The sequence below is a fragment of the Pygocentrus nattereri genome, chromosome 23 (genome assembly GCF_015220715.1).
Source record: "Pygocentrus nattereri isolate fPygNat1 chromosome 23, fPygNat1.pri, whole genome shotgun sequence".
NCBI classification, from domain to species: domain Eukaryota; kingdom Metazoa; phylum Chordata; class Actinopteri; order Characiformes; family Serrasalmidae; genus Pygocentrus; species Pygocentrus nattereri.
Window position 1 is genome coordinate 8,298,950 of NC_051233.1, and position 122,512 is coordinate 8,421,461.

Consider the following 122,512-nt stretch of genomic DNA (forward strand, 5'->3'; position numbering starts at 1 on the left):
AGCTAAAACTGCTGCTACAATGCTAATGCTATGACTCTGTGGACATTATAGTGGAGCTCTATTCCCTTCAAGTTTTTAGCACAAAGTGCACATGTCAAGAGGTCAGGCTGTTTTAGCTGCCTATGCTTAGTCATTTACAGCGATGTAAAACTGCATCATATGTGAACTATTTGCAGTATGATTCACACAAATATGCTGTATTTATGGACTTCCATCATTCCTGATTCATTCAAATTATCACCTTAGCGGGATATGAATGCTGATAAGACACTGAACAGTGTCTATTATGTTCATGACTGTGTTGACACCTATTATCATTCATTAAAGAACGATAATCCTGGAATTGTATCCAAAAGTATTTTCATGGCTCCTTACCTTCACATCTTTATGAGACTGTTGGACGTCCCAGTCCAGAACAATGGGCAATAATGTGGTGTTGCGTCCACATTGTGGCTATGACAGCCTCCACTCTTCTGGGAAGCTTTCCACCATATTTTGGAATATATGTGTGGGAATTTGTGCCAATTGCGTTAAAAGAACATTTGTGAGGTCAGGCACAGATGTTGGATGAGAAGGCCTGGCTCACAATTTACATTCCAGTAAATTCCAAAGGTGTTCACTAAAGTTGAGGTCAGGGCTCTCTGCAGGTCCCTGGAGTTCCTCCACATCAAACCCATCAAACTATGACTTTATGGAGCTTGCTTTGTGCACAGATGTACAGTCATGCTGAAACAAGAAAGAATCTTCCCTAAACTGCTGACACAAAGGTGAAAGCATATATTTGTGTGAAATGTATTTATATACTGTAGCATTGACATCACCCTTCACTGGAACTAAAGGGACCAAATCCTGAAAAACAACCCCAGCCCATCATCCCGCCTCCGCCAAACTTTCCTGTTGGTACTATGCATTCTGGTAGGTAATGTTCTCCTGGCATCTGTCAGACCCAGATTTGTCCTTCAGAATGACAGATAGTGAAGAGTGATTTATTACTCCTGAGAACACGTTTACACCACTCTAGCTGACACTTGGCACTGTGCATAGTGATCTTAGGCTGGTGTGTAGCTGCTCAGCCATGGAAACCCAATTCATGAAGCTCCCAGCACAGTTTTTTTTGCTGATAGTGCTTCCAGAGACGCATAAACCTGTGAGTTTGTGTGATCTGCTGCTTTGTGACTGAGCTGTTTTTGTTCCTAAAGGAGCCATTTACATTTTATATTTATGACATTCGGCAGATGCTCTTATCCAGAGTGATGTACAATTTGATCATTTTACACAGTTAAGCAAAAGTGGTGTTAGGAGTCTTGCCCAAGGACTCTGGTATAGTGTAAGGTGTTAGCCCAGATGGGGGATTGAACCCCAGTCTATATCGTAGAAGGCAGAGGTGTTACTCACTACACTATACCAACCATTTTACAATAATAGCTCTTACAGTTGTCCAGGGCAGATCTAGCAGGGCAGAAATTTTACAAACTGACTTGTGGCAGTGGTGGTATCCTATTACATTGCCATGTTTAAAGTAACTGAGCTCTTCATCATTGCCCATTCTATTGCCATTGTTAGTCTACTGAGATTGCATGGCTATGTGCTTGATCTCACACATACACTCCTAAAAAAGACCCCTTCTACATCTGATCATGTTGGGTCTTTCATTTCATATACATAAAATTTATGACCAATTTTTATTGTTTTTATTTTGACTTTATAATATACACAAGTTTATTTTGCAGTGAGGAGTAACACAGAACCTATTAGATTGTCATTCTGATGTGTTATGAATTTATTTCTATCTTGTAAGAATGATAATCGTGGTGCATCTATCAGTGGATAGTAGGTAGTGCTTCATAGCTAATGATCACCCCACATGTTTGTAAGAAAAAACTAATAAAATTCCACTTATGTGGAAAGAGGTTAAGAAACATTGTTAAAAAGGACACCCATTCATCCGATGAGCAGTTTGACCTTTGGTCTGCCGTCTGCATTTTTTGAGCATTGGATTTGTCTCATTCAGCAAATAATTGCTTCCTACTGCTCATCCAAGAATGCACTCAGCACTTAATAAATACTTGAAATCGTTTAAATTGTGGGCCCTGAATCTATAATCAATGAAAGTTTAACTTTTTGAATGGAATTATGGAAATTAATCAACTTTTCCATGATATTCTAATTTTTTGGAATGGTTCTGTATATATCAGCAGTGAGTTTATCACAATATACATTAGAATAAAGTCATATTCATAATTCGAATAAACATAAAAAGTAACAAGAATTTCTTGGGTCCATATTTTTTCCTTGACACCTTCACAGCCGCCACAGAGACTTGTTAACATCATCAATGACATCATGAGCACAATTTACTGAAGCACTGATTGGTCAAACCAGGAGTTGCTTTTTAACTACATATAATACTGGGCTTCCTCGACGAGAGGCTTGGAAATGGTTAAACAAACACACTCACATCCAGAAAATCACAATTTATTACATATATATAATGTAATTGATGATATTAACAAGTCTCTGTGGTGGCTGTGAAGGTGTCAAGGAAAAATATGGACCCAAGAAATTCTTGTTACTTTTTATTTGAATTATGAATGTGACTTTATTCTAATGTATAGTGTGATAAACTCACTGCTGAGGTAAGTTGTTCAAAAATTTGCTTAGATGCCTAAGACTTTCACACAGTACTGTAAGTCAATGGAACCACACTTTTTTGAAGTAATTTTTAGGCCATTTCTTTTGGTCCATGCATCATTTAATTTACACACAATGTAAAGAGCAACAGGCATGTTCAAATAATGAGAAAAGCTGAAAAACAACAAAAATGGACATGTATACCCTTTTGGTGCTATACAGAACCCTTTTCAAAACACTTCTATATACAGCACATTTTCCATTAATCGTAAGAACCATTTCACCATGCAAAGAACCCTTTAATCATGCAAAAGGTTGCTTGAGTGTTCATTGTGTGATATAGAACCATCGTCTTTACTAAAGAACCCTTGAAGGAACATCTATTTTAAGCATGTAGGCCTGCACTTTGCTAATTGGTGGGGTATAAACGTCTGTGTTATTCATTAGCCACATTAGCTTCATAGCTCCAAAGAAGCAAACTCTGAACACCACACATGTCTTAGCTGACTGCATACAGTCCAGAGGGAAAACTGGACATTTAAATTGGCCAAACTGTAGCTTTAATTCTTAGGACCCAAAGCGAAGCGATATGTAACTTCTTGTCTTCCTAACATCAGAATGGTTTAAGCTACAGACATGATACACATATCAGGACATTCAGAAAACCCACCCCAGACAAGCCAGCATTACATCATTGAGCTATGATGTCAGCATCAGTGAATAATTCAGCATGGAAAATCAGAAAAAAATCCTGATATTATTGCTCTGCTTTTTGGCCTTCCTATTTCAACAAAGGGTTAAAAACAATATAATCCACACATTAGATCACTCATCAGGCTCTGCCCTCAACATCCAGAGTGATTTCATTCACCTGAAACCATCCATCAGCCAGCAATCCACCTCCAAAATCACTCACAACCCACTTGCTACTGTTATTATTACATCTCTGCTTTTAGCCTTCATATTACAAACAAAGGGTTAAAAATGGCGACATGATTCACACCAGAACACTCAGAGGAACCTGCCGTCACTGGCCCGAGTGAGAGAAACCAGCTCTAATATCCCACAACCCAGAAATATAGCACAAACACACAGCTGGATCACTGTAAAACTCGCTATTAGCTCTGTGCTTTGGTCTTCATATGGCAGCAAAAGGGTTAAGCAGTTTTATGCAACTGTGAAAAAGTCAACTCAGCTTCCTTATTGCAGCTAGAATGGATGAACAAATAATGAAGGTTGAGAGTAACTCAGTTGAATTCTCAGCTTCTCTGACGCAGTGTAATCTCTCACTGTTCAGAACAGAATGCCTTATATCTGCTTAGGGCACGGTTATCCCACTGTGTACTCATGATTGCCTTTTACTTGTAATGAACAGCTGGTTAATACTTACAAAGCCTTTTACTTAGAGTTTGCTCCTCATTCACGGCAAATCTAGCTTTAGAAGCACCACTGACTGGCAGTATTTTGTTACTGGAACAGAAAAATGTTGTATCTTTGAAATGGTAACTTTATAGGAAAAAAGGTTTAATAAACTTTATTTATTGAGCCTTTATTCCAAGCCATTTTGGTCTTAAATTGTCGTAAATATTTCAAGAAATAAAAAGTCATGGTTTTGGTGTAAAAAAATGAAAAAAGTGAATTCTGTACTGTCCATTTGGCAGCATGTTTCCTTATACGATAGATTTATATGCTGGTTGCCAGAGAGGGAGTGAGCAGAGGTGATAAGAGATTCAGAGTCAGCATAAGATGGCAGTCTGATCTTTATTTCCCCCATAAAACTGATATTCAGATAGACCTGTCTTATCAATAATAACTCATTTATCAGAGGAACTCATTTAACGTCATGACTGTGATAATGTAACGTGGAGCAATGAGGAGACGGATGCATGTGCGGAGACAAGCGAGATTTATTATGGACAAATCCAAAATCAGGGTCTAGATGGTCTATGGTCAGAGAGCCAACGTGAAGATAAGGTGGGATGGACATAATGAAAATAAACAGGTTAAACAAACAACAGGGTCAGAAGACCAAACAACATATCAAACCTCAAACATATCAAACACGATCAAACAACAAACAGAGACCAGCCAACACAAGGGGCACACACAGGGCTGAAATACACAAGGGCTAACGAGGGTTCACAAGACACAGGTGGAAAACAGGTGGGAACAATCAGGGGTGGAGTCAGAAAACAAGGGGGCCGGACTAGGAAGGAACTGAAGCAAAGAAGCACATAGAAGACTGAAACACAACAGGAGCACATTGACAGGACTGGGAGGGGCCTATATATACATGCATATATGTATGTATGTATATATGTATGTATGTATGCATATATATATATGTGTGTGTGCGTATATATATATATATATATATATATATATATATATATATATATATACACACACACACACACACACACACAATCCTTAAGCTATCCACTCATCAACCACTTTATTAGAAAGGTCTGCCTTGTACTTTTTCTGCTCCATATCTTTCAGTGTAACTGCTAACTGAGGCCTCTGCATCTCTGCTTTATCAATAATAACCATCTATCAGCTGAACTCACTTATCCTGTGACTGTCAAAATAAATGCAGCACTGCAAAAAGGAGTAAAGAGTTCACTCTCTCTGTTAGGTTTAGCATAAACAGCATATATAAATAGAATAGGGGTTTTTCTCTATAAGCATCTTCATAACCCTCTTCATAAACAGAACCTCCTCCCCCCGGACTTCCATCTCTTTATCAGGGCTAACCCCTAATATAGGAGCGTATCTCACTTCTCCTTCAATTACTCTTTAATTAATTAGAATTCTGCAGGTTGTGTTTTTGGGCAGTTGTGGGCTGGAGGTTAGGGAACCAGCCTTGTGACTGGAAGGTTGCCGGTTCGATCCCCTTGGCTGACACTCCACGACTGAAGTGCCCTTGAGCAAGGCACCAAACCCCCAATGGCTCCCCAGACGCTGTGGATAGGGCTGCCCACTGCTCCGAGCAAGTGTGCTCACTGCCCCCTCATGTGTGGGTCCGCTAGTGTGCATGCATGTGGGTGTTTCACTGCATGGATGGGTTAAATGCAGAGGTCTAATTTCAGAGTGGGCAAACACGGTGACAAATGGTCGTAAATTCAAGGTTAGTTGGTGTGTATGGCGCACATGTACAGCACTTAAGCAATGTCTCTGAAGAGTTTTCAGTTCTTCTCTGAGATTTCCTGTGATCACCGCTGCTTCACCTTTGGCATTCTTTTCTTGCTTGGTGGTGTGATCACACTTCTAGGAGTGAAATCCTGGAATGTGACCACACACTCACCCTGTAGCCCTCCAGAACATGAAATTAGTTGTGATGTGTTGATTGTTAATGTCTTCCAAAATATAAATATAGTCCATTCTAAAATTTCTTGATTAAATAACTCACTGTAAAATGAATATATTGCAATATATTCTATGTTTATGCCAAATACACATGTCCACTTGGTTCTTCAAGGGCTGTTTAGCAAAAGAAATGGTTCTCTATAGAACAATGAGTTCTATATAGAACCATTTCATGCTTAAATGGTTCTTTGGATTGATGGAGAATGTGTTGTATATACTTTTATATAGATTCTTTTTGAAAAGGGTTTTATGTCACGCCAAAAAGGGTTCTTCTACTCTAAACAAGCTTGACATTACAACAGTAGAAGAGCCTTTTTGGTGCTATAGAGAACCCTTTTCAAAAAGCTTCTATATAGAACCATGCACACATTCTCCATCAATCTGAAGAACCCTCTCATGATGCAAAGATGCAAAGGGTTCTTTGAGTGTTCATGGTTCTACCTAGAATCTTAGTCTTTATCAAAGATCCATTGAAGAACCATCTTTTTTAAGAGTGTACTGTAAAATAGAATGTTTTCTTAATGTTTCTTCAAGGGTATTAAAGACAATGGTTCTAAAGAGAACCAGGGACACTAAAAGAACCCTTTGCATGACTATAGGTACTTTGCAGTATGAAAGGGTTTTTCAGATTGATTGAGAATGTGCTGTAGATGTTTCTATGTAGACCTTTTGGAAAGGGTTCTATATAGAACCAAAAAGGGTTATTTTATTATAACAACAGAAGAACCCTTTTGCTGCTATGCAGAGCCCTTTTCAAAAGGATTCTTTATAGAACCATCTACAGCACATTCTCCATCAATCAGAAGAACAATTACATGATGGAAAGAATCCTTAAAGCACGCAAATGGTTCTTTGAGTGTTTCTTTACTACAGAACTCTTGAAGAACCACCTTTTTAAGAGGGTCTAGCCTTTAGTTAGTTCTATATTCTTCAGTATATATATACTGCAGAATATATATGTGTATATATGTATAGCTCTATTCTTCATACATACATACATATATATATATAGTATCTGTAGTACATATTTCTTTTGTCTATTCTGAATATATTAATCAAGCTGTGATTATTGTGATTGTGATGTTCATGTGTTTTGTCTGTCTCACAGTGTCAGTCTGTCTCATGAATTCTGACCACTCTGTGTGGACTGTTTGTGCAGCCCAAGCCATGTAAATCACACAGACTCTGACCGATACGCATGTGTTCAAAACACCTGACTGAAAGCTTTCTCTTTTTTTCTTCTCAGAAATCGCACGGCTCTCCTAAATGTAACAGAATCCATCAAAAATGACACGTGAAAGTTTGAGACACGTGAGCTCACTCAGGAGGGGCCCTGCGATATGGACTGTGATCAAGACTCAGGACGCAGCACAAACACTTGCCACACCTTCACACACGGCCTGCTCTGCTCTCCAACGGTCCAGGTAAGAAACCTTAGTTTAATAAGATGGGCTCTTTAAATCTTTTCTTATTCGATCCTGTTTTTGCTCTTTTAAGCCAATGACTTAAAACTTAAAGATGGACATCTGCTGTACAGTTTACTAGAAGAAAAAGTGATGCACTGATTCAAATGCATCAGCTTCACATTAATAACATAAAATTAACAGTTATTCTCTTTCAGTTTGCTCACTTTTGCCAACAATAGTGTTGATGTGGAAACGATGTAGATGTTTGAATCAAGGAAATCCACTGTTTGTCCATTTTTTCTGGTGTTTGATTTACATTTAGTGCAATTACTCTTACATGGTTACTTTCGTCAAACATGCAAATTGAGATTTGAGAGCCAGTTCAAACTTTTGGCTCAAGTGAACTGTGGAACAACGAGTTTGACAGTGCTCCTCTGTGATAACAATTAGTTAATGACAAACTATGGCATTTTCCAGATATATTTCACACGTAACATGCTTTGCTGATTTATTAAGTTTTTTTTCGACAGCAACGAATTACTGTTTGTTTGCAACATGTTGGGAGAAAAAAACACATAACATGCCAGAATTTTTGCACAGGCTAGATTTTATGTTTTATCATGTTTTTCCCCCCAGAAATGTTCAATAAAAAAACAGTAATTGATCTCCAAAATGATAACTTTACAGGAAAAGGAAAAAACCTACTTTACTTTTAATGTAAGTCAATGGAAACAGAATTTTTTCAGAATGGAACAGAATTTTTTGGGTCATTTCATTTGGTCTACTATTCATGAAATTTAAACACAATGTAAAGAGGAACAGGCATTTTCAAATTATATCAAAGGTTTTCTTGAAACAACAGCGATATGACTGTGCTTTTTTATCTTCAGCATTTGTACATTAATTTGGGAAATCTTTCAGAGCTATGAGGTTCCAGTGTAGTCTCTGATATGGCAGTCTTTGAACTTCTAATCTAAAGTCTCTTCATCCTGAGTGCCAGTGATTGTGTGAAGATCATAAATTGATAACCATTAAACCACTGAACGCTTACAGTTTCAAGCAGGTCGGATGAAAAGTGTTAGTCATTAAGATGTAACATTTGAATTTGGGTGCAGAACTGAGATCTACCCCCAGTCAACATCTGCCTACAGCGTCTCTAGCTAGTGATGCTAAGACATGATGCCAGTACTGACATGACTAAGTAATGAGAGAAAGTATGAAGGGACATGTCGTCATGTCAAACAATTCATTTCAGTAGAGACAGAAAGTGAAAAAGAAGAAAAAAATGAATGTAAAAAGGAGGGCAGAAGAAGGAGAAGCATGAGAAGTCTATATGTTCCTCCTTTACTTATACTCTATGTAGACAAAAGTATTGGGACACCCATCCTAATTATTGAGTTCATGTACAGCTACACCCATTAATAACAGGTGGATAAAATGAAGCACATAGCCTTGCAGTCTCGATAGACAAGCACTGGCAGTTCAATGGGTCAGTCACTTTAAACATGGCACTGTCATAAGATGCCACCACAGCCATAAGTCAGTTTGTGAAATTTATAACCTGCTAGGTCTGCCCCTGTCAACTGTAAGGGATGTTATTGTGAAATGGAAGCTGAATGTTAAATCACTCACTAAGGAGTTGCAAATTGCCTCTGGAAGCAACATCAGCACAAGAACTGTTTGTTAGGAGCTTCACAAAATGGGTTTCACACAAGCCTAAGATCAAAAAAGCATATCGCTTTGTAAAGCATATCGCCACTGGGCTCAGGAAATGTATTCTGTGGTGTGATGAATCATGCTTCTCTATCTGGCAGTCTGATGAGTGAGTCTGGGTTTGGCAAATGCCAGGAGAACATTACCTGCCTGACTGCACTGTGCCAACTATAAAGTTTGGTGGAGGAGGGATAATGCTATGGGGTTCTTTTTCAGGAGTTGGCCTAGAACCCTTAGTTCCAGTGAAGGGCAATCTTATTGCTTCAGCAGACAAAGACATTTTGGACAATTGTACGCCTGGATGTATGTATGACTGAGCCCCAGTGTACAAAACAGGGTCCATAAAGTCATGGCTGGGTGAGTTTGGTGTGGAAGAGCTTGAAAAAAGATCAACCCTCACAGAGCCCTGATCTCAACCCCATCAAACACCTTTGGGATGTACTAGAATGGAGATTCTGAGCCAGGCCTTCTCGTCCAACATCAGCGTCTGACCACTCAAATGCTCTTCTGGATAAATGGACAAAGATTCCCACAGGCACACTCCAAAATCGTGTAGAAAGCTTCCCAGAAGAGTGGAAGCTGTTAGAGCTGCAAAGGGAGACCAACTCCATATTAATGCCTATGGGTTTAGAATAGGATGTCATAAAAGCTCCTGTAGGTGTAATGTGCAGGTGTCCCAATACTTTTGTCCATATAGTGTGTGCAGTTATATTGGTAGTATAAATTAGCACAAGGCAACTTAATGAAGTGAACTGGTAAATAAATAAGATACAATTTATAGATAATAGATCATCAGTACAGTAATTAAGGTAAGAATACAATCAAGGGCATTTCATGATGAACAAATCAATAAAAATAAACATCACTAGATAATACGTTATTTTTTATAATCCATCTACTATTTTAGAGTTAGGACATTATGTTATGATGTTATATACTTTTTAGCCTAGATTAGTCTAGAAATAGCTTCTTAAAAGGAAACTCTGCCAAATGTATTTTTAATTTCAGCATAAGTCTGTATTGACAGCAAAAATGAGAGTGATTCAGAATGGTTTGGTGTGAAATGGATCAGATTTCTTTACAATAGTGGTGATAGGAACCAGGGGTCACCATGACAACAACACAATTATAGACATTTATTTACTATCCAAAACCACCACTGAACCTACCCATGTCTTCTGAGGGAATGTTGATGATAGTAGAGTATTGTGTAGAGGCTGTGGATGTTTTGATTCATGACTCTGCTCTGGGTTTTCCCACTCCCAGGATGCCTTGTGGCAGTGTGTTGTCCTTCCTCAAGAGCCTGTCCAGACGGAAGCCTCTGGAGCCGGACGGTGAACAGTCTGACTTTAAGCGATGTTTGACCACGTTGGACCTGGTAGCCCTGGGAGTGGGCAGTACGCTCGGAGCTGGTGTCTATGTGTTGTCGGGTGAAGTGGCCCGAACTGTGGCCGGCCCCAGCATCATCATTTCCTTCTTCATCGCGGCCGTGGCCTCCGTCTTCGCAGGGCTGTGTTATGCAGAATTTGGTGCCCGTGTCCCCAAAACAGGCTCGGCGTATCTCTATAGCTACGTCACTGTTGGGGAAATATGGGCTTTCATAACGGGGTGGAACCTCCTGCTCTCCTACATCATAGGCAAGCATGAGAAAACACTGTGGACACACATTGACCCCTTAAATTATAATGTGGTCAACACTTCAGTTCCTCACGCTCATACATGCTTAAAAGTAAAGGAGGCTAAAAGCATTTTTGGAGGGATTTCCTAAAAGAACCACTTTTGGCTCTCTAATGGTTCTTTCAAGAGACATTTCTTATATGAAATGTGCTAGCATTAAGAACCATTTACCTTCCCATAAGATAAAGGTTCTATGCCAAGATTTTTTCTTAGAACTGTACATCCAAGCCAGGAACTATTTAGGAACTCTTTAGTTTTTAGAGTGTAGCTACAAGCCTTACACACAGGTTTCACAACAGTTAATCAGTAATTCATAGTAGACACCGAATAATTTGTGACAGTAACTGAATGATTCATAGTAGCTACTGATTAATTCATAGTTGTTACTGAATAACACATAGTAGATACTGAATAATTCTTAGTAGATACTGAACAATTCACAGTAGCTACTGATTAATTTATAGTAACTACTGAATAATTTGTAGTAGTTGCTGAATAATTCATAGTAGATACCAGTAGTGCACGAACTACACAAACCATGTACTTGAGTTAAAGTAGAGATACCCAAGGTAAAATATTACTCCAGTAAAAGTAGAAGTTCCTCCCTTTAGACCTTCACTTGAATAAAAGTACAAAAGTCTTTGCCTTCAAATGTACTTAAGTATCAAAAGTAAAAGTACTACAATATTAATTCTGACTCTAATGTCCTGTTATCATTTTTATAACAAGACTCTTGCTTCATCAACTCATTTCAGGTGAAAGTCCTCCAGCGTCTCTCTTGGTAAACCAGTCTTTTAATAGAACGTCATTAATTAGTGACGCTGATGTCTATTAAAATGATCATAAGCACGAAACACTGAAGGTAAACAGTTTCCATCAGGGAGAACCGAGTGGCTCTGAAATCACTTTTTACACACAACCAAAGTTTCAGTTTCAGATTTATTTACAACTTAGTTACAAGTTTAAGTTGAATAACAACTGGCTTTAAACTCAGGATCACAGATGAGCTCCTTTACTGTGTTGATCTGTAGGTCTCTGTTCATAAACATAAACTAACTGAAACTAATTTACTATAAAATGAAATGGTGTTTGTATAAATTCAGAAAAAAGCCGCGTCAGTCTCGACTGCATATGTGGACATATTTCTATATTGAGCTCTATTTACACAAAGTTAGGTTAGTTCATCATTTATGCTGAATAGACTCTCCCAAAGTTTTACGCTGCTGCGCTGACGTTGAACCGTGTGCTGCACTGGGTCGGTAAAACCAACAGGTCAAAACCAGCTCTAAACAAAGTGACCGCTGGGCCCTGATTGGTGTTCTTGCTTTGCACTTCTTTTGTTTTAACATGTTCCGTTTTTACACACACACACATAAGCCAAAAGTAATGACAGATTTCGCAATATAGAGGAAATATATGGAGTAAAAAGTAACATTTGACTTTGAAATGTAGTGAAAGTAAAGAGTCGCCCAAAATGTAAATACTTCAGTAAAGTACAGATACACGAAAAAACTACTTAAGTACAGTAACAAATTACATTTACTTCATTACTGTCCACCACTGGTAGGTAGTGAATAATGCATAGTAGTTACTGAATAACTTATAGTAGATACCGAACAATTCATAGTAGATGCTGAATAATTTATAGTAGTCATGGAATAATTCATAATAGCTAGTAAATAATTTGTAGTATTTACTGAATCATTTGTAGTAGTAGCTGAATAGCAAGCCTCTATTTTAAGTTTAATAAGGGTTCACAGGGTTAGATTTCCCTCATATCTTATTTACAAATGCCTGAATTGCTGTCATGTGAATTACTAACAGTGTTAGGTTTAGGTTTAAGTGTATGGTTAGAATGAGTGTTAGGTTTTCTTATGAAAAAGTTAAGGTAATATCAATGTTAACATAATATATATTAAGGTAAATGGAAGGCAACGTCAAGGTGGGCTTATCCGAAGCAGCTATAATGGAACATCAAGATGAAGTTTTAATCCTTTTTACCTCAGGACTCATTCTGTGTTTATTATATCAGCTTTCTAATATACATATAACCATGTGCATAACACATCATGCATTATTCTCCCCAGTAATGAAGGTGATCATTTGCTTAGACGCAATTCTCAGTCGAGTTCTTGCTCAGCTGAATGAATCTGTGATCAAAGCTCAGGCTCAGTCAGATGTTTCCTGAGACAAAGCTGAATCATTAACACATGTTAATGTACACCTAAATGATACACCATAAATATGCAGTAATAAGAGACATTATCAGTGTAAGAATAACTCTATAGCTGATAAGTCTAAATGATTTTATGACTTACTGCATCCATGCAGGTACTTCCAGTGTCGCCAGAGCCTGGAGTGGAACATTTGATGACCTAATTGGAAATGCTATTGCTAATTACTTGAGGGAGAATGCAGCCATGAACTTACCTGGACTCGCCCCTTACCCAGACTTCTTTGCGGCCGCCCTTATTATGATTTTAGCAGGTATAAACAATACACATACACACAAATTTCTTTTTTTTCTGCATAGCATTGTTGTTCTTATGATTAATGTGTACAGTATCTGTATATTAATACAAATTCCTTAGGTATCCTTGCTTTTGGAGTGAAGGAGTCAGCAATCGTCAACAAGATCTTCACTGCAATAAACATATTGGTGTTGTTGTTTGTCATCATCTCTGGATTCATCAATGGTGATATTGGAAACTGGCAGCTGACTGAAGAGGACATCATCAATGCTTCAATACCCATGTAAGTGTCTTTATTGTCTTGGAAAACAAATATTACTCAAAACTGTGATTTGGTAGTTCTTTTTTTACTGATTCATAGCACGTGTTCTCGTCTCCCCACAGAAATGGCTCAGCTATAAACATCACTGATCTAGGAAACTACGGAGCTGGAGGATTTTTCCCGTTTGGATTTGACGGAACATTAGCAGGAGCCGCCACCTGCTTCTATGCATTTGTGGGATTTGACTGCATTGCTACCACAGGTGTGTCTGACTAGTAGGTCACAGTGATAAAGAACATGCTCATGTTAGAAAGATGTTCACCGACTAACTTTGATATTTGAGTATTTGTTAGAATTAATAAATGGAACCACAATAAACAGCAAAAAAAGGTACTAACTGGAGTTAACACTAACTCTTTTAGGTGATAGCTCTGGTGTTAAGAGGCTAAATGATCATTAGCAGAAATATGTAGCAGCAGGTGTAAGAATACATTTAAAATGTTTTATTATTCCGAAAAAAGCAAAGAAAAATTGGTTTTCATGTCAAATGAGTAATCAAGGCTGCCTCTTCGAATGACCCAAAACTACAGCCAACTAGTACAACAATGGATGCTAATGAGGACTCATCTCTTTACACAGGGTCTTTTTTTTGGTGGACGATGTGCCAACATGATATTTGTGAGAGAAATACAGTATGTTTTCACTATTTCTACTTCCCCAATTTAACGATGAAGCCACGCTAAATCTGCCTTCTCAGTCAAGTCCTTACCAACCTACTAAACGGAAACTTACTAAAACCTTCTGGAAAAATTCCAATTCTACAATTCATGACTCTTATCAATGAAAGAATAATTTCATGCTGCATACATGAATTATTTCCTGGTACATCTTGAAAGTTTTACCCAGTCGAAAGCTGCTGTGGGTAAACAAATGTATCATGTTCTTTTATATATTATTTATGGTCATTATACTTTTACCATATAATTTGTTGGGCAAATTAACTGATTTGACTATTCATTTGGAAAAAAGGTGGTCTGTAAAACTTGCTCGCTACGCCATTCCTCAGCGCTAACACTGTGCAGCTGCATGCAAACGTTTGAACACCCCAGTCAAAAGACATTTTTTGTTGATGTTGATGTTTGTTGATGTTAAACACATACTTGACAGGGTCTGACATTTTCTGCCAATTTCATTACACAATTTCTATATATTTGCTGAATTAAAAATCAGTACCTTCAAATCTGAGGCCATGGTGCTCAGGCGGAAAAGGGTGGTGAGCCCTCTCTGGGTCGGGGATAAGCTCTTGCCTCAAGTGGAGGCAAGTATCTCAGGGTCTTGTTCACGAGTGATGGTAAAAGGCAGTGGGAGATTGACAGGCAGATTGGTGCTGGGTCAGCAGTGATGCAGGCCATAAGGCAAGGCTCTCGATTTACCGGTCGATCTACGTTCCCACCCTCACCTATGGTCATGAGCTTTGGGTAATGACCGAAAGAACAAGATCGCGAATACAAGCGGCCGAAATGAGTGTGTTTGGACTCTCCCTTAGAGATAGGGTGAGAAGTTTGGTCATCAGGGAGGGACTCGGAGTAGAGCCGCTGCTTCTCCACGTCGAGAGGAGCCAGCTGAGGTGATTCAGGCATCTGGTTAGGATGCCTCCTGGACGCCTCCCTCGGGAGGTGTCACAGGCAAGTTCACCCAGGAGGAGACCCTGGGGAAGACCCAGGACACACTGGCGTGACTATGTTGACCAGCTGGCCTGGGAGCGCCTCGGAATCCCCCCCGGGAAGCTAGTGGAAGTGGCTGAGGAAAGGTCTGGGCCTCATTGCTTAGGATGCTGCCCCCGCGATCCGAACCCCGGAGAAGCGGAAGATAATGGATGGATGGATGGATGGATGGATGGATGGCATGCGCCATAACTTTTGCCACATTTAATGTGTCAAGTTCAGTAAATAAACAATGTGTGCATTAACATGTGCAGAAGTGTGTCCTATATAGAGGATTTTATATAGAAAATCAAGAAAACATGTCATTTGTGTAAACATTTGCACACCACTGTATGTGTGAAACAGGCCTCAAGGTAAAACCTTGCCCTAAATATGCCTAAATTTCATTTTCAGGTCAGTTCAGGCTTGCTGTGTGGCTAATGAACTTGTGCTGGCTCTTCAAGGGTTCTTTAGTATTTTGCATGGTTGAAGGGTTCTTCAGATTGATGTGCTTTACATGGTTCTATATAGAATCTTTTCGAAAAGAGTTCTATATAGCACCAAAAAGAGTTCTTCTACCGCTAAGATGACAAGATTGTCATAAAAGAAAACTCATTTTTGGTGCTATAAAGAACCCTTGTCAAAAAACATTCTATATAGAACCATATACAGCATACTGTCCATCAATCTGAGGAATGATTTCACAATGCAGAGAACCCTTTAATAATGCAAAGGGTTCTTTGAGTGTTTGTGGTTCTCTATAGAACCCTTTTCTTGACTAAAGAATCTTCAAAGATTTAAGTGTGTAGTCAAAAACCATTAACAAGAGATGTTTTATATAATGCTAACTTGCCCTCATTTGTTATCAATGTCAACATTTTTAGGTGGAGATATTTCTTTAGTTCACGTATTTATTTGTGTATGTATTTGCTGACCTAACATAGGGTCAGATTTCCTAAAAGCATTGCTGTGGAAAGCAGTATTGAAATAGACCTATCTTTCAGTGCTATTTATGCTAAGATGCTAATTTCTTGGATCTCTTTCCCTCCTGAAGGTGAGGAGGTTCAGAACCCCCAGAAGTCCATCCCTGTGGGTATCGTGGCATCTCTCCTTATTTGCTTCCTGGCTTACTTTGGCGTGTCGGCCGCTCTCACTCTTATGATGCCGTACTACCAGTTGAGCGTACAAAGCCCTCTCCCAGTGGCCTTCACTTACGTGGGCTGGGACCCGGCAAAGTACGTCGTTGCTGTAGGATCTCTGTGTGCCCTTTCCACAAGGTAGAGTACATCTAAAGGCCCCCTGAACTCAAAAACTGTGAAACTAAATCTGTGTTTTCTTTCTAAGTAGGTTCATCTTGTTCTAACAGGCAAACAATAAACATATCCTATATGTCCCAATGACCAGTAAATGACCAATATACTTTTTCTCCACATTTTCCTCCTCTTGGTGTAAACTGGGCAGTCCTAATTTTGGCTTACACCTGTGTGTACATTACCCTGACCAGTCACAGGGCTAATGTGTTTTGCCCCACCCAGACAGAACAGCTTCAGAGTCAGAGACGCTTAGTGAGCCACAGCTAATCCAGCATAAGCTAAAAGCTAAAGGAGCAAGCTAAAGGACCTGTCTGCCTCGTTATTCGTTTATCCACACCAACATTGCCGTTCGTTCATTCTGACATTAACACATTGCTTTGTCTGTCCATCCGTCTTCACATCTGTTGGTCTGTGATGTCTAGATGTTGTCACATTAAAGGCTGGATAATGATTTTAGTTCTGTATGAGGGGCAGAACAGGCTAGGGGCTTTAGAAAAAGAGCTGTCAACCAAGCTTCTCATTACATTTATGACATTTAGCAGATGCTCTTACAACTTGATCATTATACAGAGGCAGGTTAAGGTGCTGTTAGGAGTCTTGCCCAAGTGATCTTATTTGTATAGTGCCCTTTTGGGGGATTGAACCCCAGTCTACAGTGTAGAAGGCAGAGGTGTTAACCACTACACTATACCAACCACCCCATTTGCCACACTCACACCGTTCTCAGATAGATCTGATTAGCATTTTTAAGCTGTATTTTATCTTATATTTTTCATTCAAGCTTTGCTAGATGTTTAATATTACACTCAAGTTTAGTATCATCAAATCTTGGTATGTTTCTCTTAACAGTGTGTTGTACTTATATTCTACATGTATCTAATAAACTGTCAAATATAGTGTGTATAATGGTCCCAAGAGTAGGTAGCTGTAGCTTAGCATGCCTTATAAAAAGCACTGTCCTTATTAGCACCAGGGGCTAACAATAGCCAAAAAACAGCTTCACAGCAAAAGGTCCTGACTTGTCTTACTGAGGCTTCATTTACGTACCTTTTGGAGCTAAAGAATCAAATGTGTAGTGGTGATTTGTATTTTGTGTTTAGCAGTTAGCTGTGGCAATCATGTTCAGACTACGGAGACTAACACAGTATCATGTACCACAACACAGGTCCTAAACCAACAAGCTTTGTATAGAAAGACTAAAACCTGAGCAAGTGAAGACGAGTGGATGGTGTTAGAATGATACAAAGACAGAATCTAACCTGTTCTGTGATATTTTATTAGCATGCTAAGCTAACATTAGCAAAATTGGCACTACTGCTTTGCCTGGCACTGTTCAACATTTAGTCATTATTGTTCAGTTTACCAAGGCAGCAGACAACCATGGGCTGGTTCTGGCTTTCATACATCAGTGTTGGTCGACTTCTGGGCAGATATTAGGAATGTGGTCCAGAACTTGACTTGTATGTATGTTTAAGGGACAAAAACAGTGTGGTTGAAGGAAGATGGTCACAATTAAGATTAAGAGATCCTTATTAGTTCCACAATGGGGAAATTCCACCTCCACATTTAACCCATCCATGAAGTGAAACGCCACACACACTAGGGGGCAGTGAGCACACTTGCCTGGAGCAGGAAGCAGCCCAATCCGCAGCACCTGGGGAGCAGTTGGGGGTTAAGTGTCTTGCTCAAGGACACCTCAGTCATGTGCTGTTGGCTCTGGGGATCAAACCAACGACCTTCCGGTCACAAGGCTGGTTCCCTAACCTCCAGCCCATGACTGCTCCAACATTGCGTCTTTGGTTGATTTACTCAGTACTTGCAGTTCTTGTGTGGCATGTCTGGCATGTCATCTAGCCTGTTCAAAGGTTAAAACCTCAGTTAATGGATGGTTTAAAATTTAATGGGTGACGATTTCAAGAAGTCCATAGTTTATTTCTAATTATTCATCATGGGAGGTTATTTTTTGTCTCTGTTGTGCACCATCTGATTTGCTCAGTCTGTTCAAATACAGAGGGCTGTAAGGCTTTTGCCATTTTTACCATTTGTGAGACCTTCTTCTCAAAATTCATATTTTTTTTTACATAAGATAATACAGTTTTTGACACAGTAGTATTTATATTTATTTACAAGTTTAACAGTTCATAATCCAACAAAGATTGTTTATGTGGTTTGAATTATAAGGGTTACTTTAAGGACATACCATAAAGCACTATGTCATCTTTAAGCAAATGGGTACTCTTGAAACCAAATGGGCCCTGATGTGCTTAGTGATGAAGGCGGACACAATAACGTCAAATTTTTTATTTATTTATTATTTGTGCTGCAGTTGTTAAACATTTACTAGTCTAGTTTACAGGATGGATACAAACTTCACCAAGAATTTTGTTATTGGTAATGTAGTCCAGGGTGCCACGGTGGTGTAGTATCACAGCAAGAAGGGGTTGATTCCCTGGCCAGGCGGCCAAGGTCCTTTCTGTGTGGAGTTTGCATGTTCTCTTTGTGTCTGTGTGGGCTTCCTCTGGGTGCTCTGGTTTCCTCCCACAGTCCAAAGACATGCAGACAGGTGAATTAGAGATGCTAAATTAACTCCTAAGTGTGAATTTGTGTGTGAATGTACATGTCTGTGTGTCTGCCCTGTGGACTGGTGGCCTGTCCAGAGTGTTTCCTGCCTTCTGCCGAATGAGCACTGGGAAAGGCTCCAGCTATTTATTCACTTAATTTAATATATTGGGGGAAAAAATTAAACATAAAATGTGGCCTTTTTTGCTATTACGCTTCTCAATAGTGGAACTTTTAGTGCTACTTTTACTTTTAATGAGACAGTCAAGTACGTTTTGCACCTCTAAGAAACATCAGAAAACATACCTCATTTGGTCTTGTTAGTTTACTTAATTTAATACCTAACTATATTTTCTCTTATTTTTTCTTCAGATTCTTATTCAGGTTCCTTTATTGATCCCAGGGTGAAATTGCAGTTGTTGCAGTTGCAGCCATTTATGTAAAAATAAACAATTTACTAATAATTTAAGACAATATAGATAATTTACACTATGTACACCAGATTTAAGTACTTTTTCCTATTTATTTATTCCTTAATTATTCCTATTTTTATCATTATGTTTCTATTTTCTCAATTTATTTTTAATTGTAAAGCACATGGGGTGGCTCGGTGGGTAGCGCTGTCGCCTCACAGCAAGAAGGGCCTGTGTTCAATTCCCCGTCCGGGTGAGCAGGGTCCTCTCTGTGTGGAGTTTGCATGTTCTCCCCGTGTCTGCGTGGGTTTCCTTTGGGTTCTCTGGTTTTCTCCCACAGTCCAAAGACATGCAGTCAGGCCAGTTGGACTTCATAAATTGCCCCTAGGTGTGAGTGTGTATGAGAATGTGTAAATCTGTCTGTCTGCCCTGCAATGGATTGGCGACCTGTCCAGGGTGTATCCTGCCTTCTGCCCAATGACCACTGGGATAGGCTCCAGTACCCCCTCGCAACCCTGAGGGAGAAAGTTATTATACACTTCTATAATCTAAGAATAGCTCTGCCAGTTTTCACTGAAGTCCCTGTAGTTACTCAATAATAAGCCTAAGTATGTAATAAGCCTGGGATTTTAAGGGGTTAATAATTCTGTTCCATTCCATGAAGTGAAATGAAAGCCACCCCAGTTTTGAGATATTGAGAGATTCAAGAATCAATGTACTGATCAATAATCAGATTAATGTGAGCCACGTTTGTTTTTGTTGCAGTCTGTTGGGCTCGATGTTCCCTATGCCCCGTGTCCTGTTTGCCATGGCCAGAGATGGACTGCTGTTCAAACCACTGAGTAACATCAGCTCCAGACAAAGTCCCGTAATAGCAACTCTCGCTTCGGGAGTGGTGGCAGGTAACACACCTGAGGAACTCACCTGAAACACCTCGCTCAACTGCTCGGCATACTGCAATTGTCACACAGAAACCCTTGATCTCCATCATTTTGTTGTCTTTTACTTTTTTACATAAACTCCAGTTAATGTTTACATTGTGTCAACATTTCATGATGAACGAAACAACATAATTCATCCAAAATTATCTGGAAAAACCTGGTTACATTAACTTTTCATGTATATGTTTATATTTACTTCTCCTGTAAAGTAAAAAACCATTTTGGAAATACAAGATTTTGTTCCAACAGCGATGATACTCAACGTATTAAATATTAAATAATATATTAGACCACAGACTTAAACACACTTAAAAATGATGGTACTTCAAGGGTTCTTTAGTAAGAAAAAAACATTCTATCTAGAACCTTTTATAAAAGGGTTCTATATAGCACCCAAAAAGGGTTTTTCTATTGTAACAAAAACTGACATTGTAACAGTAGAAGAGCCATTTTCAAAAAGATTCTATATAGAACCATCTACAGCATGTTCTCCATCAATCTCATTCAAAGAACACCTTATTCATGCTACTGTGGAACCATCGTTTGTGTACAGCTGCTGAATTTGATTAATGAAACATGCTGAATTAGTCAGAATGTGTATTTCCTTAGTGGACAAACTGTGCACTGTTTTCCAGCCATTATGGCCCTCGTGTTTGACCTGAAGGCCCTGGTGGACATGATGTCCATTGGCACTTTGTTTGCCTACACTCTGGTAGCCATCTGTATCCTCATCCTCAGGTAAGTCTCACACTCGTGTGTGTGTGTATAATATAAATGATTCAATTTTGTGTAAAATAAAATACTGTTTTTGACGAGTTTCCTCAGACATTAATTAAGTTTAGTCTTGAAACTGCAATGCAGATGCTGTTACTCCATTGACAAAGCATAGTCTTGATCTAGAAAGGCGTGTAAGTTACAAATCTCTGGGCATTCCAGCCGACACCTATCATTTAATACAGTATGTTATTTGTTGTGTTATGTTATATTCTACTGTGCAGCACTGCATCCATCAGCCTCATAGGTTTCATGATTTTGTATGGATTTAATATTTTTGTCCCTCACTGTTCTCTTACGATACCTACAGGGTTGGGCAGAATACTTTATAAAGCAGTGATGGCTGAATAATGAGTACACTGTCCTGAATGCATTCAATAACATATTCCAATGCAATATACAAAAAGTAATATAATCAGAATACATTTACAATAAATTATAATTCATCCCAATAAAGCGCATCAGAAATACTCTGTTGTTCTAATTTGTTTTTAATTCAGAGGAAAGATTCACTTATTTTTGTGAAGTTACAAAATCCCCAGTGTTATTTTATACGCACTGCCTGCATCAGTCCACTCCTGCTCTTATAGTCCCACTGCCGGCTCGTGAACTAAACTAAGCAATTTATCACACCCCAAAAACAAGACACTGCAAATTTGACCTTAATTTGACTAGCTTTGATTTTCAGTTTATGTCATGTATGTAACAAAACACATGGGTGAGTCCACCGTATGTTCTGTGTATAAGAATGAATGAAATGTTTCCTCATGCTCAGACAGACAGCATTGTCTGCCCTTAGATAAAGATCAGTTACCTCTGTGGGAATAACTTTAGTTAACCCACTCAGGTCGATCATTTTGTATGCAACATCAAAGGACACTATATATAAATCTCTGTATTTTTTTTTGTTTTTTTTATGGGTACCGTTGCATCGTTTAAATGAGAGATATTATCCCTTTTTGGAGACTTTGTAAAATAAATCCACAATAACAATCCCAACACTGAATGTTATTAATGTATCTGTTTCTCTGAGTCAAAAAGAGTTATTGTTGCTTGTAGCATGGCTGTTAGCCATCCACTGACTGTTGACCAATCAGAGGCTGTGTTCCTGACTTGTCCACCAATCATAGGGTGTGTTTGTGGCTTGCCCACCAATCAAAAGCTGTGTTCCTCACTTCTTCATTAATCATAGACTATGTTTCTGACTTGTCAAAATTGCATTTAAATTGTCAAAAAAATACAAACAAAACATTTCAGCTTAGTAATGATAAAGCTTTTTAAACTTAAACTGTATCATGGACCTAATTTATACACAATGATAAAAGATGTGAGTTAGAAGATCTTTTGACTAAACTAAGCTGATTTTCAAAGTTTTTCATTTTGGTGAGTGTTCAAGGAGATTTCATCTGTTCAGAATATACAGTCTGAAGCATGCAGAATCACTGGCTTTCAAACTGCAATGCTGAAGTTCAATAAACTGCAATTACCAAAGAAAAAGGCCTAACCTGGACATTCAACAGCCATGTTCTACTTTGTGTCCATGCAGATACCAAACAGATTCCAATGAGATGAATGACAAGCAGAAGTGGAATCTTCTACGACCACCTTCTTCACCCACTCCGTCAAGCTCAAAGGTTGTGTCCTACCTGACCATCTTCACAAGTAAGTCTTGTTTATTTGCTGATTTGTTAAATTTGCTTAAATCATTTTTGCCCAAAATATTGTTATTAGTTTGACATTTTGACATGCACTATATAGACGAAAGAATTGGGACACACCTCTTAATCATTGAATGCAGGTGTCTCTTTCAGTCCCATTAAAACAAGTGTATAAAATCAAGTACCTAGCCATGGTAGTAATGTAATAGAATGCCACCACTGCAACGAGTCAGTTTGCAAAATTTCTTCCATCCTACATATTCCATGATTAACTGTGAGTGGGTCTATTGAAAAGTGGGAGTGTTTAGGAACCACAGCAACTCAGCTATGAAGTGTCAGACCTCAAAAAGTTACAGAGCGGGTCACCGAGTGCTGAGATGCACAGTGCATGAAGGTGTCCAACGCTCTGCTGACTCAGTAACTGCAGAGTTCCAAACCTCCTCTGCCATTATGGAAGCCTTACATCACCAAGCACAATGCCAAGCATTGAATGGAGTGGTGAACTGCCACTGGACTCTGGAGCAGTGGCAATGTATTCAGTGGGGTAACAAATCATACAAATCTAACGGGCAATATGATGGATAGGTCTGGGTTTGGTGCATGCCAGAAGAACATAACCTGCCTGACTGCACTGTGCCAACTGTAAAGTTTGGTGAAGGAGGGATGATGCTATAGGCTGTTTTTCAGGGGTTGGTCTATAGGCCTCTTAGGTCCAGTGAAGGGAAATCTTAATGCTTCAGCAGACCAAGACATTTTGTATAGTTGTTTTCTTCCAACTTTTCATTCTACCATGACTTAGCCCCAGTGCACAAAGCAAAGTCTATAAAGTCATGACTGGGTGAGTTTGGAGTGGAAAAACTTGATTGCCCTTCACAGAGCCCTGACCTAAACCCCATGGAACACCTTTGGGCTGAACTAGAACAGAGATTGCAAGCCAGGCCCTCTCGTCCAACATCAGTGTCTGACCTCATAAATGTTCTTCTGGTTGAATGGGCAAAAATCACCACAGATACACTCCAAAATCTTGTAGAAAGCTTCCCAGAAGAGTGAAAACTGTTAGAGCAGCAAAGGGGTACCAACTCCATATTAATGTCTATGGAATAAGGATGGGATGTCATAAAAGCTCCTGTAGGTGTGAAGTGTAGGTGTCCCAATACTTTTGTACATATAGTGTATGTGTACAATCACTTACTATTTGGTCAGTCATTCAGAGTGCTTTAATTGTACAATAGGCTTCCATTTTCATGCTGTCCTCATTGTAAAATTTTGCTGTTGTGTTTTCCAGTCGTGCTGGCAGTGGTTCTGAGTGTAATTCTGACCAAGGGAATCGATTTAGTGAAGGAGTGGTGGATGATTCTTATTATCACTCTGGCTCTGCTATTCTTGCTAACCACTGTCATCATCATCTGGAGGCAGCCACAGAGCAGCGTCAAAGCTGCCTTCATGGTGAGACTCTGCAAGTTCTCATGTATTTTGTGTGAAATCACAATCCATCATAGAATAAAAAGTAATTTAAAAAGATCTATACTGAGATCTAAAAGACGAAGAATGATCCAAACTTAGCACCATGACAAGGTGACAAATTGAGAAATACACTCATAGATTGGCAGGCTATGAAGAACCATCTACAGCACATTCTGAAGAATCCTTTCATGATAACAACAAAGAACCGTTTAATCATGCAAATGTTTGAGTGTAATCATGGTCATTTTAGAACCAGTTTCTTTTTAAAGGAACCCTTGAAGAACCATCTTTTTTAATAGCGTACTTACTATTGCGCTCTGTATATTACAGATTCTGAATAAGGTCTAATATTCAATACAAAACCAGAGACCCTCCCCCAGATCTGATATGCTGGGCTTACATCTTACGAGGTCTGATCTGATTAACCGAATGTTATGTTAGTCAGTCTCTGGTAGCACAGCAGAGGCAGTGCCCCCTGTGTTGTACCCTGCTATTACATTATATTATGAATGAGAATGAACTATAGATGATTTGGACTAGTAATATGCATTTACTTGGGGAGTGGGGGGCTAGATAACATTTAGCGGAACTAAAGACCCCCCCGAAGGACCAATCCCTTCTTTTTAACCCTACCCCTTGTTTTTGAGGGTCACCCTAACCCCAGGGAATGGATTTACAAAGGGTAGTGGTTGAAATCTTGTGCTACGAAATGGGACAAAAAAATTGCTTCATTAACAGGCTACTAGTGGTGCTCTGTAGGCGACCCAGCCCGAGTTCAGTGATAGCAGAGGAGGAAACAGTTCAGCTCCTCACTGCTGGGCTTCAGTTACATTTAGGGCATCATGTGCTTTCAAAGAGGGTGGGCCATTATTTATTATCACCCACCGCTAATTCTTTGGTGATACGAAGCTGAAGTCAGCTATTCACCAGCTTCTTGTTAGAATTTTCCTGTTCCACCTTAATAGTGCAGCAGTTACATTCTGGCGCTTCAGGCGTCAACACTGCCGGACTGTTAAAGGTGGAATGGGAAAATCAGCAAGCTAGCTACAGAGAGACATTAATATATTTTTAGTGATTTTTTATGCTTAATACAAAGAAAATGACCATAATACATTGAAATGACATTAAACTAAGATAATACAATGGTTATCATAATTGGTTAACAGTGAAATTTCTTACATTTGTAGGTTTCTTTGGTTGCTCGCACAGCCATCTGGCTGGTTTTTCTTTTTGCCTCTAAAAAACCTCCTTTTGGAGGGCCATGCAGCCCTAACACTTCACCCCACTAGCTCAACAAAAATTGGGACACGCTAACCCTAGACGTGAATGCGTAAAACAGAGGGCTAAGGGCAAAGTGGTAGGGGCAAGGGGTGAAATGGGATTGGATCTAAAACTGGCCTAGTGACACCCATGCTTAATAACTACAAAAAGTGACTAGGTTATGATCCAAAGGTAGCTCTACAGTGTTAAATAGTCATGATAAAGTCTAGCTAAAAGCTAGAATTTTTTGCTTGCAGGTTCCTTTTCTGCCAGTGCTTCCAGTTCTTAGCACTTTTGTCAATGTCTATCTCATGGTCCAACTGGGAGAAGATACATGGATCCGCTACGCAGTTTGGATGGCAATAGGTAAGTTGGTACTGTTTACCACAGTTTCACATATTTTGGTTCATAATGCTTCTTGTCAGTGGTGATGTAACAGCAGGGCTGAATTTAGAGATTCTGGGGATCCAGGCAAAAGACAAGAATGGGGCCTCCAAGATGACCATTTTTAAATTAGTAGATAATCCCAAGTGAATCAAATGTTTACAGAGGAAAGAGTGACAACAACACATTCTCCATCAGTCTTTCATGATGCAAAGAAGCCTTTATTCATGCAAAGGTTTCTTAGAGTGTTCATGGTTCTATATAGAATGATTTTCATTACTAAAGAAGCCTTTAAGAACTATGCTTTTTAAGAGTGGATGTGTTTTTATATATAACCCTTTTTGACCACAGTTCTACAACCCCAATTCCAATGAAGTTGGGACGTTGTGTAAAACATAAATAAAAACAGAATACGATGATTTGCAAATCCTTTTCATCCTATATTCAGTTGAATACACTACAAAGACAAGATATTTAATGTTTAAACGGATAAACTTTATTGTTTTTTGCAAATATTCACTCATTTTGAATTTGATGCCTATAAGACATTCCAAAGAAGTTGCAACAAAAGACTGGGAAAGTTGAGGAATGCTCAAAAAACACCTGTTTGGAACATTCCACAGGTGAACAGGTTAATTGGAAACAGGTGAGTGTCATGATTGGGTATAAAGGGGGCATCCCTGAAAGGCTCAGTCGTTCACAAGCAAGGATGGGGCGACGTTCACCACATTGTGAACAACTGCGTGGGCAAATAGTCCAACAGTTTAAGAACAACGTTTCTCAACGTGCAATTGCAAGGAATTTAGGGATTTCATCATTTACATTCCATAATATCAACAAAAGATTCCGAGAATCTGGAGAAATCTCTGCAAGTTAGCAGCAAGGCAGAAAACCAACATTGAATGCCCGTGACCTTCGATCCCTCAGGTGGCACTGCATTAAAAACCGACATCATTCTGTAACGGATATTCCCACATGGGCTCAGGAACACTTCAGAAAACCATTGTCAGTGAATACAGTTCGTCGCTCCATCTACAAGTGCAAGTTAAAACTCTGCCATGCAAAGCGAAAGCCATATATCAACAACATCCAGAAACACCACCGGTTAAAGGTACATACAGGTTTTGGAGAAACATATGGTGCCATCCAAGCAACGTCTTTTTCAGGGACATCCCTGCTTATTTCAGCAAGACAATGCTAAGCCACATTCTGCACGTTACAACAGCGTGGCTTCGTAGTAAAAGAGTGCGGGTACTAGACTGGCCTGCCTGCAGTCCAGACCTGTCTCCCATTGAAAATGTGTGGCACATTATGAATCACAAAATACGACAACAGAGACCCCGGACTGTTGAGCAACTGAAGTTGTACATCAAGTAAGAGTGGGAAAGAATTCCACCTACAAAGCTTCAACAATTAGTGTCCTCAGTTCCCAAACGCTTACTGAGTGTTGTTAAAAGGAAAGGTGATGTAACACAGTGGTAAACATGCCCCTGTCCCAACTTCTTTGGAATGTGTCGCAGGCATCAAATTGAAAATGAGTGAATCTTTGCAAAAAACAATAAAATTGATCCATTTGAACATTAAATATCTTGTCTTTGTATTCAATTGAATATAGGTTGAAAAGGATTTGCAAATCATTCTGTTTTTAATTATGTTTTACACTATGTCCCAACTTCATTGGAATTGGGGTTGTATATAGCACCAAAATGGTTCTTCTAGTGTTACAAGCTTGACTTCCTAACAGTAACAGAACTATTTTGGTGTCATATAAAACCATAAAAAGGACATTCTCCATCAATCTGAAGAACAGTGTCACCATGCAGTGAACCAGTTCAGCATGAACTCTAGAACTCAAGGTTCAAAACAGAACCACTGTCTCTCTTTAAAAAAAACCTTTGACGAGCCATCTTTTTTAAGAGTGTAGGTTATCACTTAAGGGTCTGTCTTCACAAAGTTGTGTTTGTGGACTAGTCCATTATAACCATGTCCAGGTGGTGGAGCTGCATGAAAATGAATGAAAATCATAACTACAATTTTAAACGGAAGTTTTTTTAATGTATATATTTTGGAGTAGGTTATTTAACATCAACATGTACAGTGTATCTAATTTTAATTTAATGGGGCCCTTGGCTCATGGGGGCCCTAGGCCTGCCTTTGTCTAGTGCAAGTCGTAAGCCAAATGCTAAAAAGAGCCATTTTGTCCTTCCCACAAAAATCAAACGAACTTGGGATCCACAAAATTTTGCCATTTTACCATCTTGGCTATAAAGATGTCTCAGTATGTGTTAATATACTAGTATAGGCTAAAAAACAATATGAATGAAAACACAGACTTACTCTGCTCTACTTTAAGCTTTACCTCAGCTATAGCTACTTTTCTCACATCTCCAGCTGGAAACTTTTCCGCAAAATTAGAACAGGTTCTTGTAAAATGTCTCTCAACGTTCAATTTTTTTATGAGGCAAAAGTCAGCTTCTCATTCATCAGCGTCGTGTTCTAATTTTTTCATTTCACCTTAAATGGTGCCTGAGGTGCCAGAAAGTAAATGCGGCACCATTTAAGGTGGAACAGGACAATTTTGGTGAACAAGAATCTGACTTCAGCCTTGAGACTTTTTAATGTTTGACAGATTCTCATTGCAGATAAAATTCAGATTCAATTTAAATTTTTTTTCTGTTTCCCTGCAGGCTTACTGATCTATTTTGCCTATGGAGTGTGGCACAGTGTCCAGAAGAAACGAGAACAAACACCTCACAGTGTCCAAGTTGAAATTGTCAATGCTCAACTAGAGAAGGCCAACAAAGACGGCTCATACCCATGTCTGCCTCAAACCAAGTTGTAACCAGCGGCGCGGCTAACAGTCTCAGACTCTGCCTTAATAGCTTGATCTGAAATGAAAACCTAAAAATTCATATTGGATCAGCATCTGTGCATTTCTGAGAGTCTGTATTCTGAACACTTGCAAGGTTTCCCAGATTTTTTTCAGAATGCTATCTAGTCCAGGGCTGGGCTTATTCTCTTTTTCCGGGAAACACCCTTAATGGCCTCTTTTCCGCTGTCAAGCCAAATGGTTCTCGGGGCTGTACTAGCCATAACGTGCTGGTCTGGACTCGTGAGACTGGTTCTGGTTTCTTTTTTCCATCTGCTGTTCCACTAAATCAGAACCAGGAAATACTGAAGAAAATTGCACAAATTAGTTGCTAAGTGCTAACAGGCTAAGAGCTACCCACATAAATATTTTACAAGCATTCCATCTGTCACTCCAACACCAGTCTCTCATGTGCTCTCATCTTCTTTATCATTTAAACAGGTGGTATTTAAGCATCTGTTACTGAAACAGCCTGTACTGTGGTGGGCTTCATCTGTAACGTTAGCTGGCGTACTACACGAGCACTGGCGTCGCCCAATAGGATACAGCTCAAAGCACCACAGGGCAATTATAATTTTTATCCTTCTGTCACTTCAACTGCAGACATCTGAATTTGTGATTTCAGATGCAAGTTTTGTTCATGGGTTTCCTAGAGCGAGTACTGCTTTAGGGGGGCACAGTACACTTACATTAGCTTAGCCATGCCAGCTAAAGCTTAAAGCACTACAGAACATGTCCGATTTTGGCTTTCTTTCACTCCCCTGCCGATCAGTCGGGTCACTGTCAGAGGTTTTTATCACCTACACTTGTGATAGCAGAGCAGTTAGTCAAAACAAACTTGCACTAGGGGGTTTGGATCCATTTAGCTAAATTAGCTAGGAGAGAGGAGCCAGCTAGCTTTAGCTTATCCAAGAGGCTCTGGCTCCGGATACCAGAGAACAGGCTTAATTTCGGCTTCCTGTTCCTCTAACATGAGCCGTTCAATTTCGCTTCCTCAGATTTGAGCCATTAACATCTAGCTTAACATGTGTCAATGAAGCTATTGCTTGTCAGAATCAAACCTTTTCTGTTGTGAGCACATCTAGCGGCCCACTAGCTAAGCTAACACTAACCAGCTACTCTCTCCTGGTTAGCAGCACCATTTAACATTTAGAAATGGACATTTATTGAATAGTGAATTTAAAATAGTACAATGCTTTCCATCTGAGTGAACTGAATATGTTTGTTTTCAAGTTTGAAATTATCCAGCAGGGTGTTGTGGCACAATGTTTAAGCATTCGGTGTTGAACTATGTCCATGTGGAACTGCCACTGGAACGGTTATCCTCCATGCTCAGAACCATTTGGCCCTGCTGTGGAAAAGAGGCCTTTGTAAGTTAGTAAAGTAAAAGGCTTTCATTAGTATACAGTTGTATGTAAAAGCTTGCACACCTGTGGTCACGACGTCTTGTTGTTGATTTTCTAAGTGAAAGGAAGTTAACACATCCTCTACAGAGAATACACATTTTAAAGCACAATTGCTGTTTATTTGCTGAATTTTACATACTGGGGAGAAAAAAAGAAATATGGCCTGCACAAAAATTATGGCACTATTTATAATTTATGTGTTATCGTCTCAGCAATTAAATATTAAATTGAAACTGTGCGTTAAAATGTGCAGAAGTGTATTCTCTGTAAAGTATTGTATCTTCACTTATTTACACTCAGAAAATCAACAACAGCATGTCATTTGACCAGGTGTGTTCAAACTTTTGCACAAGACTGTATGAATTTTATACTATATATTAATATATTTATATTTTAGCAATGGTTAAAGTATTTACGTTGGCAGTGATGTGATCTCAATGTGTTTCTCTCAATGTGTATCTCCGCCATGTTTCTTTGTATGGTTGTCACTAAAAAGTATTTTGGTTACATAACTTATCGTTTTCAAAGTCAGACTTAAGAGTATTGCTTCAAGGGTAAATATTGCCCATCGTTTGATCCTCTGTTATGCCATGGAAAACTAAACTTATCATTTTTAAAAGGGGAAGATTATATAAGCAACTTGCATTTTTTGCAGTTGTGCCAGGCACAGATGTTTTATTTTATTTATCATTTTTTAGAATCATAATAAAGCTTGAACATATATTCCTGTGATTAATTGTGGTTACATAATGTTTTAACATAATTTAAAGCATTCCCTGCCCATATAACAACAACATTCATTCATTTTTTTTCCTTCAAGGTTAAAGGAATGGTTTGGTGAAAAATCACAATCATAATTGTCCACTTTCCCCGGGTGTAGTGACTTACTTTTTACTCTGACTTACTTTTCACTGCTTTAGCTTTAGCTATAGCTGCTTTTCTCGCATCTCTAGCAGGAAACGCTTCTTGTGAAATGTCTCTCAATGTTTTCAATGTTTTATTTTTATGTTGCTGGCCTCAGGCCTAGGGGAATCTCGGCCGTGCACAATATGATATCATAACAGCGAATGGCTGTATGATGGCAAGAAGTGGTCTCTCTCTCTCTCTCTCTCTCTCTCTCTCTCTCTTTTTCTCTAAAATGACCAGGAAAACCAACACAGATGTGTCATCAGCCTGTGGTGCAAGGTTTATTCTCAACCTTTTACCAACGCAGCCCGTTTTCCTGTCGGTTTGACCCAAGAGCACCCTCTACTGGGTGAAATAAAGAAAACTCCTTTGTCTTAAAAGACTAAATGATTTTACATTCTCAGCTCTGTCACCAAAAATAAACAACAGTGTACAAATGTTCAGAATAAACAAACTGTAATTAAATCAAGTCAAATAAATAAATAACAAAAAAACGTGAGGGTCCCTATTTTACTGAAACTAATAAACCCTTTTATTTTTCAGTCCTCACCATTTACACGGCTGAATTCAGCTTCTCATTTGCTAGCTTTGAGTTTGAATTTTCCCTTCCCTTCTTAAATGGTGTCTGAGGCACCAGAATGTAAGTGCTGCACTATTTAAGGTGGAATGGGAAGTGTTTTTTTAGTGTTTGACAGTTTCTTGTTACAGATTAAATGTGTCAGGAAACCAGCTGGAGTGATTATAAACGCAAATAAGTCCATTTGACTCTAAATTATCGATGTTCATCTTAAAACTTTCTCTTTGTTGTTTCATTACCTACTAGTTAGGCCAGAGCATTGTCGTTGTTATGGCAACCAGCAGTCTGCGCTCTAACCTTCAGGGTTAAAGGGTGAATTAGCAGTTCTACATTAACTCCAGTGTTTAAGACTATTTAGTGTTAAAACTGTGTTTGAACTATCAGCAGAGCTTTATTTTACTGCAAAGGAGGATTATTTCATTTTTACCTACAAGTCTAGTTCTGCTGTGGAGCCACAACAGAGCAGTAAAAGAGCAGCATGCAGCTCCTGAGCCACGTGTTGTCGACCGCTGCTGTAGCTGAACAACAGAGGTGCTGAGCCAAATTCAGACTCCCCTTCACATTCAGGCACATCAGACATATGGATGCCACAGATTAAATGAACAATTTCTGTCAATTATTTTTATTTAATAGCTGTTAATCTCCTATCTAAAACTGAAGGTATATGTATAATAAAACAAACAACAAGCTTCAACATAATCCATCGTCTGCGTTATGTTCATGCATGCAACTTGACACATCTTGGCCGATCAATTGCATATGGGCTGGTAAATGGAGTAAATTTGACTTTTTGTCAAACTTTTTCTCACATAAACTTTGAAAATCAAAGCAGTTATGAATAAAAGCTGAGCCCTCCACTTAGACCAGCACAACACACACTAACACACCATTGCCACATCAGTTAACTGCAGTGCTGAGAATGATCTACCACCCAAATAGCACCTGCTCTGTGTCCTTGGGGGTCTTGACCACTGACAAACAGGGTAAAAGGGGGGCCAACATTGTATGCAGAGAAAGAGATGGACTATAGTCTGTAATTGTAGAACTACAAAGTGCACCTATATAGTAAGTGGAGCAGATAAAATGGACAAAGAGTGTAGAAACAAGGAGGTGGTCATAATGTTATGCCTGAGTGGTCCAGAAATGACCAGAAATAAGCATCTGGGTGCTTCCTATCAGAGTAAAGTGGGTGAGAAGGGGTGTGGCCTATGCTGCAGACACACCCATACTGAAATGACCGAACTTCTTATATTGCTTAAAAATTCTAGGCATGTTGAGACCAAACCGTGTAGTCTTTAACTGAAGCTCTGTAGATTCAAGACATTTTATACACATAACGCATCAAAAAAGTAATTGAGTCTTGAAATTTGAATTCCAGAAATGTGTATTGTTGCACCCATGTTTCTGACACATGTATGCCTGCATTCTGAAGAGCGTTCATGATCTACACAGAACACTTTTCCATTAAAAAAAAAAACAAGTGAGTGATCAAATAAAAAAATCGGGCTCTGTTGAAGGGGAATGCCACTATTTTACCACAGTTTCTGTGTGATTCAGTTTTTGAAATGTAAACAGAGTCATTCAGAGTGGTTTGGTGGGAAATGGTTCAGATGTCTTTACAGTTGTGGTGATAGGAACCAGGGGTTGCCATGACTACAACACAAATGTAGACATTTTATTTACTATTCAAAACCACCAGTGAACCTACACATGTCTTCTCTTTCCTTATGATGTCCTGCATGTACCTCTTTAATATGAATGTATTTTTAAAAATGCATATGGTTTTAGGCTGAAAATAAGGGCTGCATCCAAAACTATGTATTAATTGGCATCAGTTTCCTCCTCCTAGAGGGTCATTGGCATCCAGCACAGTTGAGAGACCTCCCTGCATAACACACTTGATTCAGTTTATCAGTTAACTATCAGATTCAGGTGATTAAACTGTGTCAGATCTCCAGGACTGGATTTTATACTACACACTTAAAAAATTATTCTTCAAGGCTTCTTTAGTAAAGAAAATGGTTCTGTGTGGGACTTTTTTGAATGTGTTCTAGACAGCACCAAAAAAAGATTTTCTATTGTGACGGAGTCAAGCTTGTAACTATAGAAGAACAACTTTTAAAAACTTTACACAATGCAAAGAACCCTTAAATCATGCAATGGACTCCTAGTTTTATATAGAACCAGTGTCTTCATTAAAGAACCTTTGAAGAACCATTGCATGCTAAAATAACACAGTCGTTCTATGCATGTAGAAAATCTTTCCGAAAGTGGTTCTGTACAGCACCAAAACGAGTTCTTCTACTGTACTTCTACTGTTGTTTTTGGTGCTACATAGAACCACTTTAAAAAAGAACCCTCTATGACATGACACACTGGGTTCTGTGAGCGTTCATGGTTCTATATAGAACCATTTTCTTTACTAAAACCCTTGAAGAACCATAATTTTTAAGAGCGTATAGAACACTTTATGGTGCTTTATAGAAGCCTTTACAAAATCATTGTATATATAACCATCCACAGTGCATTCTCCATCAATCTAAAGAACCCTTTCACAATGGAAAGAACCCTTTAAACATGCAAGAGATTCATAGTTCTATATAGAACTATTGTTTTAACAAAAGAACCATGAAATAACCACCTTTTTAAAGTGTGATACAGAACCATTTCATGCTTAAATAGTTCTTTGCATGGTGAAATGGTACTACATAAACTTTTTTGAAAGTGGTTCTGTACAGCACTAAAAAGGGTTCTTCTACTGTTACCAGCTTGACATTATCACAATAGTAGAACCCTTTTCGGTGCCACATTGAACCATTTTCAAAAAGGCCCTATATGGATTCCTATGCAACACATTCTCCATCAACCTGAAGATTTCACCCATGCAAAGAAAAATTTAAGCATGAAATGGTTCCATATAGAACTGATGATGCTAAAAAGAACCTTGAAGGAACATCTTTTTAAGTGTTTATTAATGGAAGTGCTCTATTTTGGCTATATTCCATTTAGTGTGGTAGCATGAGATCTTGGATGCAACTAATAATGTCTCAGGCATCAGGCAGCATATTCTAAACCATTTTCATGCAATGAATTGGAAGGATGGATGGATGGATGGGTGGATGGATGGAGTTATTCAGAAAAGTAGAAAAGTCGGTGAAATTCCCCTTTGAATGTCTGATAGCCGAAGAGCTGGAAAAGCTCAATATTTTTTCCTCAACCCTGGCGTTAAGACACACATCCCGAATGGCCAATCACAGGTTTTCCTACGGAGGTCCCGCCCACTGCTCGTCCAATCAAATGTGTTTCTTACAGAAGGTCCCGCCCACTGCCGCCCCTAAGATCCAATCAGATCTGTCTTTGCGAGGCGGTCCAGGCTACTGGTGGCAAAAAATGGCGAAGTAAGGATTTGGGGGTGCTGTTGACATAGTTTCCTGCATCGAAAAGGAGGATTCGTCGGTTATATGTGGGTACCTGTGTTGGATAAAACATGTTCACAATCTTTTATGCATTTAACGTCCAACTAAAAGTGCTTAGCTCGCTGTTTGTGATGTGTGGAGCGAGCAGCTGCATCAGTGTCGCTAAAGTTAGCCAGCTAGCTTAGCTGAGGTTAGCTAAATAGCTAAGCCAGCTAACAGTGGAGATCACAAAGAAACGACAAGTAACTTCTCTTAACTTGCTTTTGGCGGCTTTTGCGAATATTTGGAACTATTTGCGTACCAAACTGATGTGCACGCTTTGTTAAAACAGTATTTTCCCGGTGTTGACCGCTTATTTTTACCTTATGTGTTGCTAAGCTAGCTGTTTTGGGCCTAAAGACGTTGCCTCGCAGCTGGATAACTGAATGGCCTTGAGTCTGGCTTGACTCAAAAGACTATATAGACGTTTGTAATTGTAAGGCGGGGCTCCACAGCATGGTTTGGGAAATGATATTGACATCTGGACAACAGCAGCCCCGCCAGGTGGATTCAATGTTTTGGTTGCATCAGCTTGTGTTACTGTTTTCAGGACTATTTGGAGGAACAGGTTCCCGAGTGAAAAGCAGTCACTACATTGGAAATGCGTGAAGTGCAATGCACACAATGCACTCTTGACCTGTTTATTGAAAAACAGTGCATGAGAGAACTGAATACCTTCCACCTTGAAATGTACAGAAGGCACGGCTATGTTGCTTTCCACTGTGCAGTGTGTAAAACGACGTTAAATCAGTGTAGTCTTTTGCGTTTGATTTTAGAGTTTTCTGCATGTTACAGTTGAAATGCAGTCCCATGTGCTTAATATATGACTGTTTTGGTTGCATTTCAATGAGAAGGGTACAGCAGAAGTACAAAAAAGAGGTTAAGTGACATGAAAACAGTGCAGTGGAGGTTTTGCTTTTCATTTTGGCGCATATTCTGAATGTTACTATGTAAAGGTTATGTCGTGTGTGCATTGCATTTCACTTTTTTTGTTTTACATTCTGGCAAGATTCCTTTCCATCGATGGTAGGTTATAAAGATGTTTGCAGGGGTGCGGAAATTATATTTAGCCTGGGCTACATCTGGATAACAGCAGCCCAGCCAGATTGATTGTGTTTTTATTGCAGCAGCGTGTCTCACTGCTCTCAGTGAAAGGAGAGGAATTTGTTTCAGTTTTCCACGAGTGCCGTGCAGAATATGTGTCGAAGTGAAAAACCAAACACTCTAGTACATTGTTTTCACGTGGCTTGACCTCTTTACGGAAAAACAATGCAAGTAAAAAATAATTGCTGAATTTGTGTCAGAATTGACTTGATATAGAATGCACAACTGTATTGTTCTCCACTGGGCAGTACTTTTGAAATGCAGTCATAACGGTGAAAATGATGAAGTGCAGTGGATGCATGACATTACTACAAGTAAAATACAGAATATGTACCAATATAAAAAGCAAAACCTCCGCCACAGTGTTTTTATTTATTTATTTATTCATTCATTCATTCATTTTTGTAGATCAGATGTATCTGCCTGAGATGATTATAATGCCATTAGCCTGTCCTTTCAGTGCATATTTCCTTTTGGTATACTTGCTGCTAGTGTTGGTCGATATGTTGTCTGTACTGTAAACATGGTGATATTGATAGTTTATTATTTGCTTTTCTGTTATGGTGATATTTTAAATATAATTGCTAGATAAGGATCCATGATCCATACCCTTGTTCCTGTTACTAAGCGTTTTTTTTTTGTAAAAATTAGATTTTGTGCACTTTACTGATGCTGTTCAGGACCTATCGGTTAAACGGCAATTCCACACGTTTTTCAAATTACAGCATAATTCACAACGGTTGAGATGTAAACAGTCTATTTCAGAGTGGTTTGATGCACTGCATTCTGGAGAGACATGCTGACTCACATTTCTTGACAGTGGTGGTGATGGGAACCAGGGACTGCCATGTCTACAATACAAATATAGGCATTTTATTTACTATCCATAATCTACGATAAATGATCAAATAGCGATAAAGTAAATGGGACTATTTTGACTTGTATGTACCCCTCTGCTTTTTAAAGATGGTTTTAGGCCAGAAGCGCATCACAAAATAGTTGTAAGACAGTGACCTCAGGCAGCATGTTTATAAACATTTAATGAAATAATTTCTGTGAGGGAGCTTGTAGAGTTGGATGCCTGGTTCCTATCACCACCACTGTGAGCGATTCTGATTTTAAAAATTTCTTTAGAACGGAGCATTTTGCACAAAACCACTCTGAACGACTTTGTTTACTTCATAATCATTTAATTAAGCAGAAATTCTGGTGGAATTCCTCTTTAACTGTTATTTATTATTTACTGGGTGCTTTAGATTTAAAAAAAAAATCCTTTTCTGAAAATGTGCTTCTTGTTCCTGTGTAAGGTTTGATTTTGGTGTAATTTTAGGAGAAGCAAAGCCAAATGGTCCAATTAAAACAAGCTTAAACATTAGGCCTCATTCACCAATATTTTCCAATCCGTACAGTGACTGAATTGCATTGAGAAACCCAGAACCAGATAGTTTTCTTCAGAGCCCTGCTGACGACGTACTGTATGAACAAAAACCAACACACTGCAAACGCTCAGTCCTTCTGTACAAAGTCACCTTTGTGTTCTTACGTTGCTGTGGTGGTTAAAACACTCATTACTGAAGGGGGCAATAGAGGACAAATCGGAGAGGGATCTACTGCTATTCCAACAGCCTCAACAGCTAAACATGGCCAGTAGAGTGGAGTGAGCTGTTCTCTTATGATATGTTAATGGCTATGTAAGCCATCTTTGCATAACACTCAACTGCCCATCTGCTATGGGAGCTGAGAAAGCATGCTGGCAGTACAAGACTGCTTGGTCAGGCTTGGCTGTTGTTATAGTGCCCCTTGCTGTAACATTCAGATTGCAGCTTGTGTTGTTTTACGAAATGTGTCGGGATGTTTTTCAACGCAGCTATGCACAAAACCTCGTCTGCGTAGCTCGAAGCGATTGCTTTTGTGTCCTTGCGTGAAGTATGCTCCGGACCTGATACTTGGGCACACCATATTAACACGTAGGAGCGAGATCCCTAATTTGTGGCCATGACTTAGGCTACGTTTACACAGCAGGTGAAAGTGGCCCAAATCTGATTTTCTCACCAAACCTGATTTTTTTTGTCTGGCTGTTCACATTATCTTTTAAATGTGACCTATATGCAAACGCTCATGATGGCCAGCGAATGCCTGTTGCTACCAGAGCTTTGAGTTTCATCTTCGCCAGCATTGACAAATTTTTTAAACTTTAAACTGCAGCCTCGGTCTCCTGCAGCCGTGTTTGGCCATTTAGTTGGAAAGCTCTTCAAACACAGACTGGTTGCAAAAAGTCTTTTCTAATTTTTTGGTACAGAAGCATCAGCCTAAACGTTTGACTCCCAGGCATGAGAAAGTATGACGAATGTCGAGTTGGACTAACATAGAAGTCTGAATTTTGATCTGGCTGTTCAGACTGAGTTGCATTGCCGCAGATCGGATACGGATCGGATTCCAGTACTACATATGAAAGCATCTCAAATCGGATCCAGTGCGTTTTTTGCTGTTTACACTGACGCACGGATACACATCTGTGTCACATACGGAGAAAAAGATCAGGTTTGGGCCACTTTTACCTGCTGTGTGAACAAAGCCCGAGTAAGGCATGATCTCATTCCCACCCCTCACTAAATTGTCAAGTCAAAAGGCTTTGTGAACATCCAGGCATGGTGTGCACACAAAATTAAGCGCAGACTTTATCTACCATCCAAAGTTGTGGCCGTGCATTGGAATCTCATTTCCATGCGTTATTACAGCAGGATGTCACCAGCAGGGCTCCGTACTTTTACTGTATGCAGGTTTATTTATATTCATTCTAATGCTATAACGTTTTTACTGGCAAAAACACCCAGACGGTGTTTTTAAAACACATTTCTTGGCTGCTTAGAACTTTTGCTCAGTACAGTATCTCATTTCTGGGCTGTCTGAGGAAACAGGGCTGTGAAGTGCAGCTCTACGTAATTATCAAGTATACCTTTTGACTCATGGGTTTAAGCTTTGATAATTGTGCCATCTGTCAAACGGGCAAGACAAACTGTTGTGTAGTAGAGCAGAGCCAATACCTTTACTGTTGCTGTGGAAGACTTGTGCTTAGAGACTAATATTAGAAAACTGTTAATGTTAGAAAGCTACTCTGGCTTAGAGAGGGAGGTGTGTCAGTAAAGCAATCTGTCACAATGCAAAGTTTGGGCTTTCATGCTTTCAACAGCAGCTATAAATAGTTAGTGTTTGTTAATGAGAGGTGGGATGCGTGACAATGTTTAATCCTTATTGTGATGATACGTCACGGTACTCTTGTCTGAGTATGATGCGTAGTCAGCATTTCTTGAACACGTAACATCTGCAAAAACTACAGATCTAGACCAGTTATAGAGAGTCTCTAAACAACAACAACCAGTGTAAATCAGGGCTGAACGATGAATAGAAAATATCTAATTGCGACTTTTCTGTCTAATGTTGTGACTAAAATTTTAATTATGATTTTCTATACATCAACATTCAGGTCTGTTTTTTTTTTTTTTTTTTTTTTGAGAAGACCAGCATTTCCCCCTTTTCTGCTTGAGCCTTGACCTCTGAATGTAGCGTACCAGACTGTCAGTAAGTTGTTGTTGTGATGTCACATCACATGGAGGTTTGGTTGGATTTAATCGGTCTAACTCATCTATAGTAACTGCATAATAACAAGTAGCTGATTGGGTGGCAGCCTGTTGTGACATCATATATTTATATTTATTTATTCATTTTTGTCAATTGATTTTTTTTTTTTGTCCAGTTTCTTCTTAAAAAAGTTAACTTTTGCAGAAAAAGCAGTGCCACTTGAAAGCTAACAGTAGGTTGGACTGTGAATAGTTGTCTTAGCTTAAAATTTTTATGATTACGTCTTTCAGGCCCCTCCCCCTCCCTCTCCACTGCACTCCAGCACCACCTCCAAAGCTCCTTACTGCAGTGAAGGTGGCTCAGACTTATTTCAGTGCTTATGTTTGTTAACAAAATATGTTGTCAATAGTGCTAAATAGGCAGTAAACCACTAATGAGAACATTTAGCTGAGAGGGCACAGGCACACAAATGTCAGGACCACCAACACCAAACTGATACGACTCTCCGAAGATATTTTTGTCAACTTTCAAACAAAACAACGCTAACCAGTAGCCATAGCATTGAAACAAACTAGCTTAGCCTCACTATGTTGTAATGTAACCGTTACAACATCTTAGTCTTCGTTTAATTTTTCCCCGAAAATCAAATAAACCAATCAAGTAGAAATGTGGCTAATTCTGCATTGGATTTGAAGCCATTCAGGACCCCTAGTTCCCTCCACCTCTGAAAAGCCACTCTGTTGTGTACCCTAGTTTTATTTCAGACTCATTCTTTATCTTACTTTCCTTTATTTGTGTTTTTCTGTTTACTTGTGTTTGTTGTCTATGCTCTTGTTGGTAAAGGAGGAATGGGCAGAATTATTAAGTAATTACTTGCTGGTGGTGGTTTGTCCACCATTGCTTTGGTGTTTTCTGAGACTGCGCGAGGGAGGGGCTGCTGCCTGCACGCGCAGTGATTAGCGCTCCATCACTCCTCCTGGCTCTGATTTGTTGTTTTAACTCAGGTGTAGGGGGTACTTGTGAATGGCATTAGGAGCTCTAGTTGGAGCCAGAGCCCTCGTGTACTACTGTCAGGACATAGCAAATATGACAGGTTTTTTTTTTTTTTTTACACAGTTTACCCACCGCAGCTTTAAAATGAGACCGACCTTACGAAGGGTTTAAATGGTAAAAAGTAGTTTATTTGTGGTTATTAATACATTTTTTAACATCCTTTTAAATGGCAAGCATTAAAAACAGGGCAAATGGGAGCTGTTATATGTGATGGAAATGAAAATATGATGAAGCTAACAATGCTGGCTGATGGAGCAAGCAAGCAAGATGAACAAGCAAGATAGTATAGATAAATGTGGGCTTGCAGCAAGTCACTCTTACCGTCTTTATTTAGGCGTTGTAACAACTTATTAACGATTGTTACGGTGTTTATGACTTGTTTAATAACCATTTATAAACTAAACCTAAAATGGAACCAATAACCATTTTTGTCATAGTTTTTCATTTTTTTCTTGGTCTCATTGATGAATTTTGCCAGTCTAGAAAAACAACATGATGGATATTGGGAAAATGCCTTTGAGTATCATGATGGTGGGCTTCTGTTTGCTGTTACTGTTCATCACTAATTCTACTTTTTCCTATTTTTTTTCTGCTAGATTAACATCTGTGAGAGGTTTTCCTCTGTTGAAGATGGAGTCTTCAGAAGGAGGTGCTAGTGATACTGTGACTACCATGAATGCCCAGAGCCTGTACTCTGCTCTGGGTCTCTCTCCAGAGGACGTGGAGGCACTGGCCAAGATCCCAGAGAGCGAAATCAGTGTAGAGACTTTGCCATATCTCATCATGCAGCTCAAAGCCAAACGGGCCGAAAAGCAACCCTCTGCCGCAGTCCCTGAAGCTCCCACCACCACCACCACCACCACTACCACTGACGTGGACTGCACAGACAAGGAACAGACTGCACCCAAGCAGCCGGAGGAGGAGCCTAAAAGGGCCAATCAGGAGCCTCCTGAGAAAAGCAAAGAGAAACGGGGAAGCCCACCCTCATCAAGTTTGTCACGGCGCTCCGAAGGCCACGCGTCCAACCACGACCACGAGCATCACGCGAAGGGAGACGGTTATCGGAGGACAGAGCGGCCGGGTCCAGCAGGAAGGAGGGACTCCAGGCATAGGAAGTCCAGAGAACGTCAGACGGGGGACAGTTTAGAAATGGAGCTCGACGATGACCCCACCGTCTTTCCCCACGTCTGTACCTTCTGCAAGATTAAAATCAATGAACCGACAATAGAAGGCCAACTACTGCGAATGATTCAGTAACTGCTATGAATTATTCAGTAACTGCTATGAATTATTGCATAACTGCTATGATACACAAAACCACAATGAATTACAGGGCAAATTATTATAAATTATTGAATTACTGAATTATCATGTAACTATGTAACTACTCAAATATTCAGTAACTATGAATTATTTCACAGCTATTATGGCTAACTAAGTAGCTACTCTGAATTACCCAGTTACTACTATGAATGATCCAGTAATTAGTTTGAATTATCCAGTATCGTATATGAATTATTCAGTAACCACTTATATATCGCTGCTGTCAGAAGAAAACCTTGTATCTCCATTTTTGTCATTTTTCAGTTTATGACATTTTAAAAATATCTGTTTCTCTTAACATTGTGTGTAAGTTTCATGATGAATGAAGCAAAAGAAATGGCATAAAATGACTTGGAGAAATGTCTGATTCCATTGACTTCCATTGATTTTTTTTTTTTTTTCTTTTTTTTTCACTTCTGTATTTTGGAGATACAAGGTTTTGTTCAGGCAACACAGATACACGCACACATTTTTTGTTATATATAATATTGTGTGTGTGTGTGTGTGTGTATGTACATACATACATACATACATACATACATACATACATACATTTAGACTGAACTCATTCTTGTCAGTCCCAATTGAACCCAGAGAGACCCTAGTGAGAGGGAATATTCGCAGAACTTTCCTGTCTTCCTTGAAAAATATTATTAAATAAACTTCAAAGAAATTTGCCAAACCAGAGATTTCAAATAACACCTGTCTTGGCCCATGTCACTTTCAACATGGAAGATCTTTGCCAACACTCTGTTTGCTCAGCTTCTTTCAATGATTTTCAATGATGTGAAGTCTGTATAAATTATGAAGTTTGTTGTTGAAGTTACACTAGTAAAGGGACTTCGTCATAACAGAATCTGTGTTGATGGTCACTGTTGTGTTTTGTAATCTTAAATTAACAGGCATGGAGTGGTCATGTTCGGGGTGTCCGGCACATGGATGCACGAAGAGACTTCATGCGTTTGTAAGTGTCCAGTTGCAGTGTTCTGTTTTATTCTGCTATTATTTATTCTGTTTCCAGCTTGAACACTTATATATACAATATATATATATATATATATATATATATATATATATATATATATATATATATATATATATATATATATATATATATATATATATATATGCAGATGTTTTATGTTATTTATTTTATTTTGTTTTATTTATTTTAACATGCTGGGTGGCTATTTTAAATAGCAGAATTTAGTTTTGATTGTTAATCGGTGTTCAGAAATACTCAGATAATAGAAATGATGCCCCATTGAAATTGCCTCTGCATACAAACAGCATATTAAATTTCTAAGGGTGGGTGATAGGACAAGAATGTTAACAATGCGCTTTACGGTCACCATACACAATGTGGATCACAATGTTTAAGGTTTCTTAGCCATGCAAACATGTTGGAACAAACAAAATGATGCAAAAACAATAGTGCTACAATAAAAAAGCAGAGTGCCATGGTTTGTTTGTTTTTTATTTTGTTTTTTTTTGCAAAAAATAAAAAAATTCAGATGGAAAAGGAGGACAAACAATATATGAATAAAATATGATGCCCTAATAAGCTGATACTCAGCTTCACATCAGCCTCTTGTTACCAAACAGTATATACAGTTACCATACAAAGGTTGTTGTTTACAGTGAATTGTGACATAATTTATCATGATGGTGACATTGTCAGCAAATCATTCACCCATGCTATTGTATGTTTCTGTCTCTCTAGCTCCAGCCCATATTCAGAAGATGACTCCTACTCTTCCCGGCGAAGTTCTCGCTCCTCTTTGCCCAGTAAAAGGGCTTACAGTTCTGAAAGGTCCACAGGTATGGCACCTCTCAACATGCTTTTATCCTCATTGAATGTTGTGCTTTACTGAAGTGAGTCATTCGTAAGACTACATTACACCTACATAAGCCTTTCATGACAACTGACAAACAAATGTAGTCATATTTTCCACTGCTATCTATTTTGACACTGCACTTTACACTAGTATTGCTGCGACTCCTAGTTATGTCTATACTCATTGTGCTTTTAGGCTACCTTATACCACTTAGTGCTTGCTGTCATGTAAATACAGCAAATCTGTCTTATATGCCATGCATATATGCAAATAGATATGTACTTTTATTCCTGCTCTATTCTACTTATGTCTCTTTTTATATGTCTATTTTTACTTGTTTTATGTAATTTTTTCTGCATGGTATATATAAGTTTATATGCAGTGTCTTGCTACTGAAACAATTTCCATTGGGGATCAATAAAGTTCTGTCCATCCATCCATCCATCCATCCATCCATCCATCCATCCATTTTTAGGTGCAATGACGTTGAAATGAAGAAAAGCAGTCGACCCTTATTGGAATGAGCTTTTGTAAACGTTTATGTAGGATAATGTCATTTTTGCTGAAAGGCTAATGTAGGTAAACAGTAGCCTTATGAATACAGCCCTTCAGCAAAGTGTTACTGAACAAACAATGGTAATAGTGGTGAAAGGAATCTTCTCAATCGAAAAACGGGACCTGGAAAGTTTTGCACATCAGTTTAACTGCAAATTCAAGGAGCTAATTTAAAAGCATTTCATAAATGCTGATGGCTTCCTGTGGATGTTTATAACACATTTCTCTTATCTGCTTTGTTCTATTAAGGGCATCAGATGATTAGTTTGGATAGAGGATTGTTGTTAATATGATGATGATGATGATGACCTCTGTCGTTTATTCCTCTTTTAGGAGATCTGTCCTCGCCTTCTGACCGTCATTTCCCTCATTATATGGTAAGTGACCTGTATGAAGTTGTATTACACTAATTTAGTATAAGTCTAGGTTTGTCACCATTACTTGATTTAAGAAATCAAACGATTAAAAATTCCTTCTCAGTCAGCAGTGATTAGTGGGTAATTATTGCACATTTTAAACTCCCCTGTTCTCCTATTTTACTCTGCTAAAATTAACACTCCCAGTCAAAGCGGAGATGTTTTGTTGATCTTCTAAGTGGAAGTAACATTCTGCCACATCTTATGTTTTACCCCCACCCCAGTATGTTAAATTCAGCAAATGATCAGTAATTGTGTAGTAAACTGTACAGAAGTGATAGGTGCCCACCATGGGTGCCCAGATGTTTGCATACAACTATATGCATTTTTGCCACCGTATGTTTTTTTTTTTATGTAGTCTTTTAAAAGTCTTCATTGTTTCTTTTTAATTATTTTGGAATCTTTTAGAAGACTGCATTGTTTATTTTTGTAGAGTTAAGCCCATTTAAAAATAATAATAATAATAATAATACATTTTGATTACTCAATGAATCATCAAAATGATCAATTATTCTGTTATAATTGCAGGTCACAGGCTCATTACTTTATGCTGTTTCATGATTGTTGTCTGCTTTTGCCTTACGCCTATTTCAGTTTTTGCCATTTTTGTGTCTGTGTGGATATTAGCCCTTCACGAGGGTGGTGGTTGCCAAATTTCCGATGGGCTGTGTTGCTGTGGCTGATATGCTGGCCCTGGGCAAACCATTTGGAACCATTGTGAAGCATCTGGTATTTCCTTTCAAGGTAATAATGCTAGTAGTATTTAATTAATATTATATGGTCAAATAAAGGTCTAAAAAAAAGGTCTAATAACACTTCATTTTTACTATGAAATCTTTTTGCACAATGTAAAGGTTACAGGTGTGTGTGCACGATGGTAGGAATGAATGTTTTTAATTATTTATTGATTTTATTTTATTTTATTTTACTTTATTTTATTCACTATATGTAAATCTTTGTCTGGTACTGTGCACTGTGAGCCCCTGCAACTAAAACCAGATTCCTTGTAAACGTACCTGGCCAATAAAGCTTGATTCTGATTCAGATTTTTACATGCCTCACTGGCAAACATTTAAAAGCTCATATCTGTGATGAAGCACAAATTAGGCTGTTATGGTTATCTCTCTGTTTTTGTGGTGTTACAGGGCTTTCTGGAGTTCAGCTCTCACGGAGAAGCAAAGAACATGGTCAGTCACTACCAGACTAAACCTGCCTTCATCAAGGGCCAGCGAATCAACCTCTGCTTATCTCCAAATGTGGAGGTTATTCATGTAAGTTCAAGCCTCAGATAGTGTGCTTGGAGACAGGTTTTATAAGTGTAATTTATTAATAATCACTTAACAACACTTTTATTATAGTAATAATAGCAACAATGGCAGAAAGAAAAGAAATGCTTTTACATTGATCCCCCTCATTAAATACACTATTTTACATATTCTCCAGAAATTGCAGCACTAATTTCAAAATTCCAAAAACATTGTTTTGCAAAAATACACAGTACATTAACAATACAATAATAACCTTTTTTGTACAGCACAAAAACCCCCATTAAAATACAATCCCAATGATAAGATGATGCTGACCCCTACTGGCCAGCATGGATGTTTGTTTGTTCAGTAGTTTCTGTGCCTGGTTGTTTTTCAGGATTTGTGTGTAGGGGTAGGAAATGTACTTCTTTAAGTGATATTAACACTCTAGAGCCTGTTTAAAGGTCAGCTGCACTACTGATAATAAGCTCCCTCTAGTGGACCCGTACATGCACTGTAACAGTTATCACAATGTTGGATAATGTTATCAGTAATTTCAATATTAAGGAACTCTTTGTTTTTTTTTTTGTTTTTTTTTTAGAGCTTTGCCAAAGGGACAAAAATTACAATTTTATAAATGCTAAACAGACAGAAACCATTTTGATTAATGAACAGAACAAAAAGCATACAGGCTGTAATGCCCTCCCGTTTCTGTGATGTCACAAAAAGCAAACTTAGTGTTTAGTCCTGTCCACTCGCAATGAAGTTGTGTGTTTCAATCTGGACTTCATAAAAACAAAGTTTTGATTTATTTATCAGTTTTCTATGTTGTTTATCAAATATTTGCCTTTATATTTTAATTAAAACCAATTTACTGAAAGTATAATGTTATACAACCACATGGTGTTCATGTGTATGATGCTAGGATTATATATGTCTGTGCTCATTTTTCTTTATATGAATTTATATATTTTTGTGTAGATATTTATTTTATGTCTTTTTTTTTTTTTTTAAGCCACCTGAAGTTTACGAGTCTGGAGCAAAGCGCCTGAAGCCGTCGTCTCAGTCGGTGGTTTGTTTCTCACGGCTACCCTCAGGGAAGGAAACTGAGGACGAGGTTCTGGAGATAGCCGGCATGTTTGGGGGCGTGCGCCAGTCGAAGTTCACTGAAGACAAAGTGAGCAATTCAGTAGAATTTACTTTCTTACAAATAAAAGTTTGGAAACTGTTCTCGGCTTGGATGTACAGTACTGGGGGAGAAAACATTACGTTACATTCTTTACATCATACTTCTCTAATTCACATCTCAAACAGTCAGATGCAAAAGTTTAAATAAGCTAACACAGGATTCCTCAAACACTGGACTGTGGACAACAGGTGGGCCGCAAAGCAGCCTCTGGTGGTCCTTAGGCCTATGCTGAGGAGGAGCCAGTGGTCCGGTTATAACACTTTTGTTGTTAAAATCAGAGAAAAAATTATTGACTTAGTAAAAGGAAAGCAGCATATAATGGTTACAATATTTATATGAGCCATACAAAGATGACACACATAGCCACTTATGCTGTTTTTTGCCTTTTACTTCTAGAAACAAAATGTAATTTTTTGTTTTCCTGTGGACCTTCTTTGGTTCTAGTTGTAAATAGGTGGACCATGTGGAGGAAAATGTTGAGAGCTCCCTTGTTAGCACATCCATTATTAGTTCCGATCTGAGATACAATTAGACATGGAGATCAGTGATCATCTCTCCTTTTTCTTGTTTTTTATTGCACCCAGGCACTGATTGAGATGGTGGATTGGCGGGATGCAGATATCATGGTGAAGTATTACCACACCAACCCACTGAGGATTCAAGACAAGAGCATCAAAGTGTCCCTGTCCTCACTGACCAGTTTACGGTAAGATTTATCTGTGTGCTTTTGATTGGACTACTCGATCCCTGAAGAAAAATTCTAATTCAAAAATAGAGTGAAATGATTTCAGTTAGCACAAAGTTTGGCCTGAAATACATGAGATGGAACAAGAATTTTGTTGAGGAGAAACAATGTGATGGTTTACCACACAAGACATTTCTTAACCTCTTAAACATCAAACACACTTGAACTGATTGAGATGTTCTTAGTAAGTCTTGAACTTTGCGTACACTACACAACTTTTAAGACCTTACAGATTTCTGAAATGGAGAGCATCACAAACTGGACAGGTTTTCACAGAAAAGAGAAAGTATAACACACGGAAGAAGTTTCAGCCATGAATAAGAACTCAAACTCCCAGATGTTCTCAGAGATCACACAACACAAATAAAGCTAAATGTACTGGACCGCACCTGTTTGCTTTTATGTGCAGTGAAAGTGTAAACTGGAGATGAATATGTGGTGAGAAATGCTGATATTACAGTGAGAGCTGGAGAAATATTTCACTACAAACTGGCAGCTGAACTGAGATTGTAAAGAGAATGTTTTGACATCTGGATCCAACATTGTAATCATGATATTGACTCTTAACTGCCCATGCTTTACATGCAGCTCCTTTGTCTCCGCTCAGCTGTTTATGCATGTCTCTTCACCTGTTTTTCCTCTCTTCTCTCTGGGGCTCTCTGGCTGTTGTTTGAATCATTAAAAACCTCTGACTCCGTCACACTGCAGGAATGATGAACATTTTGAGTGATCATATCAAACATGCCTGATAATATTGGAGCATCTCTGATCACTTCAGAGTTCTATCGGGGGCTAAAGATTCACCTGCTTCTCCTCTCGCACTACTTGACCTTCATTTGCTTTTAATTGAGCTCTTGACCTGGAAGTTTGCTTCAGATTTTGTAAATTTGTCATGCAGTGAAGGCCCAGCTTAAAAAAGCAATTGCTTCTGTCAGTGCAGTTCATGAGGTTCAGTTCATGAAGACATACCAACATATAAACTACTATTGACACCTACAGGTTAGCACAGATATTTGTTTAGATATTTGACTTGTTGCCAGGGTTTTAATATGCGCGGGACGAGGAAATATAAACCTTTATATGAGAATTCAATAGCATTTGTTAAAGTGTCAAGATTGTAACAATTCCAGAACACTTTTGGGTGCTATATAGAACCGTTTTCGAAAAGATTCTACATAGTGCCATCTGTAGCTCATTCATGCACATTTTTCATCGATCCGAAGAACCCTTTCATGATGCGAAGAACCTTTTAATCATGTAAAGGGTTCTTTTTGTGTTCATGGTTCTGTATTAGAACAGTTTTGTTTACTGAAGAACCCTTGAAGCACCGTCTTTTTAATGAGTGTACTTAAGTACTTCATTTTTCTTAGTCTTTCTCTTCTTCCTGCGTTCAAGTGACAAAAATGCACACTGGACCTCAACTTAATTGTTTTTATTCTGAAATAGCAATCATTTTGTTTTCAAAGACTTGCAATAGTTGCAAGTTTTAATTCATACCCTGTAGGGTTGCAGTAAAATCAGTTTTAAGCACTACAAATAAAATGATTTTGCAGTTAAGACTTCTTTAATTCCAAGACTCCTGTGTGTAATTCCAGTGATGGCAGTCCTGAGCATTCTTCATCTAAAAAGTCAGATTCCAGCAAGAGCCACAGCAGCAGCAGCAGACAGAAAAATGAATCCACCTCCTCAAAGAGCACATCCCAGTCCAGCAGCAAGGACAAGGAGAAGAGCAAAAGCTCCAGCAAAGAGCCTTCCTCCGCTGAGCCGAAGCAGGAGAAGGAGAAAGAGCAGGAGGGTGATGAAGGAGAGCAAGAGAAGGAGAAGGGAGAGGGAGAGGAGGTGGAGAAGACTGAGGAACAGGTGGAGAATGAAGACAGTGCTCAGCTGAAGGACGATTCGGGTCCGGGGGACGCAGAGGCTGCTGAGGGCGCTGACACAACGATGGAAGAGGTGGAGCAGAAGGAAGGCAGAGGAGAGGAGACAGACCCTAAAGAGGAGAAAGGAGAGGAGGAGCGAGCCCCAGCTGAAAGAGAAGAGGGTAAAAGAGACAAAGGATCTGAAGAGGATACAGAGGAACAGGTGTGATCATGGTGTTGCTTCATGTGTTAAGTTAATAATAATGAAGCTAATGGAACCCTTTATGCTGAAAATGCCACAAAAAACTGATTTAAAGTACAGAAAGACCAACATTACATACTTGCTCACCGCTAAACTTACTGTTTATTCAAAGAGAATTTTCTTGCCTATTTTGAAATCATGCTGAAGTTATAAGTAGTGTTTCAGCCTGGGCTGCTTTTTAAAAGCTCAATGCAGGGCAGCCAATCACAACAGAGCTCATTTACATATACCAGTTTTACAGGTATGGTAACATAAGAGAGGAAAATGTAGGATGTGGGCCATTTCATTTTTACAGATTTTAAACATCTTTTAAAACCCTCAGAAATGACACACTTTCTGACATACATTGTGTAACAAAAACTCAAGTTTCACCCTGATTTGATTACTTTTAAGTACAAACTGTCAGTAAAGGACATTTGTTTGTAGGAAGTGTTAAATGTAATCTAGTTAAACAGCCTTGTTGTTCCAGTTGGCCAGTCTGTGTTCAGTGTTTATTTATGTATGTATGTATTCTCAGAGTACAATTGTCAGCAACCCTAATTTTCAATGTAGCCAAAACACAAAACAGTGGCCTAGTAAAGCCACATAAAATAAGCATAGATAATGATGATGAATTGGACAAAAATAGGCAAGTAAAATAATGAATTAAATACCAAACTAAAACACAACCTGGAAGAAGTGATTGGAAATGAAAATCTTAAAACTGCTAACAAACAAGGATATTTTTAAGATTGTTCCTGCTAAGCGGTGCGCTGTAGTTAAATCTCTGTTTTTTAAACTCAGTAAAATGTTTGCGACAGTCACTGGAACGAATGAAATAAGAGGCATTACTTACAGACAGTAAAATCAAATTGTACGGTTAGAAAAGCGTTTTATGGCACAATTTGCCTTGATAGCAGTAAGTTTTGTCGTATTGCCCTTCTGTGGTCTACGTCAGGGTTCTCAACCACTGGGCCAAGGACCACAAGTTGGCTGCGAAGCAGCCGTTGGTGGTCCTTGGATTTATGTTTAGCGGGGGCCAGTGATTATTCTTTACTTATAGAAACACCTGACCTTTCCGTTGTCCAGTCACACCAGTATTCATGTTCACTGATACACATCACATACTGTAAGACTGATATCACTGTTATGAAAATTTACCCAAATGATTTTTTTAAGCAAAAACATTTTTGTTTTCTTGTGGGCCTCCATGTCCTGTAGTGATGACCAGGTTGGCCTTGAGGTGGGAAAAGGTTGAGAACCTCTGGTCTACATGCTCTGTTTAGTTCTGTACTATAAAAAAAAATCCCACAATAATTTACTCTTTGTGGCGGGTGTGAACATAACATGACTGTGCTTTCCTCTTTTTAGGATGACCTGGAAGATATGGATTTTCCAGAGAATATGGATGACTTTGTCACCCTAGATGAACTGGACAGCACGGCTGGAGGAGACTCGTTAGGTAGAGGCTGCTCACAATAAAACAGAACGCTCTGTTAAGCCAAACTAATTCACTCGGCTCACAGGGAAACTAAATGGTTCTGTTCCTAATTGTGTTGGTCTGTGTCAATCCTCACCTCTTTGGATGATTAACAGATTTGCTTTCTTTTTCTCCCTCCAGAAACATCAGAGCCACAGGTAAGTATTTATTTAAACTCTCTTAAACTTTGTCCACTTCCAAATGCTGATATAACAGCCTTTCACCCAGCACTCAGCTTAAATAACTGTATTCAGGCAGCTATGTAATAATAATGGACATCATTCAAATTAACTGTCACTCTGTTATTATGCAGCTCTTAGTGGAGAAGCCTTGTTTGGGTCCGATTTGCACCCTCTGAACAGTCAGTCATAACTCGGGAAATGTTTCCTCTATCGCTTAACCGGATAGATGGTGTGAGAATTGTTTTGGTGTAATGTCGTGTGTATTGAGAAGAAAATGTCTGAGTTATAACAAGTTAAATACAGAAAAAAATCTTGAAATAAGCAGATTCTGATTTTGAGAAATTTACATGGGAGTTAATGGGGCAGTTTTCTAGGCTTAGTGCCAAACAAATGCTCATAACTCTAAAGCTAATTGATAAAATGATGAGATATTTTGAGGTTTCAGAAAGGACAAGTTTCTCTACAATTTAAAACTGAAATGGAGTTTCTAGGTGATAGTTCAAGGATTCAATGCTGTGACGTCATCGATGTCAGTAAGAATTTGAAGTTCTGAACATTCCGCCATTCATTCTTACGGGAGGTTTTTAATTTTCAAACTTAATTTTATTAAAAACTACCAATCCGATCGACTCCAAAAATACATAGCACAAGTCACAGTGCTGAGACCCTCGAAACGCAGTTTGAAAGGAATCTGTACGTTAAGCGGTTCGGGCTGTATTGATCACAGAAAAGTGTGGAAGAAGAATAAGAAGTATGAAAGATAACAATAGAGTGATTTTTCAAGCACTCTAATAAGAGTCACACAGTGTATTCAAATAATGCATGCAGCTGGCTGGGGGAGTTATTTACCACCTGTTTACAACAGTGGCCTGAAATTGTTGTCCTTCATTCAGACTAGTCTAGTTCTGAGCTTAAATTTGTGTGTACCTGTAGAATGAAGAGCACTGAGTAATCTGAGTGTTGTGTTTGTGTTTTTAGGACAGCAGGGTGGTTGTCGTGAGACCGATCAGGAAGGAGTTCAGAGAGACCCGCAAGAAAGCGGTGCGAGAAGCCCTGTATAAGATGGCCACGCAGTTTGGCAAAGTGGTCAACTTCGCCATTTCCTACTACAGACATGAGGTGCATTTACATTGTCCAACTGTATAATCTGTTATTCTGTATTCTGCTACGGGCTGGTCATTGTCATGATAGTTAACTGCATCTACCACCTATAGGGAATGGTGGTTTAATGGTAATATAGTATCCAAAGGTCATTGAAAATTGTGCTGGTCTTTCAAAAATAACTTCAGTTTTTTCAGATTTCGGGCCTAGTTACCTCTTTATACAGTGCTCCAGGCCCAAATGGCCTCATTATAGAGACAGCCAAGACTGTTCTGAACATTTTGATATATAATGTGTGGATATCAAGTCGGATACAAGTGCTAATTTAAGAACATATGTAATAATCAAGAAAATGCGGTTAAAATGATGCCAAAAGTTGATTGTTTATTCTAGCGAGATTTGGTCAAATGCATTAGATTCATCACATGTCAGCAGAAAAGACAAGTAGTGAATGATTTTTTTTTTCCTTCTACCACTGGTGGCTAACTTTCAGTGGTCAAAGCAAACTAGGCTACAAAAGCTAATTAAATCACATACATTTTCATTGGCACTTACAAGCTAAAGAAATTTTGTGTTTAACTTTGTTGATGTCATGTTCCAGCAGACTGGGAATGGCAGCAGTATATTCTTGTTTTTAGACAGCTGAATAATGCAGTAGATTGCAAAGAGAAGAAAAAAGTAGTGACCACTATAGGTCACTGTAGACAGCGCCTATTAAGACCATTCCAGTACATTTATATTGCTACAGTTTTTGTGATTTTTCATTTCTATTATTAAAAAGTATTATTCTGTATTCCAGAGATGTGTAAATGATTCCTACATCTAGTTCAGGTTCTGCAGATTCCATAGACGTGAAACACTTAGGAACTTCAGAAAGGGTTCCACTGTGAGCTTAAATATTAAGGTAGCAAAATAGTCCAGGAATGCCTTGATGCTGTAAAGTTTAATCAGTTCTGAGAGTGATTTTTAGGGATGCATCGAAAACAAAAGTGGTTCCATGTATTCGCTGACCATCTGTTTGTGCACGTGTTGTTGTGTGCCTCATGCTCCTTTTTAGGCTCTGATTGAACTGGAAACGGTGGAGAAAGCTCAAGAAATGGTCAATTTTTACAAGAACAGCAAGAAATCCAAACTTGTTGGCCGGCCAGTTTCTGTGTCTATATGCTTGGCCTTCAACAGAATTGAGGTGAGGAGATCAGTTCACTTGTAAGCACATTGTTCCTTTGGTGAAATGTGTGAGAGTTTGGCCCTGGAAGTCACGGGTCACTTTAAAAGTTCTGCTTTAAGTGACAGGTAAATTCCTGCCAGGAATACGAAGTGTTTTTAGCCCATTTTTAAACACGCACAAACAGGATCACAATCACATCACTAATACAGGTGGAGAAATCTAGGCTAGAAAATAGAGGTGAAAAAGTCAAAAATTTAATACAGAGGTATAAACATTTACATTAACTTTTCCGACCATGTATATTTCAGTGCACATTCTATTTAAGCAAGTCGCTGTAGCTCAGTTTTTGAGTGATGCAACTGAGGATAGGCTATTTTATGCACTGCATCACTCAGTGGCCCCACTCTGTAAGTTAGTGTGGTCTCGTGGCTGAGCTGTTGTTACTCCTAGATGCTTCCATTTCACAATAATAGCACGTACAGTTGACGGGCAGATCTAGCAGTCCAGTTATTCCACAAACTGGCTTGTGCTATGATACTATGATAGTGCCATGTTTAAAGTCAATGAGCTCATCAGTACGACCCTTTCTACTGTTAAGCTTTGTCTGTGGAGACTGCATGGCTGTGTACTTAATTTTATACACCCCTTAGCAATGGGTGTGGCTGAAACACCTGAACTTAGTAATTAGGGGTGTCCACATACTTTTGACCTAATAATGTGAACATGAATGTGTGTTTGTGTGTTAATTGTAGTTCTGTGTGTGTTCTGTAATGTAGGGTCCTAGTGGGAGATCGTTGTTTATCAGCATGCTGCCTCCTTTCAAATACTCGGACATGTCCCTCCTCAGACTCGCTCAGCCATTTGGAAAAATCATAGCTTACTGCTCCAACAGGATGTATGGAACGGTGAGTAACACACGCAGTCAGTTTACTGCTGTAAAGCAGAATACGAATAAGGATACGTTTGTCAGAGAAACTGTACAGTAAACTACATTTATGGCATTTAGCAGACATTCATATCCAGAGTGATTTAGAAAAGCACATTGTTATTCAGAGAAATTGCATAAATAGAGAAAATAAATAGGTTGGAGTCCAAACCATACGTCAGTCACAACACTGCCAGAAAAAGAGTTGATATTTAAAACAAAAGATGCACAATATGGAAGTAAAACAAAACACAAATTAAATTCCAGGTAGTGCTAGATTAGTGCTCATTTAAAAGAGAGATAATCAAATATACATTCCATACGTGAAATCACCAAAGTAGTGAAAATCAAATTCTTTGTATGGATCATTCTATTGAATTGGTGTAAAGTCAGGGTTGAAAGCACATTTGGGACTTTCAACTGACTTGGGCTTTAGACTAAAAAGCCCCCCCCACCCCCCCCCTATAAGCTTTGTATTTCAGAAAGGATATGACAATGTGGGAGAGCATTTTCTGATTAAAGATTTTAAAAACAATCTGACTCATAATAAATATAAATCTTTCAATTTGTCCCTAAAAGAAATCAAAGATCTTTTTCAAAATATTGGAAAAAATGCAAAAAGATTTAAAGTATTATTTTTACAAGTGTAAATTTAGGGTTTCAGGTTTGGGACAGACACCTCCCAGTAGAAAGTACCCAACAAATGACAGTGTATGTATTTAGCTTTATTTAAGTTTAAATAGATCATAAGATTATACTTGAAAAAATGACTCTTTTTCTCTCCGTCAGTGTTATATCCAAATGGAGACAAAGGAAGGTGCTGAGAAAATGATTCACAAATATTCACACCGACCTCTCAAATTTTATGGCGCCGCGCTAAAGATTACCATGTGCAGGAAAGGAGATTCTCTGATACCGTGGTAAGTTTAAAGAAAACTCTTCCTCTCTGTGCTTTGAAAATATTGCACCATTTTTTGGAACTCCATAAATATTTTCATATAGCTCATCAATTCCCATATATGACTGTAGAAAATTGATGTATGTTGTTGATTGAGCTCAAAAGCACTCATTTGAATTAAGTTGTGCAGTGTTACTCTCATGTTCCTTTATTTGCTGCTTATGACACACGTGTCATGCTTATGTGACAATAATGAAAAAAGTTCACATTTTAGGAATATCTTAGGGGATTATACCCAATTTGGGGGTACCCAAATCAATAAATTGGGTGCAACATTATCTTTTTTCTCTTTTCAGACTAGCTATTTTGCAGTGACATGAAATGCATTTTTCGTGCCCGATTCCATAATTTTTCTTTTAAACAATTTAACAAATACTTGACGCACATCACTTTTTTTTGTATGGTATCATATTTATGTGAATACATTTTCAGTGCATCAACATAGAATTCATTTTAGGCATTTCTTTCTCCAAAAGTCTTAAAGGTGGTGCAACCATCCAAACATGTTTAAAGATAATCAAATATGTGGGCCAGAGAATTTCATTTTTAGTTCATGTTGTGCTATAACCTGAACTGGCCATTATTTATTCAAAATATGCAAAAACGTCAACAGTAAAATATAGACACTTTAAGTAGATCTTAAAATATTACATGGACACTTGAAATATTCTAAATTTAAATGTCCCCAGATGCTCAAACTAAGTTGAACTGATGTTAGGTGTTTGTTGGTTGAACTGCAGCTGAAATACATTTTGGTGCTATGTCTGTTGTGGAATTATGTAAAATTGTGTGGAACTGGGGTGTAACTGCTGTTCCGTAGATTGTTGGAGCACACATTAGATTGCAGTGCATACTGGGGACTGTAGTGCAGTGCATTAATGGAGCTAATGTTAATATAATATTTAAAATAGGTTTGCGTGGCAGGCCTGATCTTGCCTGCGTGTCTTTATTTATATATATATATAAATGTATGTGTATGAGGTATGAGAAACACCATATATTTTGCACGTATAAAAAATTTATGAGTAGTCATATAAAATGTTTTAAACTTTTTAAGTCATAAATACGGCAAATTTGAAAACCTTTTCCCATCAATTCTGATTTCCTCAAATGCCACACAAGAAATAAATGCATTTAATATATTCATGTAATGTTTAAGCTCACTGCAGAATTAGATTTGTATTTTAAAAACAAAATAATCCTCCTTTGCAGTAAAATAAAGCTCTGATTGTTCAACACCGTTTTAACACTAAATGGTCTTCAACACTGGAGTTAATGTATCACTGCTGATTCACCCTTTAACCCTGACGGTTGGTGCGCAGACTGCTGGTCAACATTGCAGCGCAGACAATCTTGACTAGCTAGTAGATAACGAAAAGGCAAAGAGAGAGATTATGGGCAAACATTAATAATTTGGAGACTTTTTATATTTATAATCATGCCAGCTGGTTTCCTGATATATTTAATCTGCAGCAAGAAGCTGTCAAACTAAAAAAGTCGTAAAGCTGACATCAGCTTCTTGTTCACCAGCTTCTTGTTCTAATTTTCACGTTGCACCTTAAATTTTTACGTTCTGGAGCATCAGGCACTATTTAAGGCGGAACAGGAAAATTCGAACAAGAAGTTGATAGAGAATGATTCAGCTGATGAGAATAAGAGACTTCAGCCTTGTAAAAAGTCGAATGTTAGACATTTTACAAGAAACTGTTACATTTTTGTGCAAAAGTTTCCTGCTGGAGATGCAAGAAAACTCACCAACTAGAAAGCAGGATAGCTAATCGGCCAATTTGGCTACTTTAGGCTTTTACTTTAATAGATGCATTCACTAAACAACAAAAAAAGTTATTTATATGGAAATTAGTCAGCTAAAATGTTACGATCTTGACAGGCCTTGATCATTTTTACCAATCTAAACTCAATTTTTATTTATTTATTTATTTTTGGATCCCAGCCTTGATGTTTATTGTGAAGTATCCACCAGTAAGCTTGACTTTGAAGTCTCCCTGTTTGTACAGCCTGTTTGAAAGCGTGCTGCTGGCTGTGTGTTTTTCTACAGGACCCCTGCGGATAAGTTTGAGCGGTGGTGCGAGACAAGAGGCATAAAACCAGCCAGAGATGGAGAGGAGAGGAGAGAGAATGGCCAGACGTCCAAAAGCAGCACAGGAGAGGTAAACTACTCACTGAAACATCTCGGGGTGTGCCAGATTAGTAACATGCATGGGTAGGACTGTGTCTAGTTAAGTCACTGCTAGTTTAAAAACATGTATTGCGTGGTTTGTTTCATGCAAACCATAGGAAACCCCTAATATTCCCACACATGGACGCAAGTAAACATTTTAAATGGCCCATATGATTGGAAATAGTTTTTTTTACAGTAACAAGGACAGTTTATTTAATTGTTAGGACTAAAGAAAGTTTGCAAAATGCTCAAGTAAAATTGATTTTGACTGTTGTTGATGAACGTGAATGAGTAGATCTCTGAGAAATGAACAAGCACATAAACTAACATGGTATAAAGGTGACTGTTGATTTGAGCTTGTCGTGAAGAGTTGTTTCAGATGGAAATGGAACTGCATCTATGAATGGGACTGTGTGTTTGTGCAGGACCGCCAAAGCCCGTTGTCGAGCTTTGAAGGTGTCGGCGGAGATCCGGTGCGCGAGGGAGGAGACTCGGAGGAGGAGGAGAAAGCCCAGACTCCCCTTGGTCCATACCAACCTGATAACCCCGTGGGTAAGAACCTTTTTGAGCATGTTGCAGTGCATGTGTGTAGGACTCAACAAATCATTGATGTTTTGCCAACAGACAAGCAACATTTTTGCAAAGGAACTTAAAGTGAAACTCCATTAATCTTAGAGATCTGATAAACACTCATCCAGTTCAATTCAACACATGCCTTACTATCTCCGGTTGAGATGAACAATGTAAATATGTTAAATGAGATGCAGCTGAGCTCCTGCATGAACCCCGAGTCACAAATATTACATATTTACTAAAAAGTTGACCTTGTTGTGTTGGGTTGTCGCTAGTAGTGAGCATATATTTAACATATAAACTGCAAACCACAATTGCGTTATCCCGATCAGCTGAGTGGCGAATAAGGGTGTTTGTCATGATTCAAAGAATGAAAATACTGCAGTCCACTTTGTTTTTTTTTGCAGCAGATATAAAGGAATGACCACTCTTTTGGGGTTAGCTTAGCATGGACACAGAGCAGTTGCCCCACTTTCCTTAGCTGCAACAAATGAGGATGCCGTCTTGGGGCCTTTTGTGTTCAACAAGTTGTGGAAGTGGTGGTACTGAAAGCTGCATCACTAATATTTTCCAAATTTCAGCAGTGTGTGACGGTCGGAGATGCAAGTGTACCGCACACATGTATGAGACAAATGACTTAAGGTATTGGATGACACAGGAGTTGGTGTCTTATTTTATTTTCCCGTTCCACCTTAAATGGTGCAGCAGTTAGTCAGGTGTCTAACTGTGTAACGGCTGTTTACTATATTTTACTATCTTGCGCCACTAAAAATATATCAGATTTACTTTGGTTTTTAATACTTTTTCTTATTAAAACATGGAAGGAAGTCCCAAAAAAGAGGGGTATATGTGTGTATCAGACTAATAAATCAAACAGAATAGAATACGTCCATGGATACACCTCCAACTGATTGAGGTGGGTATTCCTCTAAATAATCTGTTATGTAGAAGAATAACAGCCGTTTTTTCAAATAAAGTATTTTGGAATCTATGCTATTTATGTGTTGTAGTTGTTCTTTTTCTCTTTTTTTCCTTTCTTTTAAACTGACTGCACAGATATTCGCTAGATTACTCAATCTGTACTATAAACTATGGTGACTGCCCATGTGTTACAGATGTGAGCCTTCTTGTCATTCACTTTGTTTCTTGTTGTTCTTGCAGGTGTTGACTACGTCGTTCCTAAAAGCGGTTTCTTCTGCAAGTTGTGCAACGTATTTTACACAGATGAGAAACGGGCCAAAACAGACCACTGCAGCAGTCTGGAACACTACAACATGCTGAAGGTGAGTGCTGGATAAGGCTGAGACTGAGTTACGCTGACTTGATTCTCTCTGCTGCAGAACAGTGTTGGTTTTCAGAGGCTTGTTGGTTTGTCATTGAAAAGACATTAAAAAAAAGTGCAATGTCACACTGCAAGATGTGCATGTAAAAGTACTTTTATTAAAGAAAGGGAGAAAATTTCACTGTTTTACCATCAGTATTCCATATAAAACACAGAAGAAATGTGTAGGTTCACTGGTGGTTTTGAATAGTAAACTCCCCTTTAATCTCATGAATTTTGATGTATTTCCCATTCCTGCCGTTATTACACATGTGCCTGAAAAGGTTTAAACATAGTTTTATTAATAAACTTGGAAAGCTAATTGTGGTGTAGTAGTTTCCATGACCAGTGACCTGACCTTTTTTTCTTCATGCGCAGAGAAAGCGTGGAGAAGTGGAAGAGGAGCAGACAGATGGACAGATGGATGAGCCGATGAATGAGTGAGAGACAGATGAATGGATGGCTTTCGGTCAGGTGCCAAGAGGAAACATTTTACTGCAGTCCCTGATTTTTAATTTTTTTTTTTTTCGTTTGTTTTTTTAGTTTAAGGAAGAAAACAAAACATTCCAGCCTCTGTGTTTCTGTCTTCATTTTGTCAAAGATGATCTGCTTTGATTTTGAAGCATCCCGGGAGAGAGGTTAAGAGACTGAGAGAGAGGGTAGACGAGCAGAAGTGAAGTATTGGGGTGTCATTACAAACTCATGTTTCATGTGGTGATGTGTGTGCAGAACTGAAGTGTACAGTCACTGTAGCTTCTTACTGAATAAACAAAGGTCTGTTTGATTAAAAGCCTCTATGTTTTTCTTTATCTCATGCACCCTCTACCAGTCATGTTTGTTACGTGGTTATTCACTCTGTTATAACTTAATGACCCACCTTGACTTCATTCCTTCACTTTTATGTGACCCAGGCTGGTTGCTATGGCAACAGTTTACATCAAACGGAGGACCATCCGGGCCAAAGTGCTGCGGAGATTAGCATTTACCTTCATCTTACCCACTGGATTCAGGTCATGAAGGTCTTGCTAATTAGCTGATGAGCTGAATCAGCTGTGTTTAAAGAGGCATAATAGCTACCGAATACAGGGTTTGCCTTATAGCCGCTAAGATGCTTTGTTATTGTTGCAATCTATAGTTTAACAGTCTGTTTAGAATATATTGCAATACTGATGAGCCAGTAGGTGGCAAATCTGACATACTAGTAGCAATTCAGTTCAGATTCAGATTGAATTTGCACCACGTATTAATTTTACCAGTTCTTTATATGAAACATGAAGATATAACAGTGCTTGTTACTGTAAAACACTTTGAAATGTAACACTTTACTTGAACTGTGCTACATAAGATTGACATAACTATGCTAAAAATAAGACAGGCACCCCTGAATTTTAAGTACATGATGTGCAATATCTACAAATGTGTTGGGAAATAGCTTTGGTCAGTATACATTCCTGACAAATATAGAACAGCTAAGGGTAAAAACTAATATATATATTCTCTCTCTGTTGTCGGAACAAAACCACATATCTCCAAAATGGTAATTTTACAGGAAAACATAACATACTTTACTTTCAAGGCAAGTCAATAGAACCAGAATTTTTTTTCAGTCATTTCTTATATATTTTTATATCTACAATTACAGACTGTAGTCCATCTGTTTCTCTGCATACTTTGTTAGCCCCTTTCAGTGAACAGGACCCCAATGGACCCTCACAGAGCAGGTACTATTTGGGTGGTGGATCATTCCCAACACAGCAGGAACACTGATGTGGTGGTGGATCATTCCCAGCACAGCAGGAACACTGATGTGGTGGTGTGTTTGTGTGTGCTGCGCTGGTATGAGTGGATCAGACACAGCAGTGCTGCTGGAGTTTTTGAACACCTCAGTGTCACTGCTGGACTGAGAACAGTCCACCGACCAAAAATATCCAGCCAACAGCGTCCTGTGACCACTGATTAAGGACTAGTGGGTGACCAACACAAACCGTCTGTAATTGTAGAACTACAAAGTGCACCTATATAGTAAGTGGAGCCGATAAAATGGACAATGAGTATAGAAACAAGGAGGTGGTCATAGTGTTATGCTTGATCGGTGTGTGAACATACACACACAGACACGTGTGTCTATATATATATATATATATATATACATACATACATACATACACATACATACACACACACACACATATATATATATATGTATATATATATATATATATATATATATATATATATATATATATATATATATATAATGTATGTAAAAGGCCCAGTTTGTTGACACTGCAAGTAACAGTGAACTGTGATTAACTGTGCTTGGTGACTGGTTGGAGCAAATATTACATTTTACCATTTCATAACAGCTACAAACAAATCCTGCTTTTTAGATACAGCAGAAGCAGCAAAAAGACAAAATGGAAACATCAATAGAGATGCAACAAATTTTTTTCTGAGGCCCCCTCAGCCTGCACTGTGGACTCCAATATGGAATCTGTGTTTTAAATCATATGATGAATCGTGCAAAATATAACCACAAAGTGATTAGATTTCAATTCAGTTTAGCTTAGATAGGTTCAAACTCTTGGGTGAACCCTGTGCCGCCGCACTCTTTAGGCCCAACAGCACCACCTCTTGGACCGATTCATGATGCCAAAACCACTTTATCAGTAAGAATTAGAATAATTTTTTATTGACATTTCACCAACATTTTCAATAAATGAATAAAAACAAATCATATTCAGACCTGTACATTGATTTGGAAGCAATGAGGAATGAGGAATTTAACACTTGGCGTAAGATGCAACTTTTAGTGCGCTTCACAGACAGTGTTGCTATATTGCTCTGCCACAGTGTAGTAGTATTTCAGAGAAAGGCGTTATCACTTTTCATCACCCACTGAAACAACATTCAATATAACTGTTCGCTTACAAGAGTCATGCTGAGTCTACGCGGAAAACACCATTTTTTTCTTCAGCTATTTCAGCACCTTTACCATATGCTTTTTTTTTTTCTTTTTTTTTTTTACATTTAACAGCCATCAGTGAAGATAAAGAGACAAGATCTGGGTTTAGTGAGGAGAACACATTCGTAAATAGCCAAGCAACACCGGACGGACGTCTGAATGTCCACGGATACTGTCTCGTGCGTTTTGGCATGTAAAAAAAAATCTGTATTTTACTGTAACTGGCTATAATTTTCATTTCAAGGTTTTTGTAAAACATGAAATAAGCAAGCAATGTAACAATGTAACAGCAAAATCATCATAATCATCAATAATACAGATTGCTATGTATGTACGACATAACTTGGATTTAGCTTAATTGTAACAGTTAACAAATGAAATGGCACCATAATATCACAGTTAATATTGTAGTATATTATAATATACGTATATATTTGTAGTAAACTCCTGCAGTATTTATGAGTTGCATTTATGTTATTACTGCATTCAGACATTATCATTGAGCACATGAAATCAACTCCATTGCATCACTTTTGGCTTTTTTTAACCACCTGCCTCCAACAGGCTTTATGACATCATTTATCACTGTGACATCATAGCATTCAGTTCTGGAATGTTGTTCAGGTTCTATCTGAGGTCATGGTAATGCTGTGTCCACTCCAGGCGTTTTCCATCAACCGCCAGCGCTTATTTTCTATCGTATGGGCAGCAGCCATCTTTCGTTGTGATTGTTTTCACTGGGCTGCTAAACTGTGAACTGAGGAGTGTCTCATGAAGCTGGACTTCATGCTTACTCAGCTGAAGCCTGGCCCGCACTACAGGACAGTCGGGCCAATTTTGAGGCTAAAAAGGACATCCCTATAATCGCGAAAGAGGTCCCGATTTCAGGTGTGTCTGAAACCATCGACCTTCTGTTTGCGGCATCAGTCGCCAAGGCAACAGTGTTGCTTTCTCCTATTATAAAGGCTTTACATTCTACATATTTACAAACGATTATTTCCCTTTCTTTCTATGAGGCATAAGCCGCTTGACGTGTGTGTTGGGTTTGTGAAGCTGAAGCTCAGTTGAGACCCCTGAGTTTCCTACTTACTTGCTTCATGAGACAAGACTCCTGATTGGTCGGCTCATTCCAAAAAACCTGTGATGTCACTTTTTGAAAGTTTTAGAAAAGTCCCGAGTGATCTGTCCCATTTTCAAAATCATCTGACCAATCAGGTCGCAGCTCAGCTGGCTAGTGAAAAATGGAGGGTAGAGTGTCCACCGCTTTTTTCATAATATAAACAAGCAAGCTAGTTAGCAATATGATGGAGCTTTAAAGTGGTGCGTCATTCTGTAGTGCAGGGGTGCACAACTCTGGTCCTGGAGGGCCGGTGTCCAACACAGTTTGGTGATTTACCTGCTCCAACACACCTGATTACACTGTTCTGTTAATTGCCAGGTTAAGTGGGTGTGTTTGAGTAAGGAAACCTCCAAACTGGGCTGGACACCGGCCCTCCAGGACCGGAGTTGGGCACCCCTGCTTTAGTGGGTGTCATGCCCATATAAGGAAATATGGGGCTAAGCCATTTCTCTCCATGGGAAAAATGAGTGGTGTTTTTGAAAACTGCCTGTTGCGCCTTGACAAACAAAAAAGCCGATACATTTTATCCTGCATGAATTTTCCCCACAATATCACGATTCTCTGAATTAGAAGATCATTAAGGAGTCGAAATATGACCAAACGACTAGATATAAAGCCATCAGAGCTAACAGCGTTGCTATGGTAACAGCGTTCCTGTTGCATTAGCCATTCTTCTTTTCATTATATGCATAACGTGAACACAGCCTAGCAGACAGCTGAGTCAAAACTACGGCGCAATGATGGAGCGCAGCTGAGCCACATGGCGTTTGTCCACGTGGAAACAGACCCAGTTTAGGAGCCCCACCAGTCCGCATCTCAATCAACGTAACATCACTCAATCTAGATGACTGCTGGACAAAAGACAAGTTTTAAGCATCTGTTGGAATGAGCCAACACTAAATGGCACAGTTTTCCCAACCAAAGGTGAACAAAAAACAAGAAAACCAAGCCAAAGTATGAGCTGATTCCCAGAATACTCATCTGAGCTTTAAAGCACGCCATCAAATCTACTGGTACAGTGGTGTCTGTCATATATAATAACACACTGCTTAAAAGCGCAATGCTATTGGCTTATATGGCTTCTGATCAGAATTAGAAATGACATTGCTTTTATAACACATTACAGCAACATTATAATAGCATTATACTGACTAATACATGTAGGTTTGTATCTAGTAGGAATGAAGGTGTAGCCATACTGTAACCACACATAAGACAAAGGTGATTTGTGGTCATTAATTTGAATGTAATCATGTTAACAGCATTGTTGGGCACCACAACGATAAATAAAGCAATAAAAATAAATAAATATACCAACAAAACACTGTCATACGTGTGTCACACCTTACCGTTCTTTAAGACATGCAGTATTTTGACTGGGTTAGCTCTTTGGAGCAAGTATTTCTCTGAGAACACACATCACTCAGAAGTGCTGATCTAGGATCAGCTTGTGGTGTTATTCTCTGGGATTAGAAAGACGAACCCTGGTTCCAGATCAGTGCTCTTATGTACAATACATGCAATCCCATCAATACTGCAGTGCAACACAACTAAACTTGGAACTAAAGGGTTCCATAATAGCCCATGAGCTAGAATGTAGCTTGGTCTGATTTGTCTTTCTTCTCCACTTTGCTCCTTCAGGTAAGTTCTGCAGGTTAGTTCTCCTGAGCTCTAGTGAGATCCAGTATCAATAGCAGGGATGTGGGAAGTGGGCGTGCTGAGGGGGCTGCAGCACCCCTTGTTGTCAGGATTGCAATCGCAAAGTAATAACAAAATGTAATTATACATAATTTATAATTTCCATATTTTCAAATTCTGAATTAGCCTATGGCTTTTGCCACTGTCTTTTCCAGAGTCGCCTAAAGTTCCGTGAGCCCAATTGGTGCTATAAGCCCTATTCGGACTGGATTAGTTTTATATGGGGAAGTGGGGTAATGCAATTATTATCAGCGCTTCTCACCGATTGTTACGGCTGTTAGGGTGCATATACCTGCTTTTGCTGCCTTGCCCTCTCGTCTTTCACTTTTTTGTGTTCCACCTATTTACTAGCAAGAGAATTTGGAGACTTCTTATTGGCTGCAGCAGGGGGCACTTCAGCTACAAAAGGGGCAGGGAAAGCAAGATGGTCACTAGCTGCTTTGGTTGTTGCCAGAGAACTTGTAGAGAGCAGAATTAACACTGTTATGTCTTACGGGTTTCTCAAATGCTAGAGGGCGCTCCCGAAATGAATGGGTTGATATGGAGGATTTGAACAAAATCATAGTTTATAAGTGCTTAAACATTTTTAATGTAATAGAATGCAATAATTTCTTGAACACAGAACAGCATAAAACATTTAAACACTGCTGTTATATTTTGAAGAGCTTTGAACTCGAATTATTGGAGTTTAAAACAATGTCTCATATACGTTCATGATGTCTATGATCACAAACAGCCAATGAACTGCTCCGCTCGCCAACCAATCAGCACTCAGTAGCAGTAATACCAGCGTCCTGCTGCTCAAACCCTGCTTACTGTAGAAAAAAGGTAATATATTGGAAAGTTTTCTTTCCTTTTTAAGTGAAATACATCCTTCTACGTCCTAAAATGAAAGTTCTGGGCTGTCAGCTCCATTCACTCTCATTCATTGAGGACTTGCTCACGGGCGCCCTCTGCTGTTTTGCAGTCCTGTTTTGATGTAACATGTGGGTGAACAGGAGGTGGCCAGGCTCCTAATAACCCAGCTCTGGGTTGTTGCGCCTGTGCCATCCGCTCTTCCACTGACCCGATCAAACCCAGTGCCGTGGTTCAGCTTGTCTTGTTCAGTTCTAGATGTTTTTTGTAATGGGTCATGTAACTCTTAATCTCCGGCAGGGTAGTTGTTTGTGTTAGCTTGGGTTAGGTTTGGGTTTGTGTTAACTTGTTTTGGGCATTAGCTCTCCCCTGGAGGTGGTCCAAACTCCAAAAAGGGCCAGGTCATACTGTGTTTTGTTAAACTTTGAACAGTTAATATTCACTGATCTCCTGAATTTGCTCTGATAAGAAGTATTCAGTAAAGGAAGCTGCCAGTTTAGTCAAAGAAAAAACTTTAGTTAACTTCACAGTGTGCCACATTACACTGTAATTTACAGCACTGCTGCCACCATGAGGTGACAGAAAAAACTGCAGCGTTCTGGCTGGCAGGTCACTTATAACACTGTCCTGGCTAAATTAAATGTTTTAACATCTTTTATATTCGTTAGTGGATTAAAGACAGCAGGTAAATGGAGTAGCCAGTCCCATCACCTAGACACAGACGTCCTGAGATAAACTGGCATTACCCACCTCCCCATGGAGAACTAATCCCGTCTGAATAGGACTTTAGTTGGTGAACCAGTGTTACAGTCTGTTGCTTCTGTTCCCAATGTAAGTGTTGCAATGCTAGCAGAGCTCAGAGCATGTTTAGCCAAGGGGAGGTTTTGAGTTTTGAACGCAGCCATGGACCAAGTTCAACGGATATACTGCAAAAGTGATCACAAGACGTATTAATATTGCTTGCATGGGCAAACCATGATTATTAGAAATAGGCCTTCAACTTATACCATAAATGTCAAAACGTGGTCCAAATATGAGGAAAAAGCCCACCTCAACAATAATGCTAGCATCCCTATGGGATTCCAGTAGTTTGTTAGTGCTGAGCTAACAGCAATTCACATTTGGCAGCTCTGGATTAAACGTTTGAAGCTTCTAAAACTCATTCCAGATGTTTTATTTGAAGCTTGTAACAGACATATTACCTTATGTTTTAGCCTGTAGCTGTTTCACAGTGACTCCTGCTGCCACTGTTTTCCATATCTAACAACCCACTGATTCGACTACAGCTCGTACCCAGAGTCAGTGACGTGACTAGAAGTTTCAGAATGGCTGTTTTTTTCTCACAAAATTGTTTCCAAAGCATGAATGATTGATTTCTCTAATTCACTTTCTCACTGTGATAGTGGTTAATCTAATAAGTAAGGCCTTCAGTCCAGCTCCTGAAGTCCCAACCAATGGGATAGCTTGCTCGGCAATACCTCGGAGACAACTCTCCTGATTTTCCAATTTTCCGCTTGCCCTTTCAAGAATTTAACAATTTGTATCCATCCAAACCATAACAATGCAACAAGTAGCGTAATAATAGTTGCAGGAAGGATAATATGAAATAAATATGAGCTCAAAATAACAGACATGCATTTTGGAGTTACCAGAAATCATCAGGCCTTCGCTGAAGACCTAGGAGGCCCTGAAGGTCCCCACTGATTAAGTGTAAACTACTTATTTATTTAATTTGCTTGAAAATTAGGCGGTTTCTCTGGAGGACAGTTTATCTTAGGTGGGGGATCCCACAGGACTGAGAAAGCAGTTGCTAAATATATGCCAAGTATTGCCGTCTCTTTATTGTTATCATCATCTATTCGTTCGTAATGATTTTCTAAAGAAACGTTCTATTTGACGCAAATTAGCTTAAATTATTCAGTGAAATAATTTCACTTAGTATGACATCACTGTGTACCTCATGTTTATGCTGCAAAAATGTCAGCACCCCCAACTTACACCGTCTTCCCACGTCCCTGATCAAAAGTGAGGAAAATAAAGCATAAAAATTTGTAAAATCAGTGGGTAACAACAAAAAACTCAAACGGAAAAGAAGGTGATTTTTGATTGTACTGCTTTTAAGAGGGGCTTCGGTCTCCATTGCGCCGGGGGGAGTCGTACCGCATAATCTGGCGCGGGGTGCCGTAACCCGTCATGCCTGCCTGAGATGCCCCACGATTACTGCCCATCTGCATTCCAATCAGTGCGCGGCCCTGACGAAGCTGGTCCTCGGAAAACTCCCTCCGGTGGCCTTTGGATTTCCTGCATACATCATATCATATTCAGAATTTGTCATTCCATATATGATTTTATTCAGTATAAGTAAATATATTAAACTAGATAAATATAAATCAGACACCAAAACCTATTTTAATTATATGTCAAATAAACCTAGTGGGAACAAGAAGTTATTTAAATGATAAATAATACACTGTAACTACATATTCGCCATCATTTTTTATCAGGTTACCTGCTTTCCACTACTGAAACACTTCATTCTGGATGTTAATTTTATTAGACCTGCACTGATTATGTGGTTATGGCTAACAGCCACTTTTGCTGTTGTCACCTGTGAAACCAGTCTTTGTTGCCATGGTAATGTCCGTCGTCCTTGGTGAGGGCTTCACTTCCAAGAGCCATGAGGGTCCTCTGGACTGCAGCCATGTCCTTTCCTATCACAACACACCACAGTCCATTACAAACTCCATCAAACCAACACAGTCTACATGTGTGAGAATAAGCTGCTAATTGAATGACTGCATGTAATCACTGCATGTAAAGCACTTCTTTCACACTGCATTCATGCAGCTTCATACTAAATACTACATTAGAAATTATAACTGGCAGATGTGTATTTCACCACAGCAGGACTAAGATACACATGTAGAAATGTTTTAAAAACAGCTATTCATTATTTTTTCCGTGATGATACATGCCAAAATCCAAAAAGAGAAGACTGAAATTCAAACAGAATGTTTGTAAAATGTAATAGAAGACTTGCTAGAGAAGAATTGCTGGAACCCAAAAAGAAAACATGATTAGGGGAACAGAACCTCCATGTTGGTGCAGATAGCAAGCTAACTGGCTAATTATAAACAATAATGACACAAAATTTGATAATTTTACACTCACCGAACGCTTTATTAGGAACACTTGTACATCTCATTCATGCAACTATCTAATCAGTCAATCGTGTGGCATCAGTGCAGTGGATAAAATCATGCATTATCGGCAGCAGCCTCAGGTAACGTTCACATCAACCATCAGAATGGAGCAAAAATGTGATTTAGATTACGGCATGACTGATGGTAGCAAATAGGCTGCTGATCTCCTGGGATTTTCAACACACAGTTTATACAGAATGGTGTAATAAAGAAAAAGAATGGAGGAGAATGGCCAGACTGGTTCAAGCTAACAGAAAGTCTATGGTAACTCAGTAAACCATTCTGTGCAATTGTGGTGAGCAGAAAGGCATCTTGAGGTGGATGGGCTACAACAGCAGGTTCCTCTTTTGTCAGCCAAGAGCGGAAAGCTGGGGCTGCAGGGGGCACAGGCTCATCAAAACAGACTGTAAAAATGTGGCCTGGTCTGATGAGTCCTGATTTCTGCTGAGGCACAGAGATCAGCATCAGAATTTGGCACCAACAGCACAAATCAATGGACCGAACCTTGTACCAGCAGTCCAGGCTGGTGGAGGTGGTGTAATGGTTTGGGGAATCACTTGAATGCCACAGTCTGTTTGAGTACTGTTGATGACCATGTGCATCCTGTCATGGCCACAATTTACTATCTTCTAATGGCTATTTTCATCATGATATTGCACCATGTCACAAAGCAAAATGCATCTTAAACTGGTTTCTTGAACACAGCAATAAGTTCAGTGTTCTTCAGTGGCCTTCCCAGTCACCGGATCTGAATCCAATACAACACCTTTGGAATGTGGTAGGATGGAAGATTCACAGCATGAAAGTACACCTGAAAAATCTGCAGGAATTGCAGAACTAACATTTAGCTGTTAGCATACTGGCTAAATAGACTATCATAAACAGTAAAAACATAAAAGTGATGAAAACTATATCAGATAACTCAATTATAGACTTGCCACTGCTCAGTACTGCAAACTGATCTGTAGCAAAAAAGTGTAGAAACTGAAGTGACAGTAGTTTGCTGTGTCACTAGTGTCATATCTGGTAGGACCACTTGGAGATGGACATAAACAATGTCCTTATCTCGTGTCACAATAACTGTTGAGAAGAACAATCAATCTACAAGTGCCGTGATGTTCCTGAGGAGAACAAACACCATATAAACATACAACCATCCTCACACACAGATAGAAAATAAAAGATATTCCTAGATGTCATAAATATTTTCTATATTAAACAATTTGTGATTAAAGGGGATAATTCACAAATAAGTGAAATAAAAACAGAAGTTTCCATATTTGTATAAATGATAAAATATATTGTATAATTGTATAAATAATAACAATAAAAATATACACAGCAAATGGGGCTCATAACAACCACCTGGAAGTCCTTGACACTAAAACAGCCCACAGCAGATAAACTTTCATTTTTAAAGCTTTCATCTCTGAGAGAGAGGAGAAAATCAAGCTGCTTCAGATCTGAAAACATCCACAGGTGTTTCTGTCCATCCTTAACTGTGAGAAGACGACTCAGCGCTGTGGGTCTGAAAGGATGTGTAGATGTCAAGAAGAACCTCACTGAGAAAATGAAATGAACACATCGAACAAAGAAGCTGAACAATGGACTGACCACCCCAGAGTCCAGACCTCAGCGTCACTGAATGTGTTTGATTACTCCAGAAATTGATCAACCAGCTTCTAAGACTGAACTTTGGAGGCGTGTCTTTACTTGAGAAACTGAAGGTGAGTCTCCTGATAAGAATGGAAGCTGGAACAAAGGTAAAGAATGACACTGAACCACGCAAACAGCTGATATTAGATTGAGATGTTTAGCATTCTGTGCCCTCTGGTTTTTATCCAGATGCTGAAAATGAATAACTTACACATAATAGCTGACTGGAAATTAAATAAATAAAGGGAGGGCACTGTTTTACAGCACTGTATTTGAAAAATATTATTAGATTTGATTAATATATTATCTAATATTTATTAATATATTATATAAAATCTAATATGATTAGATTTTATTAATATCACCCAGTACTACCTCAGAATGTGTGCATATCAGTGTGCTTTTACAGAAGGCTTTCCCCCAGCTTGTCTGCTGTTTAACCTCACATGAGCTGGATCGCTATTAGCTATGCATTTTCACAGCACCTTAGCATGACCAACTACTCTTGACAGTTGGCCAATGGCAGCGTGAGTTCTGATTTGGTTCGGTCTCTAATAAATGTGACCAAAGGCAGAAGCTGCTGTTGTGCATCTCTTCTGGTTCTCTGCAAGCAGTTGGGGCAGAAACACCTGCTCTGAAGGACACAGCAAATGAAAACTACGCTATTGTTTGACTTTCACAGCTCTTTACACCTAAAGAGAGTATAATTCAACCACCTGTCAATCACATTAACTATCCACATGAAAGCTATTTCAACTTACTATAACAGCAAACCTCTGCTAAAGGTCCCGCCTCATAAACGGCCTTATATCTCATCTACACTGTCTGTCAGAAGTTTGGGTACACCCTGGTTACTTTTGAAATGTGCAGTTATTTGCTGTTACTTTCCAATTAAGTAAGAAAAAATTAAGCATCTACGGCACATTCTCCACCCTTTCATGGTGCAAAGAACCCTTTAATCATACAAAGGGTTCTTTGAGTGTTCGTGGATCTATATAGAGCCATCAAGAACCTTTAAAGAACAATCTTTTTAAGAATGTCCAGAAGGTGGATGTGGGCTTTGGCTTTATTCTCAGACTAGACTAATACTGTCAACATAATAATTTGTATTAGAACATTTTGAAAAGCAAAGTGTCTCCAAATGTTTGTGTCAATCACAAGTTATTTTGCACCACATGTGCATTTACACTACCATTCAAAAATCTGGGATCATTGGGTCTCATTTTAAATATCTTCCTAAGTTTGTTCTTAAATGTGTCCTTGAGGAAGGTCCTAAGAAAAAAGTCTGTCAGATTCATGTTCACAAATCACAGAACTGTTCTCACCTTTGTGCTCTTGAATGTGCGTAGATTCTGTTCTTACCTAAGAACAAATCCCAAGTAAGAAAACAGTGGTGGATGCCAGGATCTTTGTTAAAACCGCGTAAGCGGGTCTTAAGAAGAAATTTCTCCTTAAGACCGATTGGAGATTGAGGCTGAATGTTTTTAAGTTTTAACTACATTCGGTAGTAGATTAATGTGTAGATAAACATGTTCGAATGTGTTAGTATTGTGCAAATTCACAGATTTCACTTATTAGAAGGACAAAAAAAGTAAATGGTGTGTCTGACGTGATGAATGGAGACAGCTGTATAGCATCACATCTGAAGTTATAGTGACATTATGTCACGATTGGCCCCTCCCAGTCCTGTCCATGTGTTCTGTTGTGTTTTGGTTGAGCCCATGTGTTTTTGTTTTTAGTCCCGCCCCTTTTTTCGTGACTCCGCCCCTGATTGTTCCCACCTGTGTTTCCACCTGTGTCTTGTGATCCCTTGTTAGCCCTTGTGTATTTAAGCCCTGTGTTCGCCTTGGTCTCTGCTGGTCTTTGGTGTTTATTGTTCTGGTTGTACTGTTTGATATAGTTTGGTGTTTGTTTCTTCCAGCCTCCGTTGTTTGTTGATCCTGTTTTCATTTAGTCATGTCTGTCCCTCCTTCTCTCCGTGTTGGCTGTTTGACCCTGGACCGTTGTGACTATGACCCTGGATTTGCCCCTAATAAAAGTCTCAGCGTACGTGTCCGCCTCCTCGCTCCACGCCACACATTAAAATTAAGATTGCTCTATTTTTCAAATGTGCTGATCAAATCTCAAGGCAGATATCAAATACTACTCCTACTACTACTACTGTTAATAACAATAATAATGAGGCATTGCATATAAAATACATTTTCATTTAAGTGTAAGTCTCGAGCCACAAGGATAAACTCAGAAAAATAATAAAAGCTGTGACATTCAACAAAAAAACTGTGACATTCAACAAAAAAACTAAATAAAGTAATAAAAACAAGATAAAAAAACACCACATTTAGAAATGTATTGTAATTACAGTGTACTATACTAATTACTGTGTATAATTATAGAAGAATTTCTTATTGTTCCTAAAATATGTGAAATATGGCATAAAACGTCTAAAAATGCCTTGTGGTGACTACAGTATTTAAACCTTCTCTGTATCAGTTTTCTGAACGGACAAAAAAAGTAGTAAAGGAGAATTCAATTGATTTTCCAAAATTTCTGCATAATTAAGATGTTAAGATGTAATCAGAGTCGTTCAGAGTGGTTTGGTTTGAACCGCTCAGTTCTAGAGAGATTTACTGAGTCATAACTGTTCACAGTGGGGGTGATAGGAACCAGACGATAGGAACTTTCCCTAGCAGAAAGTTATTACAGGAAATGGTTGTGAATACATTGCCTGGTGACTGAGACGCTGATTTATGATAGTTTTGAGAATCTTTGGGTTCGGACAATGTATACATTTTTTCATCTAGTCATGGTGGAGGGATACATGCAGGGTGTTGTGAGGCAATATAGTCCCCCAAAACAACTTATTCTTTCAGATTTTCTGCTATTTTACCATCATCAACATTCCATCTGAAACTCAGAAGACACGTGTTCATTTGGATAGTGAATAAAATGTCTATATTTGTGTTGTAATCATGGCGACCCCTGGCTCCTATCACCACCACTGTAAAGACATCAAACATTTCACACCAAACCACACTGAATCACCCCGTTTACATCTCAGTGATGGTGTGAAATGATTCACTGGATAAAGTATAAAAATGGTTGAAATTAATACTACAACTGATCCCAAACTTTTGAACAGGCCCATATATGATGCTGGAACCACACTATTTTTCTTGATTTGTTTTGAAACAGTGGTTTCTATTAAAAAGATAGATGTGCTATTTATCAAGGTAGTTTAAATAGCTCTGCATCAGGCTTTTCTCTGCTTTACTGCTGAGTGCGCTGGCTCTGTGGGTGCTGCTTTCATTCTCTCCCACGCTGCTTCTTTTACAGATATACTTGCATACAGATTAACCCTTAGATGTCTGGAGTTATTACTACCATTTTGTTGTGATATTTAAATCTAATTTCATAATTATGTAAAGAAATATACAGTTACATGATAACATATTTATATTGGATATTTTATGCAATTTTGTGTTGGTTTCAGTGTCAAAACTGACAAAAACTTTCTTTCCTCAAAAAAAAAAAGACTATAACTTTTCATCAAATTCAAATCATGATAAAATAACTTCTCTTCTACTTAGAAACACAAATCTAGCATGGATTCAAAGTTTAGAACCTGCATATCAACACAAGTCAAAAATAATATAAATTCATGTTTTTGTTACTGCTGGTGACAAATGCAGCTTCTAAGAGTTAAACTTAAGAGGTCCATATCATGTTGAGGTGCAAAGCATTATTAAATGGGTGAGAATGAATAAATTAGTACTAAATATGGCTAAAACTAGGTGCACTGTATTTGGTACTAGGAATGTTCATGATAACTCTAATGAACTCAACTTGTTTATAGACTGGACATCGGTCACATGATCATCTTCATGGGAAAGTGCACTGCACTTTCAAGGAAACGTTCTGCATGTACCAACACTGTAGTTCGGTCACTTGTTTCGTCACACCTTGAGTACTCCCCAGTGGTTTGGTCAAGTGCCGCTAAGAAATATTTAAAAGACCTCAAATTATACAGAACAGAGCAGCCAGATTAGCTTTTCATTGTTCTTTCCGTAAATATATGTAAATAAAAACAGAATGCAATGATTTGCAAATCTCATAGAACCATAATGTATTCACAATACAACATAGAACACATATCAGATGTTGAAAGTGAGACATTTTACCATTTCATGAAAAATATTAACTCCTTTAGAGTTTGATGGCAGCAATGCATTCTAAAAAAGTTAGGACAGGGCCGCGTCTACCATTGTGTAGCATCACCTTTTCTTTAACAACAGTCTGTAAACGTCTGGGAAGTGAGGAGACCAAGTGCTGGAGTTTTGGGAGAGGAATGTTGTCCCATTATTATCTGAAGTAGGACTCTTGGTGCTCAGCACTGATAACAAGCTGGATGTCCTCATTTTAATTCATCTGACGACAGAACAGTTTTCCATTTCGCCTCAGTCCATTTTAAATGAGTTTTGGCCCAGAGAAGGTGGCAGTGTTTCTGGATCGTGTCCAGCTGTGTTTTTATTAGTACCACTTACTTTTCCAGCCTTTTGTTGCCCCTGTCCCAACATTTTTGAGATGCCTTGCTGCCATCAAGTTCTACATGAGTTAATGTCTTTCATGAAATGGTAAAACATCACACCTTCAACATCTGATATGTATTCTATGTTCCATTGTGAATACATTATGGGTCTATGAGATTTGCAAATCATTGCATTCTGTTTTTATTTACATTTATTAGCGTTCCAGCTTTTTTGCAGTTGGGGTTGTATTTTCCAGTTTTTGTCATGAGTATTCTGGTCAGCTGGTGGTGCCCACAGTCCACAATCAAAGTGTATGAAGAGAACTGTTCTTTATAGGACTTCTTTAGTTTGGAATATGTTCCCCATTGGCATCAAACAGATACGTATATTTTCTTTTAAAAAGTTATCAAAACAAAATTTGATGAAACTTATGTAGATGTTATTGTGGTATTGTTGAGTTTTGTTTTTTTTTTCTTTTGAGTTTTGTTTTTCTTAGATTATTGGTTATTGATTCTCTTGTATTACATTTATTCTTGAGTTTTGTTGGTTTTTAGCAACCACTTTGTCGAAATGAATACATAACCAAATAAAGAATAAACAACTGAAAACCCAATTTTCCTCACCATTTTCAAATAAAAGATATAGTAGGCAAACTTTCAAACATACAATTCACTCCCAAGTTCATACAGACCATATTCTGAGACTAATCTGCCATAACAGCTTATTTTGATTGAACTGCTTCTGTGATGTCACAACATATTTACACCTATTCGGCCTACAGCAATTCGGCTCATTTACACTGATTAGGAGTGTTTCAGCTTGGGCTGCTTTTTATCTTGGTGCAACACAGCACAACCAATCAGAACAGAGCTCATCTTCATACATATAAGTCTTAAAGGCACAGTAACAAAAACAGGCTCTTTAAAATTGTGATGTAAACATGAATTATGACTGTTTTTGTACATAGGTGGAACAAAAATGAAAGAAAAATGTAGATTATGTGAGCCAGACAGTCAGACTGTGGTAAAAAAACAAACCCTACATCACAACATCACTTTCATTACAGCACTAATATCAATATAAGGGATCAGACAGAGTCTGGTGCGCAATCTAATATTGAACATCCAGGTTTGTGAAACAGCCGTACCTTCCCACAGGTCAACAGTCTGGAAGATGTCTCCTCTGACAACACCGTAGGCTTCTGCTGCCTCCAGGAACTGAGAGATCTTCTCCATCTGCTTGAAGGCCATCTTGCTTTCTGGAATCTTCTTTATGGGCCCCATGCCACTGGGGTAGAGACTGTTAATGAGACGACAGAGAATCTATAGAAAAGGAAAGAGAGAGAGAGAGAGAGAGAGAGAGAGAGAGAGGTGGTGTGAGCGACAGAGAGCTGAAAAGAGTCCAACTGAACCAAATCAGCATTCAAACCTGATCGGACTAGTGGTGGCATTTTGAATGCAAATCCATTGAAAACTGGCCCCCTTTTGGCAGCCTCACAATGTAAACAAAACCTAGAACACCGTCTCATGGCTGTCCACCTGACAGAAGGTCTTGGGAAAGTGGCTAAAAGCCCCCTCGTTCCTCACCGTCCCATCCATGAGCCAACTCTGGAAGTTCTGCTTGCCAGGTTCGGGGCGCTCCAGGCCGTCGCCACACTGCGCCATGATCCAGTCCACCAGGCGGGCCTCCAGCTCCTGGCTGTACTTCTGGTCGATCTTCTCCTGCACCTCTCGGCTCAGGCCGTAACTGGGCCCCCGGTTCGCCATGGCAGCACGCAGATCAATGCCGGTCTACTCTGTGGACGCAGGCACAACTCTGCTGGGGATACAACAACAACACAAACAGTCAGGGGCAGAAATACTGCACACTGCACCATCATCATCATCATCATCTCTCTAGCTCAAACTCTGGTGGCCTACACGTCCTGGGGTTAACTGTTGAACTGGATGTTTCAGTCTTGGAATAGGAATTGATGCTCATTCGTTTTCTTTCCTTCTTCTGCATCCATCATTAAGCCTCGACTGCTTAACATTTATGAATGAGGCTGTATGAGCTTCGGTGACGAGGCCAGTGCAAATATAAACACCCAGAGAAATAAACAGCACACTTCGGCTGCTGGGATGGATGACGCCCCGCGTGCCAAAGCTGTCACGAAACGCGCGAGCACCAAATCACGTCACATCGCTTCCCATCGCACCGCAGCGAGACGCTCCTGCGTATGAAAATATAATAAACGCTCCAGCAAAACGTCAAAACTGGCCGTTTTCACTCACCAGCGAGATGAGGGTCTGCTGCCTGTCGTCAAGCCCGTCTGTTTCAGTTGGCACGATGGGGGTGAGCATCTGTGGGCGTGAGTACGTTGGTGGGGGGTGTGGGGGTGGGGGGGTGCTGTGGGTGGAGCCTGGGGTCTGTGGGTGGGGCAGCTCAGGGCAGCATCCTCGAGCAGTGCAGATGGATCGTGGCCGGTCCTGCGTCCACACAGCCTTCACCACACAGCTGACCCGTGGGGGGAGGGGGTATGACGAAGGGGGGGTCTAGGACCTGCATTACGTAAGCGGAAAGAGCACCAGCGCGCGCCATTGTTTATTTATATATTTATATATTTTTGTATTTATTATTTTATTTATTTTTACATTTTTATTTTCATTTGGGAGAAACACGCTACAGCCAGGGTAAGAGAGATGAGAAATAAACATACAAATAATCGATCGGAAAATAAGAGTTCCGGTATCTGCGCCAATCGCGCTGGTTGCGGAGAATGACGTCACGTGGCTGGAAAAGATCCGCGCTGAGCTAAAAACGAATTTGTAAGATTTAAACGCGACATTGACGCTGAGCTGGGCTGCTGTTTCGGGGATCAATATGTGAAAACAAATTGGCTTTAGGACTTTATAATATTGATAAGAGATATTGCTCATCGTGGTTGTTTTAGTTGGTCGTCTGGAAAATCACACACTCTTATAAAGATGGTTCTTCAGGGGTTCTTTATTATAGAGAATGGTTCTAAATAAAAGAGTGCAGATGGTTGTATGTAGAAACTTTTTGAAAAGGGTTCCATAAAGCACCAAACAGGGTTCTGCTGTTGTTAAGATGTCAAGCTTGTAAGAAATAAAAGAACATTTTTTGGTTCTTTTTTTGGCTCTACCTAGAACCACCATCAGTTTGAAGAAGCATCTTTTTTAAGTGTGCAGAGCTAATGGCACACGTGTGTGTGTGTGTGTGTATATGTATATATACTATTGGAAAAAAACCTCGTATCTCCAAAATGAGAGCTTTACAGGAAAAAGAAAAAAGCACTCTGTACTTTTAATGCAAGTCAATGGAACCAGAATTTTTGCCAAGTAATTTTGGGCCACTCATTTTGATCCAGTCGTCATTTACATCACCCATGATGTGAAGTACAACAGGCATTTTCAAATTATGTAAAAAATGGATATACGAGGTTTTGTGAGTGTGTGAGTGTATGTGTGTGTGAGAGAGTGTGAGTGTGCGTGTGTGCGCGCGCGTGTGTGTTTGTGTGCCAGTGTGTGTGTGTGTGTGTGTGTGTGTGTGTGTGTGTGTGTGTGTGTGTGTGTGTGTGTGTGTGTGTGTGTGTGTGTGTGTGTGTGTGCGTGCGTGTGTGTGTGTTGCCACAGAATGGCTCAGGTTCATGCTGGTGTGTTTGGAGCGGAACTATTTCTTGGCTGCGGTTGCAGCTCGCACATGATTTGAGCGCGCGCAGGCGTTATGAGCGGAGGCTTTACATTTACATTTACATTTATGGCATTTAGCAGACGCTCTTATCCAGAGCGACTTACAAAAGTGCTTGTCATTACTTCAGAATATCTCATGTTAATAAAGGTCGACATAATTCTAAAGAGCTTTGCTCTAAATTGCTGCCTGAAGTTATCTATGCATTGAGACCTAAAACAAATACAACAAGTAGAAAAATACCTACAACTCAACACAGAGTCTACACAACACTAAACCTGCTGAAAAAAAGTTTGTAATAAACTACAGTGAACAAAAAGAGGTGAAGATCTTTAATAGACAGTGTTAGTGATTAGATAAGTGTAGTGTAAAGAGATGGGTCTTCAGACGTCCTTTAAAGACAGCAAGTGATTCTGCTGTTCGGACACTTAGGGGAAGTTCATTCCACCACCTTGGTGCCAGGACAGAGAACAGTCTGGAGGCATGTTTTCCTTGTGATCTGCAAGATGGTGGGTCAAGTCAAGCCGTACTTGAAGCACGAAGGTCTCTGGGTACGGATCTAGCTTTCACCATTGATCTCAAGTAGGAAGGAGCTGGACCATTTTTGGCTTTGTAGGCCAACATCAGGGTTTTATGTCTGATGCGAGCTGCTACAGGAAGCCAATGAAGGGAACGCAGCAGTGGAGTGACATGGCTGAATTTAGGAAGGTTTGGTTAATAAACACTTATTTTACGGTATTATGTTGAAAATGTTGTATGGAAAGTGTTTTCTTGGTTTTGTGGACACTTAAATCTAGATGTGATGAGTTTGCGCTGATGAATAAAACGAAACGTATCAAATGCAGAGATTCCTTAGTTTGGAGAAAAACCCCAGAAACGCATTAATCTAGACTGAGCAGCTGCTGTGGTTCCCGCAGTGGTTCGTTTAATTTTCTTTCTGTTTTTATATAATCAAAGTGTATATTTGCTAATAAATACTAAGTCGAGGTAAGCCAGTGATTAGGTAGGATAAACACTTAAAAAGGTGGTTCTTCAGGGTTCTGCATGGTGAAATGTTCTTTGGATTGATTTAGAATATGTTGTATGTGGTTCCGTTTCAGACCTTTTTGCAAATTGTTCTATACAGCACCAAAAAAGGGTTCTTCCATGATTACAAGCAGACATCGTAACAATGGAAGAACCCTTTTTGGTGCTATTTAGAGCCATTTGCATAAAGGTCCTACTTGGAACTATATACAACACATCAATCTGAAGAACCATTTCACCATGCTAAGAACCAGTTAAGTATAAAATGGGTCTGCATAGAACTCATGGTTCTATACAGAATCGTTGCCTTTAGTAAAGAGCCCGCTTATTCTCCAGGGTATGTTTTGGTTTGTCCACCTGAATTTGCATGACCAAATCGTAAGGTAAATTATTGAGTAACTGCATGAAATAAATTTTATTTATTTATTTCTAAAGCTCCTCTCAAATGAACAGAATGTGTTTTAGGATCTACACATATTACTAGATATGTGATTATTAAAAAAAATGGGTCGACTTCCAGTAGACCAAAAAAACTTATTATAAGGGTTTAAAATGACATCACCATCTATTTGACTGGAAAGAAGAGTTACAGCCTGATACATCCCCCACCTTCTGAATGTAGCTTATGAAATATGAAACCTATGAAGAACATGACGTGCATTTTGGAACCACCGGTGGTCTCAAGGAGTTGAAGAGGTTAATGAACCACCAGTGTAGCCTACAATCCCAGTGAAATGTTCGTCCTTTTTGAGCATTAGTGCTTCTTTCTGTGAGCCGAAGGGTGAATTTATGTAAAACGCCACATTTTGGTTATAAAAGGTTTGTATGCTAGACATTATTACTTTACTAATTTCTTATCTATTTTGATATTAATTTCTTACCATTTAAAATCTCAAGTTCTATTTTTATCTACTTTTATCTTTTATTCACTGTTATTTTAAATTTTCTTTTAATTTAAAATGATTAAATGTAGTTACTATTTTCTTTGTCATGTCAATCCCTGTTTTTGTAAATGCTCGGCTACATTGAAAATGAGGGTTGCCCTCAATGTACTTCCGAGTCAAAATAAAGGTTGATTGATTGATTGATTGATAGACACACAACAAAGAGTAGCTCTAATGCAGCGTAACGCTAACACATAGCTGGCCGTGAGCTGATGGTATCTTGGCAAAATCCCAAATGAGATTCGGTTGCAGGTAGAGCTGGGCGATGTGGCGAAAATCACAATACTTCAAGAAATTTTCATGAGATACAATATGTTAAGGTATTTTGTCTGAAATCTGAAATGTTGGTACAGGTAAAAAAACAGTAGTGCCACATTTTAAAAGAGTAGCATCAAAAACTTTACAAAATAGTATAAATGATTATCCTTTAAAGTATAACGAAACTCACTAAAAAGCCTTAATTATACTTGTAAAGAAACATGCAGCTGTTTAGTGTTCTATAAAGACTGACAATATCTACGATACACATATTGCCCAGCCCTAGTTACCTTTCATGACAAAGGTGCATTCCGTTTCGGACACAGCCTGGACCTTTCATAGCTATTACGTGCTGGCTTAATTGCAATTATATGATCTGACCACAATTATTTTCCACAGTTGTTAGCTTTCACAATCATGTTTACTTTGCAATAAACAGGCGAACACATTTATTGAGACACATCTGGAGTTCTGACTTCTGATGACTTCTGGCTGCAGCACCTATAAAGAGCAAGAGTGTTTGTTTATTTGAGCTCACGCTCGGTCCAGTTTGGAGCTATTACTTATGGACAGCTGTATCTAATCAGCCAATTTGGCTGTTTCTGTTATTGCAGATAACTGCATCTAAATGGCAATTAATCGTCACCTAAAATTTCATGATCGTGACACACCTAGAAAGATCTTATGTCTTAACAGTATGCCTCACCATTTAGCTTCAATCACCCTCTTATTTACAATGAATCTCATTCATGGAAACTGTTATCAAACAAGAACTTTATAACCTGAAACATGACACATTCATTACTTATGGCTAAGATCTTAAACTGAACCTCTCATTTTAAACTTTATTGGTTCAGTTTAACTGGATTTCGTGGCAGATACTGAATAATCATTCAGTTTTGAAGAGTATTTTTTAATGTAGCACTACCGATTCTTTTCCCTGTGTTCCAAGAAAATTTAAGTATTGTGATATTATATTTTTGCCATAACGCCCACCTCTAAAGATTTAAAAAAAAAAAATTTACAGTCATTTTTGCATTTGGGATGAGGTGGAAAGAGGTTATCTATTCATTATTGTGTTTACAATGGGACCGTGATATTCTATCACGCCACAAGATCAATAGTATTGAAAGGACCTTTTTTTACTAGAGTATTGACAATTAACTTTTAGGCTGTTTGTTAAATATGTGACGGGATGAATGGTTTAATACCTGAAGACCTTTTTTTCATTAACAGCTGAAATGCGCTGCTCTGTGATAATAAAATATACCAGTCTTCATACCATCATGAAATGTGAAAACATCTTTCCAAACTGTAAAAATATGTTTATAGTGGTCACATTCACCTCTGCAGCGCCCCTCTGTTTCACTTCTGCTATAGGCGCAGATGAGGTGTCAGTCAAACAGCGTTACTGCCCCCTGATGATGCCCTACTTGTGCCACACTCATAAATATGAAAGCATAGGACCGTGGAGCAGGGAGATAACCACACTCATGCGCTGAGCTAAATACCCCAGCAGTACCTCACAAGGCTGCTGTCTATAGTAACTGTAAATAACCCAATTAATCTAAGCTTAGTTTATAATAAAGATGTTGCAAAGATTAAGCGAGTCTCCGTAAAGCCGCCAGCGCTGCATCCGATTCACGTTTCCCCTCACAACTCAAACTCTGGTGCGTGATTCAGTGAACAGACATAACAGCAAGCAACACAGAAACTACGGAAGTCGAAATGGTTCAGGAAAGGTTAACATTAAATTGCTTGCTGTTGATGTCTGTTCCGTGAGCGCGCATGAGCGAGCGTTTGATTTTTGAAGGGGAGCGTGAATTTGAGAGGGAACTGAATCGGCTGTAAGTGCCATGAACAGCTTTCAGAGCATAATGATTTGGGCCACTCTAGCAACCCTGACTGAATGGTGATGCAGACCTTTATGTCAAACTGAATGAAACTTGTACAGAGAGTTTTCAAAGGAATCCATTTAATTCGCTTGGAATTCAGTGCATCTGAGAAATCAGGACTTATATACAATATGGACCTGCTGAACACATCATTAGAAGCGAGCTGTCACGGTTCTAGGGAACGTTGTGCAATTTGGACACCTCTGCTGCTCGCTGCTATTCGTTTTCTGGCACTATGTTAACTGTTCGGCGGCTTCAGGCAGTGGCTCACACTGGCAAGGCTCAAGACACACTGCTTTATCAGAAACACCTTCCTGTAGAAAACTAGGCAGCCTCATAAGACCTCTCAGGGGCGGCGTTAGCTGAAAGTAGTTGGGTGTAATTCCTCTTTAATATATGCTTTGACCTGAACCCATGTCACTGTTTAACATGTATTAATGATATTTATATTGAAGCTTTTTTGCACATCCCATGTATTGCCCTGATCTCCAGTTCCAATTCCAGTTGTCAATATTGATCAGTATTGATTGAAATGAAAATAATTGAAAATGTATTTTTTTCTTCAGTAGCATTGCTTCCAGTGGTTATAACATTCCGAATCCAAATATTTTGCCCTTTTTTTATAGTCTTGTAGAAATAAATGACAAGTGCTTTGTGTGTCCAGGTCTAACACGTCAAAACATGTCACCACAAGGAGAACGTCAGGCAGCTGAAGTCATAGGAGACGAGGAAATGTCTTCTGATGCTCTCCTCACCAATAAAACAACACAGGCGAATAGAACCCCCAACCCCCCCCCCCCACCCCCCCCCCCCCCCCTTGATGCCTGAATCTCCAAAGACACCAACTCCTTCACACAGGAGAGAAGCCACACGTCTGCTCACAGTGTGGCGAGAAATATTCCCCAAAACACCAGTTCATTCACTGAGGAAAGATGCCTTATGTGTGCTCACAGTGCGGAAAGGGATTTATAGACAGGAATTATTTCAAAACACACCAGCCTGTTCTCATAGGAGAGAACCCGTATGATTGCTCACAGTGCGGGATGGATTTTATCGACATGAGGACGTTTAGAAAACACCAGCGCATTCACACAGGAGAGTCTCTACAGATGCTCAGAGTGTGGGAAGAGTTCAGTCAAAAAAAGAAGACATTGCAGAGCGGGAGGAACGATTGTTCGATGGTTCCGGTTGTGACTCGGACACGATGTGAACGCGCACAGGTTTAGTGTGTGAGTGTGAAGTGTAAGTAAACATCTCTGTCTCTGTTCTATATTTGAATAATTTGTTGTAAACTCGGTGGTTTTAAATATCCAGACTTGGGCGATTAACCTAGTAGAGTTTGTCTGGCTGGTAAGTGACCGTAGGAGCGCGGACGAGCTGCTGTTTAGCTGTTTGATGCTCTGAGACTTTTAGGTTTGAGATGCTGTTATTGTGACAGTTTTAAAGGCGGTTTTTAAAAGCGGACTTTACTCGTGCCGAGAGCTGATTTAGCTGCGTGTGGCAGGAGAGGAACAGGTTGACTGGTGGGTCCGTTTTGTGCCCGGTGGGTGGACCTGGTCAGTCGAGGCGCGCAGTGTTTTCACAACGGGAAAATCAAGCTGACGCGGGTGACGTCACTTGTAAACAAAAACAGTGCGTGGCCACGACTTAGTAAGGCGTAGGAACGAGATCCTTATGCGTCGCAACGACTCAGTAAGGCGTGAGAATGAGATAATTAGGTTGTGGCCGCGACTTAATAAGGTCATGCCTTATTAAGCTGTGGTCAGGGATTCGTTTTTTTTTCATTGCTAGACTTACTAAGTTGTGGCCACACATTAGGATCTCGTTACTAAGTCATGGCCACGACTTAATTATCTCGTTCCTATGCCTTACTAAGTCGTGGCCATGCATTATTTTTATTTATAAGTTTTTGTCTCTGTGTTGGAGTCAGTTTAAGTGCTGTGGCGTTGGGTTGTTGGTCACTGTTTGTTTATCAACAGTATTTTAACGTTGCACGGACATAGGCAACATCTGTTCATCAATATCATTCGAACGACAGTTTCAGTTTGCTTTTAATATTTATATATGAACATACACTGTGAGAAATAAACGTACTATGCAGGTTCATTATTCATTCATCAAGGTACAAACAATGTAAGTGTACCCTCAAAGCTACAGCAGTGTTTTTAAGGTCCTATGGTGAACCTTCCTTGAATTCTTCCTAGTGGAAAATGTATTTGTACCTTTTTATAACCAAACATTTTAAATCAGAACAATAAAATAAAAGCCTGGAGGTGAGATGGTGTGTGGAGTCAATACAACCAACTACACTAAAGAGAAGAATGCTGAATAAAATAGAAAATGAACTTCATGTAAATGAAAATGCATGCATAATAGTTCTTTAAAGACCAGACTAAGTAAACAAAAAATTAATTAAAGACAAATAAATAAAGAAATAAATGAATAAATAAATACACTCTGAAAGTGGCTTTGGCTGGGGGGCTGTGAGGGTGGGACCTTGGATGTTAGTATGGTGGTTTTGGTCTCAGTTTCAGAATCGCTACACCCCCCCAGTGCAGGATTGAAAATTGAACTTTTGTGTTCAACACCCTGACTGAACAGTGAGAGACAGTGTTGTCACAACAATCTGGCATCCAAAAATGCCTGCTGGGCTGTAATCTGTGCCTTACTTTTGGTTTATGTAAGTAACAGATAACACCCCAGCAGGCGTGTTGTTTAGTGTTCTCTGTATAGTCTTTAATACGTAAAATGACATTTTCTCTGAATTTCAGTTTCTTTTTTCATCCTTTAGATATAAATGTCAACCTTTTTGCAAGTCTTGTCTTGCTCTTTGCGTCCAGCCCAAATTCACTTCCACAAATGTATCAGAACATACCACCCCGAGAAGAAGGTCAGGCAGAGGAAGTCAAGGAAGAACAGCGAGTGTCTCCTGGTGATCTCCTTCCCAACAGAAAGACATGGATGAGCAGAAAACCCCCTACTCACCACTGTCCACAGTGTGGTAAGAATTTTACTCAACACATAGGTCTCCAGCGACACCTGCTCATTCACACAGGAGAGAAGCCGCACGTCTGCTTGCAGTGTGGGAAGAGTTTCACTCAGCAGGGTCATCTCCAGCACCACATGGTCACTCACACAGGAGCGAAGCCGTACGACTGCCCACAGTGTGGGAAGAGTTTTGCACAAAAGCACAGCCTCCAAAAGCACCAGCTCACTCACACAGGAGAGAAGCCGTACAAGTGCCCAGAGTGTGGGAAGAGATTTAGTGACCGAAGTTCTTTCAAAACACACCAGCACATTCACACAGGAGAGAAACCGCACGACTGTTTGCATTGTGGAATGAGATTTATTGACTTGCGTACACTTAAAAAACACCAGCGCATCCACACAGGCGAGAGCTTGTATTACTGCTCAGAGTGCGGGAAGAGTTTTAATCACGTGACTAACTTTAAAATGCACCAGCGCACTCACACAGGAGAGAAACCGTATCAGTGCTCAGAGTGCGGGAAGAGTTTTAATCAGGAGAGCAATTTCAAGACACACCAGCGCATCCACACTGGAGAGAAACCGTATTACTGCTCACAGTGCGGGAAGAGTTTTACTCAGCGGGTTAATCTGAATCAACACCAGCGCCTTCATACAGGAGAGAAGCCGTATTACTGCTCACAGTGCGGGAAGAGCTTTGCTCAGTGGGCTAATCTGAATCAACACCAGCGCGTTCACACTGGAGAGAAGCCGTTTTGCTGTTCACAGTGTGGAAAGAGTTTTACTCATAAAAATAGTCTCCAGCAGCACCAGCGCATTCACACAGGAGAGAGGCCGTACTGCTGTTCTCAGTGTGAGAAGAGTTTTACTCGTAAGAATAGTCTCCTGCGGCACCAGCGCATTCACGCAGGAGAGATGCCCGTGAGTGCTCTTGGTGTAACTTTATGAACGCTGTTATTATGCTAATAATTAAGTGTAAAGGACTAGCTAAACTATTATATACTATTATAAATTATTATCAATTATATTCAGAGAGAACGCATTGGGGATTTTTCGTGTGTGTGTGTGTGTGTGTGTGTGTACAACAAAGACAATTTTACTTTACAATCACAACGTGTGATAATGTATATACTGATATCATTAAACAGGTCTTTGGCAGCATGTATGTTTCAGGCTTTTCTCTACCCACACACTAGTGTTGTCACGATACTAAAAATGTCAAATTTGATAAAATAATTTTAAATAAATTGAAGTCCTATACCGTTTTTGATACCAAAGGCAGATAAAATTGAAAGTCTTTATTTTTTTTGGCTAAGAATATCCAAATTAATGTAAAATTTCTCCTATAATGGTCAGGTGTGTGTTTTTAATTTTACTACTTCCCCCTGATGAGCTGTTTTAGGCTCTGAAAATATCTCATTATTTTAATGCTAACATGTTAATGATAACATTTTCTGATATAGACATATAGACTATCAAACTGTCCTACCTGCAGGCTGAAGTTAACTTCCTATTTGCCAGCTTCTTGTTCATACTTTCTCATTCCTCCTTAAATGGTGCAGTAGTTACATTCTGGCGTCTTCATTTAAGGTGGAATTGGAAAATTCAAACAAGACACTGACGAATGAGAAGCTGACTTCAGCTTCATAGTTTTAATGCTTGTAGTGTCTTTTAGTAAGGAGATTTAGCCTATCAAAATATCCTGTCTAGAATGTTATGTAGGGTGTTTTGACCAATTTCATGTGTCAGCTCTCTTGGCTGGAACTGACTGAAGCACCGTCTCCATACTTTCTTGGTCATGTCATTTTACATCCTTATTTGCTTCAAAGTCAAAGTATGTCCACAGAGCAGTCCTGCTGTTTTCTTTGTTGACTAAGAGTTTCTAAGGCTGTGAACTTACTGTAACTGCAATTTTAGCATAACAAACCGCACTGCTAGTGAGACCTCCTCGCTAATGGTGCATTATGGAAGTCCTTGTGAGCACAAAATAAGCGCTTAATATGGAATTTGTGTTGATACTGTGGGAACTGAATATTGTACTTTCAATTCAAAATGTTCAGTATCAAGATGTATTGATATATTGATATTTTTGACAACACTAATGCACACAGTTTGACACTCCAAGCGTGTCTTTGTGAGATCTTGCTGGTGCTGGTTTCCTTTCTTTCACTACTACAGGTTGCAAGAGTGCTAACAGCGCCCCCTCCGCGAAAATCTTAAGTCTGAAAAATGTGTGAATGTGTTACAAGCCAGGTCCATGAGGTGCTTTGCATCTAGGCCTGTCGTGATCATGAAATTTTAGCTGACAGCAAATTGACACACACACACACACACACACACACACACACACACACACACACACACACACACACACACACACACCGGCCACTTTATTAGGTACATCTTGCTAGTAAAACGTTGGACCCCCTTTTTGCCTTCAGAACTTAATTCTTCATGGCATATTTTGGCAACAAAGTATTGGAAACGTTCCTCAAAGATATTGGTCCATATTGACATGACAGCATCACGCACTTGCTGCAGATTTGTCGGCTGCACATCTATGATGCGAATCTCCCGTTCTACCACAACCCAAAGGTGCTCTATTGGATTGAGGTCTGGTGACTGTGGAGGCCATTGGAGTACAGTGAACTCATTGTCACATTCAAGAACCCAGTTTGAGATGATATGAGCTTTGTGACATGGTGCATTATCCTGCTGGAAGTAGTCACTGTGGTCATAAAGGGATGGACATGGTCAGCAGCAATACTCAGGTAGGCTGCGGCATTTAAACGATGCTCAGTTGGTACAAAGGGGCCCAAAGTGTGCCAAGAAAATATCCCCCAAACCATCACACCACCACCACCAGCCTGAACTGTTGATACAATGCAGGATGGATCCATGTGTTCGCCAAATTCTGACCCGACCATCTGAATGTCGCAACTGAAATCGAGACTCATCAAACCAGGCAACGTTTTTCCAATCTTCTATTGTCCAATTTCGGTGAGCCCATGCGATTTGTAGTCTCAGTTTCCTGTTCTTAGTTGACAGGAGTGGCACCTGGTGTGGTCTTCTGCTGCTGTAGCCCATCTTCTTCAAGGTTTGACATGTTGTGCATTCAGAGACAGTCTTCTGCATTCCTTCATTGTAACAAGTGGTTATTTGAGTTACTGTTGCCTTTCTATCATCTCGAACCAGTCTGCCCATTCTCCTCTGACCTCTGGCATTTTCGTCCACTCACTGGATATTTCCTCTTTTTCGGACCGTTCTCTGTAAACCCTAGAGGTGGTTGTGCGTGAAAATCCCAGTAGATCAGCAGTTTCTGAAATACTCAGACCAGCCCGTCTGGCACCAACAACCACACCACGTTCAAAGTCACTTAAATCACCTTTCTTCCCTGTTCTGATGCTCGGTCTGCACTTCAGCAAGTTGTCTTGACCACCCCTACATGCCTAAATGCACTGAGTTGCAGCCACGTGATTGGCTGATTAGCTATTTGTGTTAACAAGCAAATGAACAGTACCTAATAAAGTGGTTGGTGTGTGTGTGTGTGTGTGTGTGTGTGTGTGTGTGTGTATGTATGTATGTGTATATATATATATATATATATATATATATATATATATATATATATATATATATATATATATTGGAATACATTTAAATTGTTCCAAAATGCAAACCTTGCTTCCTGCTGTCGATATGCAGCTCTTAAATCAGTGCTCACCGACTACTGGAGATCTACCTTCCTGCAGATTTAGCTGCAGCACTAACAGGCTGATTGACCTTACTTGATGTATCTAATTATTGCCTTCAGAAGTCCTTAATTAGCTCAATGAGGTCTGTTAGATTTAGGCTTGAGGTAAAAGGTAGATCCCCAAGGGCGGGGTTGGTGTCCACTGTCCTAAATGTAGACAGACAGCTTGAGCTAAGCAAACAAATATTGCTCACTGCTGCCCTCTGGTGTCACAGCACTGGTCAAATGTTGTCTGTGTTTTCTGCTTTCTTTTATTTGCACATTTGCCTGAACACAGCTAATAAAAACAGACCTTCTTTTTGTTGTGATGTAATTGTATAATTGTGGCAGCTAACACCTGGCAAAAATAATTGCAATCAGTTTAAATAATTGCGATGAGATAATTATGCAGTAATTGTGACAGGCCTGTTTACATTCTGTCCAATATTACTTTTTGTTTTTGCCTTAAAATAATAAGAAATATTCAATGGGCACATGTAGTTTAACAACATTTCCCAGATATGTTCAAATGAGTGCAGGTGTTTTTCTATTTTGGTCAGTTTGAAACTTATTTATAACTGAATAATTATGTCTGTGTAACAATTATGTATATGATGAAAATAATTGATTCATTTTCTGCAAAACTGTCTGTTATGGGAGGTGTGGTTTATTAAACTATTCTTTGTACACTACATGTGTATTGTTTAATTTCTTAAGGTGCAAGTTTAGGAAATTACCTTAGCCAGCAGGCTAATGGCTCCATCTAAGGGAGTGCTTGGTGTTGGAGTAGCAGAGTACATCCAGGGCCTTGTTGAGTGTTGATCTGAAATGTGAATGCAATAAAAACATCAGTAATTGACATCTTAAGTGAAAGCCTCACAAAAACGACGTGCATCAAACGGGGATGTAAAAGGTGCATAGGGGCAGGACCATCTAGCTGTAAGTGGTACAAACAGTGCTTAAAGGGGAATTCCATCAAGTGTTTTACATTTTCTAAATATTTTAGTCCCTGAATCACTGTTTACATCTCAGAGTGGTTAAATGTGAAATGGGAACGAGGGGTCGCCATGACTACAACGCAATTATAGTCATTTACTGTCCAAAACCACTAGTTAACCTACATTTGTCTTCTGAGTTTTATATGAAATGTTGATGATGCTTAAATAGTGGAAAATTTGGAATAGTATGTTTTCTTAGGGGACTATTTTGCCTCACAACATCCTGCTTGTATCCCTCCACCATGAATGAATTAAAATAAATGGATTAAAATAACACTTCAAGTCTAAACCTGGCCACAAAACTATCAAAAAACCAACACCTCAGACATCAGGCTGTGTATTCAGAACCATTTCATGTAATAACTTCCTGTGAGGGAGCTTTTAGAGGTTGACGTCTGGTTCCTATCACCACCACTATGAACAGTTCTGTAAGTTTCTCTAGAACAGAGCATTTCACACCAAACCACTCTGAATGACTTTGTTCACATCTCATTTAATTATGTAGAATTTTAAAAGGTTGGTGGAGTTCACATTTAAGGCTTATGAGCTATCAGTTTTCCCAAACAGCATAAAGTATTTATTTCGGGTATTTAATTAAGTACTGTATTTCATGATGATTATTTCATCTGTACTCTTTATGAAAACAGAAGTTAAAAACCTTGGGGTGATTTTTGATGCTGAATTAAAATTTGATGAGCAAATAAATGCAGCAGTCAAGGCCAGTTTCTTCCAGCTTAGGACAATCTTAATTCTTAATGCTTCAGATTTGGAAAAAGTCATTCATGCCTTTGTGACATCTAGACTGGATTACTGTAATGCACTGTATTTTGGAATTAACAAAGCATCTCTGGCTCGTTTACGACTAGTTCAAAATGCTGCGGCCAGAATGTTCACTGGTATAAAGAAAAGAGAGCACATTACTCCAATTTTAGCATCTTTACACTGGCTCCCAGTGCATTACAGAATCCAATATAAAATGGCAGTGATGGCTTTTAAAGCTTTGAATGGTCAGGCACCTGCATATGTTGAGGATATGCTTTGTATATATGTGCCCTCAAGATCTTTAAGGTCTGCGTCTCAATCACTTTTAACTTCCTCAGTCTTGTTTTAAACGAAAAGGGGATTGTGAAGAACCAAGAATTTGGAACAGCCTTCCAAGACATCAGGCATGCGTCATCTGTGACTGGTTTTAAAGTAAAGCTTAAAACATATTTTTATCAATTAGCGTTTAGCAGTCGTTGATCTGTGGACTGAGGTCTGTACATTGTTGTGTGAACATTGTTGTGTGAACAGGTCTGTACATTGTATGGTAGTGGTGTTCGGAAGGTGGGAATCCTTTTTGGTTTAAATGTGTTATATAAATAAAATGTACTTACTTACTCTTTATCCATTTCCTTTTCCTGATCATGAATTGATTATTAATTATTTTTCCTTCTTGTGTGCACCATAAAACAATTGGGTTATTCATAAAAGACCCTGCATTGGGAAGGACGTGGTTGCATTACTATTTCATCCCCCTTGCAGGAAAATGAATCGACTTTTAACAAAGAAGAAAACGTTTCATATTGTATTGTACGGAAACCTGCTGGTGACATTCTGTATAAATAAAAATAATGTGTGGCCACAGTAAGGCATGGGAATGAGATGATTAAGTTGTGGCCACAACTTAGTAAAGTGTGGGAACAAGATCCTAATGCGTGGCCAAGACTTAATCATCTAATTTCCATGGCTTACTAAGTTGTGGCCACACATTAGGATCCTGTTCCCACGCTTTACTAAGGCGTGAACACACATTATTTTTATTTATACAGGATGTCGCCAGCTGGGCTCCGTAGTACTGAGCCCCACTAATGACATTCTGTTTTAACAAGGCATAGGAATGAGATAATTAAGTTGTGGCCACGACTTAGTAAGGTGTGGAAACGAGGTTAGTAAGCCTTAACCACAGGCTAATAAAGCATGGTCTCATTCCCAGGCCTTAATAAATCATGGCCACGACTTATCTTGTTCCCACGCCTCACTAAGTCATGGCCATGCATTAGGATCTCATTCCCACAGAATGAATACGGCCTGGCAGCGCATTATTTTTATTAATACGGCATGTCACCTGCGGGGCACCGTAGTATTGGTATATTTTTTGGCAGAACAGTTGTTTGGTGCTCCCGGTTGCGAGCCGAACATGATTTGAGCGCGTACTGAACAGCGGCTGCTATGTAAACACTTCTTATACTGTTTTATTCAGAGGTCGAGCTGTGTCGGAGGTGCTGAGGGTCTCCTGCAGGAGGTGCTGAGGGTCGAGCTGTGGCGGAGGTGCTGAGGGTCAAGCTGTGACAGAGGTGCTGAGGGTCGAGCTGTGGCGGAGGTGCTGAGGGTCTCCTGCAGGAGGTGCTGAGGGTCGAGCTGTGGCGGAGGAGCTGAGGGTCGAACTGTGGTGGAGGTGCTGAGGGTCAAGCTGTGCCAGAGGTGCTCAGGGTCTCCTGGTCGGAGGTGCTGAGGGTTGAGATGTGACAGGGGTGCTGAGGGTCTCCTGGTGGAGGTGCTGAGGGTCGAGGTGTGGCGGAGGTGCTGAGGGTCGAGCTGCGGCGGAGGTGCTGAGGGTCGAGCTGTGACAGAGGTACTGAGGGTCTTCTGGCGGAGGTGCTGAGGGTCGAGCTGTGGCAGAGGTGCTAAGGGTAGAGCTGTGGCGGAGGTACTGAGGGTCTCCTGGCGGAGGTGCTGACGGTCGAGCTGTGGCAGAGGTGCTGAGGGTCTCCTGGTGGAGGTGCTGAGGGTTGAGCTGTGGAGGAGGTGCTGAGGGTCTTCTTGCAGAGGTGCTGACGGTCGAGGTGTGACAGAGGTGCTGAGGGTCTCCTGGTGGAGGTGCTGAGGGTTGAGCTGTGACAGAGGTGCTGAGGGTCTCCTGGCGGAGGTGCTGTGGGTCAAGCTGTGGCGGAGGTGCTGAGGGTCTCCTGGCAGAGGCGCTGAGGGTTGAGCTGTGACGGAGGTGCTGAGGGTCTCCTGGTGGAGGCACTGAGGGTCGAGCTGTGACGGAGGTGCTGAGGGTCTCCTGGCGGAGGGGCTGAGGGTCGAGCTGTGGAGGAGGTGCTGAGGGTCTCCTGGCGGAGGTGCTGAGGGTTGGACTGTCAGGTGACGCGTATATTTATAGATGAAACCTGTTTTAATGGAATATTTTGACTTTTCCTCACTGTAGATTTCTTTTCATAGCTGGGTGGGAGTCAAAGCTGCAGGAGTAGAAATGATTCTTTCAGAACACAGAAGTTTGTTTGGTTGGTTATATATTTATTTCCATTTGACTGATTTAGGCTTTTTTTGTTCTACACCGTGAGAAAAAAGGGACCATGTAAATGGTGCATTCTTAAAAAGATGGTACAGAGAAAAAAACCCCCAAGAAAATAGTTCTCTGTAGCCACAAAAAGGTTCTAATATTACTACAAGCTTGACATCATAACAAAAAGAGGTGTCGTATAGAACATTTTCAAAAAGGTTCTGTACAGAGGTGGTTACAACACATTCGGTATCAATCTGAAGAACCATTTATGCTTTACATGGTTCTATATAGAATCCATGGTACTATATAGAACCATTCCCTTTACTAAAGAACCCTTGAAGGGGATTTTTTGTAACATGTACAGAAAGTGGTTTAAAGGGTCAACTGTTCACTGTTTTTTTTTCAAAGGAAAAGTATATATTTGTACCTTTTTACAACCTAATGTTTCAAAACAGAAAAATAAAGTGTCTGGAGACCTGACAGGTGTGTGGAGTCAATACAACATAAAGAAAAATATAAAAGAAATGAAATATGGTACAGTAATGTTCTAAGACCTACCCTTTAAGCGTACCACCCCAGTGACCGTTTAGTACCTTTATTCTGAGAGTAGTTGTGCTAAGCGTAAAGCGTAAGCTTGCCTTGGAAACCCATCTCGTGAAGCTCCTGGTGCTTTATGTGGTCTGACACTTCACGGCTGAGTGGCTGTGGTTCCTAAGCGCTTCCACTTTTCAATAATACCACTCACAGTTTATTGTGGACTATCTAGGAGAAATTTCACAAACTGATTTGTTGGAACGGTGGCATCCTATCACAGCACCACACTTGAATTCAGTAAGCTCTTTAGAATGACACATTCCTTCACAAATGTTTGTAAAGCCAGACTGCATGGCTGGGTGCTTGATTTTATACACCTGTGGCAATGAGACTGAATGAAACACTTGAAATTGTTGACCAAGAGGTGTATCCCAGTACTTTTGTCCAGTGTGGTTACCTTCTTGTTGTAGATCTGTATCTTTTTGTGTCTGAATAATGATTTACTTTTGGTGACTCGTATTTTTGAAAAAATTACTTATTGTTTGCATTGAATGTCTCAGAGTTCTGCGTTAAACTCTCTTTTTCTCTTGGTGTCTGCAGTGACATATTTGCTTCTAGCAGTATCTGAGCTCAGGACTGTCTTTTTCTCTAACCTGTTGGTAACTAGCAAAGATACTTTCTCTAGATTGACAAAGCACTTCTTGTAAGTCGCTCTGGATAAGAGCGTCTGCTAAATGCTGTAAATGTAAATGTAAATGTAAATATTTAAAGTGTAATAACTAATTCTGACAGTGCGTCATTTAACATTTCTGATGGCTTTCCATGTCTACGTTCTGAGAAAATATAGCATTGTTTTGGCAGAGTGGACTTTTAGGTTCTGACTAAATCTAGCTCTTTGTGTCCAACTCAGATTAACTTCGACAAATGCATCAGAACATGCCACCACGAGTAGAACGTCAGGTAGATGAAGTCAAGGGTGTCTGCTGGTGCTCTCCTCCCCAACAGAAAGACACACACTCAGCAGATTGGTCTCCAGAGACACCTGCGCGTTCACACTGGCGAGAAGCCGTATGACTGCCCACAGTGTGGGAAGAGATTTACTCAAAAGCACAGTCTTCAGAAACATGAGCTCACTCACACAGGAGAGAAGCTGTACGAGTGCCCGGAGTGTGGGAAGGGTTTTAGTGACAGAAGTTCCTTTAAAACACACTTGCACGTTCACACCGGAGAGAGAAGACCGCGTGATTGCTCGCAGTGTGGGAAGAGCCTTGTAGACATGCGTACCCTCAAAAAGCATCAGCACGTTCACACAGGTGAGAAAATCTGTTACTGCTCAGAGTGCGGGAAGAGTTTTAATCGTGTGACTAATTTCAAGTTGCACCAGTGTGTTCACACTGGAGAGAAACCGTATTATTGCTCACAGTGTGGGAAGAGCTTTAGTCAGGAGAGCAATTTTAAAACTCATCAGCGCATCCACACTGGAGAGAAACTGTATTACTGCTCACAGTGCGGGAAGAGCTTTAGTCAGGAGAGCAATTTTAAAACTCATCAGCGCATCCACACTGGAGAGAAACTGTATTACTGCTCACAGTGCGGGAAGAGTTTTACTCAGCGGAATCATCTTCATCAGGACCAGTGCAGTCACCCAGGAGAGAAGCCATACTATTGTTCACGCTGTGGGAAGAGCTTTAATCAGCTGAGTTATCTTTATCAGCACCAGCGCGTTCACACTGGAGAGAAACGTATCCCTGCCCACAGTGCGGGAAGAGCTTTACTCATCAGGATTCTCTCCAGCAACACCAGCACATTCACACGTATGAGCCGTATGAGTGCTCGCAGTGCAGGAAGAGTTTTAGTCAGTGGAGTCACCTCTGTCACCACCAGCGCTTTCACACAGGAGAAAAACCATCTAACTGTTCACAATGTGGGAAGACTTATACTATAATTCTAGTCTGTTACAACACCGGTGCACTCACTGATCAGATGGTGTCGGTATAAATGCTTTTTTCGACACTTAGGGTCAAGTGACAGGCTATAGTACGAAACCCATTTCCGGAGAAGTTTCGTGATATGCAGTAAGAACAAGAATCTGTGATTTGTTAATTCTCTTAAACCTTTATTTAACTGATAAATGCACAAAGAAAAGATTTCCACTGTTTTCACTGACCAACTTCATTTTATTTTGTTAATATAAACTAATTTAGAATTCAGAACACACTCAAAAAAAGCTGGGACAGAGGCATGTTTGCCACTGTGTTACATCACCTTTTCTTTTAATTACACTTTTTTAACACTTGGCAACTGAGGACACTAATTGTTGCAGTTTTCCAAGTAAAATCTTTGCTCATTGCTTGATACGTGACTTCACCTGCTCAGCGGCGTTCCTGCACGGAGTTGAACTATGGCTTTCTCCTTGCGTAATAGTTTCAAGTTGTATTTCTTGATTGTGTTACGTGACAACAGTTTTCTGATGTACTCCCAAGCCCAGGTGGCTATATTTAACAAAGTAGCCTGTTGGTTTCTCATGCATTGCCATCTGAGGGCCTGTAGGTCATGCACTTTGAACAGTGGTTTCCAGCCTTTCACTACACAGACTGAGATTTCTCTGGATTCCCTAAATCTTTTCACAATATTATGTATAGTAGATGGTAAAAGACCTAAATTCTTTGCAGTCTTTCATTGAGAAATGTTCTTTTTGAACTGTGAGGATTCTTTCATACACTTTGGTACAAAGTGACTTTGGTGGGTGCACCTTTTATACCCTATCATGATCTCTCTACCTGTTACCAGTGCATCCACTTATCTTGGAATGTTTCAAAACGGTGAAACTTTATAATATCCTGTAAACTTTTCACTTTTATTTTGCTCTTCTCTCAACTTATTTTGAGAGCGGCAGGCACCAGATTCAAACTTGTTTAAATGTATAAAATGCAATCGAGTTGGTCAGCCAGAAAGGTCAGTCATTTCTTTGTGCTTTTATCAGTTAGATAAAGGTTAAAGAAAATGAACAAAGCACATGGTGTTGTTTTTATTGCATTTAGTCCAAATGTTTCTGGAAATTTTTTTTTGTAAATTAGACATTTTGAATGCACCAGTGGTAGATTGTGCTTTAGAATGTATGAATATACAGTCCCAAATGTAAATCGTGAATATACAACAAAAACAAAAACTAATTTCACTTTCGCAGTGTTGAGCTTTCCACTGTATATTCTGAGCTGTTCTTTTTATTCCCAAATGCATTCCCTTGTTCTCGATTTGTACGTCTTCTGCTGCTTTTCTGTTATTCTGATCAGTAAACAGCTGTTGTACTGAAACAAGAGCAGCATCAAATGTACTCTGCGTTTGACTGCAATCGTGAAACCCTGTGGTGGCTTTCTTTCTTTCAATGATCTACACAAAAGCTTCAGTATATGAGTGCTCACAGCTCCCCCTAGTGGAGTATCCTTAGGCTGCTAAGTGTGTTACAGGCCACAACCAGGTGTTTCCCCCCCTAAATTAAAAAAAAATCTGTTGTTGCTGGAAATAAAGATAAGTTGAAAATGGCAATGATGACATTTTTTTCTCCCCAAAATAATAAAGAACTGTTGTGCCGGGCATGCACGGATAACACACTGACTCAGCTTATTTGTTTATTAAACATTCATATCTCCTAATTCTTCCACCTTCAGTCCTTACACTCTGGGTACACCACTGGGCGAGCCTGTATACTTTCTATTAGTTTCAGTTATCAAGTTCTCTGCAGTGTGTGTTTGTCTTTGGGTGTGGTTTTTTAAAGGCTATTAGGCTACATGAACCTGTTCACCATCATTTCATTCATATAAGTATATTGAATTAAATAAATGGGCTGGAGGTTAGGGGACCAGCCTTGTGACCGGAAGGTCGCCTGTTCGATCCCCAGAGCCGAGAGCACTTGAGTGAAGTGTCCTAGAGCAAGACACCTAACCCCCAACTGCTCCCCAGGCGCTGCGGATTGGGCTGCCCACCGCTCCAGGCAAGTGTGCTCACTGCCCCCTAGTGTGTGTGCGCTCACTAGAGTGTATGTGGTGTTTCACTTCACGGATGGGTTAAATGCAGAGGTGAAATTTCCCCATTGTGGGGCTAATAAGGGTCTCAATTAATGAATTAATTAATATTGAGCTGAAGATGTGCTTGGATTACAGTCTGCCTGCATTAAACCTCAGAAAAGGTTTGAGACGCACCTCAGATACAGCCACGTTTTTAAAACTGCAAAAATAAAATGACTGACAGATAAAATAGTTGATTATTAGTTGATAAAAATCATAGGTAATAAAATAAATGTAAAAGAACAGAAAATGTAAATAATAAGTCCTCATACAGTAGTTTAGTAAAATGGTGTATAATGTTTTAAGATTTAACATTATGTTCCTTTATTATATTATAAACCGAATAGCAAAATTTCCAAGGATACTGTATTAATGTCAGCACATAATATAGTAACACATTATATATGTTGTAATCATCTGAATGTGTTCCAGTTCACTAAAGTCATGCTTGCTTTTAAGGAGAAAATGATCAAACTAGACAGATAATGCCATAGCTTAATAGCACGATGATGTAATTAAGTTGACATTTTTAGCAATGTGAGTATATTTCAAGTCACTGTAAGCATCTAGTGGTTTCAATAATTTGTAAGCCATTAATTTATTGATATAATTAAGATTTACTATGGATTTGGACCTTTGAAACATGAACTGTTTTAATAAAAATCTTTAATAAAATCATTTTAAGTAATGTAATACTGAATAACCCAAAATATTTTGAAAATGACATTGTTTTAACAGATTTTACTGCAAATATGCAGTTGTGAGATTCCTTCTGGTGTAGATTTAGTAGTAGTAACTCCACAGTAACTAAAAAGTAAGAGTTGATAATAAAAAGAATAAATGTAAATCAAAGTATTACATAAATCAAATCAAATCGAACTAAAATCTCATTTAGACTATAACTGTATGTTGACAACAGTGTATATATATTGTTAATACATAGATGACATATTAACCATCTTTAGCCCAGGAATGTGCTGGTTGTAAGCCTCTGCACTTTCTAAAGCAAATAACTTTTCAGAAGGCAAGATATTTTATTGACCACATGATGGGCTTTTTTCCTTTAGGGGTTTATGATTAGTCTATTACCCACTCAAAAAAAGATGGTTCTTCAAGGGTTCTTTAGTGAAGGCAGTGATTCATTTTAGAACCATTTCATGCTCAAACGGTTCTTTGCAGGGTGAAATTGTTCCATAGATTGATGAAGAACATGCTACATATGGTTCTATATAGAACATATTTAAAAATGGCTCTACATAGCACCAAAAAAAAGGGTTCTGCTATTGTCTAGCTTGTAAGAACAGGAAACATCCAGATGAGTTCCAGCGGTGCTGGGATAGACTTCAAATAAACAACGAAAAAGTTTGGGCGGAACGATTGTTTGGTGGTTGCGGTTGTGAGTCGGACGTCATCTGAGCACGCACAGAGATGTAAGTAAACATTTCTGGTAGTGTTTCGTTTCTGAGATTAAACTCGTTTCTGAAGGTCCAGCAAACGGAGCCGTCAGCCGAGGTTGGAGGAGGATGGTGTGGAAGCTGCGTGGCTTCTGAATGGAGGAGTAGAAACTGGTCTGTTGCTTTATTTCTGTTGCTTTAGTGCGGTTGGTGGATGGTGCAGGCAGGCAGGTAACGCTGTGGTTGGTGTTATTCCGGGTTTTTAAGGGTTTTTCTGCTGAACTCATCCTGGATAAATACACTGTTTGGTGGTTATCAGACATTTGACGTCACACTCGGACTTCTCACAGACAGTAACCGTCAGTAACGTTACTCCATCTCCCATCTAACTCAGCGGGGCACAGGTGACCATCTGCAGGTTGAACGTCTCCAAGATAAAGGAGATAAACTCCCACTGCACTGTTCACAACCCAGTCACAATCAAGGGGGAGGACGTGGAGGTGGTAGACCGGTTTAGGCAACTCTTAGGACTCAATCTGGACAATAAAGTCAGCTTTGACCAACATGTAACGGACCTGTATAAGAGAGGTCAGTACAGACTTTGTCATTAGAAAGCTAAGGCCACCACATGCAGCATCTCCACTGCTTTTGCTCCTCTATAGAAGCATAATGGAACATATTATCCTGTACCGTTCAGCCAGTTTCTTTGTGGTGTTGAAAGTGTCATACATTTTCAAACTGTTGTGCATTACACACATTCCCTCCAAACTCAGGCCTTCCCACACACAGCCTGTCAAATCTAAACAATAAGGCTGCTTTAGGAAGGGCCACCACAACAGTTCAGGACCCAGATCACCCGCTGTCTTTACCCTATGCCCATCAGGCTGGAGATTCAGAACATTAGTGTGTAAACAAACCAGCTTTGCAGAAAGCTTTGTACTTTCAGCCATATCAGCTGACAAGCTACCCTGTTTAAATAGGTGTTTCAAAGGCTCCTCTGATGGAGAGAAACTGGTGCAGGCCTCACTTGGTGACTTGGTCTTGTTGCTTGTGCTTTGTTTTGTCTTGACGGTGTTTAGCCAAATATATGTCATTTTTCAAATGTCTGATTTTGTATGTCCCAGGGCAGTGTAAGAATGGCACAATCAAATTTCTCTGGAGGACAGTAAAAGAATCTAATCGAATTTGAACAGATAGTTTTGTACTAGAACATTCTGACCACCTCCTTGTTTCTACACTCATTGTCCATTTTTTTCAGCTCCACTTACTATATAGCTGCACTTTGTAGCTCTACAGTTACAGACTGTAGTCCACCTGTTTCTCTGATGCTTTGTTAGCCCCGTTTTACCTTGTTTCTCAGTGGTCAGGACCCCCATGGATCCTCAAGGGGCAGGTACTATTTGGGTGGTGTATCATTCTCAGCACTGCAGTAAAACTGACGTGGTGGTGGTGTGTTAGTGTGTGTTGTGCTGGACTGAGTGGATCAGACAGCAGTACTGCTGGAGTTTTTAAACACTTCAGTGTCACTGCTGGACTGAGAATGATAAAAATATCCAGCCAACAGCGTCCTGTGGGCAGCGTCCTGTGACCACTGATGAAGGACTAGAGGATGACCAACACAAACTGTGCAGCAGCAGATGAGCTGTCGTCTCTGACTTTACATCTACAAGGTGGACTGACATTTAAAGTGGTCATTTTGAAAATGACATTGCAGTAAAATCTGATAAAACAAACATGCAGTTGTGAGATTCCTTCTGGTGTAGATTTAGGACGATTTGTGTGATAAAAGCACGACCTTCTGGAGAAAAAAGGCATTTTGCATTGTTTTAGTGGTGTCACTTTGTAACTCATCTATAGATGCTTTGGGAAAAAAACATATAGGATTATATTTTCACTGTTATATAATTAAACTCATCTGGGACACTTAAATTGTATAGAAAATGCTGCAAATAAATTTTCAGTATTATGAAAGTTGTGAAGATTCCTTACCCATTTTCATGAATTTTACAATTACTCTGAATTTCACTGTGTCCATCAGAACATGCCCCCAGCAGCTGAAGTCGAGGGAGATCAGCAGATGTCTCCTGGTGCTCTGCTCCCCACCAGAAAGGCTTGGACAAGAAGAAACCCCCCCACTCACCACTGCCCACAGTGTGGGAAGAGTTTTACTCAGCAGAACAGTCTTCAGCGACACCTGCTCATTCACTCAGGGGAGAAGCCGTATCGCTGCTCTGAGTGCGGGAAGACTTTTGTTTACGAGACTCATCTCAAAACACACCAGCGCGTCCACAAAGGAGAGAAACCATATCACTGTCCGCAGTGCGAGAAGAGTTTCACCCGTCAGAGCATTCTCCGACAGCACCTGCTCATTCACAGCGGAGAAAAGCCGTACGACTGCTCTCAGTGTGGGAAGAGATTTACTCAGGTGGGTCATCTCCAGCTCCACCAGCGCATCCACACCGGAGAGAAGCCGCACTGCTGCTCAGAGTGTGGGAAGAGTTTCATCCATAAGAACAGCCTCCAAAAACACCAGTACATTCACACAGGACAGAAGCCGTATGACTGCTCTCAGTGTGGGAAGACATTTATTGACTCACATACTCTCCAGCAACACCGGCGCATCCACACCGGAGAGAAACCGTATCACTGCTCAGATTGCGGGAAGAGTTTCAATCAAGTGGGTCATCTCAAAACACACCAGCGCATCCACACTGGAGAGAAACCGTATAGCTGCTCGCAGTGCGGGAAGAGTTTCAGTCGGCGGGATTATCTCCAACAGCACCAGCGCACTCACACAGGAGAAAAGCCATATTACTGCTCGCTCTGCGGGAGGAGTTTTGCTCAGTGGACTAATCTCCAGCAGCACCAGCGCATTCACACAGGAGAGAAGCCGTATCACTGTTCACAGTGCGGGAAAAGTTTCACTCAGAAACATATTCTCCAGCAGCACCTGGACATCCACACGAGAGAGAAGAGCATCGGTGCTCAGAGTAGGGTTGGACAGTATGACAATATTGTATTGTTATCCTGATAGATTACCCTGATCACTCCTTGCTGATCATATCTTGGGTATCATCTGTCCATTACTGCAAGTTTCATTTCAGAGAGAGCGCAATTAGTCAGCATGTTCATTCATCATCTTTACCCACTTAGTCCAGATAGGGTCGTGGTAGCGCTTGGGAGAGCAGAGAATCCCAGATGATCCTGTCCCCCTCCACTTCCTCCAGCTCATTCTGGGGGACCCCAAGCTGCTCCCAGGCCAACTTGGAGATATAATCCCTCCAGTGGGTCCTAGGACGACCCAGAGGTCCTGTCCCAGCTAACTGTGCCTGGTAAACCCCAATGGGGAGGCATCTGGGGGGCATCCCGATCAAATGCCTGAACCACCTCAACTGACTACTTTCAATGTAGAGGTGTAGCGGCTCTACTCTGGTTTCTGCTATTGTTATGATGTCAAGCTTGCAATAATAGAACCCTTTTGGATGCCATAAAGAAGAATGTTCTATATAGAACCATGAACACTCAATGAACCCTTTGCATGATTAGAGTTCTTTGCATCGTGAAAAGGTTTTTCTTTTATATAGAACCTTTTTTTTTAAATGGTTCTATGTAGCACGAAAAAAAGTTATGTCTAGTTTGTAATAATAGAAGAACCTTTTTGGGTGGTATGTAGAACTCTTTTCAGAAAGGTTTTATATAGAACCATCTATAGTACATTTTCCATCAATTTGAAAAACCTAGTTGTGTGGACATAGCAATTTGGTCCTTGTCAAATTTGCTCAAATCTTTATGCTACTCTTCGATTACGAGTGCATGACTATGAGAATATTTTTTCAAAGTTCAGAAATTTTATATATCAAGAACAGTTTAATTAGTCATCACAGGCCAATGTACTCGCTATTCTATTCATAATCAAATGTACACACTGTTCTCATTTGTAAATATCTTGGTTATAAAGGAAATACGGTACAATGGTACAACGCTATAATATGAACAGTATGCGAATTCTTGATATCTTCTCCTCTTGCTCTACAATTATAATGAGCATCAGTGTTGACGGAAATCTTTGATCTTGCCACAGAAGAGACCCAGGAGACCAGGGTTTGACTGATTTCTACAAAATGCCATGTTTACTACTTAAAACGTTTCAATCAATAAATAAATAATTGCACAAAACATAAAAAACATGTAGTACAAGTATTTTTATTATTTTTTTCTTTAAAATGTTTTACATACATGACTGAGGTTGTACAGTCTTAAAAATGATGGTTCTTCAAGGATTCTTTGATAAAGAAAATGGTTCTATGTGCAATCATGAACAGTCAAAGAACCCTTTGCATAATTAAATTGGTCTTTGCATCATAAAAGGGTTTTCAGATTGATGGAGAGTTTTCTGTAAATGGTTCTGTATAGAGCCTTCTTGTAAATGGTTCTATTAACACCAAAAAAGGTTCTGCCTTTGTTATGAACCGTTTTAGATGCTGTATAGAGGCCTTTTCAAAAATGTTCTGTGTAGAACCATGAACCATAAAAGGGTTCTTCTGATGGATGGAGAAGGTGCTGGAGAAGGTTCTTTATAGAACTTTCCGTCAAATGGTTCTATGTATGACCAAAAAATCGTATGCTATTATTACAATGTCTAGCTTGTAATAATAGAAGAACCCTTTTCAAAAAGGTTTTATACAGAACCATCTACAGTACATTTTCCATCAATTTGAAGAACCTTTTGCCATGCGAAGAACCATTTAATCAACCATTTAATCATTCTTGAAGAGCCATTACTTTTAAGTGTGTAGGACTATTTGAGTTGCTAATTCATTACCATATAGGTGTAACATCACTAGAGATCTACACTACAAAGCAAGCCAATACAATGCAGGTCCACCCACAGTGCTGTTCCCTTCCTGCTGACCTCTACTGGACACTGGTGTCAGATGGCATTGTTGGTGCCTGGCCGTCATGAATCAGCATCATTCACGGAGTCGGCTGATTAGATCTATCAGTGTTTGGCTGTCTGGGCATCAAGGTGCGCCCTCGCATTCCTCAGCATCTCCATATACAGCCTGTTATTCTCACTGAACAAAGAAAAAAACACAAAACAGCAAAAATGTATGAAATAATATGAAGAAACACAGTGGTGATGCTGAAACTAAAGGAAGTATGTTCTCACATTATCAGTAGCCCAATATTACAGATACATGAATGCACATAATGTATCCAGATGTACTGTTTTATAATATTGAAGTGAATGAGTGCTCACTTGTTTTGAGATAACATGGTCAACACTAAATCCAGAACATTTTACTGCAGGGAATCTTATGCCATGAGACTTATGATGCTATTGTTTGCAAAAATGCATTTGTTTTCTCTATCCGACACACATACAGCAACAAATAGGTATAATTTATTCATATTCAGCTTATGTTCAGCTACACAGGCATCAACCCATTTGGTTACCTTTATGAAATAGGAGAATATTTGGAGGTATAAGAGTGGGATATGGGAACCGACTGTAATACAACTCTGGAAAATAATTACATTCTTGTGTAATACATTCTTATATTTGCTATTAAATTTCCCATACTGTAATAAAATATGAGAAATGTAATAATAAAGAAGTTATAAAAAAGTATACAAAATTTTACCAAAATTAAAATATTGAGTTAATTGAACATCCAATGTCAACCACTATGACACACATGCACACACGTGCTAATAGCTAATTATCCAATCTCATGGCCATAACTCAGTGCATTTAGCCATGTAGAGGTGGTCAAGACAACTTGCTGAAGTGCAGACCGAGCATCAGAACAGGGAAGAAAGGGGATTTAAGTGATTTTGAACGTGGCGTGGTTGTTGATGCCAGACGGGCTGGTCTGAGTATTTCAGAAACTGCTGATCTACTGGGATTTTCACACACAACCATCTCTAGGGTTTACAGAGAACGGTCCGAAAAAGTGGAAATATCCAGTGAGCTGCAGTTGTGTGGACAGAAATGCCTTGTTGATGTGAGAGGTCAGAGGAGAATGGGCAGACTGGTTCCAGATGATAGAAAGGCAACAGGAACTCAAATAACCAACCAAAATCTCTGAGGAATGTTTCCAACACCTTGTTGAAAGTCTGCCACAAGGAATTAAGGCAGTTCTGAAGGCAACATATATATATGTATGTGTGTGTGTGTGTGTGTATGTATAGTGGTTGAGACTGAAGGGTTTCCATAACTATATGCACAAACAACAGCACATATGGTGAAGCTAGTTTTACCTCTTATCTCTAGTGACTGTCTACATCGACTGTAACCTCACTGGCTTCCAGCTCTGCTGGTTTGAAATGCTTTTTAATGCCAGTCCTTAAATTAGACTGACAGCACTTCACCTGGTGGTTATTACGCAAACAAACGTTTCTCATTCCCTGGATAACTTCAGACAGATGTCCAGTATGAAAGAGGGGTGAGAAATCTCGCTTTGTACCAGGGATCATGTTCCCGGAGTGAAGTTCTGTAATGTGGGCAGCTGAGTCATGTGGGTTTAGGTGATCTTCTGTTAGTCCCACCGAATGCTAACATTGATGCTAGCTTTTTAAGGAACACAGTTAAAAATGATCATTCTTCAAGGGTTCTTTAGGAAAGGCAAAGAACCATCCATTTCTTTCATCCCAAAACTAATAATCTTAATATGTCCATTAATATCTATATAATATCTAATATATAAAGATATATACCAATATCTCCTATTATCATATATGCAAAAAAAGGAGAGCTTAACTCCAAACATATTTTAGTCTCTGGTGTTGTATGAATATGGTGTAAGACCAGTGAGTGCAGTAACATTCTGGTTAAAACTGAGGATTTTGAAAATTGGCTGACTCATTGATGGTCAGGAGACCTTCTGCAAGTATTTAAAATCAGTAAGAAAAATGATATTTGGCATTATTTTGACACATAACATCAGTGACACAGAGAAGTTATGTGCTGCCTGATTTTTAAAATTATTAATATATTAAATATAGTTAGCAAGTGTGGACCTTCTCATGCCTTGAGATGCTTCCTCTCTAATGAGCCTTGACCCAAAGAAGCAGCGTAATAGAGCTGAAAATACCATGTTAAAATGTAAAATAAGTCCTGATAACACCAGTGATCAAAATCTCAAGGACAAATGAATTTATAAATAAAATGCATATTTTAAATGTGTTAAAAAAAATAACGTTAATGATGTAAAAAGGAAACATGAATCTGTTTTACACAAATTCCTAAGTTAACCCTCTTGATTTATATTGATATTATATTTAATACTGATGTATTTTAAAAATGGTTTCTCAAATGTTGGGAATTGGCTGTGAGTCGTTTTACATACTGTATGTAGAGCGTCTAGGAAACAGGATAAAAAAAAAGAAAAATCAGAGAATCATAAAGTAAAAAAGTAGTATTTAATCTTACGTCAACTGAGTAAATGTACATACAGACTTTTGGAGCTGTGTCTAATATTTTTAGCATCTTTGTAAGCTCTACAACCTTTGCGAAATGGTTTCCCCTCCAAACTGAGAATGACCCTTATACACAAGACAAGTGCAAATGAGTTTGAGAGCTTAAACATAATGAAATACTCTAATCTGAAGAATGTATGTATGATATAAACACATAACAGTCACTCACTCAGCCACAGAGCGGTCAAACATGAGGTTGCCCATGTCCATGTAATACTGAGCATCTGTTCTCAAAGCAGTCCAGTATTCATTGGCCTGTTGCAGAAAGCAGACCGTTAAACTGGTATAATTAAAGACGCATGCACACTGAATAATTCAGATCCTCTGTTTACCTGTTTACATTGTCACCTCACAGGGCAGCAATACCTGAACTATGAAACCGAAGTGCTGGGCAGTGGAAGAGAGAGAGTAGGCTATGGTCATTTAATCACCTGCTCCTGAATGGTGTAGCCCCACATGTTCTGTGAGTGGTTGGGGTCCCAGTAGCCCTCCTGCCTCTTTGGACGAATGAACCTCTTGGCCTGCTCCTCATTAACAAATGGAGCTGAGAAAACCCCTAAATGAACCATGCAAAGCAGTTCAGCGGCCTCTTCAGAAAACTTACACAATATCATATTCGTACAGGATCAATAAGCACAGAGTAATTTTTACACTTTGATTCTTATTTATATAAAGAAACAATCAGACAGTAAACAGGGACTTTAAAACCATTAGTCAAATAAAATTTATATAGATTATGTGCATTTAAATAGCAGCTCATAATTAACTCACCTCCCAGGAGAGCCAGGAGCAACACTATATGCATCATTCTTCTCATCTGATGCAAGAAAGAGAGAGAGAAAAAAAGATATTTGTTCTGGAAGAACAAGCAACAGATGTTATAATTCTATTTTCTTTGAATAACACCTCCCAGAATTTAAAGCAAAAATGTGTGGAACCCAAAGTATCCTATGTGAATATATTCTAAGCCAATTAGAGAAAAAAATCATGCTCATTTCTGAAAAGGTAACTGTAAGAGGAGATTTAGAAGAATCCATATTAGTTATGTTTCCACTTACTGTGCAAACTGCAAATAATAAAACGACAACACATTTTTAAAAAGCTAATTTTACTGCTTGGCAACGTCCATCAAACTGACTTTTAATGATATCATTTGCTTTAAAAAACTGAGGTAAAAGCTTTGATTTATGGGATTTAAAAAGTTGTGTTCAACATCTTTACATCTACAAGTTAACATTTGTCTGTGTATCTTTGGCTTCTTTGATTTCCCCATAACCTCATAAGAAAAATGTATTTTATTCTTTAAATGTGTTTTATTATTATTATTATCTCCCATCCTTTCCATGGAAGATGCTGTTTCTCTAATATACTGAGCTGTCTGAGCTCTTTCCATTTAGGAAGTCTGTAGAGTTTCTACTCTTCTCTCCATATAAGAACAGCTTTTCTTTGCGCTCTGCTCTCCTCCTCAGGGCAGCTCTACCTCTCCACCACGCAGCATGAGTTTTTTGTAAGAGGCACGTGAGGGAAATTAATGCCTAAGTACTTTATTCTTCCTGGAATAAATATAGGTTTTGCTACATTTATGTTATTGATAAACAATTTTTTGCTGAACTTGAAAAAGTTTTTTTGGCATTCATAAAATGTTACAAACAATTTCTATTCTCATTGCCTACATCGACCAACTTATTAAAGCGTTAAAATGTTTTTGGCAAAAAATAATTCAAATGGAACCGTATGTAGTATCTGTCAAATGTCATTCATGAAGGGCGTTGAAAGAATAAATATAAGTAAGAAAGCTGTAACCAGTGCAAACCTGTGTGTAGTGATCTCAGTGATTTGACTTTGGCTACTACACTACGGCACATATTACTATACTATACTATTCTACAGTATACTATAGTACACCACTTACTACTATACTATAGCACAAACTACTAGAGTATACTGTTCTATTCTACAGTATACCACTTACAACTATACTATAGCACAAACTACTATACTATAATATTCTATTCTATTCTACAGTATTCCACTTGCTACTATAGTTGTCACGATTGGCCCCTCCCAGTCCTGTCCATGTGCTCGTGTTTTGGTTGTGTAACTCCGCCCCTGATTGTTTTCACCTGTCCCTCATTGTTCCATGTATTTAAGCCCTGTGTTTGCCCCTTGCGTTTGCCAGTCATTGTATCTTTGTATCTTTGTACCTGGTCTTTGTTTGATGTCTGTTTGCTGATTGCTCTGGTTTTTGTCATGTCTGTTTCCCGTTCCGTCCGCATCGGCTATATGAACCTGGACCGTATTGACCACGACCCTGGATTTGCCCCTAATAAATCTCGCTTATCTCAGCGTGTGCGTCCGCCTCCTCGCTCCCCCTTATAATAGTATAGCACAAACTACTTAATTATACTATTCTATTCTACAGTGTATCACATACTACTATACTGTTCTATTCTACAGTATAGCACAAACTACTATACTATACTATTCTATTCTACAGTATAGCACAAACTACTATACTATTCTATTCTACAGTATAGCACAAAATACTATACTATTCTATTCTACAGTATAGCACAAACTACTATACTATACTGTTCTATTCTACAGTATACCACTTACTACTATACTATAGCACAAACTACTATACTATTTTATTCTATTCTACAGTATACCACTTGCTAGATTAATATAGCACAAACTACTATACTATACTTTTCTGTTCTATTCTACAGTATACCACTTACTACTATAGTATAGCACAAACTACTAAATTATACTATTCTATTCTACAGTGTACCACATACTACTATACTATACTATTCTACAGTATACTACAGTACACCACTTACTTTAATACTATAGCACAAACTACTATACTATACTGTTCTATTCTACAGTATAGCACAAACTACTATACTATACTGTTCTGTTCTACAGTATACCACTTACAACTGTACTATAGCACAAACTACTATACTATACTATTCTATTCTACAGTATAGCACACACTACTATACTATACTGTTCTACAGTATACCACCTACTACTATACTATAGCACAAACTACTATACTATACTTTTCTATTCTACAGTATACCACTTACTACTATAGTATAGCATAAACTACTAAACTATACTATTCTATTCTACAGTTAACCACTTACCACTGTACTATAGTGCATACTACTATACTTTTCTATTCTATTGTATACAACTTTCTACTATACTACAGCACATACTACTATACTATTCTACAGTATGCCACTTACTACTATAGTATAGCACAAACTACTATATTATACTATTCTATTCTACAGTGTACCATTTACTATACTATAGCACATACTACTATACTATTCTACAGTATGCCACATACTTCTATACTATAGCAAAAATTAATATACTATACTATTCTATGCTACAGTATACCACATACTACTATACTATTCTACAGTATACTATAGTACACCACTTACTTTAATACTATAGCACAAACTACTATACTATACTGTTCTATTCTACTGTATAGCACAAACTACTATACTATACTGTTCTATTCTACAGTATACAACTTACTACTATACTATAGCACAAACTACTATACTATTTTATTCTATTCTACAGTATACCACTTGCTAGATCAATATAGCACAAACTACTATACTATACTTTTCTGTTCTATTCTACAGTATACCACTTACTACTATAGTATAGCACAAACTACTAAATTATACTATTCTATTCTACAGTGTACCACATACTACTATACTATACTATTCTACAGTATACTATAGTACACCACTTACTTTAATACTATAGCACAAACTACTATACTATACTGTTCTATTCTACAGTATAGCACAAACTACTATACTATACTGTTCTGTTCTACAGTATACAACTTACTACTATACTATAGCACAAACTACTATACTATTTTATTCTATTCTACAGTATACCGCTTACTACTATAGTATAGCACAAACTACTAAATTATACTATTCTATTCTACAGTTTACCACATACTACTATACGATACTATTCTACAGTATACTATAGTACACCACTTACTATAATACTATAGCACAAACTACTATACTATACTGTTCTATTCTACAGTATACCACTTACAACTGTACTATAGCACAAACTACTATACTATACTATTCTATTCTACAGTATAGCACACACTACTGTACTATACTGTTCTACAGTATACCACCTACTACTATACTATAGCACAAACTACTATACTATACTTTTCTATTCTACAGTATACCACTTACTACTATAGTATAGCATAAACTACTAAACTATACTATTCTATTCTACAGTTAACCACTTACCACTGTACTATAGTGCATACTACTATACTTGTCTATTCTATTGTATACAACTTTCTACTATACTACAGCACATACTACTATACTATTCTACAGTATGCCACTTACTACTATAGTATAGCACAAACTACTATACTATACTATTCTATTCTACAGTGCACCACTTACTACTTTACTATAGCACAAAATACTATACTATTCTACAGTATGCCACATACTACTATACCATAGCACAAAGTACTATACTATGCTATTCTACAGTATACCATTTACTATACTATAGCACATACTACTATACTATTCTACAGTATGCCACACACTTCCATACTATAGCAAAAATTAATATACTATACTATTCTATGCTACAGTATACCACATACTACTATACTATTCTACAGTATACCACTTACCACTATACTATAGCACAAACTGATATACTATTCTATTCTATTCTATTCTATTCTATTCTATTCTATTCTATTCTACAGTATACTATTTACTACTGTAGTATAGCACAACCTACTATACTATGCTATTCTATTCTACAGTATAGCACTTACTACTATACTATAACACAAACTACTATACTATTCTATTCTACAGTATATCACTTACTACTATTATATAGCACAAACTACTAAACTATTCTATTTTACAGTATACCACTTACTACTATACTATAGCACAAAGTACTATACTATACTATTCTACAGTATACCACTTACTACTATACTATAGCGCATACTACTATACTATTCTACAGTATGCCACATACTACTATATTATTTCTATACTACTATACTATTTCACAGTATACCACATACTACTATACTATTTCCATAGTATAGCACATACTACTCTACTATACTATCCTATAGTATACAGTACGCCACTTACTACTGTACTATAGCATATACTACTACGCTATTTTATTCTATAGTATACTTTAGTATACCATATACTACGGTACTATGCTGCACTACATTACATATTACCATACTATACTAATGGAAGTCTAATAGAAGAATCTAAGTGTATAATAGAAGATTGAAAGTGTTGCAGACACAAAAATCCTAGTCTTTGATGTGAGCACTAGTCATTTGTAGTATTTAAAAAGGTCAGTTCTCACTACCTTAATAATTGTAGCAGCAGGACAAATTGACACTGACTCAGTGTGGTTCAGCTCAGCGCTGTGGACTACATACAGCTCTAGTCATTTATATGAATTAAACTTACAGTGCTGAGAATAGACCAACACAAGCTGAGCAGCATTTAGACAGAAAATAAGTGATAAGCTAAGCAACAAGCTGACAAAATCTAACTGTGAACCCCAGTTCAGACATGCCTATAGGCTTTAGTACTACACACCAATAACTTTTAGATGGACAGCATGAGCTAGTTTACCAGAATTCATTCATTACAAATCAAAAGACCAACCTTTTAATGCAAAGCCTTGAAGTGGTGGAAACTGTGTGTTGCGTGTCGCTCAGGTTAGTTGCTGGAGAAGGGCTGGACAGGGGCTGGCCGAGGCCAGATTGAGGCAGATGAGAAACAGGGATCTCTTTCAGTAAAGGAGAAAATTCTTGAGGTTTCTCTGTACGTCAGCAGCTATGAACACACACCACCACTGAACCCAGAGCTGAAGAAATGAAGCATTCACACTCAGAGTTAAGATCTCACTGGTTTACAGTCCTAATCTTGAGGAGCATCTGCTGTGCCCCTGCTATGAAAAAGGGATGCAGAATCATATTGGAATCAAATCAGTACTGGCAGATAATGAGAAAAATAAAAATAAATGTGAGAAAAAAAGACAGAATTTTAGGTTTGGGCCGATAATTGATATTTTCAAATATCACAATAATTTAAATACCCTACAGGGAACAAATGTAAATATGACATTTTGATTCAAATTTTAGTAGACAGCATCTGTTTATTTGCAGAAATTAACATATGACTGTGAAATATATATTTAAATATATACACTGCTCAAAAAAATAAAGGGAACACTTAAACAACACAATATAACTCCAAGTAAATCAAACTTTTGGTCACTTTTGAATGTTGGTGGTGCTTTCACACTCGTGGTAGCATGAGACAGACTCTACAACCCACACAAGTGGCTCAGGTAGTGCAGCTCGTCCAGGATGGCACATCAATGCGAGCTGTGGCAAGAAGGTTTGTTGTGTCTGTCAGCGTAGTGTCAAGAAGCTGGAGGTGCTACCAGGAGACAGGCCAGTACACCAGGAGACGTGGAGGAGGCCGTAGGAGGGCAACAACCCAGCAGCAGGACCGCTACCTCCGCCTTTGTGCAAGGAGGAACAGGAGGAGCACTGCCAGAGCCCTGCAACATGACCTCCAACAGGCCACAAATGTGCATGTGTCTGCACAAACGGTTAGAAACCGACTCCATGAGGATGGTATGAGGGCCTGACGTCCACAGATGGGGGTTGTGCTCACAGCCCAACACCGTGCAGGATGCTTGGCATTTGCCAGAGAACACCAGGATTGGCAAATTCACCACTGGTGCCCTGTGCTCTTCACAGATGAAAGCAGGTTCACACTGAGCACATGTGACAGACATGACAGAGTCTGGAGACGCCGTGGAGAGCGATCTGCTGCCTGCAACATCCTTCAGCATGACCGGTTTGGCAGTGGGTCAGTAACGGTGTGGGGTGGCATTTCTTTGGAGGGCTGCACAGAGGAAGCCTGACTGCCATTAGGTACTGAGATGAGATCCTCAGACCCCTTGTGAGACCATATGCTGGTGTGGTTGGCCCTGGGTTCCTCCTAATGCAGGACAATGCTAGACCTCATGTGGCTGAAGGTTGTCAGCAGTTCCTGCAAGATGAAGGCATTGAAGCTATGGACTGGCCCGCCCATTCCCCAGACCTGAATCTGATTGAGCACATCTGGGACATCAAGTGTCGCTCCATCCACCAACGCCATGTTGCACTGAATGCTTTAGTCCAGGTCTGGGAGGAGATCCCTCAGGAGACCATCCGCCACCTCATCAGGAGCTGCCCAGGCATTGTAGGGAGGTCATACAGGCACGTGGAGGTCACACACAATACTGAGCCTCATTTTGACTTGTTTTAAGGACATTACATCAAAGTTGGATCAGCCTGTCGTGTGTTTTTCCACTTTCATTTTGTGTGACTCCAAATCCAGGCCTCCATTGGTTAATACATTTTATTTCCATTGATGATTTTTGTGTGATTTTGTTGTCAGCACATTCAACTTTGTACAGAACAAAGTATTCAATGAGAATATTTCATTCATTCAGATCTAGGATGTGTTATTTGAGTGTTCCCTTTATTTTTTTGAGCAGTGTATATATATATATATATATATATATATATACAGAAACTGTAATGTGCTGACCAACCAGTGGGTGGTGTCAAACCCATTTAGCAGGAATTTCATAGCAAAACATTAATACGACTATTGTACACCGTTACACACATATATATATATATATATATATATATATATATATATATAATTTAGACTTTTACTGCTCATCAATAGAACGAACCCCCACACAACAGGTATTATTTGGTTCGTGGGTCATTTTCGGCACTACGGCAACACTGACATACTGGCACCCTTCTTGAAGGGTGGCCCTCAGGTCATTGAGGTTCTGGGGTACAGACTTACGAGACTCTACACAGTGACTCAGCTAATCTCATAGGTTTTCTATGGGATTCAGGTCAGTGGGATTTAGAAAGTGCAGGTCACTCCATTTGAGGTGCCCCAGTCTCCAGCAGCCGTTCCCTATTGATGTGACCTTGATGAGCCTGAGCATTGTCATCCATGAAGATGAAATGAGGCCTCTGTTGTTCATGCAGAACCACAATGACTGGATTAAATTCCTTGCATTTGCACGTTGAGAAATGTTCTTAAACTGTTGGACTATTTGCTCACGCAGTTGTTCACAAAGTGGTGAACCCCGTCCCATCCTTGCTTGTGAACAACTGAGCCTTTCAGGGATGCCCCCTTTATATCCAATCATGACACTCACCTGTTTCCAATTAACCTGTTCACCTGTGGAATGTTCCAAACAGGTGCTTTTTGAGCATTCCTCAACTTTCCCAGTCTTCTGTTGCCCCTGTCCCAACTTCTTTGGCATGTGTTGCAGGCATCAAATTCAAAATGAGTGAATATTTGCAAAAAACAATAAAGTTTATCCGTTTGAACATTAAATATCTTGTCTTTGTAGTGTATTCAATTGAATATAGGTTGAAAAGGATTTGCAAATCATCGTATTCTGTTTTTATTTGTTTTATACAACGTCCCAATTTCATTGGAATTGGGGTTGTGTATATATCTATATATTATTACATACATACAGTGGGGAAAAAAATATTTAGTCACCAATTGTGCAAGTTCTCCCACTTAAAAAGATGATAGATTCTTGTAATTGACATTGGTAGACCTCAACTATGAGAGACAAAATGAGGAAAAAATTCAGAAAATCACATTGTCTGATTTTTAAAGAATTTATTTGCAAATAATGGTGGAAAATAAGTATTTGGTCAATAACAAAAGTTTCTCAATACTTTGCTATATATCCTTTGTTGGCAATGACAGAGGTCAAACGTTTTCTGTAAGTCTTTACAAGGTTGGCACACACCGTTGTTGGTATGTTGGCTCATTCCTCCATGCAGATCTCCTCTAGAGCAGTGATGTTTTGGGGCTGTCGGCAGGCAACACTGACTCCAAAGGTTTTCTATGGGGTTGAGATCTCGAGACTGGCTAGGCCACTTCAGGACCTTGAAATGCTTCTTACGAAGCCACTCCTTTGTTGCCCTGGCAGTGTGTTTGGGATCATTGTCATACTGAAAGACCCAGCCACGTTTCATCTTCAATGCCCTTGCTGATGGAAGGAGGTTTGCACTCAAAATCTCATAATACATGGCCCCATTCATTCTTTCATGTACACGGACCAGTCGTCCTGGTCCCTTTGCAGAGAAACAGCCCCAAAGCATGATGTTGCCACCCCCATGCTTCACAGTTGGTATGGTGATCTTTGGATGCAAGTCAGCATTCACTCTCCTCCAACCATGACGAGTTGTGTTTGTACCAAACAGTTCTACTTTGGTTTCATCTGACCATATGACATTCTCCCAATACTCCCAAATGCTCTCTAGCAAACTTCAGACGCACCCAGATATGTACTGGCTTAAGCAGGGGGACACATCTGGCACTGCAAGATCTGAATCCCTGGCGGCGTAGTGTGTTACTGACATTAGCCTTTGTAACGTTGGTCCCAGCTTTCTGCAGGTCATTCACTAGGTCCCCCCGTGTGGTTCTGGGATTTCCGCTCACCGTTCTTATGATCATTTTGACCCCACGGGCTGAGATCTTGCGTGGAGCCCCTGATCGAGGGAGATTAGCAGTTGTCTCGTAGGTCTTCCATTTTCTGATTATTGCTCCCACAGTAGATTTCTTCACACTAACAGACATCCCAAGTCTCCCGGAAGTTTTTTCGTGATCGGGAAAAAAAAAAGTCTGTGTCGCCTACGTGTGCGTTTGTGTGCGTTCTTGGCCGCTCGTTCTAGATTCCAGGACATTTTACCTGGCTTGTGGGCATCAGGGAGCCGCTATGTATAATCGTATAATATGCGGGAGACTCCCAGAGCTTCCGGGACACTTGGCATGTCTGCACTAAGCTGCTTGCCTATTGCAGATTCAGTCTTCCCAGCCTGGTGCAGGTCTACAATCTTGTTTCTGGTGTCCTTCGACAGCTCTTTGGTCTTCACCATAGTGGAGTTTGGAGTGTGACTGTTTGAGGTTGTGGGCAGGTGTCTTTTATACAGATAACGAGGTCAAACAGGTGCCATTAATACAGGTAATGAGTGGAGGACAGAAGAGCTTCTCAAAGAAGAAGTTACAGGTCTGTGAGAGTCAGAAATCTTGCTTGTTTGTAGGTGACCAAATACTTATTTTCCACCATTATTTGCAAATAAATTCTTTAAAAATCAGACAATGTGATATTCTGAATTTTTTTCCTCATTTTGTCTCTCATAGTTTAGGTGTACCTATGATGTCAATTACAGGCCTCTCATCTTTTTAAGTGGGAGAACTTGCACAATTGGTGACTGACTAAATACTTTTTTTCCCCCCACCATCCATCCATCCATCCATACACACACACACACACACATAAAAAGTTCAAACATTAGTGAATGAATCAGTCACTCTCAGGCGCTCAGTGAATTCCAGCATGGTACAGTGATAGGACACCACCTGTGCAACAAGTCCAGTCGTGAAATTTCCTTGCTACTAAATATTCCAGTCAATGGTCAGTGATATTATAACAAAGTGGAAGCGATCAGGAACGACAGCGACTCAGCCACAGTGGCAGGCCGCGAAAATTGACAGAGTTGGGTCAGCGGATGCTGAGGCACATAGTGCACAGAGGTCAGGAACTTTATGCAGAGACATCCAAATTTCACGTGGCCTTCAGGTCAGCTCAAGAACAGTGCAGAGAGCTTCATGGAATGGGTTTCCATGGCCGAGCAGCCGCATCCAAGCCGTACATCAAGTGCAATGCAAAGCGTCGAATGCAGTGGTGACGTGTTCTCTAAAGTGACAAATCACGCTTCTCCATCTGGCAATCTGTCTGGTTTTGGTGGTTGCCAGGAGAACGGTACTTGTCTGACTGCATTGTGCCAAGTGTAAAGTTTAGTGGAGGGGGGATTGTGGTGTGGGGTTGTTTTTCAGGAGTTGGGCTCGGCCCCTTAGTTCCAGTGAAAGGAACTCTTAATGCTTAGCAGACCAAGATATTTTGGACAATTTCATGCTCCCAACTTTGTGGGAACAGTTTGGGGATGGCGCCTTCCTGTTGTGCCCCAGTGCAGAAAGCAAGGTCCATACAGACATGGATGAGCTAGGTTGGTGTGGAAGAACCTGACTGGTCTGCACAGAGTCCTGACCTCAACCCAACCCAACATCTTTGGCATGAATTAGAACAGAGACTGTGAGCCAGGCGTTCTCATCCAACATCAGTGTCTGACCTCACAAATGTGCTTCTGGAAGAACGGTCAAAAATACCCAAACACACACTCCTAACCCTTGTGGAAAGCCTTCCCAGAAGAGTTGAAGCTGTTATTGCTGCAAAGGGTGGGTCGACATCATATTAAACCGTATGGATTAAGAATGGGATCTTAAGGCAGTGGAACGAATACGTTTGGAAATATAGTGTATATATAAGCTTCTCAGGAAAGTTAAATTAACTTTAACAGTTGTGTTTACACAGTAGGCTCAGACAGTTTGTACACACACAAACACACACACACCTAAACTGACTGCCAGGGTAACTAGTGATATTCAGTTCCTGGGAACCAATTAGTCTTTAACAGAAATACAGAGAAAACTGTTTAGGAGAAGTCACAGGAAAAAACTTTGGCAAACGTTATTGAACATAATTTAAATACCCGACATATTCTCTATTATCTTTTACATTTTATTATTGAAAAAAATGTATATGTACAGGGGATAGAGATACATATGTGCACATTTTGTTAAAACACAACATACTTTTATACAATGCTTAATCTGAAATAATACTAATAACACAATGAAATAGTTTACCAGAACAAGATTAAGCCTAAACACAGACTAAAAAGAATCTCCAATGATCAGTGACTACCTGTAGCATTGGACTCCCCAAAAGCAAGAGGGAAACATACTTAGGGAGGAAAAATTTGCAGTAAAGGGTGTAAACTTCCTTCATGCCAAAACGGGTGATCAGAAGGGATGAGCAGAGAAAAAAAAAACATTTAGTTTGCATAATTAAGTAAAATAAAACTGATCTGTCTTTTGCTGTCTGGCCATTTCTCAAGAAACTGAGAAAGGAAGACAAACAGGCTTTTGTCTTCAGAAGTATGAGCCAGTCCATCACACTAACACTAGCTTTTGTGTGGACTTTGGTGTGCTGAAGAAAGCCAATGCCACTGCAACACAGCTGCAGTCATTCATTATTACTGTAACACACACACCTGTGATTAATTAGCAAAAATGCATAACGTTCATTACGAAAATAATAAAGGATTGGCAGGAGAGGCTCTTGAAAGATAACCTCCCAGATATGACTGTAATCTCACATGAGCCATAAAGTGTAAAAAAATATTTCAGACAGCACACAGAGGAAATTTACTGTGTACAGGTGCCTGATAATATCTTCAGATCCCAGATTCCCAAATCTGAGCCAAACTCTGTGAGAATGCAGCAGGGTACAGGGTATAACAGTGCAATCAGTGAGAGGAGTTGCACAAAGACAGCGAGCCTGCACCACTCTTCAGTATGACAGGAAGTTTTCACCCAAAATTCATAGCAGTGTGGACAGCCAGAGGCCTCCTTTCACAGTTGTACAGTCCTCAGGATGTATGGAATTGCAACGAAAACATGTACCGTTGGAACGATAAGCACAAAACAAACATGGTCTAATGTATGTTTTGAACATGACCAAAAAAACAAAAAGAAGTGAAAGCAAGTAATGCCGATTCGTCATACATATACACAGTGTCACAGTAACACACGCAGGCAGCTGAACTCCAACTCTGTTCATGCCAGAAATCAATATTTGGCTCCCAGCAGACCAACCACATCATTTCCAATGATTTGACTATACACATACTTGCTCTAAATGGGGCATTATGTGCATGTTAGAAGGCCAAAATTCCCTTTGAGTCATGCTGGTAAAGTTTCAGAGCTACATAACTGGCCTCAATTAAAGGGGAACTTCACTAATTTTTCAAAACCTCTGCATTCTTAAATCAGTAAGATGTAAAAAGTCGATCAGGGTGGTTAGCACCACAGTGGTGGTGATAGGAACCAGGCATCCACCTCTAAAAGCTCCCTCACAGAAAGTTACTAAATGAAATGGTTATGAATATGCTGCCTGATGTCTGAGACACTGTTTTATGATCAAGCAAAAGATTATTTTCTTTTGATTTTGGCCTTAAAAAGTCATTCATGGTGGAGGGATACATAAATTTGCAGGATGTTGCGGCAAAAGTGATCCCCCTCAAAAAAAAAAAAACGTCTTATTTCAGATTTTCCACTATTTTAATATCAACATTCCATATAAAACTCAGGAGACACATGCAGGTTACTGGTGGTTTTGGACAGTAAATAAAATCTATGAAGTCTAGATTTTTGTTGTAATCATGGTGAGCCCTGGTTCCTATCAGCACCCCTGTAAAGTCATCTGAACCATTTCACACCAAACCACTCTGAATCACTCTGTTTACTCAAACACTGAATGATGCAGATATTTTGAAAAGACAATAACACAAATACAAGCTAAGTGTTTCTTAAAAGGCGTATGAAATAACCAGAGATATGTAACACATGGTAATGCAACCAATCAGCATCTTGCTCTTCTATGCCATTAACAACCCATGCAGGTTCAGTACATCCACAAACAACATTATTATCCTGACAGGCTTACTTTAGTATTTCACCTTGAACCGCTTTATCAGCCAACATCTTCAACCATGGGTAAAGTGTGATATGCGGAGAATAAAACAAACTAAATGTGTTACATTTCTTGACCTCTGCTGATTTCAGCTCCATTTTAAATATTAAAAACTCACATTCTTGACTTCACGCCTTGTTTCCT

At 39.3% G+C, this 122,512-nt stretch overlaps 5 protein-coding genes across 7 annotated transcripts; 3 read left to right on the forward strand and 2 right to left on the reverse strand.

Moving 5' to 3' along the window:
* The first annotated feature begins 7,319 nt into the window (after window positions 1-7,319).
* zgc:175280 (cationic amino acid transporter 2 family protein) lies at window positions 7,320-31,566 on the forward strand. The gene is made up of 12 exons (XM_017702916.2): window positions 7,320-7,424; window positions 10,386-10,756; window positions 13,128-13,283; window positions 13,388-13,550; window positions 13,652-13,791; window positions 16,287-16,509; window positions 20,283-20,419; window positions 21,094-21,196; window positions 22,779-22,894; window positions 24,176-24,336; window positions 25,872-25,980; window positions 28,686-31,566. Exons 2-12 carry the CDS (start codon window positions 10,387-10,389, stop codon window positions 28,838-28,840), a joined length of 1,833 nt encoding a protein of 610 aa, XP_017558405.1. The 5' UTR covers window positions 7,320-7,424; window position 10,386; the 3' UTR covers window positions 28,841-31,566.
* A 3,552-nt stretch (window positions 31,567-35,118) lies between these two features.
* On the forward strand, window positions 35,119-61,034 carry zgc:152816 (uncharacterized protein LOC777712 homolog). The gene is made up of 20 exons (XM_037533602.1): window positions 35,119-35,219; window positions 41,544-42,132; window positions 43,173-43,234; window positions 43,994-44,091; window positions 44,997-45,040; window positions 45,707-45,823; window positions 46,225-46,350; window positions 47,342-47,503; window positions 48,100-48,221; window positions 49,856-50,339; window positions 51,729-51,819; window positions 51,979-51,995; window positions 52,998-53,138; window positions 54,178-54,306; window positions 55,065-55,193; window positions 56,003-56,133; window positions 58,228-58,339; window positions 58,776-58,902; window positions 60,085-60,206; window positions 60,623-61,034. Exons 2-20 carry the CDS (start codon window positions 41,578-41,580, stop codon window positions 60,686-60,688), a joined length of 2,835 nt encoding a protein of 944 aa, XP_037389499.1. The 5' UTR covers window positions 35,119-35,219; window positions 41,544-41,577; the 3' UTR covers window positions 60,689-61,034.
* Window positions 61,035-63,195: 2,161 nt separating this feature from the next.
* tagln3a (transgelin 3a) lies at window positions 63,196-78,714 on the reverse strand. 3 transcript variants are annotated; one of them, XM_017702919.2, is made up of 5 exons: window positions 78,544-78,714; window positions 77,857-78,085; window positions 77,418-77,592; window positions 69,491-69,593; window positions 63,196-69,183 (listed from the first exon to the last, which is right to left on the reverse strand). In XM_017702919.2, exons 2-5 carry the CDS (start codon window positions 78,034-78,036, stop codon window positions 69,000-69,002), a joined length of 642 nt encoding a protein of 213 aa, XP_017558408.1. In that variant the 5' UTR covers window positions 78,037-78,085; window positions 78,544-78,714; the 3' UTR covers window positions 63,196-68,999. The 3 variants fall into 3 exon arrangements, with proteins under 3 accessions (XP_017558408.1, XP_017558407.1, XP_037389381.1); XM_017702918.2 differs by having other exon boundaries at window positions 77,857-78,088; window positions 78,544-78,711; XM_037533484.1 differs by lacking the exon at window positions 78,544-78,714 and adding an exon at window positions 78,190-78,388 and having other exon boundaries at window positions 77,857-78,088.
* A 6,344-nt stretch (window positions 78,715-85,058) lies between these two features.
* Window positions 85,059-104,541, forward strand: LOC108430437 (zinc finger protein 850). Its single transcript, XM_037533681.1, has 6 exons — window positions 85,059-85,325; window positions 86,875-88,013; window positions 94,042-94,109; window positions 96,607-97,351; window positions 97,423-97,551; window positions 103,233-104,541. The coding sequence occupies exons 2-6, from the start codon at window positions 86,943-86,945 to the stop codon at window positions 104,088-104,090; spliced, it is 2,871 nt and encodes a 956-aa protein (XP_037389578.1). The 5' UTR covers window positions 85,059-85,325; window positions 86,875-86,942; the 3' UTR covers window positions 104,091-104,541.
* A 1,254-nt stretch (window positions 104,542-105,795) lies between these two features.
* LOC119262228 (uncharacterized protein C3orf85-like) lies at window positions 105,796-114,409 on the reverse strand. Its single transcript, XM_037533308.1, has 5 exons — window positions 114,322-114,409; window positions 109,313-109,358; window positions 108,973-109,097; window positions 108,711-108,796; window positions 105,796-106,134 (listed from the first exon to the last, which is right to left on the reverse strand). Exons 2-5 carry the CDS (start codon window positions 109,356-109,358, stop codon window positions 106,059-106,061), a joined length of 333 nt encoding a protein of 110 aa, XP_037389205.1. The 5' UTR covers window positions 114,322-114,409; the 3' UTR covers window positions 105,796-106,058.
* Between the last annotated feature and the right edge of the window lie 8,103 nt (window positions 114,410-122,512).

Bases quoted from the DNA above. Each gene is read 5' to 3' on its own strand.
- zgc:175280 (XM_017702916.2), top strand. From the start codon at position 10,387: ATGCCTTGTGGCAGTGTGTTGTCCTTCCTCAAGAGCCTGTCCAGACGG. The intron at 20,420-21,093 runs GTAACACACCTG...ACTGTTTTCCAG, and splicing joins CGCTTCGGGAGTGGTGGCAG to CCATTATGGCCCTCGTGTTT. The intron at 25,981-28,685 runs GTAAGTTGGTAC...GTTTCCCTGCAG, and splicing joins CGCAGTTTGGATGGCAATAG to GCTTACTGATCTATTTTGCC.
- LOC108430437 (XM_037533681.1), top strand. From the start codon at position 86,943: ATGTATCAGAACATACCACCCCGAGAAGAAGGTCAGGCAGAGGAAGTC. The intron at 94,110-96,606 runs GTGCTGAGGGTC...CCTCCCCAACAG, and splicing joins AGGGTCGAGCTGTGGCGGAG to AAAGACACACACTCAGCAGA. The intron at 97,552-103,232 runs GTCTGTTACAAC...AGTTTTACTCAG, and splicing joins AGACTTATACTATAATTCTA to CAGAACAGTCTTCAGCGACA.
- LOC119262228 (XM_037533308.1), bottom strand. From the start codon at position 109,358: ATGAGAAGAATGATGCATATAGTGTTGCTCCTGGCTCTCCTGGGAG. The intron at 109,098-109,312 runs GTGAGTTAATTA...TGGTTCATTTAG, and splicing joins GCTCCTGGCTCTCCTGGGAG to GGGTTTTCTCAGCTCCATTT. The intron at 108,797-108,972 runs GTGATTAAATGA...TTTCTGCAACAG, and splicing joins GCTACACCATTCAGGAGCAG to GCCAATGAATACTGGACTGC.
- zgc:152816 (XM_037533602.1), top strand. From the start codon at position 41,578: ATGGAGTCTTCAGAAGGAGGTGCTAGTGATACTGTGACTACCATGAAT. The intron at 43,235-43,993 runs GTAAGTGTCCAG...CTGTCTCTCTAG, and splicing joins CGAAGAGACTTCATGCGTTT to CTCCAGCCCATATTCAGAAG. The intron at 47,504-48,099 runs GTGAGCAATTCA...TATTGCACCCAG, and splicing joins CGAAGTTCACTGAAGACAAA to GCACTGATTGAGATGGTGGA.
- tagln3a (XM_017702919.2), bottom strand. From the start codon at position 78,036: ATGGCGAACCGGGGGCCCAGTTACGGCCTGAGCCGAGAGGTGCAGGAG. The intron at 77,593-77,856 runs GTGAGGAACGAG...CCTTTTCTATAG, and splicing joins GTTGGCTCATGGATGGGACG to ATTCTCTGTCGTCTCATTAA. The intron at 69,184-69,490 runs GTGACAACAGCA...TGATGTATGCAG, and splicing joins AACAAAGACTGGTTTCACAG to GAAATCCAAAGGCCACCGGA.